The 116,279-nt window shown below is 51.0% G+C and overlaps 4 protein-coding genes, 1 long non-coding RNA gene and 1 other non-coding gene across 10 annotated transcripts; 1 reads left to right on the top strand and 5 right to left on the bottom strand.

Moving 5' to 3' along the window:
- Positions 1-3,527: 3,527 nt before the first annotated feature.
- On the bottom strand, positions 3,528-17,699 carry CACNG8 (calcium voltage-gated channel auxiliary subunit gamma 8). The gene is made up of 4 exons (XM_055552418.1): positions 17,498-17,699; positions 7,456-7,539; positions 6,164-6,304; positions 3,528-4,294 (listed from the first exon to the last, which is right to left on the bottom strand). Exons 1-4 carry the CDS (start codon positions 17,682-17,684, stop codon positions 3,528-3,530), a joined length of 1,179 nt encoding a protein of 392 aa, XP_055408393.1. The 5' UTR covers positions 17,685-17,699.
- On the top strand, positions 11,250-11,321 carry TRNAC-ACA (transfer RNA cysteine (anticodon ACA)). Its single transcript has one exon. It is a non-coding gene; the product is annotated as a tRNA-Cys (tRNA).
- An 11,071-nt stretch (positions 17,700-28,770) lies between the features above and the next one.
- On the bottom strand, positions 28,771-31,173 carry LOC129631606 (uncharacterized). 2 transcript variants are annotated; one of them, XR_008704133.1, is made up of 3 exons: positions 31,018-31,173; positions 29,864-30,286; positions 28,771-28,899 (listed from the first exon to the last, which is right to left on the bottom strand). It is a non-coding gene; the product is annotated as an uncharacterized LOC129631606 (long non-coding RNA). The 2 variants fall into 2 exon arrangements; XR_008704132.1 differs by lacking the exon at positions 31,018-31,173 and adding an exon at positions 30,627-30,938.
- Positions 31,174-33,274: 2,101 nt separating this feature from the next.
- CACNG7 (calcium voltage-gated channel auxiliary subunit gamma 7) lies at positions 33,275-47,877 on the bottom strand. Its single transcript, XM_055552740.1, has 5 exons — positions 47,682-47,877; positions 46,666-46,752; positions 45,966-46,106; positions 34,023-34,168; positions 33,275-33,578 (listed from the first exon to the last, which is right to left on the bottom strand). The coding sequence occupies exons 1-5, from the start codon at positions 47,875-47,877 to the stop codon at positions 33,321-33,323; spliced, it is 828 nt and encodes a 275-aa protein (XP_055408715.1). The 3' UTR covers positions 33,275-33,320.
- A 4,291-nt stretch (positions 47,878-52,168) lies between these two features.
- Positions 52,169-71,565, bottom strand: PRKCG (protein kinase C gamma). The gene is made up of 18 exons (XM_055551233.1): positions 71,382-71,565; positions 71,079-71,286; positions 69,587-69,662; positions 65,353-65,464; positions 65,057-65,188; positions 64,134-64,290; positions 63,385-63,519; positions 63,002-63,089; positions 62,470-62,499; positions 58,951-59,103; positions 58,463-58,651; positions 57,342-57,433; positions 57,183-57,245; positions 56,909-57,047; positions 55,839-55,919; positions 54,609-54,716; positions 53,161-53,301; positions 52,169-53,064 (listed from the first exon to the last, which is right to left on the bottom strand). Exons 1-18 carry the CDS (start codon positions 71,563-71,565, stop codon positions 52,876-52,878), a joined length of 2,277 nt encoding a protein of 758 aa, XP_055407208.1. The 3' UTR covers positions 52,169-52,875.
- A 3,076-nt stretch (positions 71,566-74,641) lies between these two features.
- On the bottom strand, positions 74,642-82,283 carry MYADM (myeloid associated differentiation marker). 4 transcript variants are annotated; one of them, XM_055551971.1, is made up of 3 exons: positions 82,226-82,283; positions 78,885-78,962; positions 74,642-77,002 (listed from the first exon to the last, which is right to left on the bottom strand). In XM_055551971.1, the coding sequence occupies exon 3, from the start codon at positions 76,998-77,000 to the stop codon at positions 76,032-76,034; it is 969 nt and encodes a 322-aa protein (XP_055407946.1). In that variant the 5' UTR covers positions 77,001-77,002; positions 78,885-78,962; positions 82,226-82,283; the 3' UTR covers positions 74,642-76,031. The 4 variants fall into 4 exon arrangements, with proteins under 4 accessions (XP_055407946.1, XP_055407945.1, XP_055407948.1 ...); XM_055551970.1 differs by lacking the exon at positions 82,226-82,283 and adding an exon at positions 80,921-81,055; XM_055551973.1 differs by lacking the exon at positions 82,226-82,283 and adding an exon at positions 79,653-80,343.
- Positions 82,284-116,279: the final 33,996 nt, after the last annotated feature.

The following is a 116,279-nucleotide window of genomic DNA, read 5'->3' as shown; positions in this document are numbered from 1 at the left end:
CACTTTTTTTTTTTAGACACACCTTGTGGCTTGTGGGAATCTCAGTTATCTGACCAGGGATTGAGCCCCGGCCATGGTGTGGAAAGCTTGGAATCCTAACCACTGGACCACCAGGGAATTCTCTTTCCGGCTTCATTTTAGAAACACTTCTCTGTAACTGAATTTCGTATTGTTTCTTGTGTGTCTCTCCTGTGAGTTCCAGGACAGTAAAAGCCCTGGCCATCTCTTCCCTTGCACACCCCCTGCACCTAGACTGGCCTAGAAGAGGTAGGTACTCAACTATTTCTTGAATACTGAAACAAACCAAAGAAATGGATTGTCCCTACACCCTAAGCATGTTTCTGAATCCCCACCTTTCTTTCTGGGTACATCCTTGCATCTTTCTCCCTCCATCTGTGTGTGTGTGTGTATATATATATATTTGCTTCTCTGAGACTTCTCTGTCCTTACTTGTACATCGTTGTGTTGGCCCCTCCCCGGCCCCTTTTCCTCTCCTTTCTGGATCACTGTTTTTGTTTCCTCTGTCCCTGTAACTCACTCAGTTTTGGCCTCTGTTGCCAACTCTCCCACCCCCGCCATCTCTCTCCCTTCTGCCCATGCTCCACCTCTGTCTTGCTTTATGTTTGGCTTTTGAACACTAGAATCCAATACCCTCTAGCCAGCTCTGCTCCCCTTCTCCTACCAAATCTCTTTTAATGCCACCTCTTCCAGTCCTCTCTGTTTATCATCCCTACAGTTAAGTGCGCCTCTGTCCTGTGAGTTGTATTTCTTTCCCCACGTTTCCCAGAATCTCTTTCCAACATGGCCCTCATCCAATTCCTCCCTGGTCCCCTGCCCATCGGTCTTTCTCGTCCACCACAGGGACTCCAGAGGGAAATTCCCAACTCTCAGTTGTGGTCCCGTCCCTCCTCTGTTCTACCCGCTTTCTGCTGCTCCATGTTATCAAGAGAGAAGCTGGTGGAGCCTGGCACATTGCCAACCACTTCCCCTTCATCTGTGTCCAGGTCTGTCTTCCCACCAGGCTGGGAGCCCCTGGAGGGCAGGGCAGGCTCTGAATCCTCCCTGCTCCCCCCAGTATCGCTGAGCACAGAACCTGCCACAAGGGGCGGGGGTCTTGGGAAATACTTGCTGAGCAAATGAACGGAAATGCAGTGAGTGCTTTCCCTTCTGTGTCCTCAGTGACCTTCAAATCCATCCTTCCACCTTCTCTACCCCCAGCCCTTTCCCAGCTCAACTGCCATCCTGTCTTATCTATTTCACAGCATCGACATCCTATCCTCTCCTTTCCCACGTCCCAGGTGGTTCCTTCTGACACTCATTTCTCAATCTGCTCTTCACCTGCTCCAAACTCTCCTGTGTTTCCCGTCACCCTCAGAATAAAGTCCAAACTCACCAGCCCCGAACCCTAGCGCATTTAGACTCTGGCTTCTAGCTGCTTCTCTAGTCTCACCGCCCACCCCTACCCTGACCTTTTGCACCCTAAAAGGAGGAGTCCTGACCCCAGGACATCATGCTCTTTCAATCCCCTGCCCCACCCCACCCCACCCCACTTGAGTTGTTCTTCTGCCATGAAAGCCTTCCTTACTCATCCTTTGGAAACCCAGGCTGGGCCTGAGGTTCTCCAGGAAGTTTCCCTGAGGACTGCTCACTCCTGGCACTTGGCCACTCTCTCTTCTTCTCTGGTCAAGGTGCCCATCCTGGTCCCTGTTACTGCACCGAAAATCACCCTACTTGGAGTCTGGCTTTTGACTCCTCCTCGAGAGCAGCTCTGGGGATCCTGATTCTAGCACACTGCCTGGTTCAGAAATGTCAAGGAGTGAATGAATGGCTGAATTAATGAATGAGTGAAACATGAATCTCTAAGTCCTAGTGTTTTTCTTGCCCACCAAACACCAGGCCTGTGCTTCAGTCTTGTGTAATTATCTGCTCCTTCCCAGCACTGTGAGTTTGAAGTGTCAGTGCCTGTATTTAATCCTTATTTCGGCGCGTCTCTGCCTCTCACTCTCATCTCTGAGTTCCCACCTCCCATCGTTCATGTTATGATCCTGTTTAAAGCCACTCTGTGGTCCCCGCTGCCCTCGGGTTAAAATTTAAACTCTTCCCTGGAGAAGAAAATGGCAACCCACTCAAGTATTCTTGCCTGGAGAATCCCATGGATAGAGGGGCCTGGTAGAGTACAGTCCATGGGGTCACAAAAGTTGGACATGACCTAGTGACTGAACCACCACCAATCTTTGCCACTTTGGCCACAGGAGAAAAAAATCATTTTCTAAGATTCCTTTTCCATAAATATTTTAAAATACATTTTTAAATATTAAAAAAAAAAAAATCTAAACTCTTGACCTAACCTACAAAGTCCTGGAGCAGTCTGGCCCTGTCTACATTTCCAGTCTCATCTTGTTCCACCTCCATCTGGCTCAGTACATACATGTTAGCCCTTTCTGGAAGCTCTTCCTGCCCCAGGGCCTTTGCATATGTTGTTCTCTGGCTAGGACACTTCCCTCCAGCTTCACCTAACTGGCTTCTTATCATCCTTTCAGTGTTACCTGGTTTATCCTTTCCTTTTAAACTGGGTTAGCCTCCCTTTTTGTAGCACTTCGGGTTTCTCTTTTGTCCCAACTGTAACTTATTATTGTGTATGCAATTCTTTGATTAGTGTCTGTCTCATGCACAAGATGTAATTTTTTGTATTTTGTAGCACTTCGGGTTTCTCTTTTGTCCCAACTGTAACTTATTATTGTGTATGCAATTCTTTGATTAGTGTCTGTCTCATGCACAAGATGTAAACGCTATGAAGACGTTGGGGAAGTCTGACTTCCTCCCTTCTGTAGACTCAGCACAATGTTTGGCACTGAAGTACACAAATAAATTGCTGGTAATGAATGACGGAGTCTGTCTCTGGGCCTGTTTATGTTTCCTCCCCAGCCACCATCCTGGTACATAGCAGGTGCTTTTGAAAACCTTGGGGAATGATGAACGAAGAAGTGAATGAACGCCCACGCCCATCCCACCTCATTGTGCCTCTCTGCATCCCTTTGGTCTTTCTGCCTCTTTATATAGAGCATATATATATAGTTTGTAGGTATAACTCTATATTCGTGTGTTATGGGCCCCTCTCCAGGAGTTGGGCTGGGCTGGGAGTCCCTCCCTGAGCCCCGCCCCCACATGCACACAGCAAAACATTAAAAAGAAAACATCTCAAAACTGCAAAAAACACCACAGCCCTCCCCCCTCCCCCCCAACCCCACAAAAAAATAAAACACAACGCTCGCTCCCAACGGCCCCCTCCCTTCCCTTCCCTTCCCTTCCCTTCCCCCTCCCTCAGGGTCCCTGATTCAGAGGGTGGGGGGATGTTCCCCCACAGGTGGGCGGGGGTAGGGCGGGGAGGGGGCGCGGGGGAAGGCCGAGCAGTCTCCAGCGCGCTCACGGGGAAGGAGGGGGGCGCCCCCGACCCCCGGCAGCCTCGTTGCACGCGCGCCCGCGCACGCGCCCCGGACACGCCCCCCTCCGCGCCCCCAGGCGCGCCCCTACACGGGCGTGGTTTTCCTGTTGAGCGTGTTGGTGTTGGAGGCGCCGGCCTCCTTGGCTAGGGTCCCGGGGGCGGGCGCGGCGGGGGCGGGTGGGGCGGGCGCGGGCGCGGCTGGCGGCCCGGTGACCGTGACCGTGACGCCGCCGCCCGCCTCCTTGGGGAAGGCGTTGTGCAGCGTGAGGAAGCCGGGCGCCCCCGCGCGGTCCCGCTCCGCGCCCGCCCCGCCGCCGCCGCCGCCGCCGCCCCCCGCACCCCCCGCGCCCCCGGCCGCCCCGCCGTACGCCCCGCCGCTGGCACCGGCGCTCGCCAGCCCCGCGGCCACGCTGCCCTTGGACGGGTCGCGGCTAAGCGTGTACATGGAGATGTCCGTGGAGGCGAAGCCCGGGCCCCCGGCGCCGCCGGGAGACGCGTCCCGCGAAGGCGACGGCTCGCTGGAGCGGGAGCTAGAGCGGGAGCGGCGGCGGTAGCGGAAGCGGTAACTGGGCAGACGGAGGATGGCCGAGGGGCCGCTCCCGCCACTGCCGCCCGCGCCCCCGCCGGCCTTGAGCAGGTCCGAGCGAGACTGGCAGTGCGCCTCGCGGCTGCGCTCGATGTAAATGTTGACGGCCAGCACGCCGATCACCTCGGCCAGGATGAACGACAGCCCGCCGAAGTAGAAGGACCAGCCGTATGAGTAGTGGTTCTTCTTCTCCTCGTCCCGCTTCGGGCCCGGCTCGCCCGCGTTGGCCGAGATGTACACGATCACCCCGATGATGTTGCTCAGGCCTGGGCGGGGACAGTCAGACGGGAGCCTCGAGGCAGTCCCTGGCCCCGCCCCCACCCTGGGCCCCGCCCCCGGTCTAGGCTCCGCCCTGATGGTCTAGGCCCCGCCCTGCTCTGGCCTAAGCTCCACCCACAACAGCCTAGGCCCCGCCCCAGCCTAAGCTCCACCCCTGATGGTCTATGCCCCGCCCTGCTTTGGCCTAAGCTCCACCCACGGCGGCCTAGGCCCCGCCCCCTGGCCTAAGCTCCACGCCTGACGGTCTAGTCGGCACCCTACTCTGGTCTAAGCTCCACCCACTATGATCTAGATCCCACCCCAAATGGTCCATATACCACACTGAGCATTTAGGCCCCAACCAGTGTTGATCTATGCTCGGCCTGACATGGTCCAAGCCCTTTCCAGATGGTCTAAATTACTCCCCAGCTGGCTCAGGCCCCACCTTAAGTGAAAGCGAAGTCGCTCAGTCGTGTCCGACTCTTTGCGACCCCATGGACTGTAGCCTACCAGGCTCCTCCCTCCATGGGATTCTCCAGGCAAGAGTACTGGAGTGGGTTGCCATTTCCTTCTCCAGGGGATCTTCCCGACCAAGGGATCGAACCCGGGTCTCCTAAATTCCAGGCAGACGCTTTAACCTCTGAGCCACCAGGGAAGCCCACGGCCCCAAATCTTGCTTCGGATGGTCCACCATCCCTGGCTAATTCAGGTCCTAGTCTGTTGTTCTAAAGCTCACTCTAGCTGATCTAAACGCTGCCCTAGTTGGTCCAGGGACCACCCTAGATGGTTCAGGCTTACCCTTAGTGGTCCAGATCCCTCCGGGAAGACCCAAGCCCTACCCTAGAGAGTCTTAACTCCTGCCCAGATGGTCCAGGCTGGCCTAAACTCTGCCCTTGATAAGATGACCCAGGCCCTATACTGATTGGTCTAACTCCCCCCTAACTTTATAAATGTTGGCCTCACCCTGGACTCGTTTTAAGTCTGTTAATACGGTAATCCCGTTGATTCTCTAGACCCCCACTCTGGCTGATCTGAACTCTCTCATGATTATCATCTATTCTAGGCCTTCCTCTTGGTAGCCTTACTAGAGCAGGAAAGAGGGGGACACAACTTAGGAAGTAGACAATCTAGTCTAAGCCCCACCTCCAGCTTGCTAAGCCCCGCCCCCTGAGGATCGAGGCCAGACTTCCCTAGGCCCAGTTTGTAGTTAGCCCCGCCTTTCAAATACTCCAAGCCCCACCCCTGCAGGTCACATCCTTCTCTGAAAACACTCCCTGCTATTTATGCTAAACCCTCCTCCTCTTCAGGATTCCACCGCTTTGAGAAGACTGTATGTTCCGAAATGGCCCAGTACTACTCACGTCGAGTAGGAGGGGGGTCTTGCCCCTTTAAAAAGCCATGCCTCACTACCTAGTTGGCCTGGAAACTTTCTCAGGACCCGCCCCTTCTTGGATACACCGGAGCCCACAAGGTCCGGCCCCCCAGGGCAGGCTCCTCCCCACCTGCGTTCAAATCACTTTCTCTCCCTCTTCCCCCAGGTCCTCCCGATCCTCAAGACCTCAGTTCAGCCTCAAGCCCCCCTCTCCCAGGTTCCTTCCCTTCCATCTCCTGGACCGCCGGCTTTGGAATCTGAACTCCTGGAATCCCGGATTACGCGGTAGACACCTGTCTGAGCTGGGTTCATTCCCCGAGAATACGGCGGGAAGGCTACACCTCCCTCGCCCAGCGGGTGGCGATGGAGCTTGGTATAGAGCCTAGGAAGGCTCTGGGCCCCAGGGAGCGCCCCGGCAAGGTGGCTTTGCAGGCGCGCCCGCGTGCACACACACAGACACACGTGCGCGCGCGCAGGTGGGCCGCCCCCTCCCTCTGCCTCTCACCTGCTGCCACGAACAGGATCCCTGCTCCCAGGATGATGTTCCTCTTGGACTTGTAGACTCGGGAGGCCGCCACACACACGCCCCCGAGCAGCAGCAGGATGGCGCTGAGGATGGGGAAGATGCTGGAGGCCCGGACGACCCCTGGAGAGAGACAGGAGAGGGGAGGAGGGTGGGGAGGGAACCAGGGCGTCAGTCACGGCCGCCTGCGCCCCTGGGGCCCCGCGCCTCCTGTGTGCCTTGCCCCCCTTCTCTCTCGCTGGTTCTCCCATTCCTCCCCTCTGCCCGTGTTCTGGTTCTTTTCTGTCTCACTTTCTCTCGTCTTTAAAATTTCTCTCTTTCGCGATCTGATGGCCCCCCTCTTTCTTTTTCTTCGTCCTTTTCTTTCTTCCTCTGTGTTTCTCCTGGCGTATTTTTTCTGCTCTTTAATTTTTCTAACCACTCTCCCTCTCTTCCACCCCACCCACCCCACCTCTGAACGCCTCTATTTCCCTTGTGGACCACCTCCCTCTCTTTTTCCTTCTCGCAAGCGCGTTCCCTTCCTCTCTTCTGCGCCTTTTCCCCTTTCTCCAGATCCTTCTTTCTATCACATCTCTAAATCCCGCTCTCCCTCCCACCCCTCGTCAGCCTGGCTTCACCTGTCTCTCCGGGTCTCTCTTCTCTCTTCCCCTGCCCCTTCCATCGCTCCCTCTCCCGCTCTCTTCTTTTTCTCCTGTCTCTTCTCTCCTCCCTTTTCTGCCTTGCTTCATCCGTAGCTCTGGGTTTCCCTTCTCTTTCCCCCTTTCTCCTCTCTCTCTCTCTGCAGTCCTTTCCACTGTCCCCCAAACCCCAGGCAACCAGATTCTGCGATTTCTGAGTCCGGCTGAGGCCGCAGCCAATCCCAACTCAGGGTTTGCCGCGTTCTCGGGGTAGCTACCAATCGCACCGCGGGCTTCCCCAGCCAACTCCCGGGAGTGGCCAGGCCGCGCCGCAGATTGCCTCTCGGGCCCAGGGTGCGGTTGGCCAATCCGGGCCCGGAGAGGGACAACCAGTCACGGCCCGGAGTACCTAGGCCGGCACGGCAGCCAATCAGCTCCGGGGATCCCCCGTCTGCCCGCCCCGAGGTGAGAGGAGGGGGCGGGAGAGGGCCCACTGAGCCAATCGGAGGCCAGAGGATCTCGGTATCTTGGCTTGGATTGGCTGACAAGCTCATCTCGGCGCGTCGATCTAAGCGTGGCAGCACAGCCCCTTCTCCCCTCCCACGTGCCCGAGCCCAGCAGCACCCCCCCGCAACTCCGCCCCAGACCCCCACGTACGGAGCAGATACTCTGCGCTGTCATGGTCGTAGTCCGTGTCCTCCGGGAAATGGTTGATCTTCACGCAGACGCCTCTTTTCAACCCTGGAGGGGAATGGGGGGGGGGGGGCGGGGGGTGATGGTGGTGGGCACTTAACAGTTGGGGAACTCTGGGTGAGAAAAGACACCTCCCCCCACCCCTTTCCTCAAACCCCTTCTCTTTCTGGGCTGATTGGGAGACAGGAAATACTGGCTCCTGAACGTGTCTGCGCACCTGGGACAAACTTTCAAACTCCCTGGCCTCAGTTTCCCAACCAGGTTTTAAAACAAGGACAAAGGAAAACATCCAACACTCACTAAAAGGCCACAGGGACCTTTGCCCTGTAACCTGGACGGGGACAGTCTCTCTGGCCTCTGTTTCCCCCTCTGTAAGAAAGAAGGTGTTGGTTTCAGTGATGTCAAGGACCCTTCCACTCGAAACCTGTTGAAAATACATGGGAAAACGGAGAGGCAACAGAGGACGAAAAGGACTCCATTTCCCGTGTGTGTGTGTGTGTGTGTGTGTGTGTGTGTGTGTGTTAGTCACTTAGTTGTGTCCGACTCTTTGTGACCCCATGGACTATAATCTACCAGGCTCCTTGGTCCTTGGGATTCTCCAGGCAAGAATACTGGAGTGGGTTGCCATTTCCTTCTCCAGGGGATCTTCCCAACCCAGGGATCGAACCCAGATCTCCCGCATTGCAGGCAGACGCTTTACCGTCTGAGCCTCCCATGAGGCCCTATGAAGCCTTGAGTCCCCATGGAGGAGAGAGCAGCCCCAGTGGATCAGTGGGGTTGTCGTCTCTTCAATCCTCTGTTTGGGGAGCAGGGTTCCCCCTCTTTCGGCGCCCAGCACCTGAAGTCCTCAGGGAGGCGATGAAGCGGTTGGAACAAGCCAAGGCAAGCTAGGGGTGAGGTATGCCTCCAGGGGTCCTGCAGTCAGAGCCCCCTCCTTCCTCCCAGAACACGCATCGTTACATAGCTGGAGACTGGTATATAAATCAGTATAAAGACACTTTGTTTCCTCAATTCTCCAGGCACCTTCCTGTCTCCAGGCCTCTGCCCAGTGCTTTGGAACACTCTGCTCACATTCTTCCTGGAGAAGAACTTAACCCTTGCAAGAGAGCAGCGCCCGGGCACCTGCTTGAGGAAGATTTCCTTCACAGAGACCCCTCCCACCCATTCTGGGTGGGGTAGCCGTTTTTTTTTTTTTTTTAAAGCACGCATTGGGTTGCTTTATGATCTTCTTCAGCACGCTGGGAGTTCCTGAATGGGGGTGGGGGGGGGCATGGGGTCTGATTCCTTCGTGTGTCTCTAGCATTGCCTGGCACCAAAGGAGGTGTCGAGAAATAAGTGTTGAAAGAATTAGATTATGAACCATAAGGATAGCAGAAGGGGAGGTTCGAGGCAGAAGATGACAGGGAAAGAAATACAGGTAAAGGAAAGGATTGGAAAGAAGGACTATAAGGCAGTGAATAATTCCACTAAGCGCTAACATTTGTTAAGCGCTTCTGAGGTAGATTAACTCATCCAGGGCTCCCAGGAGACCCATGAAATAGATAATGGTATTAGTGTCGTGCAGTGGCCGAACGTTAAGAACTGGAGTCGCGCTGTTTGATAATGAAGCCTGAATCCATCATGTCCTTACACCACATCCTTGTTGGCCTTATTTGGACTAGTTTGCTTCCGTCCCTTTTCCTATAACATGGGGCGTACTAGGATGCACCTCCCCGGTTGTTACGAGGGTTGAATCCAGGTACAGACATTTAGCACTTTGCTGGGAACACAATTGAGTGTTCCGTTGATACCACGTCATACACCCATTGTCCAGATGAGGAAATAGAGGCATAGAAAGGGTTCATTGATTCATAGCTGATGGGTGGTGGAAGCAGAATTCAAACACACAGCAGTTTGCTCCCACTGGAATCTAAGCCTGTAGGTGTCCCAACATCTAGAACAATGCCTAGAGCATCGGCAATGCTTGATATTTGCATATAAGAATGGTTGAATGGGCAAGAAGTGCATGAAAAGATGGTCCATATAAACGAATCATTAGGGAAATGCAAGTGAAAACAACAATGAAATACTATCTCATAGATATGAGATATCATCCCATTCAGACGGCTACTATAAACAAACAAAACAAAGCAGAAAATAACCAGTGTTGGTGAGGATGTGGAGAAATTGGAACCTGTCTGCACTGTTGGTGGGAAAGTAAACTGATTCGGTCTCTATGGACAATAGGATGGAGGGTCCTCAAAAAATTAAAAACAAAATTACTATGAAAGTGAAGTCGCTCAGTCTTTGCAACCCCATGGACTGTAGCCCTCCAGGCCCCTCCATCCATGGGGTTTTCCAGGCAAGAATACTGGAGTGGGTTGCCATTTTCTTCTCGAGGGGATCTGCCCGACCCATGGATTGAACTCAGGTCTCCCACATTGCGAGCAGACTCTTTACCCTCTGAGCCACCAGGGAATCCCATAATTCTTCTGTTTTAGGTTTTGGTTTATTTGGCCAGGAGGCATGTGGGATCTTAGCTGCAACTCCACCTCTGGGTATATACGAAAAAGAATTGAGAGCAAGGTCTCTAAGAAATATACAAATATATCCATTTTTGTAGCAGCATTATTCACAACAGCCAAAAGCAACCTAAGTGTTCATCAACGCATGAACTGAAAAACAAAGTGTGGCATATGGATAGAATGGAATATTATCCAGCCTTTTAAAAACAACGGAATTCTGACACATGCCACAACCTGGATGAACCTTGAAGACATGCAAAGTGTAATAAGTCAGTCACACAAATACAAACACTGTATGATTCCACTCATATGAGGTGTCTAAAGCAGTCAGATTCATAGAAACAGAAAGAATGATGGTTGCCAGGGGCTGGGAGTGGGGAAGAATGGGTAGAGTTTCAATTCTGCACAATGGAAAGTGTTTAGGAGCTTGGTACACAATGTAAATATACTTAACACTGCTGAACTGTGCTTTTAAAATGGGTTAAGATGATATATTTTACGTTATGTGCATTTTACTACACTTAAAAAAAAAAAGCAATTGAATGAGTGAATGAAGATACATCTTGTGGGAGCAAATGCTTACCCAACAGCACATCCACTATGGTCTGGTAGGTGGGTTCAAGTTCTCTCTTTCTTGAATGGGATCATAGTGCTTTTCTCAAAACATGAATGATAATTCAGTGAGATTGAGCATGGACAGTAGATGGCATGCAGACTCTCTCCACAGACTAGTTATGCTGTAAGTAATAATAACTAGGACTTTGTTGTTGTTATTTAATCACTAAGTCGTGGCTGACTCCTTGCAATCCCATGGACTGTACCCACCAGGCTCCTCTGTCCAAGGGATTTCCCAGGCAAGAATACTGGAGTGGGTTGCCATTCTCTTCTCCAAGGGATCTTCCTGACCCAGGGATGGAACCCGTGTCTCCTGCATTACAGGTGGATTCTTAACCACTGAATCACCTGGGAGGTCCACTTAACTAGTATAAAACTTACTGAGGGCTAACCACACACCAGACACCACTCCAAGCATTTGACAGCTGTTAACACTCTCAGAAGAGGACTGGATGGCATCACTGATTCAATGGACTTGAACTTGGGCAAACTCTGTGAGATGGTGAGGGACGGGGAGGCCTGGCATGCTGCAGTCCATGGGGTCACAAAAGGTCGTACACAACTTGGTGACTGAACAATACCCTCAGCATGGATGACCAACCCTAAGGATACCAGGAAATAATAGCACCCCTGCAAATTTCCCTGGTAGCTCAGACGGTAAAGCGTCCGCCTACAATGCGGGAGACCCGGGTTCGATCCCTGGGTAAGGAAGATCTCCTGGAGAAGGGAATGGCAACCCACTCCAGTATTCTTGCCTGGAGAATCCCACGGACAGAGGAGCATGGTAGGCTACAGTTCATGGGGTCAAAAAGAGACGGACACGACTGAGCGACTTCACTTCACTGCATTATAGGTGAGGAAACTGAGGCGTAAATTGCTCAATCCCCTGTAGAAGTTAAATCATGATGAGGAGGGTTTGGACCTCAGAGGTGAGCTGTCTGCTTGTTCGTTTGTTTGGGCTACACTGTGCAGCTTGTGGGATCTTAGGTCCCCGACCAGGGATCGAACCCGTGTCCCCTGCAGTGGAAGCAGGGAGTCCTAACCACTGCACTGCCAGGGAATTCCCAGAAGCCAGCATCTTTAGGGAAGCAGAGCACAGTGGTTATGGTAGCCACAAGCTTGGGCTTTGAAAGTGTATTCTCTGGCTCCGCATACCAGGACAGTCACTTCCCAGTTGTGTGGCTTTGGGGCTTTGAATACCTCTGAGCTTCAGCTTCCTGGCTTGGAAAATGAGGATGGTGATATGACCAGATAAGGTTTGACAAGTGCTCACTCTGCGTATGTGTGGGGCTTCCCACCTGGCGCCATGGTTAAAGAACCGCCTGCCAATACAGGAGACATAAGAGATGCAGGTTCCATCCATGAGTCGGAAAGATCCCCTGGAGGCGGGCAAGGCAACTCACTGCAGTATCCTGGGCTGGAGAATCCCATGAAAAGAGGAGCCTGGCGGGCTACAGTTGACCGGGTCGCAAAGAGTTGGGACACACTGAAGCGACTTAGCACGCACACGCCGTGAAACACAGGAGTTAAAGAGCAGAAAACCTGGGGGTTATGCGGCTTGCCTCAGCATATTATCCAACCGCCTGGTCCCGGAGCTCTGTGTGTGTAGGAATGGTGGTGATGCAAACCAGCACGTCCCCGAGGGCCCGCAGAGCACAGACCCGGGCGGGCATGGGGTTGAAGCCGAGCGCACTGCGGCGAGGACCCGTGCGGACACGCGCACTGCCCCTCGCATGTTGGGTGGCCCTGTAGCTGACTCACTTCCCTTTTCTGGCCATCAGCTTCCTGCTCTGACAAACTCTCATGAAAATAATACCGTCCCTCCTGGAGCAATTGGGAGGATTCAATGAGATAATAAGGCCTGCAAAGTGCTGAGCACAGGGGCCTTCAATAGGCTGCTAGAGTAAATTGGGCTGTAGGTCCAAATCCTGGGCGCTGCGATTCCTGAGAAGGGGGCTAGACCCATCTGGATGCCCCCAGCCCCAGGAGGTTGGTTCTGAAAGGTGGCAGTTGAGATGAAGCGTGAGCCTAAAATATGCATCGCATTTCAGATTCATTATGAAGAAAAAAAGCATCATATTTCATTAATATTTGTTATATTGCTCACATATAAAATAATATTTTGGCTATGCTTGGTTAAATAAAATCGATTACTAACCTTTATATTAATATATTGTATAATTGCATTTATTTAATTAGACTCGTTGAACCTTCCCTTTTTACTTGTTTTAATGTCACTTAGTGTTGTTGTTTAATCACTCAGTCGTGTCCGACTCTTTGCGACCCCGTGGACTGTAGACCGCCAGGATCCTCTGTCTGTGGGCTTCTCCAGTCAAGAATACTAGAGTGTGTTACCATTTCCTTCTCTAGAGGGTTTTCCCAACCCAGGGATGAACCCACGTCTCCTACATTGGCAGGCAGATTCTTTACCACTGAACCACTAGGGAAGCCCTTTAATGTCACTAGTAGAAAGCTACAGTCCATGGGGTGGCAAAGAGTCCGAGAGGACTGAGCGAGTCAGCAAAGCACACAGCACAGAAACATTTAAGTTATAGAGGCAGCTTGTGTGATGTTTCTGTAGGGCAGTGCTGGCTGGAGGGATGGGATTTCCAGGTTATCAAGGAAGGGAGATCCAGGGATGGGTCACCCAAATTCCTAATAATAAGAACAGAGTAGAAGCTACACAGTCTAGCCTTTACGCTGTGTCTACTGGCCTTCTGAATGTAATAACTCACTGGGCTCCCTCCGTAGCCCTGTAGGTTAGGGGTTATTATAACGCCCATCTCACTGTTGGTGAAAAGAAGCAGAGACGTTGAACATATGGCTCAAGATCACGTTTCCGTGCCTGGCAGGCAGGAGGTAACCCAATGAGTTCTGTTCCAGAGTCTGGGTCTCCATCACCACTTCCTACTGCGTTTCTCAGAGACACTTGGAAGGAGACAGGATGAGACCCAAGAATTCCCTGGAAGACAGCACCTTCTGGGGACTGTGGCCCAGGGGAACAGTTTCTACACTCCCGGATCCTTGGATAGGATGGAGGCTGGTGGATGTGCTGACTTAGGAAACAAAACAGACGCGGACTCCAGTGCGGACTCGATGGCCTGTTAGCTGTGTGACCTTGGGAAAGTTGCTTCCCTTCTCTGAGCCCTAAGCTTTCGTTTTTGGAGATGGGGGTAACAGTCGTAAACAGTGCACAGGGTTACTGTGAGAATCCAGTGGCACATGAATGATGATAAAGTAACAATAAAGCCGACCTGCCTTTAACCCGTCCTTAAGTCGTTTCCTTTGTCTCCGGGGACCCCACTTAGCCCGTTATTTCCCCCTAACCTCTGTGGTCTCTCCTTTCTCAGCTCCCTTTGCTGGCTCTTCTCATCTGTCTGATTGTCTTTGAATACTGGACTAGCTCAGTCGTTGGCCCTTCAACTAATCTTTGTGTGTGTTTCTGTCTCTGCTCATCCATCCACATGCCATGACCCACTGCCCCCCCCAGCCCAGACATCCCCCTGAACCCTGGCCTCATACATCTTATCACTAATGTCTTAGATCGGGGGGTTAGCAAACTGCGGCCCAAAAAAAAAAGATTGAAAAACTGTCAAGGAAGACTCTCGTGGTATGAGAAAATGATATAGAATTCAAATGTCAGTGCCCGTAAAGGAAGTTTAATTGGAACCCAGCCACACTCATTCCACTCACGCATTGTCTCTGGTTGTTTTTAGGAGTAGCGGTGACAGAGATCACACGCCCCACAAAGCCTAAAAGATTGACTGTGCGGCACTTTGTGGGTCCTCTCCTATGTGGACTCCTGTCTTAGACATTATCACCAGCAGGCACCCCCAATTTAACATTTCCAAACCTGAGGTCATGATAGCCCTCCTTACGATAAATTAGGGTTTCCCTGGTGGCTCAGACAGTAAAGAATCTGCCTACCAATGCGGGAGACATGGGTTTGATCCCTGGGTCCTGAAGATCCCCTGGAGAAAGAAGGGAATGACTACCCACTCCAGTATTTCTTGCCTGGAGAATCCCATGGACAGAGGAGCCTGGTGATCTACAGACCATGGGGTTACAAAGAGTCGGGCATGACTGAGCAACTAAACAACTGAGAGAAAGTAAGACAAATACATAAAATACCAACTGTTTCAACTGATAAATACCCTCCGCCTCCACCCCTACCACATTGTCCAGGGCTCAGGCCACAGACTTCAAGCAGTGACTCTCACTAGGGGCGGTTTTATTCCTAGTCCAGAGACAGTGATTTTCGTGGCCACGCTGATGGATGCTGCTGGTCTTTGGAGGCAGAGCCCGGGAATATTGCTAAACCTCCTACAACACAGAGGACCTTCCTTCCACCCGCCACCCACCACCACCACCGGCCACTGCAACGCGGAATTATCTATCCCCCAAAAGGTCAACAAGGCTGAGGTTGGAAAACCCTGCTTTCAAGACATGCAGACTCCTTTCTCTCACATCCTGCCACTGCCCCCAGCAGCAGTTCCTGCCTGCCCGCTGTAGCTGCAGAAGGTGCTCTCAATTCAAACCCCAATTCTACGTCGTCTCCCACCCCAGATAAGCCAGCTCCTGTTTTCCCTTTTCCCTCCCGCCTCCCTCTCAGAGACATAGCACAGCGATCCCCTTAACCTTTCAGCCAGCTCCTGTCACTCCTCTGCCCAGGAGGCTGCGATGGGAAAAGCAGATCACATCCCGGGACCCGAAAGTTCGTGCACCTTGCCGGCACCTCCTACTGCATTCCTCCTGCACCGGCTGTGCCCTGGCCAGGTGGTGGGCCTCCCCTGGCAGTCAGACACGGGGCACATTCCCATTGATGAGCCGGGATCTACAGCCTAAAGCATTCCCCTCCAGAAGCCACATGGCTCCATCTTTGGGTCCATTCAGCCCACCCTTCGGATGTCACCCACTCGGTCTCCTTTATCTCCAGATTTTACAGCTTCACACTCTTGCCCCTAACACTTCCCATCCCCTCCTTTGCTCTTTTTCCTCCTTAGCACTCAGCTCCATCTAACACCCTAGATGTTGTATTTACTCATCTCTCTTATCATCTCTCTCTCCTTCTAGAATGTAAGACACATAACAACAGGGATCTTTGTTGTTGCTGTTTTTCCTTGCACTGTAGCTGTAGGTCCAATATCAAGAATGGTGCCTGGCACATAGTAGAAACTCAATAAACAGTGGTTTTTGAAGGAGGGGATGAATACATGGAAATATGATTCACAGTACATTGTCCTGGGGGTTCCAAGAGGCAAGTCCCCACACATGGCTCTGTGCCTGATGCTTGGTCAGACCAGGGAATGAAGATAAAGTCAGATGCCCACACGAGGAAGAGAACTAACATCATGGGGAAATTGGACAGGTGTGAGGCGATAGGGAGCAGAGGTGACTGGGGAAAAGGACCCACATGCGTGATCTGAAGAAGCAGCTGCTACTCGGATCTGGCCGACCAGGACTGCTGGACAACGCCAGCCCCATGTTATCAGATCTTCCACAGTTCAAAAGAAGCTGGAAATCGGATTCTCAACGTGCAGTCTCCCTATTTTTAAATGTTGGCAACCGATGCTGATTGTGGTTTGGGTTTTAAACGCTGTGCATGCCAGACAAAACATATCTGTAATCCCATCCTTCAGACCTGAGTTCTCTTGGCTCTGCCCCCAGCCACAGCTGGGTGACCTTGGGCGAGTGGCTTAACTTCTCTGAGCCTCAGTTTCCTCATCCCCAACCAGAGGATAGCCCCTGCCAGGGGATTAAATAAGAAAATAACATTTCTGGCCTATTGAGAGCGCCCAGCAAAACAGAGGAGGAAACGATGGGGAAAAGAGAAGGATTAAAAAAAGAGAAGTGACGGATTGTGATCTTTTGGGCCCTGTACGGGGAAATTGGGGATTGGCTGCTCCCTTCTTCGCGTTGCAGACCAGGGCTGGTGAGGCTGGGGAGGTGAGCAGATAGTCGCCACACCGGGGAGGAGGCACCTACGCTCAAGAGGACTGGGACCAAGGTGTCCTGCGCCCCAGCCCAGCACCTCCGTGCCATATGGAAAGAAATGGCAAAGCTGAGAATGGGACGGAGGGGTTGCTAAATGGGAGAAGGCTGGCCCAGGGGGAAAGTCGGGGTAGATGGGAGGCAGGGGGAACCGGCTGGGAGGGAGGCTGCAAGAGGGAAAGAGCTGGACCAGAGAAAGAGCAGAGATGGAGACTGGAAGAGGCACTGCCTCCGCTGCGACAGGAAGAGGCCAAAGGGAGGCTGAGTGGGCCTAAAGGGAAGCAGAGCCCCGGAAAGGGCCAGGGAAGACAAGGACCAGGGGTGGACGAGGGGAGAGGAAGCCAGGACAAGACTCCCGGAAGACAAGCCCCCAGAAGCAAAGAGGAGGGGACCACGAGTTCAGGGGACAAACAGCCCACGTGGGGCCAGAGGGTCAAAGGGGATGAAGAAGGCGCTGGAAACGGGGTCATCCGAGGTCGGGGCGCTCAGAGCCAGGACGCGGGGAGCGACGATGCCACGGGCAAGGAGGATCAGGGGTGAGAGGGCAGGAGGGCAAGAAGGCAGAGGGTGCCAGCGTTGGGGTCCAGGCTGAGGGGGTCCCCTAGTAGAGGGAGGCCGGACCCCCGGAGGGGTGGGAGGGAGAGAGGAGGGGGCGCTTTTCCCGCAAAGGGAGGGAAGAGGAAAAGGCTCAAGGGGCCCTGCTGAGTGATGGAGAGGCGAGGGGCGGTGGGGGCGGTGGGGGGGCGCGGTTCAGGCGAGGCTCAAGACCCAGAGAAGGGTGGGAAGCCAAGGGTGAGGGATGGCGGGGCGGCGGCCAGGCAGGAGCAGCGGGGGGCGAAGGGCCACCCAGGGTGGAGGCCGCGGGAGACTCGGGGGGCGGGGGCGCGGGGCCCTACCTTCCAGGCAGCAGATCCTCCAGAGGCCCGAGTGCGTGAGGCCGCCGGGGTCCTTCTTCTCCGCGGCGCCGCCGCCCCCGCGCTGGGGGGGCCCGTCGTCGCCGCCGGCGCCCGCCGTGAGGTTGGTGGTGTTGCAGATGAAGGCGCGCGTGTAGAGCCAGTAGTCGGTGCTAATGGCGATGGTCATGAGGCCGAAGGCCGCGAAGGCGCCTACCGTCGTCAGCAGCACCTGCACCCCCTTCTCGCACCAGAGGCCCCGCTCCTCGTTCCAGCGCTTCAGCGACTCCAGCTTGACCACGGGCAGCCGGGGGGCCGCGGGCCACCACCGGGGCAGCGGGGGCGGGGCCGTGCCGGCGGCTGGTGGGGGGCACAGCGCAGGCAGAAGTGGGGGGCCCCCCGAGGCGGAGGGCCGGGGAGAGGGGGTGGTGGCTGGGGAGGGGGCCGGCGAGGAGGAGGCTGCAGGCCGGGGACGGGGTCAGAGGGCCGCCATGGTCGCCTGCGAGTGGAGGGCAGGGGTAAGGCGAGAGAAGGATTAGACAGCGGCTCGCCTGGATACCGCCGCACCTGCACCCCTCCCCACGCTAAAAAAAATACCCCTACTGTTTCCTAGGTTGAAGAAACGCCTTCCACGATGCTTACCTCTGCCTCCCTCGCTCTGAAAAACATTTCCCTGTGTCCAATAAAGTCTTCCCACTAACCTCTTTCTGAGAAAAAGCCACCCCACATCCTTGCATCCCTGCCAGTGGGTAGGACACTTTTCCAGGCCCCCCTGACTCCGCCCCCTGGTCTCACTGTCCCCCAAGCCCAACACACACACAGTGAAACCATCCCTCACTCCCAGCCCCCAGAGCCTCCTCCTCCCAAGGAACCCCTGTCCTGCTCTTCATTTCTTACAAAATGTTCTCATAAAGTTCTCCCCCTTCCCTATCTTCCCCTGCAAGGCCCACCTCTTCACCTACCATGGCCTCTACTGAGGAAAAAGAAATCTCCCAATCTCCTTAGCTGAAGGGAAAAAAAAAAAAAAAAAGCCAACAACACAACAGAACCTAAATCTTCCCAACTGATCCTCACTGTTTGCACAACTCAGAAAAATACAGCTATCACCACTTCACCTCCACAGTCTCCTCTGTATGGGAATCCCCCTACCCCCACCCCACCCCCAACCCCAGGACTCAGTCTCTGGACCAGGGTTCTCAACCTTGATGGCACCTTGAAACCACCAGAGGACCTTGAAAGACACTGATGCTTGAGAAACTCCGATTTCACCGGTCTGGGGTGTATGTAGCCCCAAGCATCTAGGTTTTTAGAAGCTCCCCAGGGAATTCTTTTAAACAATCCAACAGTGTTGGACTCTCCGGTTTAGAAGAATGGCCCCCATCTCCATGACATCCCCCCTAACTGCCCCCACCTGACTCCCTTGGACCATCCTCCCATCCCCTACCATGTCTTGGACTCAAGGAAAACCCCCCATTCTCTCGTTTCCTTATGGGAGTCTTCCGAAATGGATTAACTTAGACAAACTCATCATAGCCATCGCTTTCTCCTCCATTAAGAAAAATTTCCTCCGTGAGTTGCATGGCATTTTCTACTCACAGGAATCCCTTTCTCCAGACCCCAAACTCCTCTCCATTCAGAAATCTGCCAAGCTTGGACCTGTGATCTCTCAGCGGTGGAAGGAAATCCCCCAGCCCCTGCCGAGCATCCCCCCACTCTATTACCCTGCCCCCCCACCAGCTCCCCAGTAAGTCCGAAACCTGTCTGTCACGCATGAGGATAAGCCCCATCAACTCCAGATCTCCCCAGCTCACTTTGACCTCCCACTCTCTCTTGAACTTACAAGAACCTCCTCCCCTCACCTCTACCCTGACTTTCACATCGTGAAGAATCAATGCCATAAACTCCTGCCATCCTGCTCCACTCACTCTGGCTCCCAACATCTCTTCTGCTCAAGAGAATCCCGTTCATGGCTCTCCAGCAACCCCCAACTCCCCTTCTTGGGAACACCCCCAGACCTCCCCCTGCTCTTTCACCTGTGCAGCAACATATGCTGTACATTCATTTTTCTTCCAAATTTTAAAAGCTCCCCTCCATAGATGGTGCCCCCAGAAAAATCTGATCCCCAAGATTACAACTCTTATTCAAGCAGGAATAATTTCCCACTCAGCACCCCCTCCCAAGTGTCCATTCACATTCCTCTCCCACAGCACCCCACCACCATGCCCCCTGGCCCTGCCTCTTCCATCCCACTCCAGGCATACATCCCTTAGCTGCTCCCACCACTCACTTTCCTACACTTCTTTCCCCAAACCCCTATTCCAGTTAAGAACCTGGAAGCCTTAGGGGAGGGGAGGGGGGAACCAACCCCATACTGGGTCCCATATCAGGGTGACCTTGGCCTCTTCCGCCCCCATCAGCTGGCCCTCACTGGGTCTGCTCCAAGGAGGGGTGTTGGAAAGGTTGTCTATGGGGGGGGGTGTCTCCATGGCAACTGGGGCCCCACACGTGTGTTCTCTCCTCCCTTCCACTCCTGCCTGCCCACGCGCGGCCCCTGGCCCGGCCGATTCATCAGTGCCCTGGACTCTGTCATCCCCAGACACCCCCCCCTCCCCCACCCCACCACCACTTCTCCTCACTTCTGGACCCTTCCCCTCTCTCCTCTCCAGAAAGATGCTGAGTTTACCCTCCTGTCCGCCTCTCGGCCTCTTCTCTCCGCATCTGTGCCCCTCACCACCGGCAGCATCACCTCCACTGTCCTAGCAAATTCCTGCCTCCACATGGGGTGAGGCTGTGACCCCGGGATGTACCCCTGCCCCTGCGGGGGCTCCCTAAAGCCCCCATCCCTGGGATAAGGAAGGGATGGAAGAGGAGGCCACTCAGCGAAATTCTCCATCAAATCAAGATCGGAAGATCTTTTCATTTTGTCGATTTTGGGGGCAATTTGCTTGGTTTTAGGGGTTCTTCCTTTCGTCCCCCTGTCAGCGGCAGCAAAGGAGGGAGCAGGGGATCCCCCAATTCGAGAGCTCCGGTATATGAGAGGGGTCATCTTCCCCTCTGCCTCGGAAGGGGACCAGCTCCTTCCTCCAGAACTGGGGGGGGGGGGGGGGTGTCACAGAGCCTTCCTTCTACACATCCACCCACCTCCGATTAATAAAAAGATCTGTCTCACCTCTGTTAACGATAGGTCAACTCTCCGATGCACTGGGGAGGGGACGTTGAGCCCCCTTGTCGGCAACCCCCCCAGAACAGCCCTTGGGGCTCCCAATTCTCACTGCTCCCCCTCCCCCAGCAGCGAGGGACCCAGGCGTCCGACCTGGTCGGGGGCGGTGATGAGGAGGTGGACCGGGGGGAATGGGGGTGTTGAGCTGGGAGGGGAGGCTGGGGGCAGCTCTGAGCTCGGGCCCCTGAGGGAGAGGGGGTCGGGATGGGGAAAAAAAAAAAAAAAAAGGTGAGGAGACAATTTGGTTCTCGTGTCGCCGGGTAAAGTGCGGAGCTGGAGGACGAGAGAGGGAAGGAGGAGGGAGGGGGGAGGGGAGCCGCCGAGGATGGGGGAGCCACGGAGAGGAGATGGAGAGGGGGGGAGGGAAGTGATGGGGGGCAGGGTCTGCTTGGCAGGAAGAAGCTGGGGAAGAAGAGAGAGACCCAGAGAGGGAGGCAGAGAGACGGAGCCAGGAGAAGCGGAAAGAGAGAGACCCGGAGTCGGGGAAACAGAAATGGGGGAGGGAGAAAATTGGGGGAGGCAGCGGCTGGTAGCAGAAGGAAGTTGGAGAGGGAGACACACACAGAGAGAGCGAAATACCCAGAGAGAGAAGGGGACAGAGGCAGAGACGGAAAGAGAGAAAGCCAGAGACGGGGGAGAGATGGGGGTGGGGAAAGATTCTGGCGAGGGAGAGGATGGGGGGTCAGGATCTGGGTAGCAGGAGGAAAGAAGAGACAGAGAGAGTCATCCAGAGAGGGGGAGGAGAGACAGATGGGGGGAGACAGACAGAGAGAGACTGAGAGCATGAGGGAGAGAGAGGGGGAGAGGAGAGGAGAGATGAAGCTGGGAGAGAAATTGGGGCTGGGGGCAACGGTCCCAATAGAGAGAAGAACGCTAGAGAGAGAGAGAGGAGAGAGAGAACACGAAAGAAATTTAGGCAGGCGGGAGCTGAGTGGCAGAAAGTGCCTGGAGACAGAAAGGCAGGTGCAGAAGGGAAGAGAGAGACCCAGAGAGGGAGACAGATGGGGACAGACTGGGGCTGGGGGAGCGAGAGATCCAGGGAATGAGAGACAGAGGTAGAGACGGAAGAGGCATCCAAAAGAAGCCGGAGGAAAATAGAGGGGCCAGGCTCCATCGAACGGAGGAGGTCAGAGAGAAAGGCTCCCCCTGCCCCCGCCCCCGCCCGCGGCCCCAGCCTCGGCTCCCTACCCCCATCCCCATTTCAAAGCCACCACCCCACCCCCACTAGCCTCCATCTCTCCACAGCATCGCTTGCCGCCGCCACCGCCTCTTCCTGTCGTCATAGCAACAGGATCCAGGCGCCCAGCCAAGGCTGGCAGCAGCGGCCGGAAATGAGGGGAGGGCCTTTTAAAAAGGACCCCAGGAGCTCTCCCCTTTCCCCAAATCCAAGGAAAAGCTCCACCTCCCCGAGTCTCCCCACCATTCACCCCCCACCAAGTGGCAAGGGCAAAGAGCCACTGAAAATAAAATTATATTCAATTTGCCAGGATCGAAAGCCTTTTGAGTTTCACCAATATCTTTTTTTTCTTCTTAGCCCCTACCCACCTCTAGTTCAAAGAGTTAGATTCCCCCCAAGATAGGGATGGGAGTGAGGAGAAAAGTAGGATGTATGAAGCTTGAGTGGAAATAAGTTTTTAAAGAAGTCTGTCTGGGGTTGAGTTGGAGGGCTATGTAACAGTTTTGAGATGTGTGGATTTGCAAGTTCTAGAACTAGCCAGTGGGTAGAAGGTGGGGCAACTCACGGTAGAAAATCTGAGATAAGGGTCAGAAAGTTTGGTTTGGGGATTCAAACCTCAGAGCTGCCTGTAGCCAGTGTGTGACCTTGGGCAAAACATTTCCTCTATTCTAGACTCAGTTATAATGGGAGCAAAAACTCGCCTGCAATTAAACATGAACACGGGTGAGAAAAGGTCTCTATAGGCTGCTCTAGACAAGCAGTGTTTCAAGACTGTGTGTTCACGGAAATGGAATCAAAAGCTAAAAGCTCTTGTTTGTAGATATTTTGATGATGGCTCATTCTGACTGGTGTGAGGTGATACCTCATTGTAGTTTTGATCTGCCTTTCTCTAATAATTAGTGAAGTTGAGCATCTTTTCATGTGCCTCTTGAATGTCTTCTTTGGAGAAATGTCAATTTAGATGGGAGCAAGGTCCGAAAGGGAGGGGATATATGTGTACATATAGCTGATTCACTTCTTTGTACAGCAGAAATTAACACAACACTGAAAAGCAACAATACCCCAGTTAAGAAAACAAAACAAAAACTCTAAAACTAAAAGCTAGCCTTAGCCACAGACTTGGGCTATCGAGTTTGCATACTGTCTCATGGAATCCTTGCTGAGTCCTTGCAGCGTGGGTGCTGATGTTCCCATATTGAAGATGAGCAAACTGAGGCTCAGAGATGTGCAGTGATTTTCCCATGATCACCCAGGAAATACAAAGTCAGGTCTGGAGATGAAGCAGCCTCTTTGCAGGGAGTTGCTATGACTGGTCAGCAAAAGGTGATGAACTTCAGAGCAGGGTAACCATTCTTGTGTTCTTCCTGTGTCAGCTCCTCCCTGCTGGTGGTAGGGGGGAGGCTCTGGCAGAAGACAGAGAAACCCTGTGCTCCCCACACATCCGACTACCTCCCCCGAAGCAGCATCTCAGATTTCCACTGGAATTTCACAGGTAAGTTTACTGAATCTTCACTGTGCCCCACAGGGGAAAGGGTTAGCATTCTGACATCCTTGATGTAGAAGCAAATAAACACCAGCCTCCAGGGAAGGGGCCTGGAACTCACCCATCAGAGAAACATTTGTTCAGCCTCGGTTCTTTCGTCAGAGAGGAGGAGAGAGACGTGGACAGCAATGGTAATAGATACGAATTGACTGCTGAAGGTTACAGATTCGAAATGATTTGCAGGCATGGACTAGGTCTTCTGGGTTCTCTTCTTAGCTCCCATTTTAAAGACGTGAAAACTGAGGCTGAGAGGTAAACACAGCCTGCAAATAGGAAGCGGTAACAATGGAAACACCGAGTCAAGTCTTCAGATTCCAGAAACTGTGATATTTTTCACTGCTTCCTGGTTCTTCGGCTGGAGTATGGGGGAGATGTTTATATCCTAACTGGGGGAACTATAAATAAGCAAAAATAGATACTTTGAAAGGGTGAAAACAACATGAAGATGATAAAGTAAGCCAGGGTTTCTAAACCTCAGAACTACTGACATTTGGGCTGGATGATTCTCTGTGATGGATGGGGGCAGGGGGCTACCCAGCATCCAGGGAACTCTACTCACTAGGTGTCAGTAGCCAAAGATCGTAAATAAAAAGAATGCAGTCTGTTCCACCTCAAATCTTGCTTCTTACTGGAAGTCTTTTACCATTTTCAACTCTTTCTTCTCTTATTTGCCTTTACATCCCTAAATAATGATCTTCTAGATGCATCAACATTATACATCATAGATTCTTCACTCTGATAGATTAGGCTTTAACTCATGTAGACCTCATTTTCCTCCCTAGAAGTATTTTTAATTCTTCTGTTGGTTAGAAGAATTTTGTGGCGTTAAGTACTAGACTTATGATTTCTTCTTTTGGAGGGCATATCTTTTTTCTCTCTGTTTTTTTAGCAACTTTATTGAGATAGAACACACATGCCATGCAATTCACCCGCTTCAAGTGTACAGTTCAAGGGCTTTTAACTATACTTATAAAATAGGGCATCCACCTTGGACACCCTTAAGAACATTCTCATTATTCCAAGGAGATGTCACACACCCCTCAGCCAGCCACCACCCTCCATCTCCCCACATACCCTACCCAGCCCTACGCAATCATTAATCTACTTTCTGTCTGGATAGATTTGCCAGTTCTAGACTTTTCATATGAAGGGAATCATATACGTTCATTTGTGATGGGCTTCTTTCACTTAGCATCATGTCTTCAAGGTTCATTCATGTATCAGTACTCCATTTCCTTTTATTGCAGGATAATATTCCATTGTATGGATACACCACATTTGTCTACTGGATATTTGGGTTAGTTCTGGATTTGGCCACTTGAGTAACACTACTGTGAACATTTGTGTACACTTTTTTTGTGGCAACATTTTTTCATGTCTCTTGGATGTATAGCAGGTTTCCCTGGTGGCTCGGCTGGTAAAGAATCTGCCTGCAATGCAAGAGACCTGGGTTCGATCCCTGTGTTGGGAAGATCCCCTGGAGAAGGGAAACGCTACCCACTCTAGTATTCTGGCCTGGAGAATTCCATGGACTGTGAAGTCCATGGGGTCGCAAAGAGTTGGATATGACTCAGCAACTTTCACTTTTACTTTGGATGTATATATAGCTAGGGGTGGAATGTCTGGATCACATGTTTATCCTTTTAAGTAAACGAAGTCCAGCATCTCTGAATTTCATTCTGCATCCTAGAAATGTTAGACCCACTGAACAAGCCTTCAGCTCATGGAAGGACTCTTCAGAGGGGTGTTGCAGAAAATGGACCCTTTCAGCTCTCATTTCTAAGTTTGCTCCTGAATTCATCTTGCATTAACTGAAGTCTCCCATGAATTAACCTGAAGACCTAGAAGCTGTAGGCTCAGAGATAGGTCTGCTGCTGCTGCTGCTGCTGCTGCTAAGTCGCTTCAGTTGTGTCCGACTCTGTGCGACCGAATAGACGGCAGCCCTCCAGGCTCTCCCGTCCCTGGGATTCTCCAGGCAAGAACGCTGGAGTGGGTTGCCATTTCCTTCTCCAATGCATGAAAGTGAAAAGTGAAAGTGAAGTCGCTCAGTTGTGTCCGACTCTTAGTGACCTCATGGACTGCAGCCTACCAGGCTCCTCCATCCATGGGATTTTCCAGGCAAGAGTACTGGAGTGGGGTGCCATCGCCTTCTCCGAGAGATAGGTCTGCCAAGCCCCTAACCTTGAGCAGGTCCTCCAGCCTCACACCCCCTGGTCTCATATGGTAAGCAGAACTCCAAAATGACCCTCAATATCCCCACCACCTGGTGCACACACCCCTGTAGAATTCTCTCCTCTTGAATGTGGGCAAGATTATAAAATAGGATGAGGTGTCATCCCCGTGATTAGATTACATTATACACAAGAGGGAGGGATTTTGCATGTGTAATTAAAGTCCCTAATCAGTTGATTTGAAGTTAGTCAAAAGGAAGATTATCCTGGGTGGGCCTGACCTGGTCAGGTGGTCTCTTTTAGAAAGAGTCAAGAATCAGCTCACGCTAGTTAGAATGGAAATGCTGGAGAGGGTGTAGGGAAAGGGGAGCCCTCCTAGAATGTTGGTGGGAATGTCAGTTGGTGCAGCCACTCTGGAGAGCAGCATGGAGGTTTCTTGAAAAACTAAAAGCAGAATTACCATATGATCCAGTAATCCCACTCCTGGGCACATATCCAGCGAAAATGCTAAGTCAGAAAGATACATGCACTCCAATGTTCATAGCACAGCTATAGTCAATAATCAAAACATGAAGGAGTTCCCTAGCAGTCCAGCAGTTAGGACTCAGCACTTCCATCACCCCTGCCTGGGTTCAACCCCTGGTCAGGGAACTAAGGTTTTGAAAAGATCACAAGGCAAAAACCAGCCCCCCCAAAACAAACAAAAAAAAAACTGCTACAGGAACTTCAGTCACACAACCACAGGAAATGAATTCTATTCAACCTGAGGGAGTGGAAGTGGATCTCTTCCTAATTGAACCTCCAGATGAGGACCCAGCCAGCCGACTTCTTGGTTTCAGGCTTGTAAGACCCTGTTGAACTGTATGAGATTCCACGGTAAACTGTGAGATAGGAAACACGTGTTGTTTTAAGCCCCCGTGCGTGTGGTAACTTGTTATGCAGCACAGGTAAGCAGTATGCCTTGTAAATCACAGGGCACTGTGAAACTCACTGGGGGCCTCCTCAGTGTCTCCCCTCCCCTGCTCCTGACAACCAGCCAGTCCCCGTACATAGACTCGTCTCCCTCCAGGGTCCCTTTTCCTCCTCTCTGACCTGCTCCTGGGTAGACTGTACCATCAGCTCCTACCACTGGTTCCCTTCCCCCGAAGTCCAATTTCCACTTGGCCCCTTTCTAACATTCAGAACTGTCCTTGTTCTTCCTCTGCTCAGAATTCTCCGATGGAACTCTCTTACCCTCAGGGGAAAAAGCTAAGCTCCTCACCTGTGTCCTTCTGCCAAGGTCACCAGTCTCATCTTATGCCACCCCACTGCTGCCTCCTACAAGGTAGCCTTTTAATTTTATTGGCCATGCTGCAAGGCTTGCAGGATCTTAGTTCCCTGACTAGGGATTGAACCCGTGCCCTCAGCAGTGAAAGCACAGACTCCTAACCATTGCACCACCAGGAAACTTCCCAATGCCTACTGCAAGCTGGAGTTGTTTTTCCCTACCGTGTCCCGCTCCTTCATGCTTTCAAGTTTTCTGAGTGTGGCTCCCTTTTCCAGACTCCCTTTCCGTTGCTCATCCATATGACAAACCCTCTACTTGCTCTTAAAGATTCAACTGAGTTGCCTCTTCCTCCAGGAAGCCTTCCCTGACCTCTCAAGGCTGCATCAAGTGTTACAACTGTGCTTCCTCCACGCCTGGTAGTGTTCCCATTAGAGCACAGTCACCCTGCATTGTGACTGGTCCAACGGTCGGGCTCCCGCATTAGAGCAAGGAGCTGTTCAGGACAAGCAGGGGTCTAGTTCACTCTGGTGTCCCCCAGAACCCAGCCCTGGTAGACAGGAAGCTGCAGTTCACAGATGCAGAATGAATGGATGGATGAAGGAATGAATGAATGACTCAGGGAGCGAGTGGCTGCATATTTCAGGGTCCCTTACCCCCCTAGCAGTCCCTGCCCAAGCCCTCTCCCCCGCCTCACATCCTGAATGTGCTTTTTCCCAGGTGCCTGAGTGTTTCTCATCAACAACAGCTGGGCCTTTTGTGTTTTCTCAAGAGGAACAGAGTGCTGGTGGCGTGTTTCCCCGCTGTACCAGGAAGAGAAGATCAGCGTTTCTAAAACGTCCTCATTCAGGGTGAAGTGGAAATATTCCAGCGCTGGGGAGTCAGGTGGCCCGAGTTCCAATCTTTGCTTTGCCTTGCCTCCCTAAAGGACCCAGAACCAAATTATTGCTCTCTCTGCCCCTTCATCCTCTTGTCTAAGAAGGGATCGAGGGGTGCAAAGTTAGTGATCTCTCTCTCTGGATGGGGTGCTCTAGGGCTGTGATTCGAAAATCACACATCCTTGGGGACCTCCTCGGTGGTCCAGTGGCTAAGACTCTGCCTTTCCACTGCAGGGGGCGCAGGACTCGATCCCTGGTGGGGAAACTCAGATCCCACATACCACATGGCATGGCCAGAAAATAAAAGCTGGGGCTTCTCTGGTAGTCTAGAGGTTAAGAGTCAAATGCAGGGGACATGGGTTTGATCCCTGGTCCAGGAAGATCCCACACGCCATGGAGCAACTAAGCCCATGTACCACAATCACTGAGCCTCTGCTCTTGAGCCAAGGAACCAAAACTACTGAGCCTACACACTGCAACTGCTGAAGCTCACATGCCCTAGAGTCTGTGCTCTGCAACAAGAGAAGCCACCGCAGTGAGAAGCCCGAGGACCGCAAGCAGAGAGTAGCCCCTGCTCGCCACCACTAGGGAAAGCCCAAACACAGCAACAAGGACCCAGTGCAGCCAAAAATACATGAACAAGTAAATCTGTAAAAAACAAAAAAGCAAACAAAAATCCCACACCCAGGAGATTCTGGCAGGGCTCATTTAGTGACTGTGAAGCTCCTGAAATTATGTACAAAACTTTGTAAATATGGATATTGCTTTCTGGGGGGGTTTATCTGGTGTTCAAAGGGATCCCTAATCCCCTATGGGTTGAGTCACTTTTTAAAATTGATTTAGCAAAATATCATTTGTGTTAATAAAAATGAAGGTTAGGGAAAAAAAGCAGGAGAGAACATATAAACAAACAAATAATGTCTAAAGAAGGCTTTTATCCACCCCAGCACTAGTCACTTCTTGGACCAGATCATTCTTTGTTGGTGGGGGACTGTCCTGTGGATTGTAGGCCACTTACCAGCATCCTTGGTCCCACTATATGCCAATAACACCCGCTCCCCAGTTGTGACATCCAAAAATGTCTCCAGACATTGCCAGATGCTCCCTGGAGGCAAAATCACCCTGAGCAGGGAACCGCTGATCTAGAAGAAACTGATAAAAATTGTTCCCCCTGGGGATCAAAACTGGGATTGAGAAAAATGAGAAGAAAGTTATTCTTTTTTCTTTCTATCCTTCTCTGGCTCTTTAAATTTGAAAATCATGACTAAGTATTACATTTGTAATAAAAATGAGTTTATTGTTAAAGTAAATTACCCCCATTCAAGGGACCACTGCACAGCCTTTGAAAAAAAAAACAGGCCAGTCTCTGCATCTGATATATTGCCTCCATGGCATACAGCAGCAATGATGAAAACTTTTGCCCTCAAAACCCCTCTCTACCCTTAAAAATTGTAGCAGACACCGAAAAATTTTGTTTGTGTCTATCAACATTTAGCATATTCAAAATTCAAGTTCAAAAGATTTTAAAGTATGTATTAAGTAAAATAATAAATTCATCGCAGGCTAGCATAAACAAACTTATTTTAGTGAAAAATAACTATTATGAATACTTGCGTTCACTCAGCCCAGCTGTATCCGACCCTTTGCAACCACACGAACTGTAGCCCGCCAGGCTCCTCTGTCCATGTAATTTTCCAGGCAAGAATACTGGAGTGGGTTCCCATTTCCAACTCCAGGGAATCTTCCCAACCCAGGGACTGAGCCCATGTCTCTTGGGTCTCCTGTATTGGCAGGGGGATTCTTTACCACTGGCCCACAGATTCAGCTGTATGAGGACTCAAACACTGCCTGGTGGCTCAGTGGTAAAGAATCTGCCTGCAAAACAGGAGATACCGGTTCAATCCCTGGGTCAGGAAGATTCTCCTGGAGAAGGAAATGGCAACCTGCTCTGGTATTCTTGCCTGGGAAATCCTATGGATAGATGAAGCTGGAAGCCTGCAGTTCATGGTGTCACAAAAGAGTCAGACATGACTGAGCAACTAAACAACAACAACAATATATATGCTTAAATCTGCGTATAGTATTCTCGAAATTACACAGTAAAAGATGATAATACCTTAGGGCGAAGGGTATTTCTGGATGTCAAGAAGTCAGAAGACAGACTTTTCACAGTATTCCTTTCAAAAAAATAAATCTTTATGGAATCCTATTGTATTTTTCAAATGTAAAATTTGAACCACCAAAAACATTAGCTTAATTTTTTATTTTAACGAACATGGACTTGTTGTTGTTAAGTTCCAGACAAAACTCAGCAGATAACCTCAGCGCTTGCACCAACTGCTAATCCTGCACGCAAGACAGACAGCACGAAACGAACAGGATGGCAGACAGCACCAATCGATGGCGGACAGTCTTTCCCACTGAGCAAATCCTTCTCAACACTGTGCTTCCAAGTGGCCATTAGGAATCAATTCATCTTGATGAAAAAGCCAAAACGCACTTGCCGTTCCCAATTCTTGAGCATGACCTCCAGAAATTCCTGAAATCATTGAAAATGACTCAGAGTATTTCCCTCAGGGAGTCTGATCCTGCTGACTCTTAATTCTCTCCTGCTAACCTACCCCCACCACTGTCTCTGTTCCCGAGGGATTTCGGGATTTGGAGTTCTGTTACCCCACCCCCCTCCTCGTTTCTTTCTTTTTTTTTTTTTAAACAGAAAAAGAAACAGAAGCCCCAGAGATTAAAAGACTCGCTCAAGGTCACAGAATGAGTTTGCATCAAATTTGAAGTAAAATATAGCAGCTTCGAGAGTAGATGCTGGAATTTGGCAGAACTGGTTGTGAATGCTCCCTCACATCCTTCCAGCTGGGTGACCTTACCTCACAGTCTCAGTTTCCCCATCCTCAAAATGGGGCTCTTTGGAATGCCTCGCTTAGAGGATGTCTGGGAGAAACCAATGAGCTGATAAATGAAAAGGGCTCCGCACAGCATCTGACACCTAATGGCAGCTTGATCAATGGGATCGTGGCCATTATAGGATGTGGTAGAGGCTGCAGAAGTTGTTCTGATTATCCCCTAGAGGCTAAATCTAGGAGAGCTGAGGAATCCAAGTGCTAGAACTGTGTTTCCTTTTCAGTATATTTCAAGAATAAGCTTATCAAGCATTTAGGCTATTTTCAATCCCTCAGTGTAGTAGGTGGGATCACAGACCTTGGAGCCCACTTTGAGCCTCCGTCCATCACCTGTAAAATGTGGGTGTCTGTGCCGTACCTAAAGGGTTGCTGGGAACGTCTCCTGAGATCAGGGATGGCAGCAAAGTGTGTGGCTTTCCATACAGAGTAGATACAACAGATGATAGTGGTTATCTCTCAATAGCGTCACCAAGCATTAGGAAAAGCCCCTGCTCCTTGGTGCAAAAGGAAGGAAGCTTAATTTTTGGAACCAGATGAACCTAGTTCCAACTCACGGCTCTGCCAGTTTCCACCTGTGTGACCCTGGGTGAATCATTTCACCTCTATGGACCCAGCTGCAAAAGGAATCCAATAAACTCAATGTGCAAGCTTGGGGAGGAAATTAAATGAAGCAGGGAATGCTCTGGCTGGCCATCGCTGGTTAGGGCACTGCAGAGAGCATGTCCTGGTGAAGAACTAAGATGCCCCCATGCACTGGGGCACAACCAAAAGAAAAGAACAACTTGTTTAAAACGAAGCAAGGAAAGTGAGTAATAGTAACAGTTCTGTAAGTGGTCATTATCACGCATGCTGTGTGCTCAGTCGTGTCTGACTCTGTGCGACCCGTGGACTATAGCCCACCAGATTCCTCTGTCCATGAGAATCTCCAGGCAAGAATACTGAAGTGGGTTGCCATGCCCTCCTCCAGGGGATCTTCTCAATCCAGGGATCAAATCCATGTCTCCTGCAGCTCGTGCATTGGCAGGTGAATTCTTTACTACTTAGCCACCTGGGAAGCCCTGGTCAGTGATACCAAGAGTTAACTTTTACTGATCCTGACCTGTGTCATTTGCTGTCCTACACGCTTTACATGGACTGAATTATAAAGTGCGACTGTTAATAACTGTGCTGATTAAGCAGTTTAAGAAACAACTAACTTTATTCTGTAGCACCTCCCCCCCGCCCCCCGCACCACACACACACATATACCCTCTAGAGACCTAGACTCGTTCTCTGTATCCAATACCCCCAACCCCGGATAGGCAGAGACGTGTTTGAAATAAAGTTTATTGACGTTTCTGTCGGTATTTACATATGATACACGGTAAATAACAGAGCCAGGCCCCCCCACCCCTCCCCCATCTCCAAAGCCCCCCTCCCCCCAGCCTCGTTAAAAATCTTTGCGTAAAGACAGGTTAACTGCTGCCGTCCCCCCTCCCCCCTCCCACCTAAGATGCAAACTAAAAACCCCCCATCCCTCCCCTGCCCCCCTCCCCCCACCCAGGGGGCCTTTCTGGTTCCGTGTACAACACTGTGCTACCTCGCCCCTCCTCCCCTAATAAGAGAGTGGGTGAGTTTCTGGTGAACCCCCACCCCCACCCCAATCTGTCCTAGGAGGCGGACGGACCCTTGAAAGAGGCCAGAGTTGGGGGATCTGAGATGGGGAGGAGGACTTCAATGAAGGGGGAGGTGCCAGAAAATGGAAGACTTCGAGGTTTGGGGGGTGTCGACCCCCGCTACTGCCTCTCCCTCCCACGACGGGGCCTCGAGGGGGAAGAGGCGAGCACAGGCGTGGAATTGGCGTGGAGGACTTTCCTCCACCCTAGGGTCTCCATTCTTGTCGCGTGGTGTGTGGGGGCTGGATACACCTAGGGGGGCTTTGGATGATCGGGTGGTGAGGAGGCCAGGAGACAGGGGAGGAAGAGGAAGAAAAAAGAAGCCAAGGTCAGCTGAGAGAGAGCGAGAAAATCCGTTAAAGAGCGCCCTTGAAAAGGCAGGTAGCCTTCAGAAGGCTGAGACGTGTCCAGCAGGTGAGACAGAACGGGGTCTCCCGTGTGTGGGGAGGGGGGCGGGGGAGGCCAGGTTAACCATACCCGGTTATGGTTAACCAGTATGGGTAGGGGTGTGGGGTGGAGTAAGAAGGGCCTCCCCCTCTGCACTCACTGCACGCAAGGACCATGAAGGTCTGGAGGTGAGACTGGGCCAAGTAAGAGGCTAGCTGAGGCAGAGAGGAGAAGAGGATGTTTGGCATTCCTGGCGGCTGCCGGAACCTACTCTCCAGCCCAGAGCCCCCAGCCGAGGCGAAAGGTAACTGGTGCTGTTTGCACGGAGGTGGATGCGCTCGGCTGCTGCACGCGAAGAACCCGGGACCTGGGACTGGGGGGCGGGGCCTAAGGGAAGGGGCGTGTCTTCCAGGAGGAGGAGGAGTCTGGAAGTGGAAAGAGGGCGGGGCTACGGCGGCGGGGCGGGGCGGGGCTAACTTGCGCAGTTTCTTCCCCGGGGGACAAGGTGTCCTCGGGACTTGCTCTGGAGCCGCGCGGTGGCAACGAGACCCGTGAGGAGGAGGAGGAGGAGGAGGAGGAGGAAGAGGAAGAGGAGGCGGGGCGCTCCGGGGGCGGGGCCTCAGCAGGGCGAGGTGGAGATGTGGAGGTGGTCGGGGTACTTGATGGCGGGAGGGTAGTTCTGCGTCATCTGTATGGACACATCGCTGGAGATGTCGGAGGGGCTGCGGCCACGGCGCCACGCCTCGGGCTGCAGAAACTGGCCCGAGTAGTCTGAGCAGTCGCTGAGACGCGGGCGGTAGAAGGCCGGGTGCGGGCGGTACATCTCCTCCTCCGCGTAGCGCTTGGTGAACAAGTACACGGACATCACGCCAGCTCCCTGCGCCAAGGCAAGACCAGAGTCCCCGCGGCTGGCCCCGGGCGCGCCGCCCCAAGGCCAGGCCCGCCAGCCCCGCTCTCCCAGGACCCGGGATTCCAGGCCTCCAGCTTCCTCCTTTTCCAAAAGCCAGGATTAGGGGCCTGGCCTCCTCCTCCCTTCCCACAGCCCCTCCCCCCCACCCCCCCATCCCAGGAGTCAGAGTCCCCGGCTTCATCCTCCAGAGATCTGGGAGTCCAGAGCCCCCCCTTCTCCCCTGGGACCCCAGGAGTTGGAGCTCCCAGACCCTCCTCCTCCAGGACCTGCGGGCTAGGACCTCAGCCACCACCTCCTTTTAATCCACAGTCTAACCCACAGCCTCCTCTTCCTCCTGGACCCAGGAATCACACACGCCCCTGCCACCGGTCCCCATTCAAAACTCTGAAGTCTGGGCCCCACAGACATCACCTCTTTGAGTAGGAAGGAAGATGCAGCGAAGGCAAAAGACCACCCGTAGCGATAGTGGAAATACTGCTCCGAGCTGCTGGGCCTGTTCATGACCTCATCGTTGATGCTGGAAATGTAAAGAACCAAGCCCACCACCAAGGAGAGGCCTGGGAGAGTAGAGGGATGCCCTTGGTCCACTAGCAGTGGACCCCTTTCCCCAGCCCCAGGCCCCTGCATCCCACTGCCATTTTCTCCTCCCACCCCCCATCCCATTCTATCCTGGACTGTGCTGTGCTTAGTCACTCAGTTGTGTCCGACTCTTTGCGACCCCATGGACTGTTGCCCACCAGGCTCCTCTGTCTGTGGGGATTCTCCAAACAAGAATACTGGAGTGGGTTGCTATGCCCCTTTCCAGAGGATCATCCCAACTCAGGGATGGAACCCAGGTCTCCCACATTGCAGGTGGATTCTTTACTGTCTGAACCACCAGGGAAGCCCAAGACTACTGGAGTGGGTAGCCTATCCCTTCTTCAGGGGAATTTCTTGAGCTGGAGTCTCCTGCATTGCAGGTGGATTCTTTACAGTCTGAGCTACCTGGGAAGCTCCCATCAATTGAAGTCCCTTGTGGGCTCGTCCTGGGCTGGGTGCAGGGAGTCTAGAGGTAAATCAACAGCCTCCTCCTCCTTCCCCCCACCCCTGCATCCCTAATCTGCCATCCAGGGCTCACAGTGCAGTTGGGGAAGGCAAATGTGGACACTGGTCAGCAGTCACATCCATGGTGACAGTACTGTAAGGGAAATGGTGGCACAGGGACTACCCTAGCAGCCCAGTGGCTAAGACTCCGAACTTCCGTTGCAGGGGGTGCTGGTTTGATCCCTGGTCAGAGAACAAAGATCTCACATACTGTGTGGTGCACCAGAAAAATTAATTTAAAAAATTTGCAGATGAAATAGTAGCATAAAGTTCCATGGGTCCAGAAAAGGCACCAAAGCCACCTGGAGGCAGGGGTGGAGGGAGTCAAGAAAAGTTTCCTGGAAGCTGGATTTTGTCCTAAATCCCAAAGGATGAGGCCCAGGGAAGAATGCAGGAATACCTCGATACCACGCCATGCACAGCAGAGGGACTGGCATTGTTCTAACCAGAATTAGAGGGGGAATGCTGAACTGATCCATCCATGCAGCTCAAAAACATGGCCTACAGCCACCAGAAAGGAAGCCAGAGAAGGTTGGGCAGGGGCATTGCCATGATGAGCCTCAAGTGCCAGTCTGAGGAGCTTAGCATTGATGGCAAGGGCACTAGGGAGCCATGGAATGTTGGGAAGAGAGAGAGGACAGGGCCAGACTGCAGTGTTAGAAGATCCTTTGGGGGCTGATGGGTTGTGGGAAGGGACTGGAGGGGAGAAATGCTGGAGCTGTGATAGGCCCAAGGCTGGGGAGGATGAAGCAGAACTGAGGCTGTATAGATAATAACGTCAACAACAATAATAGCAGCTGCTTGTGTAGGTCTTGCTCTGTGCCAGGCACCATTCTAAGTGTCTTATATGCATTAACTCATTCAAACTTCACAATAACACTTTCAAGTAGGTACCACTTTTATCTCTGTTTAGAGTTGAGGATACCGAGGTACAGGGAGAAAATGGAGAGAAGAAGTCTCATTTGAGAATTTTTAAGAGGCAAGTCTCACTTCCTCAAGCTGAACTTTCTTTTTCTAACATATATATGTATATAAAATAAACATATATATTTTATATGAGCAGCATGGGGGTTCTTAGTTCCCTGACCAGGGATTGAACCCATGCCCTGTACATTGGAACTTGGAGTCAACCATTTGACCATCAGGGAAGCCCCAAGGTGAACTTTCTTTTAAACAGTAGCACAAGGGTGGCTTGCAATGGGTGTGTGCTCAGTTGTGTCTCACTCTTGGCAACCCTGTAGCCCACCAGGCTCCTCTGTCCATGGGATTTTCCAGGCAAGAATGCTGGAATGGATTGCCATTTCCAGGGGATCTTCCTGACCCAGGGATTGAACTCGTGTCTCCTGTGTCTCCTGCCTTGGCAGGTGGATTCTCTACTGCTGTGCCACATAGGAATCTGTTAAAGGTGGCTTAAGGAATCAGTAAAATCCCCAGCCCTAAATTAATCTCCATAATCCTCATTAGCACCTTCCCCTAGAATCCTATTACACAAACAAACATCTGTGTGCCCATCACCCAGAATAAATCTGAATTCCTTCCATTGCCTACGAAAGGGGTTAGCAAAAAACGACCCCCCACCCCGACCCCGACCCAGGGCTAAATCCAGCCCACCTCCTTTTTCTGTATGGTCTACTAGCTAAGAATGACTTTTACATGATTAAGTGGTTGAAAAAAAATCAAAAGAAGAGTATTTTATGGCACGTAAAAAGTATCAGAATTTCATTTGGCAGTTCCTCAAAGCATTAAAGATAGAATTACCATATGACCCAGTGATTCCACTCCTAGGTATTTAGCCGAGAGAACTGGAAACATATGCTCACACAAAAGCTTGTGCAGGAATGTTTGCAGCAGCATTATTCATAATAGCCAAAACGTGGAAACAGCCCAAACGTCTATCAACTGCATGGATAAACAAAATGTGGTATAGCCATATAAAGGAATAGTATTCAGCCAAAAAAAGGAATGAAGTGCTGATTTATACTGCCACATGGTGGAACCTAGAAAATATGCTAAGTGAAAGAAGCTAGATGCAGAAGACCACATATTGTACGCTTCCATTTATAGGAAATGTCCAAAATAGGCAAATCCATAGACAGAGAAAGTAGATCAGGACTTCCCTGGTGGCTTAGTGGTGAAGAATCTGCCTGCCCATGCAGGTAACACAGGTTTCGTCCCTGACCTGGGAAGATTCCGCATGCCACGGGGCAACTAAGCCTGTGCGCCATGACTACTGAGTCCAGGCCCCAGAGTGCATGCCCTGCACAAGAGAAACCACCACTGTGTCAAGCCTGAGCAGCACAACTGGAGTGGAGCACCCACTCATTGCAACTAGTGAAAGCCTGTGCCCAGCAACAGCTACAGCCCATAGGGTCACCAAGAGTCAGACATGACTGAAGCGACTTAGCACGCACGCACACAATGATATTAGGATGCAGGCAAGCATCATCAGTGGTCGTTAAAGCACTGAATGACAGAATCTTCTTGTGGAATATCTATTCATTACAAAGATACTTTGGAAATATCATAAAGGAGCCTGAAAGATACCCTTTGAACCAAGGACCTGCAGCTAACATCACCAACAGTGGGACAAAGGGACACCCCGACCTCCTGCTGGGCTCGTGCCACTACTTCATTTATGCAGTGTCTCTGCTGGAAATGTGTAACCTGGATCTACTCCAGGAGAAAATGTGGGGCGTTTTACAAACACCGGCTGCATTCTTCAAAAATAAACGTCAACATGAAAGATTTTTTTTTTTAAGGCATAGGAACTATATAAAAGATGAAAGGAGACGAAAGAGACACATCAAGGAAATGCAGAGGGGAATCCTAGCCTGGATCCCGAATCAGGGGAAAAACGGACTATAAAAGGCAGTGTGGGGACTTCCCTGATGGTCCAGTGGTTAAGACTCTGTGCTTCCACTGCAGGGAGCTTGGGTTCGATCCCTGGTCAGGGAACTGGGATCCCACAGGCCCCAGGGTGCAGCCAATGGGGAAAAAAAAAAGGAGTGTGGGTTCTGTGGGGCAACTAAGCCCGTGCATCACAACTTCTGAAGCCTGAGAGCCTACAGCGCATGCTCCGAAACAGGAGCAGCCCCCGCGATGAGAGGTCTGTGCACCGCACCTAGCGAGGAGCCCTGGCTTGCCACAGCTAGAGAAAGCCTGCCAGCGGCAACCAAGACTGAGAGCGGCCAAAAATGTTTAAAATATCAAAAAGGGCAGAGTGCCGACAATTGATGAAATTTGAATACGGATTGTGTATTAGCTGTAAAATTGTATTAATGTTCAACTTCCTGAATTGGATGATGGTGCTATGCTTAGGAAAGGAAATATACTTGTCCTTAGGAGATATCTGATCTGATTTATTTAAGAGTGAAGTGTTTCTAGTTGTGTAAAATGGATAGTTGGTGAGAAGATGCTGTGTGGCACAGGGGGCCCTGGGTGCTCTGGGATGACCTAGAGGGATGGGATGAGGGGAGAGGAGGGAAGCTCAGAAGGGAGGGGATATATGTATAATTATGGCTGATTGTCATTGTTGTATGGCAGAAACCAACACAACATTGTAAAAATTAAAAAATATTTAAAAGGGTGAGGTGTTTGTAATTTATGTTCAAGTGGTTATCTATGATAATAAATGTATTAATAATATATAGATATATACCCATATACACACATACACTCTAATACTTTGGCCACCTGATGTGAAGAACTGACTCACTGGAAAAGACCCTGATGCTGGAAAAGATTGAGGGCAGGAGGAGAAGGGGACGACAGAGGATGAGATGGCTGGATGGCATCACAGACTCCATGGACATGAGTTTGAGTAAACTCTGGGAGTTGGTGATGGACAGGGAAGCCTGGCGTGCTGCAGTCCATGGGGTCACAAAGAGTCGGACACGACTGAATGACTGAACTGAACTGACCTATATACACATAAGATAGAGAAAAAGACAAAGGTGGCAAAGTGTTAAAAATTGGTCCAGGTGAAAAACATGAGAATTCTTTGTGCTGTTCTTGCAACTTTTCTGTACGTTTAAAAATTTGCCAAAACAACAAATTTTAAATAAAATAGGCATCACCAAACAGGAATTCCACCCCCCGAAGATTCAAAAGTGTTACCCTGCAAATGGTTTACTCATCATAAAGAGAAAAATGTGCCTTTCCAATGGAGAGCTCTAATGAACACCCCCTTTACCAAGGGGTCAAACATTTTCCCACTCCTGGTGGGAACAACTTGACATTTGCTACCTGAAGTGATGGGCTATAAAGAATACGGCACCACTTCTAAATCTTACCAAACCTATTTAGCTAGAATCTAATCAAGTCTCTACCTTGGACATAACTGCCGGTTACAGAAAATACAAAGGAAGAGGAAGAAGTCAAATGATGCCATGGGGAAACAATCAAACAGATGCAGGATGTGGGGTGTTCTGCAGGACATCCTGTCTTGTAGATTTAAAAAGGACAATGGTACGAGCCAAGTTATAATACTTAAGCCAGTGATTAATCTTAACATCTCAAAAAGAGAGGCAAACAGATAGTATTATGTCTCCTGATGCAATGCAATAGGACTTAATAACACCACCTATCTATGAGGTATTTTTGCCCCCCCCCCACTCCCAAAGTCAAACCTGGATCTGAGCTACAATTTTACAGAAAAACACAGAGTGGATGGATATATTAAAATCACAACACAAAGACACAACAGAAAGATCAAAAGTGTGGAGATTATATGAGGCAAATGACTAGATGTCTTCAAATGAATGGCAAGAAAAAAACAGAAGGAGAGGGACTATTAGAGATTAAAAGAGGCTTCAGAGATCTATCAACTAAATGCACAGTGGAATTTGGATCCTGGTTTCCAACACACTAATTGTAAAAATTTTTAAAAAGGCATTTATGAGACAAGTGGGGAAGTTGAACTCTGGCTAGATATTAATTTATATTAAGCAGCTATTCTTCATTATTTGGGCAGATAATGGCACTGTGGCTATGTTAAATAACACAGTACTAATTTCTCAGAGATATGCTGAAATATTAGTGGATAAGATGATTTAATGCTGGAGACTGACTTTAAAATTCTGTAGTGAAGTGCAGAAGGGAGATATGGCAAGTTTGACTAAAAAAAGACTCACCATATGTTGATAATTGTTGAAACTGAGTGAAGGGTACATGGCACACTATACTATCCTTTCTATATTTTCATAATGAAATATATTTTGAAAGTCAGTGTTGTAAAAAATATAGTATGGGAACTAGTCTAGACTAAAAGAGAAATTAACTAAATGCAGTGCATAAACTTAGATTGAATCCTGCTTCTGGGGGAAAAGCTATAAAAGGCATTCTTAGAATGACTAGGACAGTTTGAAAATGGAATGGATTGTGGTATGGACTTATTGTAAAATTTCTAGGTTTAATAATGGTCTTGTAGTTATGTAGAAAAATGCCATCACTGTTAAGAGATGCATATTAAAATGCTTAGTGATGCCTGCAACTTACTTTCAAGTGGTAAAGTTAAAACAGAGTGCTTGTGTGCTCAGTTGCTACAGTCATGTCCAACTCAGTGAGACCCCGTGGACTGTAGCCCACCAGGTTCCTCTGTCCCTGGGATTCTCCAGGCAAGAACACTGGACTGGGTTGCCATTTCCTTCTCCAGGGGATCTTCCCGACCCATAGATTGAACACGTGTCTCTTCCATCTACCTGCATTGGCAGGTGGGTTCTTTACCACTAGTGCCACCCGGGAAGCCCAGAGGAGTCCTTTTAATCCCACCCCCCTCATCCAAGAAGGATGGTCAGTTATCAAGTCATGTCTATTTTCCTTCCTAAATCTCTCATAAATCTAAAATCCCTTTTACGTCCCCAAGTCCTCTAATCCAGCTGAGGCTTATTCCCTGTGCCTGTCCCGTTGCCTTCAAACCTGTCTCCCTATTTTAGATACTGTTGTTTCTTTCTTTTCTTATTTTTGCCACACTTCGAGGCATGTGGGATCTTAGTTCCCCAACTAGGGATCGATCCCACACGCCTTGCATTGGGAGGTGGAGTCTTAACCTCTGGACCACCAGGGAAGTCCTGTATGTTTTTGTTTTGTTTCAGATACTGGCTCTTTCTAAAAACCCATACCAGGGAGGTCCCTAGCAGTCCAGTGGTTAGGATTCTGCCCTACCACTGCAAGTTGCCTGGGTTCCATCCCTGGCCTAAATAATTAAATAAAACCCATATCAGACTCTGTCTTTCTCTTGTCAAAATCCTTTCTCGGCGCTCTACGATCCATGGGAGAAAGTATTCATTCCTCAGTCTGATTATCCAAGCTCTTTTTGATCTGAAAACCTGCCAACCACTCCTGCCTCACTCAAGTCCCTGTTTCATATTTCAGTTCTAAAAGACATTCTCCCTACAGAGAGTCAGGAGCAGGGTTGATGAGAAGGAAACAAATGTTTCTCAAGAGAAGGAGCTTTTTGTTGTTGCTTTTGCTCTTGTTTTTGTTTTTAGTGATTGAAAGTTATCTAAACACAATGTCAGAAGCTGTTCTTGTCATTCTTTCTCCTTCCTGGGCATTTTATGGCAACTCTGGTTCTCTAAAAATAACCTTCTTTTCTCTTTTTTCTCCTCCCCTTTTGTCTCTCTCCCATCCCTCGTCCTTTCTCTGTAATCCAGTCTTCTCTCCCCCCACTCCACTACATCTGCTTCAGAATTCTTAGAGCACAGAAGGCAAGAATCACCTACATTCCAAGCTGAATAGGAACAACCTGGATTTAGAACAAAGAATTTCAGGACCATGGAGAGCTACACGGGCGGCTACCTCAGTCTTACCGCTTTCTAGAGTCTTAACACACGCTGTGAAATGCATGTCTGTACCAGGCACTTTTCTTTCTTTACTTGAAAAGCTCCCCCTCGCCCTTTCTGCATCAATTTAGATGTCACCTGCTCTTGAAATTCTGGTCACTCCCACCCTCTCCAGCATTCTATTCTGTCTGCTTAAAGCAGCTTCCCTTTTCTCAGAATGCCTTGAACTTTCTTTATCAGGGATCTCTTCTACCAATACTTCATTGTGGAACTTTGTACCAGCAACTCATCTAGGCTCTGAAGATACAAGCATGAGCATGTCTCTGCCTTTTATTTATCTATTCATTTGGCTGCGCTGGGTCTTAGTTGTGGCACTTGGGCTCTTTCCTTAGTTACAGCTTGTGAACTCTTAGTTGCAGCATGTGAGATCTAGTTCCCTGGACAAGGATCAAACCCAGGCCCCCTGCACCGGGAGTGTAACGTCTTAGCCGCTGGATCACCAGGGAAGTCCCTTCCTGTCTTTTGGAGTTTACATTCTGGAAGAAGGAGGCAGAAAATGAATAAGATGACGCTAGCAATAAGTGCTATGAAGCAAATATCAAATAGGGAAGGCGATGGGTAGTATAGTGGGGGCAAAGCAACCTTGGATACCATTGTCAGAGAAAGAAAATCTGAAGAGGAAAAGTTGGGGAATTAGGAGAAAGAGACTTCCAAGCATGGAGGGTTAATGATTGTAAAAGTGAGGTTGAGATTAGCATTTTCAAGGGCGATGCAGCAATGGAGAGAGTGTTAGTGAGTTAGGAAAAATGAGACCAGAAGTCTAAGCAGTAGCCAAATCATGTAAGACCTTGTAAGTCAGTGTGAGGAGTTGGGATGTATTCTAAGTGCAATGGAAATGCATCGAGACACTGAAGGGATTTAAGTGTTGTGTGACCAGCATCGAAAGGCATGTAGCTGGGAGCTGTTTTGTGGCTGACTGCATGAAGACTGCCATTTAAGATTCAGCATGTCACCAGTGCTCAGTAAGGGCATGGCGTAGAAGATGTTTCTGCAACTGTTTGATGAGTGAGTGAATGAAAGAGCAGACACATGGAACATGTTTGAGGAGCAGGGGTTAATGTGAGCCAGGCGCTGGAAGCTTGCCTCATCTGACCTGGAAAAAGAAAGCCAATGTCACTCCAGCCTCCTCCCCCTACTCTCACCAATCATACCCAGTCAGTCATCTGGTTCTATTGATTCTTCTGTCAACATCCTTCTTTCTCAAAGCCATCCAGTCACCTTTATCCTCCCATCTCCCTCCCCAGCTAGAACCTTATCCACTCCTGCCTGGACTACTGCATATGCTTCTTCCCTTTCAAATCTCTTTCCTTTTAGTCCATTCCAACACAGGTCCCTGAGGGATCATCGACACCCTATCCTTTTCCTTCCCAAGCCCTCCCACCACTTTCTCCAAAACTGAATGTTACCTCACCATTTACCAGACCTTGGTCAACCCTTGTCTCTTTCTAAGTCTCAGTTTCCTCATTGGGAACATGAGGTGGTTGCACTACTACATTCCACTCCAAGATCTAAAACACTGGTACTATTTCCACCCTTTCCTTTCTTTCTTTCTTTTGCTAGCTGGGTCTTAGATGTACATGTGGGATCTTTGATCTTCGTTGCTGGCTCGTGGGATCTAGTTCCCTGACCAGGGATGGAACCCTGGGCCCCCAGCACTGGGACTGTAGAGTCTTAGCCACTGGACAACCAGGGAAGTCCCCAGCCTTTCCTCTCTTTTAATCCCCTTTGTCTTTATGACTATTAATTGTGGTGGAGCAGTAGAACGCCAGAGTGAAAGACCGGTCTGGAATCCTGCTTCTACTGTGGAGCAGCTCAACTTCTGAGTGCTTTCCGTTTCCTCAAATGGAAAATGGGAATAAAAATAGCATCTGCCTTAGGAGGTGAAGAAAAAGAAATAACTTAATTTGCACAAAGCACTTAGAACTTCCCCAAACCGTGGCACTCAATTAACTGTTTTCTATTATGGTTGCTGTTGCTACTACTACTATTCATGTACATATGTGAGCATGTGTTTATTTATTTAAAACTGCCACGTGCTGAGCACTTACTGCTATAAACCAGGCCCTGGGTTGGGCCTTCACATCCATAATCTAGACCAGGGGTCAGAAAACTACTATTGGTCCCACTGCCTGTTTTTGTACAGTTTGCAAACGAAGTGTGGTTTTTACTTTTTTTTTTTAATGGTCAGAAAAAAAAAAAAGGCAAAAGAAGAATAAAATTTCATGGTCCATGAAAACTATATTGAATTCAAATTTCAGGCTCTTTAAATAGGATTACTGGAACACAGCTAGGCCCACTGCTTCCTCTCTGGTTGCTTTGGCACACCAACAAAGCCTAGACTATTTACTGTCTGGCCCTGAGCAAAAAGTTTTCCCACCCCTGACCAAGGTTGCCCAGTCAACAGCTCCAGAAAGGAAGGCTGCAGCTCACACAGTGTCAGGATTTTAACCCAGGTCTTTCTAGGTTCATAGCAGCATGAACCTTCAGCCGCTACAGGCTGCAACCTTGGCTACCTTGGGTAGGGTGCATAGATCATAGTGTATGAAATGAAGTTCAGGAAGTGGGGTTCGATCCCCCTAAATTACTCTATTGTTACATCAGAGGCCTGATTTCCAGCCGTGTCGGCACCAACTGATACTTAAGTTGACCTTGGGAAGTCAGGTCCTGATGCATTGGTATAAGCATGGCCTTGGGGATGAGAACACCCTTGATTCTAGTGCGAGCGCTGTCATTTATCAGCTTTATCGCCTCTTTGGTTTCCACTTCTGTAAATCACAAACAATAGGATTTTCCTTCGAACATTTCAGGTGGGTTGAATCAAAGTCCCCATGCTCCCTATCCTTGCCCCACTTTCTGTCTCTCTAGGCTACAATTTTTCCACCTGACACTCTGAAATGGTGATATGATACATGTCTTATTTTAGCTTGGTGTCTGGCTCCGCATGCTGTGATTCAAGTTTGCACGGAGGTTGCACCCTGCTTTCCTGGGGAAGAGGTCTTGTCAGGTTAGGTTGGAGGCATGGGGGAGGTTTAGCCCAGAGAAAGCTGGGTGAGGAGCAGGGAGGAGACTGGGGGAGGGGATTTTTGAAGACCCATCTCCAATCATCTGCAGAGCCAACTCCAAAGAGGTGGCTGAGTGCAGGCCCCAGGGGATGTAACGGGAGTGAGACGTACAGCGGGCTTTGTTCATAAAATATCAACTGAATTAAAAGGGCCCCAACGGAGTTTAATTAAATCATGTTGAAGTAATTCGAATTGAACTAAAGAACTGAGTCAGAATAGATTGGGGTCAGTTGGGCCAGATTGATGGAGTTAAGTGTGTCAGAGCAGAGGTGACCTGACCTAAGCCGAGTTAGACTGATTGGACTGGACTGAACTAAAATTTGGAGGAGGGGAACACTTCAGAAAGAGCTCTCCTCTGGAGCTCAGGACACTTGAGTCCCTGGGGAACCAGCTTATACTGGGATCTCAGGCAACTCCCTGCACAATTTCGAGACCCGGTATCCCTATTTTATCAAATTAGGTCTAATAATAACTCCCGGACAGAGATGTTATGAGAAGTTTATGAGATTGCTCATGCTAAAGAGACTTAGATCTCAAAAGAAAAGATAACTATAAAGAAACATTGAACTCTAGCTAATGACAGGCATGGTAAAGAATCTAGAGTCAAGTGTACTGATGCCTGCAGCTTGCTCTGAAATTCATTTTTTTTTTTTTAAAGTTTATTTGTCTGCATCAGATCTTAATTGCAGCATGTGGGATCTAGTTCCCTGACCAGGATTGAACCTGGGGCCCTCTGCATTGGAAGCATGGAGTTATAGCCACTGGACCACCAGGGAAGTCCCTGAAATTCATTTTTAAATGATAATAAAATAGACGGATGGATGGGTAGAAAGATAGATAGATGGACAGATACAGGATAAAGCAAATCCCGTGACATGGTAATGATCAACTCTAAGTGGTGGGTACAGGGTTCTTTCGACTTTTCTGTTTGAAAAATGTTCCAGTAATACGTTGCACAGAACATAAAGAGCCTTGCAAACTGTTAATTGCTAAAATATCAGGAGTGGTTAAAAATACAGCCTCTGGAGGCGAAATGTGTGTGGTTGAGTCCCATCTCTGCCTCTCACTGGTTGTATGGCCCTGACTTCATTCCGCTGAGTGTTTCCATAACTGTAAAATGGGGTTATTAATAGCATTTGCCTCACAAGGTGGTTGTATCAGAACAGAGCCTGGCACCCAGTTAGCACCCAAGAAGCGCTTGCTGAGAAATGCTCCATTCCACAGAGCAGCAAAGTGGGGCTTGGAGACGTTCTGCAATTCCTTCAGGATTACCCAGCAAGGAAGTAGTGGTTTTATTGGAAGAGGAGCCCCAGGTTCCTGGTACCTGAAATGGTCCTGCAGCCTGTCAGTCCTTTCCTTGGGCTTACCCGAGAGGATGAAGAAGATGCCGGAAACGAAGGCCAGAATGGTCCTCTGCGGGCGGATGTGGCCAATGTTGCTGATGACGAAGGCGGTGAACACGAGGAAGAGGCTGACCATGGGGAAGGGGGTGGCTGTGCGCACTGTCTCTGGGGGAGGGGTAGGAAGAAAGACAGAGGTGAGGGGGGACTCTCTGGGGGTTGCCTCTGAATCCTCCTCATCTCTGCACCCCCACGCCCTTTCTGAAACTTCCACTGCTGGCCCCGCCCCCTCACCCAGACCACACCTCCTTGGTTTGACCCCACCCCTTAGCTTCTGACTCCACCCACTCCCGGGCTCCGCCCCTTCGACCTGGCCCCACCTCCTCACTCACCTACTCTGCCTGCTTTCAAGTCTGCACGCCTTCCCTTCCACTCCATCCCTTCTCTTGTGTGCGCAACTCTATGCGACCCCATGGGCTGTAGCCTGCCAGGTTTCTCCATCCAAAGGATTTCCCAGGCAAGAATACTGGAGCGGGTTGCCATTTCCTCCTCCAGGGGATCTTCCCGACCCAGGGAATGAACCCATATCTCTAAGTCTCCTGCATTGGCAGGCGGGTTCTTTACCACTAGCGCCAACTGGCCTGCCCTTTCCCCCAGGACCCACCCTGTCACCCTGCCCCTTGGTTGCCTAACCCTCCCAGCCCTGTGCTCAGAATATTCCCCTCACTCAGAATATTCTCCGTGTTTTCCGTCACCAAGTTGATCTCCGGTTCAAGGAAATATTCTGAGGCCACGCAGCGACCCTTTTCCCGGCCTGGGGGGAAGATAAGAAGGCAGGGCGGTCAGGGGCAGGACGCACAGTCAAAAGACCCCAGGATGGGAACGACCTGGAGATTAGTGTCTGGCTACTCTGTGTTACTCTGTACTACGTTTGCGCTCCTTTTAGGGGGTTACAGAAGGGTGTGGGCAGGAGTCTGTCAGCTCCTATTGCAAGCTGCCCTAGAGACCGTTGGATGGAGGAAGACAAGCCGGAAGCCAGAGTCTCAAGTAAGAAGGGGTTATGGGCCAGGTCTCTTGGATCCCTAAAGAGGGAAAGGTCTGGGGGTTGAGGTGGGAAAGGATTCCTAGAAGGAGCAATGTCCATAGTAGCTGGGAGGCACAGATATTGTTTATCCTTCCCATTCAACACTGGAACTGTCCAGGAGACAAGTTCTGAACTAGGATTACCGTTTCTCTGGGTCTGGGGGCTCCAGGGGGTTGCTGGGGATTAGGGACCTGGAGATTGTATGATCGTTGGGGTTCTTAGATCCAGGGACTAAAGTGCTAGAAATTGAGTGTGTGTGTGTGTGTGTGTGTGTGTGTGTGCGCTCCACTGCTTAGTTGTGTCTGACTCTTTGCAACCCTGTGGACTGTAGCCCTCCAGGCTCCTCTGTCCATGGGATTCTCCAGGCAAGAATCCTGGAGTGGGTTGTCATTTCCTTCTCCAGGGGACCTTCCCGACCCAGGGATCAAACCCACGCGCGTCTCTTGCGTCTCCCTGCACTGGCGGGCAGATTCTTTCTGCAATGCGGCCACCTGGCAAACCTTAGAAATGGAATCTCCAGGTAGACATGTGACTGTCCAGGAGAGACACGGGGTTGATTTCTGGGTTTCGGGCACCCATGGGAGGGAACTATGGATGAGGACTCTTGGGTGCCACGCAAAGGCAGGGACAGTTGACTGGTGGGCAGGTGAGGCCTGTACCTGCAAAGAAGCAGACGCGCCACAGGCCAGCGTGCAGCGCCATCTTGACCTCGGTGGTCTGGTTCTGCGGCAGCACGGTTCCCTCCTCCATGTACAGCCAGTAGTCTGTGCTGACGGCGATGCCCACGAGCAGCAGGCCGCACGCACCAAACACGCTGCTCAGCAGGGTCAGGGCGCGGCTGCTGCAGTGACTCATCCTCAGCGGCGGGGGGCGCCCTGCGGGGCCTGAGGGACCGGGAGCTCCAGTGGAGAGCCCCGCTGGGGCCACTGGGGTCCCCCAGACCGCATGCAGCCACGGGGGACACCAGCCCTGGGCCAGAACCAGCAACCCCCCGAACGGAATTCTCTCCTATCTGCCCCCTGGGTCCTGACCCGTGACTCCAGCCTGGATTTGGGCCAGTAACTTGTCTAGAAATCCTAACCTAGGCCACCAATCCCCACTCCATGCCCAGACCTGACATCCTGACCCCGTTCTTTTGGGCTCTTAATGGGAACCAGAAATGCCCCAAGTGGGTCGTTAACTAAGGACCCTAACCCTGTACCTTGGCCTTGACCTTAAGCCTCCCATATCTAGTTGGACTCTTAAAAAAAAAAAAAATATATATATATATATATATATTTATATATATTTGGCTGAGCTAGGTCTTAGTTGCAGCTTGCAAACTACTTAGTTGTGGCACGTGGGATCTAGTTCTCTGACCAGGGATTGAACCCAGGCCCCCTGCACTGGGAGCACAGAGCCTTAGCCACTGGACCACCAGAGAAGTCCCTGGACTCTTCTCTTGACCCTTAATGTCCAATTCTAACACCAAGACCTTGACTTTCTAACCCTGGTATGGTGCCTTGACCTCAGTTTGGCATCCTAATCTGAAATCGTGGACCACGACCCAGATTCAAGATTCCAGAACATTAACTGCCCCTCCCCCCCAATCCCAAATCCCTGCAAGCCTCTGAACCTGGGGTGCTAGAACTCCATTACAGGCTGCTGGTTCCCCAATATCCCTCAGGATATTGGGGCCTAGAGACCTGGAGCAGGGTTTTGGCTAGAGAGTTCAGAATGTCCAAACCATGATCTAGGAATCCCCCCCCCCCACCTCTTAGTATCCTATTCAGAGCAAGTGACCATCATTCAATAGGAATCAGGGCTCTGAACTCTAAAACCCACATCAGGAAGTCTGCAATCCCCATTCTCGTTACAAGATCCCCAAATCCCCTCCCAGAGAGTCTGGACTCCAGTTCCCCCAGACTAAGACCTCCAATTATAGACCCTCTTCAACCTCCAATCTGGAACCCAGATTTCCCCTAACCCTGGACCTTCAAAACAAAAGTGCTCCCAAGTTCATGGCTGTGGCCTCCAAAATTCCAATCTTAAATCTGGAGATTTCGTTCCAGGGTGCTCCTAATCCCTTAGCCACCACACTCACCCTTTCCTGAGAACTTCTCCCTAAACCACATAGTCTCATGGTTTGGGGGACTCAAACTGGGATCCCCATCTTTTCTCAACCGGAGCCCTCAACCTACCTGAATACCACGATCTCCATCACCTTTTTAACAGTGACTGTTAAGACCCCTAACCAGCACTCCCCCGCTCCACCAACAAGCGGCCAGGACTTGAGTCCCCACTCTCTTTGACCAGAATTCTTGGAGCCTTGAAATTGAAATTCTGGAAACTTGACACCACCTCAATAAGAATCCTGGAGCTTGAGACGACCTTCATCCCTGCCTGGGCGCCCCCGCCCCTCAACCCCAGCCTCTAGGGCCTCCACCCCACCTGCCCGGCTCCCCACCTCCTGAGGGATTCAGGAGTCTGAGACTGGCAGAGCTCCGGACCCCTGCTTGCTCCCATCCCCCGGCCCATGGCTCCAGGGCTTGACTGCCAGCTGCCTGCTTGCCTTCCTGTCCGCTCATCTCAGAAACCAGCGTCAGAACCCCTGTCTCCCGGGCTGCCTCCGTCCCAGGTAGCTGACCTCAGCTCCCCCCACTGGCTCCTCCGATCCAGACGGCTGGGACGTGGCCCACCGGCACCCTTCTCACTCCCGTTTTGGGGTGCCCCTCCTTCCTCGCCCGGTTCCTCCACACTCTTAGCAGCCCGCCCAGATCTCCTCATTCTCCTCCAACCGCCAACCCTTCCTCCTTTGGGACCCCCCCTCCTTCCCCAGGCCCAAAGCCTCCGTCTTATCCTTCTTTATCCCCGCCTTTCCTGGATATAGGCTTTTGGATCCCCGGGGGTCCCCATTCTCCAAGCCCTAAGTCCAAACTCCATAGGCCCTCAATCCTGGGTAGATCTCTTTCCGGGGACCCCTTCTCAGACTCACGGCCGGCCCTTACCGGGCCCGGGCCCTCCCCCCTCATCCAGGACCGCCTCCCTCGCGGATCCAGCCCGCACCCTCTCCCGTGCCCACGGCCTCAGAGGTTCGGACACTGAGAGTATGGTTGCCCCGTTCTGGGACCCTCGGACCTCGTACCCCCGGGTTCCTCAGGCCTAAACGTCCCTCCATCGCCCATTGCCCCCCGAACTCGGGCGTCCGATTGCCGGCATCTCACCCCCAGGAGCTACTCAGCCCCGTTTAGTCCAGACCCCCGGTGGCCTCAGGAGGACCGCTCCCCGCCCCCAACCTGGTTCCCGGACTCTCCCCTCGCGCTCACCTCGCTCAGGGCTTGGCGGACGCTCCGGGCCGCGGGCCCCGCAGCCGCATGACCGGCCCCGCGGCTTCCCCCGGCCGCCGCCGCCACCGGGGTCGCCGGTGCCCGCGCCCCCCGCCCCCGCCCCGGAGCCCGGCGTCCCGGCCCCCTCCCGGCCTCCCACCCCCCACCCCCCGCGCCCGCGGCCTCACTCGGCGGACGACGCCGGGAGCTGGGACTGGCGGTCGCTCATTGGCTACTGCGGAGGAGGGGAGGGGCAGGAAAGGAGGAGGGGGGATTGGATGCGGGGAGGGAGGGAGATGGGCCTTGAGAATGGGGGAGGCAGGGAACGAGAGAGAATAGAAACAGAGGCAGGGGAGCCGGAGAGGGGCAGGGGCGCACGGGGAGGCAGAGAGTCTGCCCAGAACTGAGACCCGGAGACTATGAAATTCTGAGACTCCCGGGTCTGGAGACTAGAAGAGACACAGAGATGGCCTGGAAGAGACAGAGAGATGGAGAGGCAGAAATCGGATCTAGGCAGGCCCCCTCTTCCCCCAGGCTCAGAGATTCTGGGCTCCAGAAGTGGAGAGGTCACAGAGAGAGAGACAGGTAGACTGTCAAAGGCCTTTGGGCGGAGAGATGCTGAGACCCAGAGACCTTGAGGTAGAGAGAGAGAGAGAGAGACAGGGAGGGAGAGAAAGAGAGAGGGGCAGAAAAAGAGAGGAGAGACCCTGAGACGGATAGACAGCAGGGGTGGTCCTGGGGGTCCCTTGAGAAGACTGGGGCTCTGGCCAGGCGTGGGGGCGCAGCCTGGGGTCTGGGCGGCTGGAGGAGACGGGAGGGGGCGTCCCGGGCCGGGGGTCCCCTGAGCAGCGGGCGGGCGCAGAGCGGAGCCGCGTCCTGCAGCCGCCGCGGAGCCGGGAGCCGGGCCAGCACCCCCGCACCCCCGCCGTGATGTCAGCGGGGCCACTCTTAAAGGGGCAGGCCGCCCGCCGAGGGTCGAAGCAAGGGTTGGGGGCCGCGGGCACGGATGGGGGTCCTGTGGCTGTGCTGGGGGGGGGGGGAGACAGGGGGAGCCCCAGCATCCAGCTAGACCGAGTCTCGGGAACCCAGGAGTCTGCGGGGACGAGGAGACGCCGGAGCTCCCAGAGGGAGCCTGTGAAGCTTTGGGGCTCAGTCCCCTCCAAACGCAGACAGAAGCACACCGTTCCACGGGCCTGTCCCCATCCAGGAACTACACTTCCCATCAGTCCTGGCGGCGGCGGGGGCCGCGCCTGGGGGGAGGGTCTGCCACAGGGTCTGCTGGGAAGTGTAGTCTATTGGGACTGTCCTCTCCACGCCCCCTCACTCGCAAGTGGGTCAAGGGAAAGACGCCCGCAGGGTGCGTCCGTCGGCCCTTCGCCTCACGTCGCGGCTCCTTAAGCTCACAAGTTTCTTTGTCGTAAGGTCTCTTAATGACAGGGCTGCCTTTCCTCCTCCCTCTTCCGACTTCCCGGCCTCCGGGTCTCAGCGTGTCCTGTGTGTGCCTGGGAGCTTTACCTTGCTCTGGGCAAATGGGTGCGTGCTTGTGTCTCTGTGCTCCCGATCTCTGCCTGACACGCTCAGTTGTCTGTACGTACAACTGCCTCTTCCCTCACATGTCCACTTTGGTCCTCTCTTTGTGTCTCTGCTTTCTCTGGGTCTTTGCTGTTTGCTGTCATGCTGTGGGTATCTTCTCTCACTTTATGGGTCTCTGCGTTTCCCTCCTCTCTCTCTGCAGCCTCTACTCAGCCTCTGTATGTGTGTGTGTGTGTTTCTATGTACAGTCATTGTCCCACCTCCATCCCCCTTCATTCTCCAAGTTTAGAAGAAAAACATCCAAACACTTGAGCATCAGCATCCCAAATTTATTCTCCAGCAGCTGTGGCTGGGCGGAAGAGGGGGCACGGAGAGTCCCGAGAGTGGCAGGCATTTGGGTAGAGGTGGTGTTCCGAGCAGGACTGGAGGAGCCATGCGGTGATGGGTCTAGGGGTGGGGGAGCCTGGGACAAAAGCTGACAGAGAACAGGGGCGGGGAATATCTTCCGTATGTCCCAGGAATCCCTAGAGCGCAGAACAGGGGCACTGGAGCAAGGGGGCACAGCCTCCCACTTACTCTGGAACTGGAGCGGAGGTGGGAGGGGCCTCGGAGGTGGGGGGATGTTCTGGAATCCTAGTCTAGAACAGCCCACCCCATGAGACTATTTCCCAGGAAGAAGAAGAAGGAAAAACAAAACAAAACAAAAAAAGGAGAATTGGGATGGTGTTGGCAGTTCTGTAAGTTGATGGAACAGAGTCCAGGACGCTCAGGCAGGTCAGAATCTAGGGCTCAACAGCAGCAGAATCTAGCACACGGTAAGACTCTAGAGATTGTATTGGGAGTGCGGAATGCCAGGAACGCTTGGGCGGGGCGGCTAGAACCCGGGGGGCGGGGCAGAGGCCAGAACGCTGGGGAGCCAGATCTAGAATTGGAAAGGGGGGTGGCATGGTGAGGCGAGGGCCAAAGCCGGGGCGGAGGAGGGAGCCGTGGGGACGCCCGGTGGCGGCAGGTGGGATTACATGACTGGCACAGGCGTTGGGCTGATGGGGCTGCGGGCATCCGGGTGCACGAAATCCGGGTTGACATAGGTGAAGCCCTGGAACTCAGCCTGGTCGATGCTGGCCAGAACCAGGCGGTCAGGGGGTGTCAGCGCCGGCGCCGCCCGAGTGAAGAACTTGTCGAAGTTCTCGCCGCTGCGGCCACACTGTGGAAAACACCGGGAGGGAAACGTGAAGCGTCGGAACGCGTGGCTGGTCCACCCTCTTAGGGGCCAGCATGGTGTTCCCGGGAGGGGACTGACCGGGCGGGGTCTGAACGGAGGCGCGATCTCTAATCGTTCCAGCCTGTCCCAGTCGATCCAGCGGAAAAAGCCGTGAGCGCGGATGGTGGGTTCTCCATCGGGGCCCGAGCCCAGGCGCTTGGCCGGGTGCTTGGTGAGGAACTGCAGGGAACACAGAGAGAGACGGACAGACAGACAGAGTCCCAGACAAGGAGGCCCAGAGAAAGACGGGGGTGGGGGGGAAGATGAGGAAGGAGGAATAGGGAGAGACAAGCACGGAGATCCAGAAAGAGAAGAACCAACAGTGGGGGGAGGGCGTGGTGCAGAGATGAGGGGGTGAAGAGAGGAAGAGAGAAAGAGGAGAAGGGGGGATAAATGAGATGGGGTAAATGAAACTCAAACCCAGAGACCCAGGGACAGACAAAGAAAGGAGCAAGATCAGGATGTGAAGGTGTGAGCGGCAGAGAACCCAGAAAGAGAGGAAGACGATCGGGGAAAACATCTCAGAGGGAAAGTGGCAGAGAAGGAGAAGGTGGAAGAGAGAAGACCCAGAGAAAAGGGGGAACAGAGACCCAGAAAGAGGGAAAGACTCAGCGGGGAGAACAGAGAAGGGAGGAGGAGGTAGGAGAAGAGAGAAGGGAGAAGATGGGAAGGAGTGGGGGAGACGGAAGCCCACAAAGAGAGGAGGGTGGAGACCCAGGAAACAAGCACCCAGAGAGAGGGATGAAGACCCCATATGAAGGAGGAGACTCAGAGAAAGGGGAAGATGGAGACCCAGAAAAAGAAGATGAGAGAGACCCAGAAGGAGGATTGTGTGTGTGTGTGTGTGAAGGGGGGTTGGTGAGAAGGTAATAGAGACCCAGAAAGAGGAGGACGAAGATGGAAAAGGTGAACAGAGATCCCGAAGGACACAGAAAAAGAAAAAAAACCAAGGCAATGACACAGAAAGCCCCATCATGTGCAGATGGAGGCAGAGGAATGGGACAAAAGCCGAGAGAGAGAGACGTGGTCAGAGAGACGTGGAGACAGGAGCTCGAAGCAGAAGCCTGCTAACAATTGCTGTAGGCTAGGCTCCTTCTCCTGCCTTAACACCACAACCCCGGAGGAGGAGACGGTGGCTCCCAGAGTTTTGGTGACTTGCCACAGATCCCACCGGAGGAAAAATGGCAGGAGTTAGGTTCGACTGACCCGCTCGGCTCAGCGCTGCCTGCCCCGAGCTGGGGGGCAGGGGGGAAACACAGGACAGGGTAGAGGCCGCCCTTGGACTGCCTGGGGCAGCAAGGCAGGATGTGATTATTCTAACAAGATCAGTGTGCTATATAAACTTTTTCAGCAGATGGAAGTAAACCAACTTGAGGAGTGGGAGCCTTTTCCTAATGTGCAGAGACACTGCGTGGGCAGTCCTGGATGGCAGCTGTGGGGCGTGTAGGTGCTGGGCCTGGAGAATCTGGAAGTCAGGGGGCTCTCACCCCCTTGCAGATGGCCACAGCTTCCCGGGAAAGCGACTTGGGGTAGGTGACAGTTTGTTCCATGATGGCTTGAAACAGCTCCTCCTCGTCTTCTCCATCAAAGGGGGGCTAAGAAAGTAAAGGCGTTAAAGAGTCAGAGGCCTGACTACCTGGCCCCACCTTTCTGCCCTCACTGCCCACCACAAGCAGAGCCCGCCCTGGGGTGGGGGGGTCCCGAATTGCTAGAGAAGAACGTGACCAGACCGCTAAAGCTATGTCTTTCCCACTTTCAGAGGCTCTTGTTTTCTATCTCAGATGCTTCAGCTCTCTGCACCTCTTTGCTGCTCTGTCTCTCTTTATCTGCTACGTAAATCAGCAAGGTGTTAATTAGGCAATGTGTTATTTAAATAGAAGAGAGAAAAACTGCAGGAAAAAACTGTAAAAGCACTTTCTTGGCTGGATGAGTGGCCTCCAGTCTTCTCGGATTTGGAAAAGCAGTATCCAGACAAAGATTCTAATGTGGGGTCTAGGGAGTCTGTTTCTACAACTGAGTGGGGCGTCCTTGAATTTGGATAGGAAAAAAACATGCATCCTTATTTTTTGGAATCTAAAATTGAAATTCAGCCTTATAAATGTAGGAAAGAAACCCCAGCAGTAGTAGATGTGACTTTATCACTGATGGAAATCATCGATATTTTCTTATCATATAAGAGTTGCAGATATCTCAAAAAAACAAAAAAAACAAAACCAGTCATCTCTACTTTAAAATTACTGACAGGCCTTCCTACTTACTTCCTATTCCTGTGAGATATTGCTATTTAATACCATTTAATGCATTAGTAGGAAGTCACATATAAGTCCATATTCTAATACCCTTAGACAACCATACACAGTTAAATTTATTTACTTGATTAAATTAGATTCAATTAAGCCTTTAACATTTTGATAGCCAGATTTCAATATGATTGACTTCTTCCATAATGCTATTGTCTTATTTCATGTATTTAAAAGCATTGTTCTGAGAAAGGGGTCCAAGACACAAAAAGGGGGAAGAACCCCCCAGCCTGTGGGAAGTTAATGTTTCAGAACCATGGAGAGCTCTCTTCTATTTGACGGACGTCCCCACAGCTTCCTACACTCAGCCTAAAGACAACCCTTCCTGACCTGCTCCTCCTGAGACAGGCCATGTAACAGGTGGCACCCCTTCTGTGTTGCCATTAGCCAAACCAGCCTCTCCCCAGCGTCCCTTACCTGTCCCGCCAACATCTCGTAGAGCAGAACCCCAAAGGACCACCAATCCACAGACTTCCCATAGGGTTGGTAGGCAATGATCTAGCAAGAGAGGGAGGAAGGTGAGCAACGGTCATTGTGCTTTAAGAAAACGTGGGCCCCTCTAGCTTCACCACCTGGAAACCCTACCCAACTTTAAATGCTTTCAGCACAAACTTTTCCCACTCAGAACGCTTTGGCTCCATCCTTTGGAACATTTGAGAAGCAGATTCTACCTACTCAGAACATTCCTTTGGTTCCAATATAAAGATGAGCTAAGCACTAAGTTGCAAGTTCCACCCACCCTCTAGAATATCTAGATAACTGAACTCTCTCCTTACAATGTCAGGTGCACAGCACAGAACTTCAGAGTCCAGAGAGTCTTAAATCTGGACACATACCAGATTCTTGATTGCTTAAAGATAGTTGTTGCCAGCCCTGAAGAATTCCAGCCACAACAGACCAGAGTCAGAGGCGGGAAGGTGTGTGTATTTTTCAAAATCTTCCCAGGTGATGCTGATCAGCAGCTATGTTTTGAAACCATTGGCACTGGTTACTCAGGCAGTAGCACAGAGTCACCAGGAAAGATCAAGGACAGCACCATCAACCCCACCTCTCCCAAGGAGGGTTAGGGTCTGCTTATATTCAGTCAGATCATTAGCCCCACCTCCCCAACAAAGAGCAGATACTTGCCCACTTGAAATATTCAGGGGACAGCCTCCACAAGCCTAATGTTCTAGTGGGATGGGCCCCACCCCCTCAGAGTACACTGGGACTCTTCCCCCAGCTTCTTAGAACGGTCCAATAATAGGTCCTGTTCTCCAGAATCCCTAAAGGGGGTCCTGCTCTTTCGGAACATTCAGCCACAAGTCCTGCCCACTTTGCCTATTTAGAGACCCAGCCCTGCACACTTACAACACTCACAGGGTTGGAACAGTCCATGACTCCCGTGAAGACCCCGGGGTCAGTTCCCCACATTACGAACACTAGCCTCCCAGGCATATCCACGCAGCGAGCATGGAGAGCGCTAAGAGCGGCGGAGGTGGGGTTACCTCAGGGGCTATGTAGTCCGGGGTCCCGCAGAAGGTGCGAGTGGTACTCCCAGGAAAGACGTTCTCCTTACACATGCCGAAGTCAGTGATTTTGATGTGTCCTTCGGCATCCAGCATCACGTTGTCCAGTTTCAGGTCCCTGTGGGTGGGTTGGGGTGCAGTGGGTAGGAATTGCAGGAAGGGAAGAGAGTTCAACAGCCTGGAGCCGTGAAATTTGAATCCCTTCCCTTCTAGGGGGTCCGATTCCCTCCACTGAAAGCCCAGGGCTGCTCACCGATAGATAATGCCCTGGTTATGGAGGAAGAAGAGGCCGATGGCAATTTCTGCAGCGTAGAACCTGGAGGAGGGGACAGGGGGCGGGGTCAGGAGGCCAGAGGGGGGACACCGCTCCCTTTCGCTTTCCCCCCACCCTCCTCTCTTGGCCAAGACTTACGCTGCGTGGGGTTCCTTAAACTTGCCCAGCTGTTGAATGTGGTACATCAAGTCGCCCCCGGTGACATACTCCATCACAAAATACAGGCGATCCTGGGGAGGGGGTGGACGGGGGCTTAGAGGCAAGGGCACGCCCACCAGGGGAGGGAAACGTCCATTCCTGCCCACTCCAGACCAACGTAGAAGGCTCTGGGCCCATGCAATTAGAAATCCAGAGCAACTGTCTCCACTCACTCCATCCTCTGTTACTCTGAACTGTTGGGTGTTCCCCTCCTCCCTTCCCAGGATTTAAGATTGAGGTCCACCATTTGCTTGAAATCTCAGGAAAACTGAAACCTCTTTCCATATCCACTCACTCACACATCCAGTCTTGGCCACCTGCTAGGGACCAAAGCTGTTCAGGCTTCACTTGTGAATGATACTAATTTTTAAATTACTTTTTAATTTTTGGCTGCACCTTGCCGGCTTGTGGGGATCTTAATTCCCCAACCAGGGATCGAACCCAGGCCCCCTGCAGTGGAAGTATGGAGTACTAACCACTAGACCAGAAGGGAATTCCCAATACTAATTTAAAAAAAAAAAAAAATCCAGGAAGCTGGCTACGCCCACTCAGAGCTCTTCAAAGTAGAGTCACGCCCTCTCTAACCTCTGACAGTTCTGACTTGTTGTCCCATTTCAGTCTTCGGAAACGCCTTATTTCTGATGACTCCTTAACTAAGAACCCACGAGTGACAGCCTCACCACGCAGAGCCCAGTTGTAGGCAAGCTCACTCAGGAGACGTTCTCCACGCACTCCTTTACTCCAGAACCCAGTACTCCAGAAACACCCATTCAACACCTAGGGAGTTCAGGCCACGCCCACTCAGGCTCCCGGTGCTCTGGCCACGCCCTCCAAGCCCCCTGCGTGCTGGCCACACCCACTGAGGAGCCGGCCACGCCCCTTCAGAGTCCACTGAGGTCTTCTGCCCTCCGCCAAACTCAGACTCTCAAATCCAATGCTGAATGTATCTGAGGGGTTGCGGGGCGGGGCGGGGCGGGGCGGGGCGGGGGTGGGGGTGGGGTGGGGTGGAGTGGAGATGAGGCAGGGCCCCTGAGCCAGCCTGGGGCCCCATCCTTTCGCACCGGGGTCTGGAAGGTGGAGTGAAGCTGGGTGAGGAAGTGCGGCCGGCCTCCCGGGCCTCGGCCCCCCAGAGCCAGCACGCGTTTCTCCACCAGGGTGCAGTCCACGTCGTCATCCTGGACGATCACGTCTTTCTTCAGGATCTTGATGGCGTAGAGCTCATCGGAGCCCCGGCGCTCGGCCAGCATCACCTAGGGACAGAGGCCTAGTCCATCTTGGGAACCCAGAGCGCTGGTCCCTAGCCTTCCCTTTCAAGGAGACAAAGAAACAGAATCCCGGGTCCTCCCTCTCACTCACGGGGGACCAGGTGCCCTGACGTGGCCAGCCACTCCTTCAGGGCAAGTATCCCTATCTTTAGGCCTCTCCTCTCCAGGAACTCAGAGGCCCCATCAAACCATCTTTGGGGCTCAGAAGCCTAGTTTCCCCCGCCCCAACCCTGATTTCATCTCTAAGAAACCCGACCCCTCCCCCAGAGCCCCAGGAATCCAACCTTCCCAAAACTGCCTTTTCCTAGAACCATGAGGAAGCTGAAGTCGGAGATGTGTAATCGTCCAGGGCTGGCCCCGAAGAAACAGCGCTTGGAGTCGGTGGGACTGGGGGATGGGGAGGGGATGGGAGACGAAGAGGGACCCGTCCGCACCCTCTGTGAGAAAGGGAAGACATGCAGAGCTAGTCAGACCCCGGAAGGGGGTAAGGGGGTGCCCCTCAGAGAGATAGCATCCAGGGAAAAAAGAGAAGGGGAGAGAGACAGAAATGGAAAGATGGAGAGAGAAGAAATGCTGTTTCCACACCCATCTTTGGTTTAGGGACTTTTTCTGACTTCCCATAGCCTGCAGGTTTTATTGGGCTTTCTTTGTGGCTCAGAGAGTAAAGACTCTGCCTACAATGTAGGAGACCTGGGTTTGATCCCTGGGTCAGGAAGATCCCCTAAAGAAGGAAATGGCAACCCACTCCAGTATTCTTGCCTGGAGAATCTCATGGACAGAAGGGGCTGGCAAGCTACAGTCCCTGGGTTCGCAAAGAGTTGGACATGACTGAACGGTTAACAGTGGACTTCCCAGGCGGCACTAGTGGTAAAGAACCTGCCTGACAATGCAGGAGACATCAGAGATGTGACTTCAATCCCTGGGTCGGGAAGATCCCCTGGAGGAGGGCATGGCAACCCACTCCAGGATTCTTGCCTGGGAAATCCCATGGACATAAGAGCCTGGCAGGCTTCAGTCTCAAAGCGTCGGACATGACCGAAGAGACTCAGTACGCTTGCCTGGAGAGTTTGGTATTCAGCTAGCACTTAGACAGCTTACTATATGCCATCAATCCTCCCCATCAGCACCACCACCCGATCTCCCATTTTAGAGAAGGTAAGTAACTTGCCCAAAGTCACACAGCAGGTAAAAAGCAGAGCCAGAAATCAAAACTCATTAATGCCAGAGACTGTGTCTCCCTCCTTTGTGCTTCTCCACCATCACCCAGCAGGTGGCTTGGGTCTGGAGTCGAGTGCTGAATGCAGGTCCAGTACTTCTAACTTCAGAGCACATCCAGAACCTGCACACGCTTACCATAATTGCCTCCCTGGGCCAAGCTGCCAGGAACTCACCTCTGGACCTCCCCGATGCCTTCTTCCTCCTCCTACTGTCAGCTCTCGACACAGAGGCAGTCCTCTTGTCCAAATCAAAACCATCTTGGGCCACCTTAGTGGCCTCCCATCTCACTTGGTCTATTTAATTACTTAAAAAATGAACTTATTTAGGTGCACTAGGTCTTAGCTGCGGCACATGGGATCTAGTTCCCTGACTAGGGATTGAACCCAGACATTGCTGGCTTACTCCCACCTCAGGGCCTTTGCATGTGACCTTCCCTCCACTGGGAAGGCTCTCTGCCATCCTTACGGCTTACTATTTCATCTCCTTTCCATCTTTGCCCAGTGATCACTTTCTCGGTGAAGTCTTCCCTGCTTACTGTAAAATATCAGTGAACAGCACTCTCTATCTTTAGCGCTTGTTTTTCTCCATTGTCATTCATCATCGTCTAACAGGATCACCAGCACCTTTATTTTGTTTAATGTCTTCCTCCCAGGAGAGCAGGAGTGTACTTTTTCCCCCCTCTCTTCTTGTTTGCTGCTATATCCCCAGTGATTAGAACCATGACTGGCACACAGAGGGCTCAAGTAAAAATATGTTGTTTTGAAAGAAGCAATGCCAGAGTGAAAGTGTTAGTTGCTCAGTCATAGCCGATTCTTTGGGACCCCATGGACTGTAGCCTGCCAGACTTCTCTGTCCATGGAATTCTGCAGGCAAGAATACTGGAGTGGGTTTGCCCTTCTCTTCTCCAGGGAATCTTTCCCACCCAGGGGTCAACCTACATCCCCTGTGCTGCAAGGCAGATTCTTTACTGTCTGAGCAACCAGGGAAGAGAGAGAGAGAGAGCACCTGTTCCTTCCTTGGCCTGGAAATCTGTCCTTCTCCTTTACCCAGGGAATCCTGTACTTCCTGTTGATGAAGTTTTTCTCTGACTTGCTCAAGTCTTGCCAGAGGTTTAGGACTCCCCAGTGCCGGAGGCCATCTCCATGATCAAATACATTCCTTCTCTATCTGTAACTTTCATTGAAAGAGGAGCTCCCCAGGGAATGGCCTGATTCTACTCCCAGAATAGGGCATGACTTACGTAAAACTTCAGGAAATAGGTGTTCAGGAAGTGAAAAAAAAAAAAAAAACAACACCAAAAACCAATGGAGGAGAGAAAGGCCACAGTGAGAAATGGACAGAAAAACTCAAAGAGCAATTCAGATGTCCCTTCCTCAGGAAAGTCCTCCCTGATCACCTCCTCCGGCCCCTGCCAGACTGGGTTAACCTTGTGCTTCCTGGGTGCCCTGGTAGCTTAGTCGCTAAGTCGTGTCCGACTCTTGTGACCCCAGGGACTGTAGCCCGCCAGGCCTTCTCTGTCCATGGGATTCTCCAGGCAAGAATACTGGAGTGGGTTGCTGTTTCCTCCTCCAGGGGATCTTCTCTTCCCGACCCAGGGATTGTCCTGGGCAGGAAACCTGTGAAACCAAAAGTCCCCCAGATACACCACAGCTCTTGCGGCTGCGCCCTTGGGAATTCCTCAGACGCCTTTGGCTTTTCCAGTTCACAGGCTGATGCTGTTCTGGGGGTGGCCCTGCACGGTCCTCACCCAACAAGAGAGGGTCCTTAGGGGCCACTTGAGGGGGGACACACCCACAAAGTCAGGAACAGAGAAGGGCCTGGGTCTGCGGGAGCCCCTTTCCTGAACCTTTACAGGGTGGAATGACAGATGCTACTGGCCACCTCATGGAGAGGAGCGCAGTGGGGTGGGGAGCTGGGGGGGTGGGGAGGCTGGGTAAGGCCTTGGTAAGATCCTGACCTTTGCTCCCCAAGGTTGATTCAGCCCAGAGGGGAGTCAGGGCACGATGGAAGCTCCCCAAGGGTACCAGTAGCAGCAGGGTTACCAGGATCCTCCCATCAGCTGTGTTCCTCCTACCATCCCCCAACAATAGTAACGCTGAAGACTGCAACGCGATCAGCATAAATACACTTGCCTTGGGAGGTGGAGGTGGCAGAGAGAACCCTGTTTTGGACCTACATCCCCTAGAGCTCTGCTCCTCCTTCAGTGCCAGGAAGAAACAGAAGTGTAGCCACAGAATCCGAGAACCACAGGCCCAGAATGACAGACCACAGAATTCCAGAGCCAGGCCCCACAGACCATGGAATGCCAGAAACACGGGACCCAGAATTGATAGCTACAGGGCCCTAGAGCCTCAGGACTGTGGGCCCTTGAATCTAAGGAATCTGTGATGCTGTCCCTACCTTGGGGAGTTGCCTGAGGGTCAGACTGACCTCCAGAGCACTCCAATTACTCAGCAAATACAAGACCTAGGAATGGTATGCGTTCCACCCACACATGTGGAAATGCAGACAGATATGAGAGGGATGAGATACAGACCACAGGACTGAAGCTGCCTCCAACCCAAGCCTCTGGCTTTTCTTCTCACCTCGTATAGTTCCAGGGGGTAGTTACAGGCCTGAGAGAGAAGAAAGTCAGAGTCAGAGCCTCCTGGGAGGGGTAGGCGATGGCCCTAAAGCAGGGGAGAGATCCCCAAGCCATGGGGATGGATGTGTGTGCCTGTTAGTTGCTCAGTCGGGTCCGACTCTTAGCGACCCAATGGACTGTAGCCCACCAGGCTCTTCTGTCCATGGGGTTCTCCAGGCAAGAGTACTGGCGTTGGTTGCCATGTCCTCCAGGGGATCTTCCCGACCCAGAATTGAACCCGCCTCTCCTGTGTTTCCTGCATTGGCAGGAGGGTTCTTTACCACTAGCGCCACCTGGGAAGTCCTGGGGATGGATGGGAATTCTAATTCCCAGCACTCCCTTAGAAAAGCAGAAAGAACTCCAGGGTCTTCTGGGAATTTTCGTCCCCGGATCAGTGGGCAAGCAGTGATGGAGTCTGGGGAAGGCCAGCTCTGAACTGTGGGAGGTTGCGCTCCCTGGGGGGTGGGGGGCTGGGGAAGTCGGGGTCTGGGTACCTCGAACTTCTGGAGGAGGTTGCAGTTGTCGGCGTCAGCCACCGGCACATTGTAATACTCGCCCTCCTCCTGGTTCAGTAACTTGTACCTGACATGCAGACGGAGACCAGAGCGGGAGGGAGGGGGGAGGTTGGGAAGACGGATGGGGCACGGGGGCCGGGCACCCAAGGGAGAGGCAGAGACATCAAAAGGGAGTAAGAGATGGAGAGACGGAGATAGCGAAAGAAAGAGTGAGATAAGAAGAGAGGTACGGGGGGGGGGGGGGAAAAGGATAAAACAGCCCAGGGAGGCCGAGACGATGGCGTCCGGGCGGAGAGAGACCACAGCCCCGGGGATGGAGGCGCGGGTGTCGGCGCCGAGCCCCGCCCCCGCCCGCCCCTCACCAGCCGTCCACCGGCGCCTTGAGCAGCTCCGAGACGCCGAAGGACATGGCGCCCATGAAGTCGTTTCGGGAGGTCCGGTCCCAGTCCCACACCTCCACGCTGAGCCGGCGCTCCACGTCCCCCGGCTTCAGGTTGCTGCGGGGAGAGCCGGGTGCAGTGAGGGGCCAGCTCGTGGCTCCCCGACCTCCTTATCCTCGATGCTGGAGGAGCCGGCAAACCTCCTGAGCTGGGGCCTCTTTCCGCTCTGCGGAGTGTCTTCCCACCCCTAGTCCTCCCAAAGAGGGTCCCTGTCCCCGCCTGGGCTCGAAGTCAACCTAGACGGCTCTCTCAGCCCCCCTCCCTGGTCTTTCGCATCTCTGCCTCTGGGCTTTTCTCTCCGGATCTCTCCTATTCTCCCTCCAGAACCGTCCTTCTGTCTTTCTCTCAGTTGGCTTCTCTTTCTCTTCCTGCCGCCCACCTATCACACCCCGCCCCATGCCGTCTGTGTCTCTCCCTGGGTTTATGTTTCTTCCTCTGAGTCTCAGGGTCTGTGTAATCTCTCTGATCTCTGTCTTAGCTCTAAAACGGTCACCTTCTGTGTCTCCATCCCTCTTCCTCAGTCACTTCATTTTCTCCTCCCACCGCCTTCTTCTCCCTTTGCGGGGCTCCTCCTATCCTAACACCTGCTCTCTGTAGTCTTGTGGGCCACTAGGACTCTCAGACCGTTCTCTGTTAGTCATCACCGGGCCTCCCCTGCAGCCGAGACTCACAACACAAAGGTCTCGTTCCACACAGGGTTTAGCGTAGCTTTCACCGTGCGGGTCTTCTGTTTGGTCAAATTCCGAGGGTCTGGGATGAGCTTCAGCTTCACATAGGGATCGGAGAGACCGTTGGGGTCCATTGGGATGAGGTTCCGGGCCTCGCCAACTGAGGGGGTAGGTGAAGGAGGGCAGATGGGGTTAAGATCCAGGGAGAGGCCCTGGAGCCTTCCCCCAGCCAGCAATCACGACTTCCAATCTCTCAACTTCCTCTTCCATGACCCATGTTTTTTGTTTGCTTTTCTTTCTTTCTTTTTTTAAAAAATCTTTTACTTCTCCAGTACCCAGAAGATGGGGCATGAAGCCCTCTCCCCAGCCAGTGACCCAGAAATCAAATCCAAAGCCCCTGGCTCCCTTAGGATCCTGGCCATATCACCAGTGCGTGCATGCTAAATCACTTCAGTCATGTCCGACTCTGCGACCCCATGGACTGTAGCCCGCCAGGCTCCTCTGTCCATGAGTTTCTCCAGACAAGAATACTGGAGTGGGTTGCCATGCCCTCCTCCAGGGAATCTTCTCAACCCAGGGATGGAACCCGGGGCTCTTATGTCTCCTGTGCTACTTGGGAAGCCATGTAGTAAATCGGAACCTCACTTGGGACCAGTTCTTCGCTCGTCCGCACCCGCCTCCACCCCCAGGACCTTGATGCCTACAACAGCCGTCACGAGAGGCAAGGCTGGAGACCAGGGGCCTCGAGCAGAAAAGGGCATGGCCGGGTGGCTCAGCCTGTGCAGGCGGGGTCAGCAGTGTGGGCGTGACCTTTGTGAGGGGGCGTGGCTTTCCTGGGTCGGTGAGAGTGGGCGGGCAGCTCAGGTGGACTCGACCCAGTCCCTGGGATGAAAGGGGCGGGGCCAGGCTAGGAGGCGGGGTCTCACCCGTAACGTGGATCTCATCGGAAGTGGGCGCCCGGATCTCCAGCTGCAGGCGGCCCCGGCGCTCTGTGTGGTCCACGCCGCACAGAGAGGGCACGCTGCGCACACAGCGCCGGTGCACGTTCATCTCGCAGCCTGGTGGCGGGGGGACAGAACTGGGAGGTGGGACTGTGGGTCCCGCCTTTAACTCCAGACCCCACTTCCCCTCCTTCACGCTCCCCCCACCACCACGCGCGTTACTCGAGACCCAGACTCTGCGCCTTTGCAGGGGCCGCGAAGCGCTGGGTTCGCAGACTCACAAGAACACTTCATGCCCTGGTGCACCAGCCCGTAGAGCAGGGAGCCACAGTGGTCGCAGAAGGTGGGGCTGCTGTAGCTGTGCAGACGGAACTTGTGCTTGTTCCGGGGATCCTGGTGTGGGCGGCGGTCGGAAGGAGTCGGTCAGAATGCGGGCCAGAGAGGGTCCTGAACAAGCACGCACCGCCCCCCCCCCCCCCCCCCCCACCGCTCTTCCTCTTCAGCCCTGCTCTCCCAGGCTTCCTGCTCTTCCGCCTCACTCATTCACTCTCCAGTATTTATGGAGCACCTACTGTGTGCCTGGCACTTTCTTGGTGCGACGACCCAGCCCCTGAGCAAAGCCAATAAAAACTGCAGTCCGTGTGGACTTTACTTTCTAGTAGAGGGAGACAGAAAATGAACACGACAAATAAAATATATAGGGCCTTCCCTGGTGGTGCAGTGGTTAAGACTCTGCCTTCCAGTGCAGGGGGTACCTGTTCCATCCCTGGTGGGGGAGCTAAGACCCACATGCCTTGGGGCCAAAAAATCAAAACACAAGACAGAAGCAATATTGTGACAAAATTCCATAAAGACTTTAACAAATAGTCCCCATTAAAAAATCTTAGAATATATAGTATGAGGTATGGACATAGGTACTCTGGACAAAGATGGAGCAGGGAATGCACATTATTAGGGATGCAGGGGGGATTGAAATGTGAAATAGAGTGATCAAGGAAGGTTGTACCAACAAGGTGGAATATGGGAAGAATCTGAAGGAAGTGGAGGCTTCCAAGATCCCACAGTCCCTACCCCATGGTCTTCCACAAGCTGTTCTCTGAGGACGTGTGGGCCACCATGAACCCTGGATTATTCATGGTCAGCTTCTTTCAATGTCTGCTCAATGATGACCAGCCTTCTCTGAGCCCCTTGTGGGATGCAGACTATGCCCTCTCAGTTTTAGGGCCCAGGCATCCCAAAGATTAAGTGTAAACCACACAGCAGGGTCTGCTTAAATGTGCTTGGTAGTGTTACTACTATCATCACGGCCATGGTTATTACTAGCGATTTGATTGCAGTCCCCACGTAGCCCTGGGTTTAATCAAGAGCTGGGCCATTTCCCAGTTGTGTGATTTCAGATACATGCCCAATTTTGAGCCTCAGTGTCTTGATCTGCCCAATGGAAATAAACAATCTATCTCTTGAAGCAGTGCTTATAGCTCAATTCCAATTAAGCAGGAATTTAAGACACCAGGAAAAGCATTCCTCCTTCCACCCTCAGCAATGTCTGAGTATGAAATAATTTGATATTTGCATTTTTCTAAGCAGGCTTCCTTGGTGGCTCCAATGGTAAAGAGTCTGCCTGCAGTGCAAATCAAACCTGGGTTTGATTTAGGGGTGGGAGAGATCCCTTGGAGATAGGAATGGGTATCCACTCCAGTATTTTTGTCTGGAGAGTTCCATGGACAGAGGAGCCTGGTGGGCTACAGTGCATGGGGTTGGAAAGAGTCAGACACAAATGAGTGACGAACACTTTGGAGCTTCCCTGGTGGCTCACATGGTAAAGAATCTGCCTGCAATGCAGGAGACCCAGATTCGATTTTCTATGAGTGCACTGCAAGAGTTTTATAGGGTGAACATTCAAGATCTTCTTAGGATTTTATTTTGAAGTTTAGTGGGGATTGAATTGTACTAGGGTGGGGAAAGGGGTTGGCAGTTGCATGCTCTGAACCTCTAAAGACCTTCAGCTGACCCGAGCTCCCAGTGTTCCTGCCACATGAAATGAGATGCTGTGGCTGAAAATTCCCAGCAGGGTACCTGACATGGGAGCTGCTGAGGTTATTCTCAGGGTGAAAGTAGCTATTAAAAAAGGAGACAGTATTGGTGTTCCGATTAGGAAGATTAGGGTTCAGATTTTGACTCTGCCCACGACCCAGCTGTGTGATCTTCCCTCACACCACCCTTTTGAGAAATTCAGGGAGCCTCCCCATCAAATGGGACCATGAGCCCTCCCTGAAAGGGTTCTTGTGCAAATGGAATGCAATCATGCATCTTGAGCCCTGAGCACTTCTTAAGCCCTTGATCTGTGTTGCTGACAAGAATAAAAGCTTAATGCTTCACAGAGAAAAAAGAAAGCCAGATACAGAGGAAAGGCCTTGTCCACACTATTTCCCTTTGTTTCCTCACCGAGAATAGTAACAATTTTACAATGATAAAAATTAGTATTTTGCCTTTTGCTACATACCAGGTATTCATACCCAAGGAGTTGGCTCATTCAGTCCTTAAAACAATTCTATCAGATAAGGGCGTGGTTATTAAACCCCATTTTACAGACAAGGAACTGTCTGTAAATTAACAGAGAGGTAAATTAACTTCTGGAAGGTCACAGAACCAACACGCGGTGCAGGTGGGACTCAAGCCCAGGTGTCCTGGCCCAAGAGCCTCCGTTAGATGGGGACAGGAACAATACCTAACTTTCTAAGCTGTTGAGAAGATTCATTCTTACGCTAGATACAAGATCCCTGTTAAATGCATGCAATGAGCCCTGGGTAAATCAGATGGGAGTGTTTGGTGGTGGTGGAGGTGGACAGGTGAAGGCAGCAAATAATACATACAGGTGCTGGGAGACAGTGGAGCTCAACCTATGTTCTCGGAAGTCATATCCTCTAAACTTCAGTTTTCTTGACCTGACAAGCTGGCAAAATGCCTCGTGGACTTCCGTGGTGTGCTCTCTCTCTTTCTCAATCCGCCTCTTTCTCCATCTGCTAACCATAAAACCGTCTCCAACTCTATGTCAAACCCTGGGCTAGTCTCATGCTGCCTGACTTCACTAAACTGTCAAAACAAGCCTGGGGGCGTCTAGATTGATGCCTATCCCACATGGGAGCCCTAACTATAGGCGGCTCTTTCTTTTTTTTTTGGCTGCTCCGCGTGGCATGTGGGATCTTAGTTCCCTGACCAGGGATTGAACCTGCGCCATCTCCAGTGGGAGTGTGGAGTCAACCATTGGATCAGGGAAATCCTACAGGTGGCTATTTATTAATTCAAATTAAGCAGGATTTTTTGGAGAAGAAAATGGCAACCCACTGCAATATTCTTGCCTGGAGAATCCCATGGACAGAGGAGCCTGGTGGGTTACAGTACAAGGGGGTCGCAAAGAGCCCGACACGACTTAGTGACTAAACCAAGCAGGATTTTAAACTTCCGTCCCTCGGCGGCTAGCTATGGTGGTTGGCAGCTGGACAACAAAGATACAGAATGCTTCCATCATGCCGGAAAGTTCTCCAGGTCAGCACTAGATGGTCACCCCACTTTATAGAGGGTGAAACTGAGGCTCACAGAGAAGAGCCCCAGGGCCAGACAGAGAGTGAAGGAGGGATCAGGGGTGGGCATGGAGGGTGGACAGTTATTGTTAGCCCCTTGATGTTGGGGGTGGAGAGGAGGGAGAGAATGGTTGTCTGTATCTGTGTGTGTGTACATGGGGGATGTGTGCATGCACAAATGTGTGTGCAACATGGGGGAATTTGTGTGTGTGTGTGTGTGCACACAGGGGTCTAATATGCATCCGTGTGTGTGCACATGGGTGTCTGTGTGTGCACGGCACACACACAGGGGGCGTCTATAAGTGCGTATATGTGTGTGCATGTATATGACAAGATCTCTTGGGCTTCCTTCTCTCAGTACCTGCTAAGCAGTTTCCCGTATCTACCATTTTCTATCCTAGTGTCCCTTTCTGAGTGTCTGCCCTTCCGTCTCTGAGTTTGTCTCTCCCAGTCTTTCTGGGTTCCCTTTTCTTCCTCCCATGTTGCTGACTCTGTTCCACTGCTCTTGCTTTCTCCCCCCTCCCCCAATCTGCCTGGGTCTCTTTTTTTCTGCATCTCTGGGCGTTCTCTCTCTGTCTTATCTCAGGATCTCAGTGCTTGCATAAATTTCCCTCTCTGTCCCTCTCTCTGCCCCTCATCCTTCTGTTTTCTAAATCTCTTGACTCCTGGATCACAGCCGACCTCCTCCAGTGCTGAGGTCCCCTCACCAGGCCTCCTCTCTGTCCCCCACCTGGGTCCCAGCCAGTCTCGGTCCCCTCTCATTCCCCCTTTCCAGGCCAAGGGCAGGGAATCTGGGCCAGACTAGCTCTCCCTATCTCTCCAGCCCCCCTCCCCTCCCAGCCTTAAAAATAGCAGGAGAAATTGGGACGGACGCCGAGGGGGTGAGGGCGGGGGCTCGGCCTGAGGAGGGAGAACCGGGTGTCCGGGCACTCACGTCCGTCTGGGGGCCCTTCCCAGCGCCTGGACACTCGAAGGTCACAAACTCGTGGCATCGTCGATGAACCACAAAACTGCAGACTGAAGGCGAAAATCATAGAAACCCAGAGCAGAGAGAGACCCCAGTGGACAGAAAATCAGAAAGAGGGGAGACCCAGACAGAAAGAAACCCAGGAGAGAGGGATCTCCATAGGGTTCAATACAGAGAAAATCAAAGAGACCTTGACAGGCAGAGAGAGACAGAGAGACACTGAGAGACAAAGATTCTAAAGGTGGACCCAGACAGAGAAACAGAGATGCAGAGAATCACGGAAACAGAGAAACACAGAGCGCCCAGTGCCTACACACAGCCAAAGAGGAGACAGAGACACAGAGGCAGAGACAGAGAGAGAGAGAGAGGGAGACACAGAGAGGGCAAGAAATGGAGACAGAGAGAAAGCAGGATCCACGGACAGAGATTAAAAAGTGAAGAAAGAGGCAGGCAGACTAGAACGGAGGAGACACAGAGAGGTCCTTCAACAGAACGGAGAAAGAGCATCAACTTGGGCAGAAGTGAGTCTGGGGGCGACGCCGACGGCCCGCCCCCCTCCCTGACTCACTCTGCTCTCAGCAGTAGCAGCTGGTACTTTAGGACTCGCCCCCCCCCCCCGGCCCCCATATCTGCCGGCCCCACCCAGCCCCCACCCGCCCATCGGTGACCCCACCCGGCCTGCCCCTTCCTAGGACGGGTGGTGTTGTCATGGCAATGGCAGCCTGGGGTGGGGGGGGCTCTGACTTTGCATCTCCAGCCCCCCCTTCAGCTCCCCTTTTCCAAATCTCCCTGTTCCCATGGCAACAGATTCTCCAAATATCTGTCCCCACCTGGAGCCGGCCGAGGGAGGGGCCCCCAGTGCCACCTCCGCGGTGGCCCCGCCGTCAGAGCTCCCCCCCCACTGCAGGCAATGTCTCTGCCACACCCCCCGCCCCGGGCTCCCCCGCGCCTCTCTGGGGACCAGCGAACACGTGTGTCAAGCAGCCTAGGCTGCGGGTCCCCAGCCTCCACCCTCCCGAGGGTCCCAGGAGTCCAGGTCCCCTGCTCTTACCTTGACATTGCAGACCCTGTTTTCCAATCCCCCTGTGAGAGTCAAGGATCTGAAGTCAGTGCAGAAAAGGGTGCTGGACCCCCTCTCCTCTGCAGGTCGTGGGAGGCCCGAGTACTCCCACCCCCTCCCGTCGGACCCGGGAGTCTGAACCCCAGCTAGCCTCCTCTTCTCAGGACCCCGAAATCCTGTCCCCTTCGTCCGTGTCCCTCTTCTTTCAGACTCAGGAGCCCAGGCCCCCAGCCTGTTCCTTCGGACCCGGAAGGCCAGGACCCCCGCCTCGCTCTCTCTGACCCAGGAGTGCCTGCCCCTAACCCGTGCCCAGCCTGGGGCCAGGAGCCAGGGCCGAAACCCCCTCGTTCCTGCTCAATAAGGGGCCCCATCCCCCGGGGCCTCAGCCCCCTCCCTCACCATATGAAGTCAGTGCAGTGGCTGCAGAAGGTCGGCTGCTTGAAGAAGCGAGCGGTGAACTTGTGGCTCTTGACCTCATGGACCACCTTCTGCCTCAGAGCCCCCTTTCTGCAAAACAGGGGCCGGGGTCCGCCCTCTGAATCGCCTCCGCCGGGGCCCAGGCCGGACATGGCCCCCGGAACGTAGCAGGGACCGGGATCCTGCCTGTCTGGGGAAACAGGTGGAAGGGCGACTAGCCGGAGGCTCGGCAGGACAGAAGAGCCGGCGGGAGATGCCGCGGTGGGAGTGAGAGGGGCGAGGCACCTCCAGGAGCCGAGCGCGCGGGGCCGGGAGCGGAGCCCCGGGGCGCGCCGGCTCCGCCAGGGGGAGCGAGAGCCGAGAGCACGGGCGCTGAGGAGCCGGAGGCACGGGCGGCGGCGGTGGTGGGAGCTCCGGCTCCGGCACCTGCTGAAATGTGGGAGCCCCGGGCGGGGGGAGGCGTTGCCATGACGACCGAGGGGCGGGGTTTCGGCTTAAAGGCGTCCCCCAACCCCCTTCCTGGAGAGCCCAGGGACTATTCCCTCCGTCTCCAACACACACACACGTGCGCACACCCACTCCGGAGGCCGGGTGAAGGGGGGGGGCATCCTCTGAGCTGTGCCCTGCCCCCTCCCCAATCTGCCGCAAGCCCCGTTCCGACCCCCTCCAGGGTGCCGCGGCGACTCCTGTGAGCCCACCGCAACTCCGCTAGGATCTCCGTCTGACTGTGTCTCCGTTTCATTGCACAAACTTTGTATTGGTGCTGAGATCCAACGGTGAGCAGGAGGGAGTCTTGGCGTCTCACTTTTTCGGATGTCACCCAAGTCTCGAGTTCTCCCTCTGGGCTTCTTGTGATTTTTGTACGTCTGTGTCTCCCTCCGGGAGTGTCCCTTTCCCTCGGCCTCTGTTCCTCTCCCTGTATCCCTATAGCTTTCTCTCTGTGTCTCTGGTTGGGTCTGAGTTCCTTTCCTTGTCTCTGAGAATTTCTGTTTTTATTTCTCTCTCTTCTTCGCTGTGTCTCCATCTACGTTTGTCACTCCTCCTGTGGACCGCCCCCCCTCCTGGGTCTTGGGGTGTCTCTCCCTCTCACTCCAAGTCTGTCTCCCTGAATCTCTTCTTCTTCCTCCCTGTCTCTGTCTCTATGGAGCTCTGTTTCCCCTTTCCTCCGTGTCTCTCTCCCTGTCTCATTCTCTATGTTCTCTTCTTTCTGGTTCTTTGCATTTCTCTCCCCTGGTCTTTGCAGATGCTTTCTCTCTGTCCCTCTCCGTTCCTCTGTGCTTGTTCCTCTCTGACCACTCTCTGACTCTGAATCTCTATCCATCGCTGGGGGTCTCTCTCTGAATATATAAGCTGATCTCTCTCCTTTTCCTTTTCCCCTCTCCAGCTCTATATTTTTGTCCCTTCTTCACCCACTCTGTATGTCTCTGTGTCTCTGTGAATCCCTCTCAGCTTGGGGACGGGGGGTGGGTGGAAGGTCTTTCCTTCGTTCCACGTCTCTCACTGATTCAGTCTGTCGCCCCCCACCGGCTCTGAAATGCCCTGGGCATCTCCGTCCGGGGGTTGGGAGGGTCTCTCCGAACGTTTGGCCCGGTCAGGTTTCCTCCTGTCTTCCCCTCCGTCTCCCCACCAGAGTCTCTGCCTCTCTCTGGTGGCAGTCTGTCCCTCCCCCGGCTCCAGAGCGCTTCCCAGTTCCGGCTCCTTGGGGGTGGGAGGGGAGGAGTGACAGGCTCTGTTGCCAAGGGCAACCACGGCCGGGTCGGGGTTGCGAGGCGCAATGCACTCTGGGACTTGTAGTCTGGGCCTGAGGATCGGCTGTTCTGGCATCGCGGCTGAGAACTTTTTCTCCCGGCATGATCCGCGAAATGGGGCGTGGCGCTGCGGCGAGCCTGGGGCTCGAGACGCCCACTGCACGTTCCTTGGGACTCGTGGGGGTCGGGGAGTCAGCGAATCCGAGTACTAAACCCCCAAACGTGGGGGTTTTCCAGCCCCTTCCAGGCGTTCGCCGTCCCCCAGGATCAGAGGACAGGGGGCGGGGGGTGGCCCCGAAAACGAACCTAGGAACCCCACCACGCTCTGTTCTAGTTCGGCTTGGGTTCTTCTCGAATTGCCAGCATATCACCCTTGGTCCGACAGCTGTCCTGGTGCATTCCAGAAGAGGGTCAAGCGTGGGGTGGGGAGGGAGACGCAGTTCGAGAAGGTGGGGATTGATTTAGGTCCGAATTCCGGGGTGGACAGTGGAGGCTTTTCCTCCCCAAAAGGGCGTAAGCCTGCTCTAGATAGCCCTCCCCCGCCTCCAGCAGGGCCCTTCCTCTTTTTGCAGTATCTCTTCCCAATTGCTTTTGCGGCTGTAGGTGGAGAAAATGGGTTGCACGATCCTTGAATTTACTCCCAAATCATGCTACTTATGTATTTGTGATCGTCTTGGAGAAACCTGACAAGATGACCTTCTGTGGGACAGAGATTCGTGGCAGGAGTAATTCATTTCATCTTGGAAGTGTTCTGTTGACCATGTGTGTCAGGGAGCTTAGCACTGAGGGTAAAATGGAGCTGAGAGTGGGAATTCAGGCAGGGTCAGATCCTGAAGGCCTTGATGGAGGGGGTTTGGTGTTACCTTTGGGCAATGTGGAGCGGGATATGGAAGGATTTGAACAGAAGAGAACAGGACCAGATCTGGATGTTGAAAGCAAGGCACCCTCCTGGGTCAAGGTGGGCTGCAGGTAAAGTAGTCTAAGGAGGAGGCTGGAACAACAGCTTGGGTGAAGCAAAACTAAAGGAACTTGGAGAATGAGACAGATATAAACAGGATTTTGTTGTTGTTCAGTTGCTTAGTCATGTCCGACTCTTTGCGACCCCATGAACTGCAGCATGCCAGGCTTCTGTCCACCATTTCTAGGAGTTGGCTCAAACTCTGTTCTTTGAGTCAGTGATGCCATCCAACCATCTCATCCTCTGTCGGATTTAGGGAGAATACAGTGTTTGATGACTGAAAGGGGAGATGGTAAGAAGTGGTGCCTGGGTTCTGCCGCACTCAGAATGAGACATGGTATTTCTCAGATGCTTGTGGGACTCCGAAGAGGGATCTTTGTTCTTTTTTACAAATTATTTTTGGCTGTGCTGGGTCTTTGTTGCTGCACTCAGTTTCTCTATTTGTGGGGAGCAGGGGCTACCCTTTGCTGCAGTGCGTGGGCTTCTCATTGCAGGGGCTTCTCTCCCTGCAGAGCACGGGCTCAGTAGTCATGGCAGAGGGACTTAGTTGCTCCGTGGCATGTGGAATCTTCCCGGACCAGGGATAGAACCTGTTTCCCCTGCATTGGCAGGTGGATTCCCAACCACTGAACCATCAGCTAAGTCCTAAAGAGGGAGAAATCTTGTTCATGTCTATCCTAGTTAGCTCCCTTCATTTGAGGGAGAAATCTAGAAGATCCGGACTCACTTCTGATGAGGCCAAGGTTGTTTTGATCCCAGCCTCTTTCTCCTACCAGACCCAGAAATCTGGGCCTTGCCCTCTCTCCTGGAGCCCTCCCCATGAATAAAGCAGGCACAAGTCTTTCTTTTATCTTTATATTGAGGTTTAAAAAAAAAAGAATGAACATTATGGATGTGGGAGAAGGGACAAGGCTTCTCTCCTGTGACTGACTGACAGCAGGGGCCGATGGGAATCAGAAGCTCCAGGGAATTAAAAAAAAATAAAAAATATATTTGTACATTTATATAGATCATGTTATACACGTGAGTCCCAGAGAAGCAGGAAACTGCAGCAGGAAGCAACAAGCACACAGAAACACACCTGTGTGTGCACCACACACACTGAAGCAATGCAATTCCTTTGACTATGGCATAGTAGCAATTCCCATCCCCCCACCCCACACTCCAGGAAAAAAATTTTAAAGAAACTTCCCTTTTAAGAACAGGGCCAGCCAGTGATTGTTGCCCTAGTGACCAGGAAAAAAAAACAAACCCAGGCTAACATCACCTTGAAGGCTGGCAGTGGCCATTTTCTTTTCTTCCCAGCAAAGGCAGGAGATGCTACTTTTTAACATTGAAGCTGGAGGGCCATATCCCTGTCCCTCACAAATACTTGAGACAGTTGTCTTCAAGACCCTGTGGTTCTTTGCCGCAAAGACTCTGCAAAGAGTCTTTGGGATGGAATACGTCCATCCCTTGTTTCCTTTAACATGGCCTCTAGGCAGTGGGTTTTTAATAAGCCTGGCAAAAATTCTGGAGCCAATCTCAGGTGAGGCTGAGCACCAGGCGGGGCCTAGGGACCCAGGGTCTATGCTTTAAACCTCCAGCCCACTGGAAATTATTGACCGCCAGAGTTTTTTTGTTTTTGTTTTTTTTTAACTTAAAGGGGAGGAACACTGTACAAACACCCCCAACCCCACTGGGAGAAAGGGGGCTCGATTCCTAACTACCCACCCCCACCCCCCCAAACACACACATACACATAACACACATACATCAACTAAGGCACAGCCAGGGCGGGCAGGCATGCTTTGGCAAGGAGGCCCCTCCAGAGGCCCAGGGTATGAACAGCTGCAAAAGGGGGTGTGTGATGTGGAGCTCAGCACCTTTGGAGGTGGGATGGGGGGTTGGTGGGCTGAGAAGGAAGAAGGCTCAGAGCTCCCAAGGGGTCAGGAAAGGAGGCAGAGGCGGAAACACACAGGATAAAAAGAGAAGAGAGCCTCAAAGCAGAGAAGGTCGGAGAAGAGAGCAGGCAGAAGTAAAACAGGATGTGGCAATCAAACAGAACAGGAAGGGAGGCAATGCAGGAGGCGGCGTGAGGGACACAGACAAGGGAGGAAAGGTTGGGAAGGACGTGAGAAAAGTAGGTGGGAGCAGGCTGGGAAGAGCACACCAGGGGGGCCCAGAGCTCTGCGAAGGGCCTCTAGGGAGAAGTGGGGATTAGGGAGAGCCCCACCCCGGGGACGAGGCTCAGACCCTGACAAAAACCAGGCGGGCTGAGTATACCAGGTCGGCCAGGTAAGCCAGCAGGTTGATGCCTGTCAGGATGGCCACAGCCAGCCGGCGGTCCCAGGAACACACGTAGTGGACGTGCCTTCTGCTGCAACCGGGATCCATCTGCCGCCGCGGCTCACCGCCATGCTTCTGGTCGAACTGGTAGAGTGGCCAGAGGACCAGGGCCGTGGCGTAGAAGAGGACGGAGATCAGGGCCAGGCCCGACAAAAAAGTGGGGAAGGCGATGGGCAGGACGTTGGTGCAGTCGCCGAGGTTCAGCAGGATGGCCACGGCCGCCAGGATGAAGCAGATGGAATACACGGCCACGCACCACTCCAGGGCCGACTGGTGCTGGTACAGCCCCGGGTCGCTAATGAAGGCGAAGATGATGCAGGCCACGAAGGTCTCCAGCACCTTGAGCAGTCCGGGCACGGTGGCCATGTAGCCGGTGATCTCGCCGGGTCGGGCCCGGGTCCAGGCCACCTCGGTGGCGTAGGCGACGCAGGCAATGCAGGAGAAAGCAGTGGCGGCGATGGCGTGGTCCCGGGAGCGCCCGTGAGACAAGAACTGCACGTAGGTGGTGGGGTAGATGATGGAGGAGGAGAGGCAGAAAAGGGCGGCGTAGCAGGCGTATGTGATGGGGAAGTTGCGCCAGGACAGCGGGAAGCGCACCTGGAGCCCACACAGCTCCACAATGAGGATGATGAGCGTCACGGAGAAGCAGAAGCACCAGGTAAACATGGACCAGTTGCCCATGGGCCCCGTCCAAGCGCCCACGCTGGCCACCAGCGAGAAGGCCACGCAGGTGGAGACCAGCTGCAGCAGGCGGAGGAGGCCCAGCGGCTGGGTCAGCAGCCGAGGGGACCCCACGATGGTCGGGGAGCCCAGGCCGGAGGATGACGACATTGTGGTCGTCACGGTGGTGCGGGTTACCGTCACCGGCATGGCTGGGGGGAGGGGAGAGAAGATCCTAAGAACATTCCAAACTGGAGGATCCAGGGTCCCCCCTACCCTGGGGCACTTGCCTCCCTGGAGGGGCTGTTGTGGACGGTGTAATCTGGACTCTAGCTGGAGGGGTACCCAGGATTTAGGCCTTTGAGTTTTCAAACCTGGCCAGTCCCAGGCCTACCGGGATGCCAGTGGTCCAGGTGTTAGCCCCTCCCCACCTCCAGCCTCATGTCAGAGCTCAGGAGGGTAGGTACCCTGTCTCTCTTTTCCCCAGGACCATTCTTTCTTTGCCCCGAAAGCCAACTCGTGTAAAATCATGTCTCTTTTTTCCCCCTCCATTCCAGACACACAAAGCTACTCTCCTTCCCCCTGGGACTCAGCAACCCACCCACTCAAGATTCTACTCTAGGGACCTCCCTAGTGGATCCGTGGTTAAGACTTTCCGCACTTTCAGTGCAGGGGGCAATCCCTGGTTGGGGAACTAAGATCCTACATGCCTTGGGTTCCAGCCAAAAATAAAAAGATTTTGCTCTAAAGTGTCCTGGTCTTGTGCCCTTCCCACCACCCCCCATCAGAAGAAGAGACCCTGTCTTCTGTGATCTCTTAAAAACCCCATGGTTGCAACATCCTCCCTTTGGGTACCCAAGGATCTGCAGCCAGGACTTTCTTTGATCTAACAAACATTTCCAGCCTCTAGACACATTCAAGAGTCTAGCCATCACTCGGGAACCCTCTCAGGGACCCACATCTGATCAGAGCTCCCAATCTTCCAGCCTGTTGCCTCTTACTGAAGGGTAGTCTGTCCCCAGTTGGAACTGAGTATTACCAGCCTCAGCAGCACCCCTCTTGTGGCCACAGGAATTTAGGTCTGGGGTGCCTGTGTGCTAAGTCATTTCGGTTGTGTCCAACTCTTTGTGACCCTATGGACTGTAGCCCGCCAGGCTCCTCTGTCCACGGGACTCTCCAGGCAAGAACACTGGAGTGGGTTGCCATGCCCTTCTCCAGGGGATCTTTCCAACCCAGGGATCCAACTGGAGTCTCCTGAGCTGGCAGGTGGGTTCTTAACCACTAGCGCCACCTGGGAAGCCTGGGGAACTTGCACCCACCTGCAAAGCCTGGGGAAGTTCAACCCAAAGAAAGTCAAGTTTCCTCCTGCCTCTCCCCTTTCCCCAACATGAGGTCCAGGCCCCTTCAGGAACCAAGCCAGCTAGTCCCCAACTTCTGGGAACCTCAGCTCCCTCCCCTGACCCAGGCCACTGAAATTTCTGGGTCTCTCTCATTCAGAAAGACAGCGTCCTTGTCCCAAAGATTCAGGAATGAAGGCCCGGCCTCAATCTCCTGACCAGGTGTCCAGATCCTCACTCAGGCCCTAAAATAGTTAATCTCTTGGCTACTTCTGCTCAGCCACTTCAGTCATGTCTGACTCTTTGCGACCCCATGGACTGTAGCCCGCCAGGCTCCTCTGTCCATGGGATTCTCCAGGCAAGAATACTGGAGTGGGTTGCCGTGCCCTCCTCCAAGGGATCTTCGTGATTAAGGGATAGAACCTCGGTCTCTAATTTAGTCTCCTGCATTGCAGGTGGATTCTTTGCCACTGAGCCTCCAGGGAAGCACCCCCTGAAAGCTCAAAAGGCCTCTCTTAACTCCCGGGCAATAAAACTTCCTCCTTCCATTGTAGGAGGACAGGGTCACACCCCAGCTGTCCCTCACAATAGCTTCCTGGGGACACAGGAGACCAGTTCCTAAACATACTTCTTCCTCAGGTCTCAGGATCTAGGCGGCCAAATTCCCCAGCCCCTCCTCCTTCAGATCCAGGAGTCCAGACCCCAGAAGCCCTCCCCGGCTCGGACCCAAAAGTCTGTGCCCCCCAGCCCCACTCACCAGCGGTCTTGGCGGAGAACCCCCACCAGAAAGAGATCCGGCCCTGGAGGCGGACTGGGTCAGACACCTGGAAAAGGGCTGATCGCGGGGAGGAGGGAGAAGACGTCAGCGTCCAGCTCAGACACTGCCCCCGCCGCCCGCCGCCCGGACTGGCCCAGAGCACGCGACGAGGCGGTGTGGTGGACCCCGGGCGCGCCTCCCAGCCAGGGCAGGGACTTGGCCCGGGAACCCCGGACGGTGACCTCGAGGGAAGCTCCGCCCCTTCCTTCCTCCCACCCCCCCCACCCCCCCCAAAAAAACCTTGCGCGGGCGGGAATGGAGGGAAGTGGGGAAAAGTGCACGCCCCGCGGGGCGGCGAGGGCGGGCTGCGATCTTAACCCTGCCCCGGCCCGAGAGCCGGGGGAGGGGAGGGCTAGGGGAGGCCGCCGGCGGAGGGGGGGCCCTGGGCGGTGGCTGCCGGGGCGGGCCGCCCGGGCAGCGCCGCGTCTCCGTCCTTATAAGGGCTGCAAGTCGGCCCAGCCATTCGGAATGTGGCGAGGACCGGGAGGCGGCGCCGCGACCCGCGCCCTGCTCCTGGGATTCTGGCGGGGGAGGGGAAGGGTGAAGGGAAGGAGGGATGCTGGGTGCGCGGGGGGAGTGTGGAGCCCGGACTGCAGGTCCCGGGAGGAGAAGCTGCTAGGTCGAATGCCTGGGTCCTTCTAAATGTGAGTTCTGGGTCCCTAAAAGGAGGGCCGGGAGCCCGGAGCCCCAGGAGGAGGGGCTGGGTACCTGAACCCCTGGGTTCGCCTTGTGCACGCCTCGCATCTCGGGGTAGGGATGGGGGCGGGAAACTGCACAGTACTGGAATCCAATTCGGAGACAGTGGCCACACCTCCTGCCACCTCCCGGAGAGCTGGTCTTCCCCGGCCGGAGCTGGGCCTCCTGGGCCACCAGGGAGGTGCCCCGCAGGAGTCTGCCACCTCCCGTCCCCCTGACCCGTTAGGAGGAAGTGGGGCGCGCCCAGGAGGCAGAGGGCGGGGCCTCGGTGAGGCTCCCCGGGAAGGTGAGTTAGCGCGCGGACCACCTGGAGGGGTGGGGTCCGTCCCCATTCTCCGAGCCCCCAGCCGTGGCCTGAGGTCAGAGCTCAGGAATGAGCCGCAGGAGACCCAAGCAGGGAGAGGAAACACCCAGTTGGCTTCCGAACCCAGCTCAGGACGTCCCCGGCCACGCCCCAGTCCTGTCCCCACCTCCGCGCCGAACACCACACCCCATCACTCCAAAACTCAGAATCGCGCCCTGAAACCCCAGCCTGGCCTCTCAACGCCCTGGGACCCAGCTCCATCTTCATTTTGGCAGCATGGGTACTGAAGCGCACTCTCTGGCCCTTTGCGTCCAAAGTTCGGATTCTGCACCCTGGATGGAGAGGAGGTCCGTAATTCTGGACCCCAGCCACTCTCCTTGTCAAACCCGGGACTCCCAACTCCGACCCCCTCCAGGAGCACAGCCCCTCCTCCCTCAGACCCAGGGTTCCAGGTCCCCAGCCCCTCCTCCTCAGACCCGGGGGTCCAGGTCCCCAGCCCTTCTTCCTTCAAACTCAGGAATCCAGGTCCCCCTCCCATCAAACCCAGGAGTCCAGACTCCCAGCTCCCCAGCCCCCTGCCCTATCAGATCCAGGAGTCCAGGCCCCACTCCACCTCCTTTTAAAGATGTAAGACCTGTATGAGTTCAGGACTCCAGCCCCTCCTCCCTCAGATCCAGGGGTCTAGACCCGCAGCCCGTCCTCCCTCAGACCTAGGGGTCCAGGCCCCCAGCCCCTTCTCCCCCAGACCCAGAGGTCCAGGCCCCCAGCCCTTCCTCCATCAGATCCAGGAGTCCAGGCCCCACCCCACCTCCTTTTTCAGATGTACGACCTGTGTGAGTTCAGTCCCCCAGCCGTCTCCTCTCCAGGACCCGAGTCCTGAGCCAGACCACCTTTCTCGGGACTGAGACAATTGGAATCCCTCCGCACCCAGAGTCCTGGACGCTGCGCCCACCCTTGGGGGTTCCCGGAGCCTCACCTTACGGGCCAGCGACCGCTGCGGCTGAAGCAGAGGCGACAGCTGCAGATTAGAAGGGTCTGCGGTCTGGGTGGGGTTAGCCGGCCCGGGAGTGAGGGTGGGCGGGGCCGGAACTCCGGGCTCGAGCCGGATAAGGGACTCCCTGGCCAGGGCTATCCCAGTCCCGCCCCGAGGGCGGGGCCAGAGGCAAGGCCGCACCCCCTCCGGCGAATAACGCCGCAGTGGTCCCGCCCCGCCAGCGGTGGGGTGGAGGGCTGAGGTCACTGTTTCCGTGGTGACAAAACAGGAAGACACAACAGCTGGCGGTGTCTGGGCTCAGGAGGGCTGCCCTCCTCGCCCCAGCGCTGGATGGAGAACTCTCCAGAGCCGGCCCGGGAAGGCCGTTGCCATGGCAACCCGTCTGTTTGGCCTTTGTTTAGGACGAAGCTGCCCCCCCACCCCCCAGCTCGGGTCCTCACCCCAGTCTCACCTCGGTCTGTTCTCCCTCTCCCCTTCCAGCCCCCTCCCTCCTCGTCTCCCTCCTCTGCCAGGATGGATGAAATCTTGGACATCTGGGTCGCAAAGCGGCTGGGGAGAGTGGGCCTCTTTTTACCGGGGTCTGCTTGCTAGGGTCTCTGTCTCCAGGGTCCCTGAAATGGGAAATGTGCCGATCTCTAGACTTTAGGGGGTTCCTGGGTCCCCAAAAGAACAGTGGTTGGATTGCAGTGTTTAAGGAATTTTGGGGAGGAGTGAAGTGGGCCCTCCTAATCCTCTATCTATAATGCGGTTCGCGGTGGAAGGGACGGATGGGCCGGACCCCAAAGTCCCATGTGTCGGTGGGGGTTGTTGGTAGCAAGATTTCTGGGATCAGGGTGGTGGGAGACGGGGACATGGAGTCCCAGGCTGTGGGCCCAGATTCTTGGCTCCTAGGAACAATTACGGCTCAGACTCCGGGGTTTTCGGAGCAGATGGGGTTGCAAGCCGGGCCTCTTGGGTCTGGAAGCGAGAGATATTTTTGGCCTGCATTCCTGGCTCCTGGAAAAAGGGAGGGGCTCAGAAGCTTAACGAGGGCGAGGCTGGGGGCTGGGGATGCCAGATTCCTGATTGCTGCAGGGAGGGAGGGGGCCAAGGGACTGCTCAGCCCGGGGCCCAGAGTAGGGAGGGGCCGCGGGGTCCTTTTTTAGGGTCCGCTCCGGGGCCCTGAAACGAATGGACAGAGCCCAGAAGCAAGCAGGAGCTGAAGGTCGGGATGCTCGGCCTGGGGCGGCTGAGGCGGAGCGGAAACCGGGACGCCCGGGTCCCTCCCTGCTGGCCCGGCTCACTCACCGCGCTCTGCACTGGTCCCCGGCGCGGCCTGGCTCGCGGCTGCCGCTGGGCGGGGCCCGGCGGGACTGCGGCTGCTCCGCGACGCCGCGCTACCCCGGGCGCTGCCCGCGCCGCCGCCGCCGGGTGTCTTCCAGGCCGACGACTGAGGAAGGAGGCTTTGAGGCCGAGCCCCAGGGTGGGAGCCGAGCGCGTCGCGAAGGGAGGGGTCCGAGAGGATGCTGGAGCTCGGAGCCCGGGGCTGCGTGCTCTACGGAGGTGGGAGGGGTTGGGGGGGGGCACCTGAACGCTGTGCGCTCTGCAGTTGGGGAGGGTAGAGGTGGGGGCTGAAGGCCTGTGGAGCCTGTACGCCCCCTTTTGTGTCCTGCAAAGGCGGCAGACCTTGTCTGTCTTTATGTGCCCTGCATAGGGGAAAGGTCTCTAGGAGCCCCGCGTGGGGATGTCTAGGAAGCCAGGACAGGGTGTTCGTTGGAGGATCTCCAGGGACGCACCTCCTTGACCCCCGGTAAAGAAGCATCTCTTACTCCCTTCTTGCCCAGATCTTTGCCTGACCCCAAAGTGGCACTCCTGAAGCTAAGAAGTCAGTCGCTCAGTCGTGTCCAACTCTGCTACCCCATGGACTGTAGCCCGCCAGGCTCCTCTGCCCGGGGGGATTCTCCAGGCAAGAATACTGGAGTGGGTTGCCATTTCCTAATCCAGGGGATCTTCCCCACCCAGGGATCGAACCCGGGTCTCTGCATTGCAGGCGGATTCTTTTACCGTCTGAGCCACCAGGGAACTCCTGAGATGCGCCGCCGAATAGTAAAGAGGCCGTCACCGCTCACAGTTTACTGCCGGTGTGCTCTCCGGCAGCACTGTACTCCCGTTTAAGGCACTGAAACCTCAAAACAGCAGAGTGCAGGGTAGCAGGAACAGGAAGCAAACATTTAAAGAGGGAGTCATCAGGTGTGATCCTGAGACGTGACCTCGGAGGGCTCCTGGGTCTTGTGTAAGCTGGTAAAAGGTATGTGCCACTGGTTCAGAGTGTTTACCCACATCCTGCCAGGACAACACCCACACCCCAGAGATGCCGTCTGCCACCGGGCACTGAAACCCAGCCTCCAGCAGGCCGTTCCTCTGTTAGTGAGAGCCGCTGCTTTCTGCTGCTGGGGTACATGGACCCACCCCCTAACTTCCTAACAAACCTGGCCCTTTGATCAGAAGCAGACTTGTGTGCCTGACGGTGAATGGGGCCATTCAGTTTGTACACAGATGCTGCTGTTGGCTAGGAAAGCAAACAGAACCCAGAGTTCATTATTCCAGGCAGGAAAAGGTCAGCACCCAGTCCACGATGGAAGAGGTCCAAGGTTCTCCTTGGGTGACCAGGTGTTTGGCTGATCTCCCTAGAGAACCATAGCACTGCTTGCTGACAACAGCAAGGTGGGCCTCCGTCGGTGACAAAGCTCCGTAGCTGTGATGAGGCAAATCCATGCGTAGCCCACCACGGCCGCTTTGTTCATCAGCAGGCACTGGTGAACATTAAGCAGGCATTGGGGAGACTAGCAGGGGAAGAAACTAACCGAGAGCCGCAGGGTGGCCATCTGGTCTACTTAAGTCTTACTAGCACTGTCTGTAATGGAGGGTTTTGGGGGAAAGTAGACCTGCGTACAGGTTTAAAAAACAAACAAACTTTATTTAGGCTGTGTTGGGTCTTCGTTGCTGCTCAGGCTTTTCTCTGGTTGTAGGGAGGGTCGTGGGCTCAGTAGTTTCAGCTCCTGGGCTTTAGAGCACCAGCTCAACAGTTGTGGCACACGGGCCTACTTGCTCTGCAGCATGTGGCATCTTCCCGAATCAGGAATGGAACCCGTGTCTCCTGCATTGGCACACAGATTCTTTACCACTGAGCCACCAGGGAAACCCTTGGGGACAGATTATGAGCTGGTTTTTGCTCCTGACACCTCTGACAAGTGCCTGTGTGTTTGTTTTCCACATCAGCCACTAAATCTCTAATTTCAGACAGCAACTGAGTGTCTGATGAGTGTCTGAATCTGGACACACTGCTGCTGCTGCTAAGTTGCTTCGGTCGTGTCTGACTCTGTGCGACCCCATAGATGGCAGCCCACCAGGCTTCCCTGTCCCTGGGTGTCTCCAGGCAAGAATATTGGAGTGAGTTGCCATTTCCTTCTCCAATGCATGAAAGTGAAAAGTGAAAGTGAAGTGGCTCAGTCGTGTCCGATTCTTAGCGACCCAATGGACTGCAGCCTTCCAGGCTCCTCCGTCCATGGGATTGTCCAGGCAAGAGTACTGGAGTGAGTTGCCATTGCCTTCTGTGAATCTGGGCACAGTAACCTCTTGCAACTATCGTCAGACACCACAAGTAATAGGCTCAGTCCTACAAGACCGCCCCCATTTCAAACTCCAGCCACAAGTCCCAGGCCTCCCCTGCTTCTGACCGACTGGCTAGAAATTGGGGTGTTCCCAGGACTTGGCTTCTATCATTTGCTAGAATGGCTTGCAGAACTCAAGGAGGCACTTAGTATTGAAAGTGTAAGTCAGACTCAGTCATGTCTGACTCTTTGTGACCCCATGAACTGTAGCCACCAGGCTCTTCTGTCCTTGGAATTCTCCAGGCAAGAGTATTGGAGTGGGTTGCCATGCCGTTCTCCAGGGGATCTTCCCAACCCCGAGATCTTTTGAACCTGGGTCTCCTGCATTGCAGGCAGATTCTTTACCATCTGAGCCACCAGGGTATTACTGATTTATTGTAAAGGATGCAACTTGGGAACAGCCAAACAGGAGATATGCAGGGGAGGATATGGGGAAGGGATGCAGGGCTCCCAGGCCCTCTCTGGGCATGTCATCGCCCAGCACTGTGATGCATTTACCCGCCTGGAAGCCCTCTGAATCCCGCTATTCAGGGTATTTATGGAAGCTCCATTATGGAAGCATGGTTTGTGAAATCATTGGCCATCAGTGTACAAGCTCCATCTCCCGGGCCTGTCTGGAGGTCAGGGAGTGAGGCTGAGAGTTTCAACCGCCAATCACACAATTGGTTCCTTGGGCAACCAGCTCCCATTCAGAGCTAACCAGGGCTTCCCAGATGTGCTAGTGGTAAAGAACCCGCCTGTCAATAAAAGAGATGCCAGTTCGATCCCAGGGTTGGGAAGATCCCCTGAAGAAGGAAATGGCAACCCACTCCAGTATTCTTGCCAGGACAATCCCAGGGACAGAGGAGCTTGGTGGGCTGCAGTCCATGGGATCACAAAGAGTTGGTTGGACATGACTGAGCAACTAAACCATCAGAAAGGGTTCAAGGAGTAATAACTCCTTTACTTGGAAGGGATATTCCCACTGTCCTCAGACTATTGGATTCTCAGGAAAGTTCCTGAGTGACAAACTTACCAGTTTTTATGGGATTTTATCTCCCATGCTCTGGCATGTGTATTTTAGTAAGACATATGTAGTACATTATCTGCTCTCTCCTGCTTTTGAGGTCTTATCAGCATTGCGATTGGCCAGGACAGAGTCTATAGGGTACTGAAAGCAGAAGTTGGTGGAAAATTTGGTGATTCTGGAGCAGTATCTAGAGATAGTATCTAGAGATAGAGCATATCTCTAGCTTGGGAAAAGATCAAAATTTGAAGTACAGTGTCTACTGCGTGCGAATCGCTTTTGCACCATCATAAAACTGAACAAGTTAGTCAAGCCATCATAAGTGTGGGAGCGTCTGTATTCTTTCTTCCCTTTACTGAGATGGATATCTCCCCCTAGTCCGTTCTCTGGCCGTAACTATCCCCTTTTTGGTGTCTATGGACTTCCCGGTCCCTTGCGCTCATTTCCCACATAGTTTCCTGAAATTCTCTAAAGAGCATCCTTCTAGATAAATACGCCATGAACAGGTTGCATGGATCCCCCCACCCTCAGAGTGGTCTGGTTGGCCCTGGCTCTTGCCAGGCTCCTCTTGTTCATCTCCATGAGCTGCAGAGAATATTGTCATGTTTCTGTTTGCCCCACAATGTGACAATGTTTGGGAGGCACTGACTTAGAAGACCTATGTGAACATTACCCTCCACACCATAGCATCCACCTCTCCACTGGGTTCTCCATGCCTCTCAGACATCAACGATTTCTTCTTCCATCCTGCTTCCTTAGCAATAGCCACTTGTGATCTTGCCTTAACTTGATAGGAGCCCCCAGTCCATCGGCATGCTCTTTCCTTGCTTTCTTCTTCAGATATGCTTCCACAGTCTATCATTTCAATGACCCTCTTTTCACACTAGGATATTTAACACTCCTTTGCCATTCTGTCTTTTTATTACCCCAGTCTTGAAAAAGAAAAAGAAAAGCCTACCTACAGAATATCTAAATAGACATTTCTCCAAAGAAGACATACAGATGGCCAAAAAATACAGGAAAAGATGCTAAACATTGCTAATTGTTGCTGCTAAGTCGCTTCAGTCATGTCCGACTCTGTGCGACCCCATAGAGGGCAGCCCACCAGGCTCCCCTGTCCCTGGGATTCTCAAGGCAAGAACACTGGAATGGGTTGCCATTTCCTTCTCCAATGCATAAGAGTGAAAAGTGAAAGTGAAGTCGCTCAGTCGTGTCCGACTCTCAGCGACCCCATGAACTGTAGCCCACCAGGCTCCTCCATCCATGGGATTTTCCAGGCAAGAGTACCGGAGTGGGGTGCCATTGCCTTCTCCATTGCTAATTGTTAAAGAAATGCAAATCAAAACTGCAATGAGGGGACTTTCCTGGTGGTCCAGTGGTTAAGAATCTCCCATCCAAAGCAGGGGACATGGGTTCGATAAGAGAAATCCCCTCCCCACCCCGCCCATGCACCACAACTAGTGAAAACCCACGTATCAAGATTAAGACCCAGTGCAGCCAAAATTTTAAAATAAAATAAATGAACAAATAGAGTTTAGGCTCAGATAGCTTCTTAAAGTGGAGAGTGTTAGACACTAAATGTGATTATTTAAAAAAAAAAATGCCTACACTTGGGAAAAAAAACTACAATGAGGAATCACCTCACACTGGTCAGAATGGCCATCGTCAAAAAAGTCTACAAATAACAAATGCTGGAAAGCATAAGGAGAAAAGAGAGCCCTCCTACCCTGTAGGTGGGAATGTAAATTGGTGCAGCCAGTATGGAGAACAGTGTGGAGTGCCTTAAAAACTAAAGACAGAGCTGCCATATGATCCAGCAATCCTACTCCTGGGCACACATCCAGAGAAAGCCATACTTTGAAAAGGGGTGTGCACCCCTACGTTCACAGCAGCACTGTTCACAAAGGACAAGACATGGAAACCAACTAAGTGTCTGACTGGCAGATGAATGGATGAGGCAGATGTGGTCCATATATACAATGGGATGTTACTCGGCCATAGAGAGAAGGCATGAAGCGACAGGGCGCTTCCCAGGAGATGCTAATGGCAAAGAATCCATGTGCTAATGCAGGAGACGTGAGTTTGATCCCTGGGTCGGGAAGATCCCTTGGAGGAGGGCATGGCAACCCACTCCAGTATTCTTGCCTGGAGAATCCCATGGACAGAGGAGCCTGGTGGGCTACAGTCCATGGAGTCACAAACAGTTGGACACGACTGAAGCAACTCAGCGTGCACACGGGCAGCAACATGGATGGACCTAGAGATGAACATAAAAAGCGAAGTTAAGTGGGACAAAGACAACGATCGTGTGAATCTCAAAAAGGACACAAATGAGCTTATTTATGAAACAGAAAGAGACTCACAGACTTTGAAAATGAATTTATGGCTACCAAAGGGGAAAGGTTGAGGGTGGAGGGATAAATTGGGAGTTTGGGATTAACATAAACATGCTACTATATATAAAATAGATAAACCACGAGGTCCTACCATAGAGCACAGGGAACTCTACTCAATCCTCTATAATAACCTATATGGGAAGAGAATCTGAAAAAAAAAAAAGATAATGTATGAAAGTGTTAGTTGTTCAGTCATGCCTGACTCTCTGTGACCCCGTGGACTGCAGCCCACCAGGCTCCTCTGTCCATGGGATTTCCCAGGCAAGAATACTGGAGTGCTTTGCTATTTCCTTCTCCAATACATGTATGCTGCTGCTGCTAAGTTGCTTCAGTCGTATCCGACTCTATGCGACCCCATAGACGGCAGCCCACCAGGCTCCGCCATCCCTGGGATTCACCAGGCAAGAACGCTGGAGTGGGTTGCCATTTCCTCCTCCAATGCATGAAAGTGAAAAGTGAAAGTGAAGTTGCTCAGTCATGCCCGACTCTTAGCGACCCCATGGACTGCAGCCTACATGTATATGTATAACTAAATCACTCTGCTGTACTCCAGAAACCCACACAACATTGTAAATCAACTGTACTCCAGTATAAAATTGGGTTTCCTGCTGGCTCAGTTGGTAAAGAATCTGCCTGCCATGCAGGAGACCCAGGTTCGATTACTGGGTAGGGAAGTTCCCCTGGAGGAGGAAAGGGCAGCGCACTGTAGTATTCTTGCCTGGAAAATCCCATGGAAAGAGGAGACTAGTGGGCTACAGTCCATGGAGTCGCAAACAATTGGACACAACTGAGCATCTGAGCATAAGCCAATATAAAATAAAAATTAAAAAAAAAGAAAAGAAAAAGCCCATCTATCAGGGTTTCTCCCTCGCATGTGTTTATCCCTAAGCAATTGAACATCACTGGAGAAAGTCATATTACAAGGCATAAAGATATGGTGAAAGTGAAAAAGTGAAAGTATTAGTCATGTCCGACTCTGTGACCTCATGGACTGCAGCCTGCCAGGCTCCTCTGTCCATGGAATTCTCCAGGCAAGAGTACTGGAGTGGGTAGCTGTTCCTTTCTCCAGGGGATCTTCCTGACCCAGGAATCGAAGCCAGGACTCCTGTATTGCAGATGATTCTTTACCATCTGAGCCACCAAGGAAGCCACAAAGACGTGGCGACCAAACTCAGTACCGCGCTCCTACAGTGTTACCTACAGCCCTGTTGCAATCCTCTGGTTGGCTCTTTCTCATTGTCATGGTGACAAGCACACTATTTTTAAGCTCTTTGATCTCTGCCCTCAGCCTGCATTCTCAGTCTATGACCTACCTTCTGTATTTAGAGAGAGAACAGAAGTCGTTGGCAGGTCAGTTCCTCAACTTCCCTAAACTGAAACCAGAATGTGACAATATTTCCAGAACTGTTCTTGAATAATAGTGAAGTTCTTTCTATCTCACGCTAATCCTTCTTGTCCTTTTATTTTTGCATTTCTTGTCTTTTAAATTGTAGTAGATCTGATGTATAATATTATATAAGTTTACAGGTGTACAGTATGGTGAGTCACACTTCTTAAAGCTTATACTCTGTTTACAGTTAGTCTAGAACACTGGCTATATTCTCTGTGTTGTATTATATATCCTTATAGCTTATTATATACATAATGCTTTGTACCTCTTAATCCCCTACCCCTGTACTTCCCCTCCCCTCTTACCTCTGCCCACTGGTAACCACTGGTTTGTTCTCTACATCTGCGAGTCTGTTTCTTTTTTACTGTTGTTATATTAACTATTTTCTTGTATTTTTTTAGATTCCACATGTAAGTGATAAAATACAGTATTTGTCTTTCTCTGTCTGACTTATTTCACTTAGCATGTTGTTGCAAATGGCAGAATTTCCTTTCTTTTCATGGCTGACTAGTACTCCACTTGGAGAAGGAAATGGCAACCCACTCCAGTGTTCTTGCCTGGAGAATCCCAGGGACGGTGGAGTCTGGTGGGCTGCCGTCTATGGGGTCGCCCAGAATCGGACACGACTGAAGTGACTTAGCAGCAGCAGCAGCAGTACTCCACTGGATGTGTGTGTGTGATCTGTCTTCATTCATCTGTCGATGGGCACTTAGATTGCTCCCGTATCTTGACAGTCGCAGTAAGCGTGTCTCTTTTCAGATTAATGCTTGTGTTGCTTCTGGATATAGACCCAGGAGCGGAACTGCTGGATCATATGGTAGTTCTGTTTTTAGTTTTTGATTCAAAAAATTTCTACTTGTCTTTTTGACCCTTAAATACATTCTTTTTCCCATCAACTTACTATCGCTCTTAACAAGGGATACTCTGCAGCTAGTACTCGGCCTCTCCTGCTCACAGAACCTTTCACTGGCTGGCTTTTTCAGAAATAATCGTTGTTTTCAATTGTGGTCAAATATGCATAACAGAAAACACCTTTTAAGCTTGCCTTTTGGGGAAATGTACTGTTCAGTGGTGATAAGAATGTTCACGCCGTGACCACGTGAAGACACGAAAGAAAGATGGTTGTCAATAAGCCAGGAAGAGAGAATTCAGAAGAAACCAACCTCCAACTTGATCTAGGATTTCTAACTTCCAGAATTGTGAGAATATGAATGTCTGTCTAAGCCATACAGCCTGTGGCACTTTGTTATGGCAGCCCCATGGAAACTAACCTATCACTTTGAAAAAAAAAATTTTTTTTTTGCAGCCCCCTTAATTCAGTCATCTTAACCCATGCCCCCTGCAGTGGAAGCACAGAGTCTTAACTGCTGGACCACCAGGAAAGTCCCCTATATTCTCTTTCAAATCCTTCAACTTCTATACATCCCTGTATTAGTCACAGGTTGCTGGGTAATACATTTCCCCAAAGGAATGAAATTCTACAGCATGGATGAACCTTGAAGACATTACATTTAGTAAAATAAGCTAGACACCAAGTAACAAATACTATAGGATTCCACTACTTAAAGTAGCCAAATCCTTAGAGACAGAAAGTAGAATAGTATTTACCCAAGGCTGGGGGCAGGGGGAATGGGAGTTAATATTTAAGGGGCCCAAAGTTTAGTTTGGGATGATAGAAAAAAAAGTTCTGGGACGTGTAGAGTGGTGATGGTTGTACCACCACTGAATGAAGGCCACCGGACTGTATGCTCAAAAATGGAAAATTTTAGGTAAATTTTGTGTTATGTGTGTTTTACCACAAAAGTTAAAAGAAAGAAGATGGGACTTCCCAGGCAGTCAGTGGTTAAGACTCTGCACCTCCAGTGTGGTGGGTGTGGATGTGGGGGCGTGGGGTGCAGGGTCGATTCCTGGTCAGGAAACAAAGATCCCCACATGCCTAATGGCTCAGTCAAGAAAAAAAAAAAAGAAAGAAATAGAAAAAAATTATATAAAAATACATAAATAAAATGTAAAATTCAGTTCTGTAGTTCCACTGGCCACATATCAAGCACACAGCAGGGTCATCATAATGGACTGAAGTGTGTTCGTTTCTTAAACTCAGAAATCCGAAACTCTCAGTTTTTTGGAGTGTGGAAGCCTGTACTGGGCTCCCCTGGTGGCTCAGACAGTAAAGACTCTGCCTGCAATGCAGGAGACCGGGGTTCGATCCCTGAGTCAGGAACATCCCCTGCAGGAGGAAATGGCAACCCACTCCAGTATTCTTGCCTGGAGAATCCCATGGACAGAGGAGCCTGGTGGGCCATAGTCCATGGGGTTGCAAGAGAGTTGGACACAACTGAGCCACTAACCCTTGCACACTTTCACTTTCAGCCTGTGCTAGATACAGATCCAAGCAGTATTAAAACAAAACAAAACAAAACTTTGTGACTAAGTGGGGTTTATTCTAGAGATGGAAGTATGGCTAATATTCAGAAACCATTAATGAGATTTATCCCATGAACAGAGCCAAGTAGAAAAAAAACCATGTGACTATCCCATATGCACTAAAAGAATATCTGACAAAATGCAATTAAAAAAAAATTGAATAAACAGGAAGTCAGGGTTCCTAAAGCTGTTAGACATCTGTGGCTCTCCAGGGCTCCTGCTCTGTGAAGGAATTTTTCTGGTCTTTGGGGTCAGGGTGGCTGTGGAAAGCTACTGCTTCTAGAATTTCCTCTCCAGGCTTCAGCATGTATAAATACAACAGACCAGGTTTGGTGCCATGGGAACTTCCCAGCACAGGACCCTCTATTGGGGTTAGTTAAACCTCTTGTCAGAGAAGGCAATGGCAACCCACTCCAGTACTCTTGCCTGGAAAATTCCATAGACGGAGGAGCCTGGTGGGCTGCAGTCCATGGGGTCGCTAAGAGTCAGACACGACTGGGCAACTTCACTTTCCCTTTTCACTTTCATGCATTGGAGAAGGAAATGGCATCCCACTCCAGCGTTCTTGCCTGGAGAATCCCAGGGACGGGGGAGCCTGGTAGGCTGCTGTCTATGGGGTCACACAGAGTCGGACATGACTGAAGTGGCTTAGCAGCAGCAGTAAACCTCTTGTGGCTCAGAGGTTAAAGCGTCTGCCTCCGATGTGGGAGACCCAGGTTTGATCCCTTGAGAAGGAAATGGTAACCCACTCCAGTATTCTTGCCTGGAGAATCCCATGGACGGAGAAGCCTGGTAGGCTATAGTCCATGGGGTCACAAAGAGTCGGACACAACTGAGCAACTTCACTTTCACTTTCAAACCTCTTGTAAACACACAGGTGGGAGCTATTGTCTGACTTTTTTTTTTTTTTTGGTTAGGATCTAGTTCCCCCACCAGGGATTGAACCCATGCCCCTTGCATTGGGAGGCAGAGGCTTAATCACTGGACCACCAGGAAGTCCCACTATTGTCCGACTTATTAGGAAGACTAAAGGGACCAAGACCTGCCTTCTTCTCCCTCTCTTAGCTGAATGCTTCCTTCTGGGGCTTTGAATTGGGCAGGAAAGAAGCAAGGGCATTGGAAATTAAGAGCGCAGCTTCAAGTATGAAGTTATGAGGTGCTGAGTGGTGAGTGGAGGGAGTGACTGGGGGGCCGGTGGCCAGGCAGCTTCTTGGCCTGGGTGGCTGGGTGCACGTGACTTAAGAGCATGCTCTCCACTGTGTATTCTTGGCTTTCGGCCAATTTACCTTCTCCAGCCGTCCCCTGAGCTCTGCCATTTACTCCTTCTGTGTCCTGCCCTTAAGCCCCTCCTTTGCTTCCCACATGCAGAAGCAACGCCTTTCATTTGCAAATCAGAACCCGGATAGCAACTCTCACCATTGCTGAAGACCCCCAGGAAACCTCCCCCCACCTTTCTGAGAGGAGGTTTCACCCCCATGAGATGATTTTTTCTCCTCGAGATGCAGATTGGATTAACAGATGGTGATTTTCATCGTAATCTCTTCAGCAAAATAGACTGAAGTCTTCTGTTTGGAAGACGTAGGCTGCCTTTGATGGAGGGGCTGGGGGGTGGGGAAGGAAGGAAGGAAATCTTATTTGGTTTGTAAAACTCCCCTGCTAAATGTACTTATCAGATGGAAATAAATCAAGTCTCTGTTTATAAGGGCCTGGATAAATAAGCTCTGGCACCTCCAGATAATGCGACAAGATGTATATCTTAAAAAAAAAAAACAAGAATTAGGAAGCTCTAGGTACCTAAATGGAAGATTTCCCAGGACAACAGTCTTGAGCGAAAAAGGCAAGATGCGGAGCCCTGTTACAAGGATTGAACCTTCTGCGTGAGAAAATATAAAAATAAGAAGATGTGTTTCTATTTTATTGTGCGTGTTTGTATAAACACTGCAGCAGTCCACAAGAGACTCAGGAAAGTGGTGACCTCCCCAAGAGCGGGCAAAAACCCCCACAAAACAAGTAGGGACTTCCCTGATGGTCCAGTGGTTATGACCCCACACTTCCTCTGCAGGGGGCTCAGGTTCCATCCCTGGGTGGGCAACTAAGATCCCACATGCCTCTTGCTGTGTAGCAAAACAAAACAAAACAAAAACAAAAAACAAACCCAAAGCAGAAACAACACAAACCAACAGCAACAGAAAACTGAGATGTGGGACTGAAACTTCTTTCTGTATGTGTATAAATTTTAAATTCTAAACACATGAACACATTACTCACTTAAAATCATATCTATATATAGATTATATGACTCAAGGCACAGAAAATACTTAGGACAATGACTCCACGTCAGTATATGCTAATTATTATATGATGCATAGTGCATATTAATATCATATAAAATATGCCATGGAAAGTTCTGGAAAGCTACACAAGAAATGGGCTCAGACCAAAGGGAAAGGAGGATTGGGCAACTGGAACTTTATCTACCCTTTTTGGTGCGTTTTCTGAGTCCTCTCTCCTGGTAAATGCATTACCAAGTCCAACCACAGAAGGATGCATGCATTTTAACGAGCTATTTATAATCTGCCAGGCAAGGAGCCTTACGATGACAAATGAATACAGATGACTTTTTCTCCTGAGCTTCTACGAGGAGACTAGAGGAATGTCGCAGTTCGCCTTCACAGATAAAAATAAGTGGAGATAAAAAAAAAAATAGTGGGGAATCTAACATACAAAATTGCGAAGGCTTGAAGGCCAAGACTGATTAAACCATGGTCCACGGCATGGGATTTATCCCATACCTATTGGGGATTTGAGTGGGGGCGGTTTCTGTGGCCTGGAGACTGGGGTCACCTGCCGGACGAGTTACCTGGGCCAGGTAACCTCTTCATACCCTCTGGGACCTCAGAACAGAGGCAGCTTCCATAGAAAGACCTCGTTTCAGGTCATCTTGGGGCTGAACCCAAGTTTTCACTTGCGGTCTGTCTTTCTAAATCTGTAGCGAAAAGGCATTGAGCCAGGCCAAAACTCACGAAAACAACTCAAGACGGTCTGGGCCCTGCAGAGAGGGCGGGGGGCGGGGAGGGCGCATCAGTGTGGGTCGCCCTCTAGCGGACGGCGAGGGTAAAGCACGTTCAGCCTGGAAATGGTACAAGGGCGTCGGTCTTCCTTTCAGGGCTGAGTGTCAGGGGCGAGTGCGCAAGATCGCCAAGAAGCTCGCTGTTCCGCCTCGCACTTTGGAGGAGAGACGGGGAGGAACCAAACCCCTAGACTAGTTGTCCTTTTTGCGCAGGAAATCAAAGGGTATGGAGGATCCGCTCAAGTCTCTTTTAGGCTGAGTGAAAGGGCCTTTGGAGGGTGTGACCTTTGAGCTCAGAGCTGAAGGACGAAGATGAGCCAGAGGCCAAGGAAGGCTGGACGGGCGCGGGAAAGAGCAAGTGCCTGAGGGAGAGGGAACCCCTTGCCCCCCTCCCATCAGGGGACTTTCCTCACCCCCACCCCCGTCGACGTGTTTCTGAAAGAGCAGAAAAGCCCACGTGGATGAACCCGGGACTGCAGAGGGAAATGGGGCAGGTAACATGGTATTGTCACAAAGACAGATATACAGGCGGAGGAAACAGAATACAGATTTCAGACACATGCACACACATTGAAAGCCACCGATACGTGAACACACGCACGCAGCACTGCAGGGGAGAAAGGATGAAGTTGTTTTTTGTTGTTTTGTTGTATTGCTCAGCCAGTGACCCTACCCCACACCATGCTGTTGTTATTAACCACTCAGCCCTGTCTGCTTCTTTGCCACCCTGTGGACTGTAGCCTACCAGGGTCCTTTGTCCCTGGGATTCTCCAGGCCAGAATACTGGAGTGGGTTGTCATTTTCTTCTCCAGGGGATCTTCCTGACCTAGGGATCGAATTCCCATCTCTTATGTCTCCTGCATTGGCAGGTGGGGTTCTTTACCACTAATGCCACCTGGGAAGCCCCCTCTTACCATATCCCCAAATAAATTTCCAGAGGGTTCTTAGGTCTAACTGAGGAAGATAAAATAGAGCATACTCAAGAAGAAGACATCTTTGTGATATTGAGATTGGCAACAACTTCTTGAACAGGACACAGAATCATCGTGTACAAATGAAAAGTGATAAACTGAACTGGAACTTCTGTCGCTATAGGTTGAATGTCTATGGCCTTTGAAATTCCTGTTTTGAAATCCTGACTCCTAACATAAGTGTTTGGAAGTGGGGGCTTTTGGGAGGTCACTAGGTCATAAAAGTGGAGCCCTTGTAAATGGGGTGGTTGTCATTATAAAGGATCCCTTCACACTACTATGTATAAAATAGATAACTAATAAGAAGCTACAGCTAGCACAGGGAACTCTCTTCAGTACTCTGTAATGAGCTCTATGGGAAAAGAATCTTAAAAAGAGTGGAGATTATATATATATATATATAATTACTTACCTGGTGGCTCTTACCTGGTGGCTCAGATGGTAAAGAGTCTGCCTGCAATGCAGGAGACCTAGATTTGATCCCTGGGTCGGGAAGATCCTCTGGAGAAGGGAATGGCAACGCACTCTTGTATTCTTGCCTGGAGAATTTCCTGGATAGAGGAGTCTGGCAGGCTACAGTCCATGGGGTTGCAAAGAGTTCGGTATGACTGAGCGACTTTCACTACACTACTACTCTATGTATATGTATAACTGATTCACTTGGCTGTACACCTAACACAACATTGTATATCAACTATACTCCAATTAAAAAGAAAAAAAAGACCCATCAGCGCATCCTCTAGATCCTACACCATGTGAGAACACAGCGGGAAAAGAGTCATCTGTGAACCAGTAAGCAAACCCTTGCCAGTCACAAAACTGCTGCTGCCTTGATCTTGGTCTTCCAGCCTCTAGAACCGTAAGAAATAAATGTCTTGTTTGTAAGTTACCTGCTCCGTGGTATTCAATTGCAGTAGCACAAATGAAATAAGACATAAGACATCTGTTCACCCCAAGTCACGTTCTTGTTGTTTTTTTTTAAGTTAATTTTTGTTGGCATATAATTGCTTTACAATGTTGTGTTACTTTCTGCTGTACAGCAAAGTGAACCAGCTATAGATACACATACAGCCAGCCCCCTCTTTTTTTTTGGATTTCCTTTCCAGTGAGGTCACCACAGAGCACTAAGTACAGAGAGTTCCCTGAACTATACAGTAGGTTCTCACTAGTCATCTATTTCACACATAATATCAATGTCAATAGTATATATTGGAGAAGGCGATGGCACCCACTCCAGTGCTCTTGCCTGGAAAACCCCATGCATGGAGGAGCCTGGTGGGCTGCAGTCCATGCGGTCGCTAAGAGTCGGACACGACTGAGGAACTTCACTTTCACTTTTCACTTTCATGCATTGGAGAAGGAAATGGCAACCTACTCCAGTGTTCTTGCCTGGAGAATCCCAGGGAAGGGGGAGCCTGATGGGCTGCCGTCTATGGGGTCACACAGAGTCGGACACGACTGAAGTGACTTAGCAGCACTATATATATATATATATATATATATATATATTCTAACTACCTAATATATTAGGTAGTTAGAATAGGGAAAAGGAATCCAGAATGTCAGTGGCTAAAAGACAAGGAAGGGAAAAGGCACGTAAATAGAACAAAGGAAGGTCTGAGATCTGTAGTGAAGACCTCAGGTAAAACCAACAGTCCTGGCTAGCCCAATTTACATAGGGCAGGCCCGGGGGAGGAGAAAAAACATGTAAAAAGAGGAACCAAAATTGGGCTGGGGACCTCTTCTCAACACAGCATTCCCTCATGCCCAAGGATGTTATTTTCCTTTACTTTCTATAATCCTTTACAGCTGTAATCCAGAGCTGTAACACTGGTCTGTCCAAGGGCTGTAATGCTGGTCCATCCATCACTTCAAATTTTTGTTGTGACGCGATAGAACCGAGGAAATAACAAACTCCCCAACGTCTTTATCAGTCCCAATCTCCCAGTTCATCCCCCAGTACCTCCTTCCTCCCTTGGTGTCCATATGTTTGCTCTCTACCTCTGTGTGTCTATTTCTGTTTTACAAATAAGATCATCTTTACCATTTTTTCTAGATTCCACATATATGTGTTAATACACAATATTTCTTTTCCTCTTTCTGATTTACTTCACTCTGTTTCAGTCTCTAGGTCCATCTACATGTCTACAAATGAGCCAATTTCATTCCTTCTTCTGGCTGAGTGATGTCATGTTTGATGATCACTGTGGCTCAAAGTCACAGTTCAAATGCTTTTTAACTGTGGTGTTGGAGAAGACTCTTGAGAGTCCCTTGGACTGCAAGGAGATCCAACCAGTCCATCCTAAAGGAAATCAACCCTGAATATTCACTGGAAGGACTGATGCTGAAGCTGAAGCTCCAATACTTTGGCCACTTGATGCAAAGAACTGACTCATTTGAAAAGACCCTGATACTTGTGAGAGGGTAACAGGCAGGAAGGCCAGGGATCTCCACACAGAGGAAACAGGCTACAAGGGTCAGACCTTTTTTTACCTCTCCCTTAAGTGGCAGGAGGAAACAAAGTGTCAGATTTTTTTTCCCTTCTCTATACAAAGTTACGAGGAGGTTCCTCTTAAGAGTCTGTGTTGCCATGATGACACCGGGTTCCACCTGAACTTAACTTTTCTTCAGCCTTGAGCTCACCAATGTGCTTTTCTTATGGAAATGTTTTTCTTAAGCTATGTTAATGAAACTATGCATTTGCTTTGGAATTTGCCTTTCTTCAAAATGGTTCCACCTAAGACTAACTTTTTTCCTTTCCTCAAACCTTGGGCTGATAACAGCTCAACAAACCAGTATTTGTATCTCTTGTTGTATGGCTGGGGGATGACACACCTCGTTCCATCCTATCTCAAAAATGCACATTGTGTGTGTGTGTGTGTGGGGGGGGGGGGGTTGGGGAGGGGCTGGTGAAACTCCCTCAGCCTTGAGGTGTCTCTCTTATCTGATTAATAGCTTTCTAACAGACATGAAATATCTGGCTAAAGACTAGCAGGGGGACACTCTTTCTGCCCCCTTCTGATGTCTATGTCAGAAGCTCTCTCTATCTCTTTTATACTTTAATAAATCTTTATCACACAAAAGCTCTGAGTGATCAAGCCTTGTCACTGGCCCTGGGTTGAATTCCTCTCCTCCAGAGGCCAAGATTCCTGGTATCTTTCACAGTTGAGCAACAACCTTTCACTGGGAAAAATTGAAGGCAGGAGGAAAAGGGGACAACAGAGGATGAGATGGCTGGATGGCATCACCAACTCAATGGACATGAGTTTGTGTAAATTCCGGGAGTTGGTGATGGACAGGGAAGCCTGGCGTGCTGCAGTCCACGGGGTCACAAAGAGTCAGACACGACTGAGCTACTGAATTGAGCTGTGGCACAAGAGTCTCTGAAGAAGAAGTGGGAATCGATACAAGGAGAGAAGAACCCACTTTCTCTCTGGATCCTGCTCATGAATTGGAATTCACCCCTAGGTTCCCACGACAGTAAAGTGGGTGCTGGAAATTGAGTCTCTCCCAAAAGAAAATGTGGAGCATCTGTTAGGGGGACCCTGGGCACATCTGGAGGACCTCAGGGGAGTGTAGGGATTGAGACTGTGTTGACAGGAATGTGGGTGTGGCAACTGTGAGTTAAAAATGACCTCTCACGTCCAGACCCTCTGCACAGCCTCTGGGGCTTATCATCCCCAAGAAAACACCAAGCGTCTGGCTTCCAGGGTGTGTGTAGCCCACCCAGTTTGTGCGGCTTCCAGATGTCCCAATGTACCAATCAGCCATTAAAAAAATTCCTTTTAAATTTACTTATTTTTGGCTGGGCTGGGTCTTTGTTGCTGCGCCCTGGCTCTCTCTTGATGCAGTTAGCGGAGGCCACTCTCTAGTTATGATGCCTGGACTTCTCACTGTGATGGATGCTCTTGTTGCGGAGCACAGGCTCTAGGGCATCCGGGGTTTCTGTAACCGCAGCCAGTGGACTCAGTGCTTTTGGCTCCTGGGCTCTAGAGCACAGGCTCAGTAGTGGTGGCGATGGGCTTATTGCCCCGAGGCATGTGGGACCTTCCTGGACTAGGGATTGCACCTGAGTCTCCTGTGTTGATGAGTGGATTCTTTGCCACTGAGCCACCAGGGAGGCCCACTAGTCTCCCTTTGAATCAGGAGACAGCCGGCTTCAGTGGGTAACTGGAGGAGAGTCTGTTTACAGAGGTGTGACCAGAGCCTAGGAAAACATCCAGGATCTATTGTTCAATAAAACCACGAGATGCAGAGCAGCTGAAGAACTGTGCCATCCTTTGTCTGAGGAAAGGCTGGAAGAGAGGAATAGATGCTCCTATTTTCTGGGTTTTTGCATAAACACTGGAAGCGTGCCCAAGAAGCCTATCCAATGGTGGCATCTAAGGAAGAAAGAGACATCGAGTATTTAGGGGTAGCAGCAGAGACGAGACTTTTGAAAAGGTGTTCCTTTTCATATTCTTGGGATGTTTTTTGTTGTGGTGGTGGTGGTGTTCCCCACCCTTCTGCCCTGGGAGCCACCCTTCTGCTTGGTTTTCATGACTTCCAGCTTCTTAGATTCCACATATGAGTGATGGTCTACAGTACTTCTCCGTCTGATTCATCTCACTTAGCATAATGCCCTCAGGGGCTACCCCTGTTGTTGAAATCTTTTTTCTTTTATTTTCCTGGCGAGGGGGTGGGGCACCCTGAGGGACCTGTGGGATCTTAGTTCTCTGATCAGGGATTGAATCTGGGTCCTTGGGAGTGAAAACATGGAAGCCTAACCACTGGACCCCCAGGGAATTCCCTCTCTTTTTTTTTTTTTTTTTAAATTCAGGTATAATTGACATCGGAGAAGGCAATGGCACCCCACTCCAGTACTCTTGCCTGGAAAATCCCATGGATGGAGGAGCCTGGTACGCTACAGTCCATGGGGTCGCTAAGAGTCAGACACGACTGAGCGACTTCACTTTCACTTTTCACTTTCATGCATTGGAGAAGGAAATGGCAACCCACTCCAGTGTTCTTGCCTGGAGAATCCCAGGGACGGGGGAGCCTGGTAGGCTACCGTCTATGGGGTCACACAGAGTCGGACACGACTGAAGTGACTTAGCAGCAGCATAATTGACATACTACATTATGCTAGTTTCAGGTGTATAACGTAATGATTTCATAGTTGTATATATAGCAAAATGATCACTATAATAAGTCTAGTCAACGTTCATCACCATATCGTTACAATTTTTAAAAAATTTATTAAAAAAAATTATCTATTTTTGGCCACACTGGGTGACTTGGGGGAATCTTAGCTCCGCAGCTAGGATTGAACCCAGGCCACGGCTGTGAAAGCGCCAAGTCCTAATCGCTGGACTATCGGTGAACTCGTTACAGTTTTGTTCTTTCTTTCTTGTGATGAGAACTTTTAAGATCTACTCTGCTAGCAACTTTCAAATATATAATGTGGTGTCATTGACTATGGTTACCATTGGTCACTTTTTGTTGTTGTTTAGTCTCTAAGTCGAGTCTGACTCTTTGCAACCCCATGGACCACAGTCCACCAGGCTCCTCTGTCCATGGGATTTCCTGGGCAAGAGCACTGGAGTGGGTTGCCATTGCCTTCTCCAGGGATCTTTTCCACCCAGGGCTCAAACCAGCAATTTCCTGCATTGGCAGGCGGGTTCTTTGCCACTGAGCCACCAGGGAAGCCCCATACCTCCTTACACAGATGTAATATTTTATAGGACTGACTTATTTTATAACTAGAAGTTGGTACCAATTTGCAACCTTTTTTTCTGATATGGCCACCATTTTGTCCTTTTTCCTTTGCAATCTACCATGTAAATTATTACCGAGTCAGAAGCTGGGTATATAATTTCATCTGGCTAGCAGGGAGCCTTGGGCTTCCCAGGTGGCTCAGTGGTAAAGAATCCACCTGTAATGCAGGAGATGAAGGAGATGCAAGCTCGATCCCTGGGTTGGGAAGATGTCCTGGAGGAGGAAATGACAACTCACTCCAGTATTCTTGCTCGGAGCATCCCATGGACAGAGGAGCCTGGGGTCCATGGGGTCACAGAGAATCGGACACAACTGAGCGCCTGAGCACACCATGCAGCAGGGAGCCTTATGACTGGAAATGAAGGCAGATGCACTGTGTAACCTGGAATCTGGAAGGAGACTTAGAGAGCTTGTCCCTGGGGAGGAAACATGAGCCTCGCTGCAAAGATAGAGTTAGCGATAACAATCAATCAGTGATTGCTGACCTGCCAAACAGGCAGCAGGAAGGAAGGCCAGAGCTTGGAGCCAAGGGTCCTTATCTCCAGACGTGGGTCCTCCGGCATCTCTCGCTGGGATCTGGCATCTGAGTCAGGCTGCATCCACCCCGGTGGGTCAGAAGCTGCTTCGGGGCTGCCACCAGGCCCAGTTCCTCTCCTGGAATGAGGATCCTTGGAGGTTTCCAGAATGATGCGTCATTTCCCAGATGAACTGGAGAGTGAGAGTCTGTGCTGGCCCCGGGGGCTCTCACCCTGGGGTCGCTCTCAGTCTATTCCTGGGTGGGAGTCTGTGGGAGGCAGTTTCAGGACAGAAACTTACAGGATCTTGCCAAGTTTTCTATGCAAATCCGAGACGTGTGCAGGCTCTCGCATGCCGAGATCTCCCTCTAGTGATGGAAAAATGCATTTAGTAGTAAAGAGCCCACCTGCCATGCAGGAGACCTAAGAGCATGTGGGTTTGATCCCTGGGTCAGGAAGATCCCCTGGAGGAGGAAATGGCAACCCACTTCAGTCTTCTTGCCTGGAGAATCCCATGGACAGAGGAGCCCGGCGGGCTACAGTCCATGGGGTCACACAGAGTCAGACATGACTGAGGCAACCAAGCGCTGATTAAGATGATAACAATTCTTTCCTCCAGCAGCGATTTGTTGACTGTGCATAAGGGTCATAGGTACAGGGGAGACGGCAGGGGATCGGACAGACACGGTCTCATGAAATATCACTCGGCCATAAAAAAGAATGAAATAATGCGATTTGTGACAACATGGATGGACCTCAAGGGTATTGCACTAAGTGAAATAAGTCAGGCAGAGAAAGACAAATGCTGTATAATTTCACATATGTGTGGAATCTAAAAAGAAAGACAGAACAAATGAACAAATACAAACACAGAAACAGAGTTATAGATACAGAGAACCACCAAGTGGTCACCAGAGGAAAAGGGCTACGGTGGAAAGAAGCAGATGGGGGCGATGACGAGGCATGGACAGATGGAGAAAAAGTGGAAATAGATGGGGGAAAATGGAAACCGTGCAGATTTTATTTCCTTGGGCTCCAAAATCACTGCAGACAGTGACGGCGACTATGAAATTAAAAGACGTTTGCTCCTTGGAAGGAAAGCTGTGACCAACCTAGACAGCACATTAAAGAGCAGAGATATCACTTTGCTGATGAAAGGTTCATCTAGTCAAAGCTATGGTTTTTCCAATAGTCATGTGTGGATGTGAGAGTTGGACCATAAAAAGGCTGAGCACTGAATAATTGATGCTTTCAAACTGTGGTGCTGGAGAAGACTCTTGAGAGTCCCTTGGACTGCAAGGAGATCCAACCAGTCCATCCTAAAGGAAATCAACCCTGAATATTCTCTGGAAGGACTGATGCTGAAGCTGAAACTCTAATACTTTGGCCACTTGATGCAAAGAACTGACTCACGGGAAAAGACCCTGATGCTGGGAAAGACTGAGGGCAGGAGGAGAAGGGGGCGACAGAGGATGAGAAGGTTGAATGGCATCACCAAGTCAATGGACATGAGTTTGTGCAAACTCAGGGAGATCCTGAAGGACAGGAAAGCCTGGTGTGCTGTAGTCCATGGAGTCACAAAAGTTGGACATGACTTAGCAACTGAACAACAGCAATCTTCTTTGAATTACACAGTGGTCCAGAGGCTAAGACACTGAGTTTCCACTGTAGGGGGCAAGGGTTTGATCCTTGGTTGGGGAACTAAGATCTCATATGCTGCGTGGCTTGGCCAGAAAGAAATGAATCATGGCTATGGAATGTATGGTGTGGGGAATATAGTTTGTAACTGTGATATCATCTTTGCACGGTAACATATTGTGACTAGACTGTGATCATTTTGATGTATATAGAAATATTGAATCACTATGTTGAGTAACAGGAACTCACATAGTGTTGTAGGTCAGTTATACTTCAAAAACAAACTCAGAGGAAAAGCGATCAGGTTTGTGGTCACCAGAGGTGGGGGTGGGGCGAGGAGCCTCAAAAGGCACAGATTTCCATTCCTGAGTAGTAGGGTGTCATGTACAACATGATAGATATGATCAACCCTGCTCTATATTATATGTGTCAGTCATTAGGAGACACTTCCCTGGTGGTCCAGTGGTTAAGACTTTACGTTCCAATGCAAGGGACTTGGGTTCGATCCCTGGCCGGAGAACTAAGACCCCACATGCTGTGGAGCAGCTGGGCCCCGGCACTGCAATTACTGGGCCCATGAGCCCCAACTAGAGAGTCCGTGTGTTGCAAGGAGAGATCCCACCTGACACAACAGAGACGTCGAGTGCCAAAACTAAGACCCATCACAGCCAAAGAGAAGTAAATAAATAAAAAGAAAGTTGTCAAGAGTCAACCCCAAGGGTCCTCACTAAAGGGAAAAGATAATATTTTCTATTTCTTTCATTTTGTATTTATAGGAGATGGTGGATATTAACTTGGGCTTCCCTGGTGGCTCAGCTGGTAAAGAATCCACCTGCAATGCGGGAGACCTGGGTTCCATCCCTGGGTTGGGAAGATTCCCTGGAGAAGGGAATCACTACCAACTCCAGTATTCTGGCCTGGAGAATTCCATGGACTGTATAGTCCATGGGACACGACTGAGAGACTTTCACTTTCAAATAAAGAGAGCACACATAAATGGCAAAGTCTAAGACCCATCACAGCCCAGTTCAGTTCAGTTCAGTTCAGTCGCTCAGTCGTGTACGACTCTTTGAGACCCCATGAATTGCAGCATGCCAGGCCTCCCTGTCCATCACCAACTCCCAGAGTTCACTCAAACTCATGTCCCTCGAGTCGGTGATGCCATCCAGCCATCTCATCCTCTGTCGTCCCCTTCTCCTGCTCCCGATCCCTCCCAGCATCAGAGTCTTTTCCAATGAGTCAACTCTTTGCACCAGGTGCCAAATAAATAAATAAAAAAAAAGAAAGTTGTTAAGAGAGTAAATCTTAAGGGTTCTCACTAAAGGGGAAAAATTATTTTCTATTTCTTTAATTTTGCATTTATGGGAGACGGTGGATGTTCACTAAGCTTATTGTGATAATCACTTCATGGTGTATGGAAGTCACATCATGATACTGTTCACCTTGAACTTACACAGTGCTGTGTGTTAATTATATCTCAATAGAACTAGAAGGACAAAAAAAAGACACAGTCCATCAGGGGCTGCATTCCAAGGAGACAGAAAGACAATACCTAAGCAAAGACATGAATAAAATGCTCTCAAATATGAAAAGTTCAATAAATGTAAGGATGCATGTGGGTCCAGGGAGCTGGGGGGTGGGGGAAGCCCCTCTTTAGACTGACCAGGTTAGGCACCAGCCCTGTCTGAGACAGTGAATCTGAGCTGAGAACTGAAGGAGGAGGAGGAGCCAGCCCCCCCACAGATCCTAAGCGAGTCTGGACATTTAAAACACAGGGAGAATCAGCATGAGGACCCTATATAAGAGGGCTTCCATGGTGGTTCAGTGGTAAAGAACCCGCCCGCCAATGCAGGAGACTCAGGAGATGCAGGTTCAACCCCTGGGTTGGGAAGATCCCCCAGAGGAGGAAATGACAACCCACTCCAGTACTCTTACCTGGGGAATCCCATGGACAGAGGAGCCTGGTGGGCTACAGTCCATGGGGTTGCAAAGAGCCGGACCTGATGGAGTGACTAAACAACAACCACAACCCAAATTAAAAGACCTAAGTATATGAAAAACAGCCCCAAGGCTAGGGTCATGGATTTGGAGGGACAATGGACCAGGACGCAGGAAATGAAGCATCCCGGGCTGGCAGGAGCCAGATGACCTGAGGCCTTTTTAGAACATGATGAAGACTCTGGCTTTTGTTCAGAGAGGAAGGGGAAGCGATTAGATGCTTTTAAAACTGGAAATGAAATCATCCGATTTCTGTGCTCTGAGAGTCTTTCTGGGTGGAGAAAAGACAGTGGTGATGCTGAAGCCTGGAAGGAAGCCAGGTGAGGAGTCAGAGCAGACGTGGGGGAAAGGCTTTGAGGTCTTGGGGAAAGATGTCGGTGGATGGTTGCAGGGGATGGAGAGCTGACAGGAGATTCTTTTACTCCCCCCATATTTATAGAGTCTGTTGTGCCCTGTGATGGGCTCTGCACATAAAACCACAAAGAAAATGAGAGCCTGGGACAATCAGCAAAGACATTATGCAACGAGGGAAGATAAAACAGTCTTCTCAGGTGGCACACTCATAAAGAATCTGCCTGCCAATGCAGGAGATGCAGGAGAAGCAGGTTCAACCCCTGGGTCGGGAAGATCCCCTCGAGGAGGAAATGACAGCCCACTCCAGTATTCTTGCCTGGAGAATCCCATGGACAGAGGAGCCTGGTGGGCTACAGTCCATGGGATTGCAAAGAGTCAGACACTGAAAAGTTAAAACTTTACATAACCTTCTTCTCCTTCTGCCTCTGTAACTCAGCTTGCCCTTTGCAAAATCTAGATCACATAGGTTACGTAGTCTCAAAAAGTGTAGGAACTGGAGTTTATCTTACGCACCCTTGTCCTGCTCTTTGCAATCACCCGGCCCCTGCAAACCTGCCTAATCATGCCTGTCCAGGTCAGACATCCCCCTCCCCATCTTGACTGCTGTTCCCGCGCACGAAACCCCTTAGTTTAAACCAGCCTATTAACAGCTAGTGCTGCCCACTACAGTCTTGTCTATAAAAACTCTGTAATCCCTTTGTTCAGGGCTCAGAGCTTGGAGTGTTAACTCCTCCAGGCCCGCTGGCGTAATAAACCTGAGTTCAAGTGTGGTGTTTGGTTTCTGCAGCAACACGACTGAATGCGCACGCACACACACACACACACACACACACACATACACACACACAAGGAAGACAGTGTTGTTCCACTGCTCTCCCAAGAGCAATCCGTTGTGAACCTGAACATCCCCACGTGTTGCCTTTGGGTATGTCAGGAATCCAAGGACTTGCCTCTCGTTACCTGGCCATTTCTTAGGCTGGCATTTGCCTCAAGCAACCTCAGAGGATGAGGGAACGTCTCCTTCTCAAACAAAGAGCAGGGTTGCTTGAATAGAGGTGGAGTCCCCCGAGCTCAGTGTCCTTCAGCTATGACACAAACGACTGTGTGTGTGGAATCCAGGTGGGCCCCTCTGTGTCGCCCAGGCGGGATTTGGGGACAAGAACGGACGTGAACATGATGTGCCTGCTGCCTGCTGTGATGTGAGCGATACGTCTTTTTGTCTCTGACCCAGGAGTCTCTTATCTCTCATCAGCGTCCATGAAACAGGAACAGGTTGACTTACTCATTTATACTATCGTAAAATCCTGGGTCTGGTCAATATGCTCTTGAGAAATGGATCGCTACAATCTTAGAGAGGTTTTTCCCGTGGGCGTGGACTCAGACGTTCTACATTCCAGACTGGGAGTGATAGAGTCATAGTTCCCATTCAGAGGTCAGAACTCAGCCTCTGAAAGGTTTGGAAGAATGCCTGGAACACAGGAAAAAGGTTAGAGGAAAGGCACTGTTCTTCTTAGGGTTATTAAATCGTTGTTATGGAGGCATGCAAATATATACTTTAAAGGAAGATGGGCTCATCTGTGGATCTTCTGGAGAGCCAGTGAACACAGCTAGGGTATCTGGGCTAGAGGTGTTCTGGGAAGCAGACGAACTCATTTGGGAGTTTGTGCTGTTACGCTTGAAAGGTTGCTCATCCGGTGGACATAGCTCTTAGGATGACGATAACACGGTGTGTTGTTATTTAGTCACTAGGTTGTGTCCACTCTGTTGCGATCCCATAGCTTGTAGCCCTCCAGGCTCCTCTATCCTTGGGATTTCCCAGGCAAGAATATCAGAGTGGGTTGCCATTTTCTTCTCTAGGGGATCTTCCCAACCCAGGGATTGAACCTGGGTCTCCAGCACTGCAGGCAGATTCTTTACCATCTGAGCCCCCAGGGAAGCCCCCAGAGGCTGTTCAAAGGCTGGCAGGCTCAAGACCAAGGAAGAGCCAATATTTTAATCTGAGTCCAGAGGCAGGGAAAAAAACACCAATGTCCTGGCTCAAAGGCAGGCAGGCAGAAGGAATTCTTTCTTACTTAGCCTTGGTCTAGCCAGGCCCTCACCCTATTGGATGAGGCCCACCCTACAGAGGGCAATCTGCTTTTCTCAGACTACTGGTTCAAATGTTCATCTCCCCCAGAAACACCTTCATGGCCACACCCAGAGTAATACATCCACTGTTTTCCAGGTTCTTTCCCCATTTGGCAGACAGTTTCCAAGTACAGAAATGGGTGACCCACGTGAACACTGGGATAGTCATTTGTGTAGACAGCAAAGAAAAAAAGCCAGCAGATATTTACACACTAAGTGTCTTAAAATTAGAGTCCAAACACATTTCCTCCATAAACCGCCATCACAAAAGATAACACTTTTACAACATCTTTAAATCATTTTAAATAGTTTTGAGGTTTATAAACTTGAAATGATGACTGTTGGTGCTGCTGCTGCTAAGTCGCTTCAGTCGTGTCTGACTCTGTGCAACCCCATAGATGGAAGCCCACCAGGCTCTCCCGTCCCTGGGATTCTCCAGGCAAGAACACTGGAGTGGTTAGTAACAGGCAACTATGTGAGTATGTTTGTGGTGAAAAATTCTGCTGATGGAAAGCTGCAAACCATGTTTTTGAAATGGAGAAAAGTTTCCTAAACAAGCTTGTGATAATGAACCACTGATTGTTACATAATCCTGCTATGTAGTTGTAAGTATCTTAATTGGTATAGAAGACTGCATAGATTATCTTAGAATTTGGAACAGATATAAAGTCACACTTCCCTGCTAAGTTACCTTGTGCATAAAATAAATAAATGACTCTAACAGGTATCAGGATGGAAGCCTGCATAGATTATTTTAGAATTTGGAACATATATAATGTCGTTCTTCCTTGCAAAGCTATTCTGTGTTTAAAATAAGTAAATGACTTTGACAGGCAAATTTAGAACAATGGTTTTTCAACTGAGGATAATTTTGTCCCCCCCCCCCCCCCTTTTTTTTAAAATATCTGCTCTCTTAGCAACTTCCTTCAATTAATTTATTTTTGGCTGTGCTGAGTCTTTGCTGCTTTGCCTGGGCTTTCCCTAGTTGCAGCAAGTGGGGCTACTCTTTGCGATTTGCGGGCTTCTCATTGCGGTGCTTCTCTTGTTGCGGACCACGGGCTCTAGGTGTGTGGGCTCAGTCGCTGTGGTGCATGGGTTTAGTTCCTCTGCGGCATGTGGGATCTTCCCAGACCAGGAATCTAACCTGTGTCCCCTGCATTGGCAGGTGGATTCCTATCCACTGCTCCACCAGGGAAGTCCTTGCTCCTTGTTTTAAAAATAGAGGCTTTGCTATTATCCAGGTATGGTGAGGAGAAGGCAATGGCACCCCACTCTAGTACTCTTGCCTGGAAAATCCCATGGATGGAGGAGCCTGGTAGGCTGCAGTACATGGGGTTGCTAAGAGTTGGACATGACTGAGCGACTTCACTTTCCCTTTTCACTTTCATGCATTGGAGAAGGAAATGGCAACCCACTCTAGTGTTCTTGCCTGGAAAATCCCAGGGACGGGGGAGCCTGGTGGGCTGCCGTCTATGGGGTCACACAGAGTCGGACACGACTGAAGTGACTTAGCAGCAGCAGCAGCAGCAGGTATGGTGAAGCCACCAGATCAGGGGACCACTGCCATTGAAAACATAGTTTATTATTATAGTATGTTTATTATGCAGTAAGAAATATGTATTTGATCTTTGTCCCCAGTTTCTGACAGAGTTTCTGAAAACCTTGTCATTTCCTGAGTGATGGAAGTGAGAAGAGCATCATTTGTTTCAATATTTGGTCTTCATCCAAGATAGGTCAGAAAACCCTGGAATCTCCAGAGTCCTGAGAATGCCTTTCTGTATGTTAATGATGGTAAGATGATGGGTGCCTGGGGGCACTCATTAGGGGTCTGGAGGATCGGAGAACTGGTGGTTGGTGAGGGAAAACAACAACACATGTTTGGTGTCAGAAATGCGGGCAGTGAAAACAGCAGGGTTACATTCTCAGATCCCAAGAAGGGGGAGCCCACCATGCTCCAGGGCAGCACCAGCTCAGCCAGGAGGCAGAGAGGAGTGAGGACACGATGAGGGGGCAGAGTCCTTACTGTGGTTTCCGTGGGAGGGGACAGGTGAGGCAGCCTAAGGAGATTTTGTTGCTGTTTAGTCTCTAAGTTGTGTCCGACTCTTTTTGACCCCATGGACTGTAGCCCACCAGGGTTCTCTGTCCATGGGATTCTCCAGGCCGGAATACTGGAGTGGGATGCCATTTCCTCCTCCAGGGGATCTTTCTGATTCAGGGATTGAACCCATGTCTCCTGCATTGGCAGGCGGATTCTTCACCACTGAGCCACCTGGGAAGCCAAGAAACTCTGGTTCAGAGCAAAATGCAAAGCCTTATTTCCCCCAGTTAACAGTGGCTTAATTAAACAGTTTCCTGGTTCAGTAGATTTTCTTGTTCCAGACCTTGCAACGGAAGACGGGGGTGGATACAAATGGGATGGACTTCGGAGGGAGCCATATAATCTGATATAACTGGCTGACTCAACACCCAGATGTTCAAAATGCACTGTGAGTAAAGCTCTAGAAAGAGCGGAACCACGTGCCAACTGTTTATACTCCTCTTCCCGGGCCTTTGATTTGATGAGAAAACATGAGTAATTGTTTTGCTCTGCAATGTATAGGCAGCATCTGCTGTATGTTCCCAGCTCCTTGCTCGGTCTTGTTAGCATCTGATACAGACTTGTCGATCAAATCACACGTGTCTACATGAATGCCTGTCGATCGAATCGTATGTATCTATATGAACGTCTGTGCATGTGGTAGGTTCACGGGCATTTGATGAATGAACAATTGAACGGATGAATGGAAATCATGAATACATTTTCGAGGAATAATGAATACATTTAGAGAGAGGTAAGAGAGACTTTTTAAAAACGACACTCGCAGCAACATGGATGGACCTAGAGGTTATTATTTTAAAAATATTCATTTTTGTAATATTGTCATGGCTGCTCCGGGTCTTAGTTGTGGCCTGTGGGATCTAGTTCCCTGACCTGGGATTGAACCTGGTAGCCCCTGCATTGAGAGCGAGAGTCTCTCACCAGGGAAGTCCCCTTAGAGATACTACTCAGTGAAGTAAGTCAGACAAAGACAAATACTATATGATATCACGTATAGGTGGAATCTACAATATGACACAAATGAACTTATCTATGAAATGTAAACACACTCACAGAAATAGACTTGGTGGTTGCCAAGGGGTGGGACGGACTGGGAGTTTGGGATGAGTAAATGTAAGCTATTATGTGCAGAATGGATAAACAGTAAGGTCTTACTGTACAGCACAGGGGACCACATTCAATATCCCGTGATAAACTATAATGGACAATAATGAAAAAGAATGTATAACTCAATCACTTTGCTGTACAGCAAAAATTAATACAATATTATACATGAACCGTATTTCGATAATTTTAAAATATTTAAAAGTAAGGATGACTTGTTTTAGAATCTCCTTAATTCCTTTATTTAAAACCAAACACAAACTAAACACCCCCACTCTCCCCACAAAAGAGCCCACCCAGCAAATACAGCAATGAAAAATACCTACAGACAATACTCTTGGTAAAACTAAGTGAATCCCAGGGAACCCTAGAATACAACCAGATGGGCTCAACCAAACATATATTTCTTATTCTAAATCACAGTAATAAAACAAAAGCTGTATGAACGAACAACAAACAGGGACTTCTCTGGGGGTCCAGTGGCTAGGACTCTGCAATTCCGATGCAAGGGACGCAGGTTTGATCCCTGGTTGGGGAACTGAGATCCCACAGGCTGCATACAGCCAAAAAAAGAAAAACCAACCAACCAACCAACATCTAAAGTTAGGAAATCTCAGAAAAGAGATGAATGAGGGAAAAGATGACATGTAAAGAGCTGACAAGGGTCAAAAAAGGATTAGAAACTTAAAAAAAAAAAAGGCATTTACAAAATGCCAGTTAAGCTTAAGAATGAACAGACTCACAGAAAACAGAGCAAGTGAAATTGATGATGGAAAGAAGAAAAAAAAATCTGGTTTGAATGGAGATGAAAAGTTATAGGGATGAGTGAGACACAGAGAAGACCTGAAATACCACAATAGAAATAGCTGAAGAAGAAAACCCAAACAATGGAACAGAACAAGTAATACAAACCATAATCTAACCAACTTTCCTGAAAGAAAGAATTTGAAATTGAAGAGCCAAGTGTGTAAGTAGGAAATTGGCCAAGAAGACTCGTCAGTAATTCACAGTCTAGGAAAACTATTCATTTGTGTTTTTAGGGGAAAATAATTATTTGCACATCCGAGCAACAGATCGACTTAATTTAGAAGGGAAAGGAAATCAGATTAGCAGCACATTTTTTACCACAGTACTGTGTTTCAGGAGGAAGTGCTTAAAAATTGTATGATACTTATCAGTGTATTAAAAAAACTTCATACGCCTCATCGAGTGGCCAAAAATCTGCGGCTTTGATGCTTGGCTGAGGAATTAAGATCTCACATGTCATGTGGAGCAGCCAAAAGTTAAAAAAAAAAAAAAAAAGATCTTGACCAACTGGGGTTTATCCTAGGAATGCAAAGACGGCCAAAATGAGGAAATCATGAATGAAACTTATCATCTTAACAGAGCTAAGGGAAAAAAAAAAAAAATCACATGATCATTCCCAGATACTCTTGACACAATTTAATATTTATTCATTTTAACACATAACCAAATATGAAGTGATAGTTCTTTAAAATACTGATAGATAACCCCCAATTTGGGATCCCAGTGAGCAAATATCAGAAGCTGTAATACAAACAACACTAGAGTCTAAATTTAAATCAAGGACAAGACAAGAATGCCCACTATCTTCATTGTTACATACCACAGAAAAACACATTTTCCATTTTGTGGAAATCTAATGAGATCTCACTCACCTGCCTTGAGACTGCTCCAAGTACCACGGAGTTCTAATACTTTGGCCCCCTGATGCGAAGAGCTGAGTCATTGGAAAAGACCCTGATGCTGGGAAAGATTGAAGGTGGGAGGAGAAGGGGACGACAGAGGATGAGATGGCTGCATGGCATCACTGACTCGACTGACATGAGTTTGAGCAAACTCTGGGAGTTGGTGATGGACAGGGAGGCCTGGCTTGCTGCAGTCCATGGGGTCGCAAAGAGTCGGACACGACTGAGCGACTGAACAACACACCGTAAAAGGAATTCAGTTTTAAGTGACTCAGCACATGCATTTGCAAATATCCTAAGCCTATCTACAGTTTTTAAGGCATTCTTTCAGGCACAGGCGATAACAGAGTGAGCTGGAATAGAAGAGAACTGTGGTCAGGTTGGTGGCAACGCTGCCACAATGCGTTTTGTCTCCTGCTGCTGCTGCTGCTAAGTCGCTTCAGTCGTGTCCGACTCTGTGCGACCCCAGAGACGGCAGCCCACCAGGCTCCCCCGTCCCTGGGATTCTCCAGGAAAGAACACTGGAGTGGGTTGCCATTTCCTTCTCCAATGCATGAAAGTGAAAAGTGAAAGTGAAGTCGTTCAGTCGTGTCCGATTCTTAGCGACCCCATGGACAGCAGCCTACCAGGCTCCTCCGTCCATGGGAGTTTCCAGGCAAGAGTACCGGAGTGGGGTGCCATTGCCTTCTCCGGTTTTGTCTCCTAGCGGGATGCAAAGCTCTGACTTTTCTTCCTAACTGACTCCCATGGGATTGTCTGAGAAAACCTTGCCCCTGGCTCACACACCTGGGTGGTGATCTCCAGGTAGCACAGTGCACTATTTGATAACGGCCATGAGCTCGTAAAAGAAGAATGGACCCTTTTTAGCTGGTGTTTCTGTTTCCCCCTTCCTCCTTCCAAACTAAGACGCTATTTGCTTGCCTTGCCTTTAATTTACACATTGTATTCATCAGCATTGAAAACGCTACACAAAAAGCTGGCTAATATGTATGGAACCCCCACGGAGGATCCTAGACTCGTGACCATCTTAATTTCCAAACTGACAACCGACCTTGTGAACTTGTTTTACCCTCTAACTGGTAATGGCTGGGTTTTCACAATTCAGAGGGGTTTTTCCCCCCCTTTCTGCTAAGAGAAGAATGCAATCCTTACACTTGTATTTCTCAATGTGTTACTGAGATATCTGAACTTTTCTACTGTGCTGCCTGGCGGGGAAAAGCCACCGTCCGTTGAGATTGTTTCTATTTGCTCTCACTCAACTTGACTCAGAAAGTGAAAAGTGAAGTCGCTCAGTCATGTCCGACTCTTTGCGACCCCATAGACTGTAGCCTACCAGGCTCCTTCGTCCATGGGATTTTCCAGGCAAGAGTACTGGAATGGGTTGCCATTTCCTTCTCCAGGAGAGCTTCCCAACCCAGGGACTGAACCCGGGTCTCCCGCAGACGCTTTACCATCTGATTACAGGCAACACTTGATCGGTTTCACTTCCGCTGCAAGACTGGCTTTCCTCGCTCCTGCGGTGCCGGAGCGCCCTCTGGTGGTCTAACACATCCTCTGCCGTTTTCCATGAGTCCTGGCTTGGCGCGCGGAGACTGAGGTCCCCCTATAAAATTAAAATTTTACAGAGGCACTCTTCATAGTCCCCTTGGAAAACCATTCAAAATATGATTACCACCATACATGGAAGATCCAAATCGAAAAAGTTTGCTCTTGTCTTATTCAGCTGCTGGGCAATGATGATACAATTTTTTCAGACTTGCAGGTACTTTTAACTAGGTAATTTAACCCTCCACTGCTCGTATGCAAAAGCTGACGCTTAGATTCCCTCGTGTTTCATCACCTCTTTTGAGTACTTTCAGGTGTGGGGCGTTAGAGGTGTATCAGGAGGGCTAGCACGGGTCCCAAGGCTCTTAAGTACTCACTTTGAACAGTAGAATTTCTCCTAAAACTAGCTGGATGGGCAGTTTGTCTACATGCACATTCTTTCTCAACTTTAGTGTTTCCAAAATTGGGTTGCCTGTTGTCACAGAAGGCACCTTACTATTGGGGTTCAAGAAGTGGCCATAAAGACATGGAAGCAACTGAAATGTCCTTCATAGATGAGTAGATAAGTGTGGTATATATGTCCAGTGGAATATTCCTCAGCCACTAAAAAGAACGATTGTCGTTTGCAGCAACATGGTTGGACCTCGAGATTTTTGCTCATAGTAAGCGAAGTAAGGCAGAAATGGAAAGATGAATATTATATTGGTATCACATATGTGTGTGATCTAGAAATAATGCAAATCTCTCTACAAAACAATCACAAACACAGAAAACAACATATGGTTACCAAAGAGGGAAACGATGAAGGGAGAAATTCATTGTTTGGGATTAACAGATACAGTCATATATAAAATAAATAAATAGGGATTTACTATATAGCATAACAGTAACCTATACTGAAAAAATAACAGAAAAAAGGAATAGATATATTTATATTTGAATCACTTTGCTGGATACCAGAAACTAACATAACGTTGTAAATCAACTCAGTCGCTCAGTCTCTCAGTCGTTTCCGACTCTTTGCAACCCCATGGACTATACAGTCCTTGAAATTCTCCAGGCCAGAATACTGGAGTGGGGAGCCTTTCCCTTCTCCAGGGGAATCTTCCCAACCCAGGGATAGAACCCAGGTCTCCCACATTGCAGGCGGATTCTTTACCAGCTGAGACCAGGGAAGCCCTATAAATCAACTAGACTTCAATTTAAAAAAAATTACTGGAAACACCTGGTTAATTTCCCTTCCTCATGGCGCAAGCCTGGCTGTGTCCGCGCCTGTTGTGTTGGAGCGCCCTCTCGTGGTGACAGAAATCCTCTGCAGTCTCGGGCCTGTGGTGGCTTGGTGCCCTGAGAAAGGGGTCAGGGGTCCCTGTATAAAATTAAAACAGGGGCACTCTTCATAGTCCCCGTGGAAAATAATTCAAAATTTTATTAGCACCATCTATGGAAGCTCCAAATTGAAAAAAAAATTCCCTTGCTTAATGGAGAACTGGGCAACGAAGATACAATTCTTTCTGATTTGCAGGTATTTTAACTAGGTAAGTTAAGCCTCCATCTGCTCATATGCAAAAGCTGACCCTTAAATTCCCTCG

The sequence above is a fragment of the Bubalus kerabau genome, chromosome 17 (assembly GCF_029407905.1).
Source record: "Bubalus kerabau isolate K-KA32 ecotype Philippines breed swamp buffalo chromosome 17, PCC_UOA_SB_1v2, whole genome shotgun sequence".
Lineage (NCBI taxonomy): Eukaryota > Metazoa > Chordata > Mammalia > Artiodactyla > Bovidae > Bubalus > Bubalus kerabau.
This window is presented reverse-complemented; position numbering and strand designations above follow the sequence as displayed.

Excerpts from the sequence above, each read along its gene's own strand:
- CACNG8 (XM_055552418.1), bottom strand. The coding sequence starts at position 17,684 with ATGACCATCGCCATTAGCACCGACTACTGGCTCTACACGCGCGCCTTC. Across the intron at positions 7,540-17,497 it reads GAGGATCTGCTGCCTGGAAG|GGTTGAAAAGAGGCGTCTGC; the intron begins GTAGGGCCCCGC and ends ATTCCCCTCCAG. Across the intron at positions 6,305-7,455 it reads CAGCGCAGAGTATCTGCTCC|GGGTCGTCCGGGCCTCCAGC; the intron begins GTACGTGGGGGT and ends GTCTCTCTCCAG.
- CACNG7 (XM_055552740.1), bottom strand. The coding sequence starts at position 47,877 with ATGAGTCACTGCAGCAGCCGCGCCCTGACCCTGCTGAGCAGCGTGTTT. Across the intron at positions 46,753-47,681 it reads GCGCGTCTGCTTCTTTGCAG|GCCGGGAAAAGGGTCGCTGC; the intron begins GTACAGGCCTCA and ends TCTTCCCCCCAG. Across the intron at positions 33,579-34,022 it reads CTTCCTTCCTACTCAAAGAG|GGAGCTGGCGTGATGTCCGT; the intron begins GTGATGTCTGTG and ends GCCTTGGCGCAG.
- PRKCG (XM_055551233.1), bottom strand. The coding sequence starts at position 71,565 with ATGGCAACGCCTCCCCCCGCCCGGGGCTCCCACATTTCAGCAGGTGCC. Across the intron at positions 57,434-58,462 it reads ACTCCACCTTCCAGACCCCG|GATCGCCTGTATTTTGTGAT; the intron begins GTGCGAAAGGAT and ends CCCCCTCCCCAG. Across the intron at positions 53,302-54,608 it reads CTGTGGCCATCTGCAAGGGG|TTCCTCACCAAGCACCCGGC; the intron begins GTGAGAGCCCCC and ends TGTTCCCTGCAG.
- MYADM (XM_055551971.1), bottom strand. The coding sequence starts at position 77,000 with ATGCCGGTGACGGTAACCCGCACCACCGTGACGACCACAATGTCGTCA.